This window comes from Mytilus trossulus, chromosome 3 (genome assembly GCF_036588685.1).
Source record: "Mytilus trossulus isolate FHL-02 chromosome 3, PNRI_Mtr1.1.1.hap1, whole genome shotgun sequence".
Taxonomy (NCBI): Eukaryota; Metazoa; Mollusca; class Bivalvia; order Mytilida; family Mytilidae; genus Mytilus; species Mytilus trossulus.
Window position 1 is genome coordinate 79,262,908 of NC_086375.1, and position 139,929 is coordinate 79,402,836.

General features: G+C 30.5%; 6 protein-coding genes across 34 annotated transcripts; 1 reads left to right on the plus strand and 5 right to left on the minus strand.

Moving 5' to 3' along the window:
* Positions 1-1,559: 1,559 nt before the first annotated feature.
* On the minus strand, positions 1,560-12,152 carry LOC134712549 (COMM domain-containing protein 2-like). Its single transcript, XM_063574221.1, has 5 exons — positions 11,985-12,152; positions 8,985-9,062; positions 7,945-8,027; positions 5,948-6,121; positions 1,560-1,976 (listed from the first exon to the last, which is right to left on the minus strand). Exons 1-5 carry the CDS (start codon positions 12,049-12,051, stop codon positions 1,779-1,781), a joined length of 600 nt encoding a protein of 199 aa, XP_063430291.1. The 5' UTR covers positions 12,052-12,152; the 3' UTR covers positions 1,560-1,778.
* Positions 12,153-12,319: 167 nt separating this feature from the next.
* LOC134712546 (centrosomal protein of 63 kDa-like) lies at positions 12,320-43,233 on the plus strand. Of its 18 annotated transcripts, none has more exons than XM_063574213.1 (21): positions 12,320-12,546; positions 14,908-15,013; positions 16,745-16,777; positions 20,117-20,306; positions 23,555-23,650; positions 24,096-24,239; positions 25,568-25,681; positions 26,480-26,506; positions 27,970-28,104; positions 28,903-29,022; positions 29,525-29,670; positions 29,885-29,971; positions 30,280-30,391; positions 32,996-33,256; positions 35,304-35,459; positions 36,933-37,075; positions 37,475-37,498; positions 37,894-37,920; positions 40,583-40,746; positions 40,938-41,272; positions 41,702-43,233. In XM_063574213.1, the coding sequence occupies exons 4-21, from the start codon at positions 20,169-20,171 to the stop codon at positions 41,843-41,845; spliced, it is 2,373 nt and encodes a 790-aa protein (XP_063430283.1). In that variant the 5' UTR covers positions 12,320-12,546; positions 14,908-15,013; positions 16,745-16,777; positions 20,117-20,168; the 3' UTR covers positions 41,846-43,233. The 18 variants fall into 18 exon arrangements, with proteins under 18 accessions (XP_063430283.1, XP_063430278.1, XP_063430272.1 ...); XM_063574214.1 differs by lacking the exon at positions 12,320-12,546 and adding an exon at positions 12,618-12,672; XM_063574208.1 differs by lacking the exon at positions 16,745-16,777.
* A 5,512-nt stretch (positions 43,234-48,745) lies between these two features.
* Positions 48,746-73,076, minus strand: LOC134712550 (glutamate-rich protein 6-like). 10 transcript variants are annotated; one of them, XM_063574222.1, is made up of 18 exons: positions 72,995-73,076; positions 71,899-72,191; positions 70,665-70,803; positions 69,917-70,059; positions 69,434-69,478; positions 67,066-67,116; positions 64,842-64,939; positions 64,045-64,131; positions 59,996-60,363; positions 58,793-58,816; positions 58,046-58,119; positions 55,806-55,865; positions 53,118-53,275; positions 52,436-52,521; positions 51,425-51,577; positions 50,528-50,756; positions 49,795-49,874; positions 48,746-49,443 (listed from the first exon to the last, which is right to left on the minus strand). In XM_063574222.1, exons 2-18 carry the CDS (start codon positions 72,140-72,142, stop codon positions 49,257-49,259), a joined length of 2,226 nt encoding a protein of 741 aa, XP_063430292.1. In that variant the 5' UTR covers positions 72,143-72,191; positions 72,995-73,076; the 3' UTR covers positions 48,746-49,256. The 10 variants fall into 10 exon arrangements, with proteins under 10 accessions (XP_063430292.1, XP_063430293.1, XP_063430296.1 ...); XM_063574223.1 differs by having other exon boundaries at positions 72,940-73,031; XM_063574226.1 differs by lacking the exon at positions 69,434-69,478.
* A 6,475-nt stretch (positions 73,077-79,551) lies between these two features.
* On the minus strand, positions 79,552-102,217 carry LOC134712551 (prelamin-A/C-like). 3 transcript variants are annotated; one of them, XM_063574235.1, is made up of 8 exons: positions 102,092-102,217; positions 85,194-85,631; positions 84,659-84,748; positions 83,796-83,981; positions 82,810-83,089; positions 82,192-82,317; positions 81,554-81,774; positions 79,552-80,116 (listed from the first exon to the last, which is right to left on the minus strand). In XM_063574235.1, the coding sequence occupies exons 1-8, from the start codon at positions 102,118-102,120 to the stop codon at positions 79,942-79,944; spliced, it is 1,545 nt and encodes a 514-aa protein (XP_063430305.1). In that variant the 5' UTR covers positions 102,121-102,217; the 3' UTR covers positions 79,552-79,941. The 3 variants fall into 3 exon arrangements, with proteins under 3 accessions (XP_063430305.1, XP_063430304.1, XP_063430303.1); XM_063574234.1 differs by lacking the exon at positions 102,092-102,217 and adding an exon at positions 91,110-91,232 and having other exon boundaries at positions 79,553-80,116; XM_063574233.1 differs by lacking the exon at positions 102,092-102,217 and adding an exon at positions 92,257-92,391 and having other exon boundaries at positions 79,554-80,116.
* Positions 102,218-103,713: 1,496 nt separating this feature from the next.
* Positions 103,714-115,632, minus strand: LOC134709754 (thialysine N-epsilon-acetyltransferase-like). Its single transcript, XM_063569903.1, has 5 exons — positions 115,365-115,632; positions 112,179-112,230; positions 109,829-109,894; positions 105,152-105,288; positions 103,714-103,970 (listed from the first exon to the last, which is right to left on the minus strand). The coding sequence occupies exons 1-5, from the start codon at positions 115,428-115,430 to the stop codon at positions 103,770-103,772; spliced, it is 522 nt and encodes a 173-aa protein (XP_063425973.1). The 5' UTR covers positions 115,431-115,632; the 3' UTR covers positions 103,714-103,769.
* Positions 115,633-129,607: 13,975 nt separating this feature from the next.
* On the minus strand, positions 129,608-138,263 carry LOC134712553 (prelamin-A/C-like). The gene is made up of 9 exons (XM_063574236.1): positions 138,148-138,263; positions 135,144-135,602; positions 134,487-134,576; positions 133,876-134,061; positions 133,206-133,485; positions 132,862-132,987; positions 132,083-132,303; positions 130,918-130,966; positions 129,608-130,298 (listed from the first exon to the last, which is right to left on the minus strand). Exons 1-9 carry the CDS (start codon positions 138,171-138,173, stop codon positions 130,287-130,289), a joined length of 1,449 nt encoding a protein of 482 aa, XP_063430306.1. The 5' UTR covers positions 138,174-138,263; the 3' UTR covers positions 129,608-130,286.
* Between the last annotated feature and the right edge of the window lie 1,666 nt (positions 138,264-139,929).

Consider the following 139,929-nt stretch of genomic DNA (forward strand, 5'->3'; position numbering starts at 1 on the left):
AAACCATGCTAGGAAGAAAAACAGACCAAACACATAAACTTAACACTGGGCAATGAACTGTGAAAATAAGGTCAAGGTCAAATAAAGCCTGTGCTACTGACCTAGAGGTGATAAAATATTTCCATACACCAAATATAGTAGACCTATTGCATACAGTATTAGAAAAAAAGACCAAAACTCAAAAACAAACTATTTTACATTGTTTTATCGGGGCCTTTTATAGCTGACTATATGCGGTATGGGCTTTGCTCTTGTTGAAGGCCATATGATGACCTATAATTGTTAATGTTTGTCTTTTGGTCTTTTGTGGATAGTTGTCTCATTGGCAATTATACCACATCTTCTTTTTTATATAATCACTGAACCATGAAAATGAGGTCAAGGTCAGATGACACCTGCTACCTGGACATGTACACCTTACAATCATTCCATACACCAAATATAGAAGACCTATTGCATACAGTGTAAGAAAAAAAAGACCAAAACTTAAAAACTTAACTATAACCACTGAACCATGAAAATGAGGTCAAGGTCAGATGACACCTGCCAGTTGGACATGTACACCTTACAGTCCTTCCATACACCGAATATACTGGACCTTTTGCTTATAGTATCTGAGATATGGATTTGACCACCAAAACTAAACCTTGTTCACTGATCCATGAAATGAGTTCGAGGTCAAGTGAAAACTGTCTGACAGGCATGAGGACCTTGCAAGGTACTCGCATACCAAATATAGTTATCCTATTACTTATAATAAGGAAAAATTTAACATTACAAAAATTCATAACTTTTTTTTCAAGTAGTCACTGAACCAGGAAAATGAGGTCAAGGACATTGGACATGTGACTAGCTGAAACTTCATCACATGAGGCATCCATATACAAAGTATGAAGCATCCAGGTCTTCCACCATCTAAAATATTTATATTTATATATATAAAGCTTTTAAGAAGTAAGCTAATGCCGCTGCTGTAACCAGATCACTATCCCTATGACTAGCTTTCTGCGACAAAAGTCGCAGGCTCGTCAATAACTAAATGAATAAAACATATTCAACTACTGTAAAAGTACTTTTATTCGTGGGGTACCAATTTTCCTGGTTTTTGTGGATGACTTTACCCAGGAATTTAAGTGTCCAAGGAAATAAAACAACCATTGTCCAAATAAAGACGGAAAGATCCCCATTGGTAAGTTTGACAGCTGATATGATTTTAAAAATATATTGAATAATGCCAAATCTGAAAATACTTTAATAGCAGTCACAGAACTACAACAGCATGCAGGCTTATACCCATTTCACCTTTAATAACCAAAACTGTACAACTTTTGATCCTTCAATTATCATTACAAAAAAAAAATTGACTGATAAAAGTTTGATATGCTTGTTTCTAAAGGCTTAAATTTTTCATTTTTTTTTTTTTTAAATCAATGAATTTAAAAACCCACGAACAAGTAAACATTGCTCCATCACGAAAATTTATACCCACAAATTAAAGTACTTTCACAGTAGTTCATGTCTCAGGTACTGTCTACATCAAATAAAATAACAACATAAAGTTTCATGAAATGTCTTTTTAATAGAAAAAATGAAAATAAATAACAATTTTAATTTTGTTTCAGAATATCAAATTCAAAAGAAAATTCCTTTTTTGTTATGAAATTGAAAATTACTCTGAAAAAAAAGTGCATGCTAACTGAATCCATATATTGCACATTCTGTTTGTGGCTCATGTTTTTTTATACTTCGGAAAAGTAATTTTTGCCTTAAGTAATCCATCATTTTATGTTTCTAAGAATTCTTCGGCAGTAAGATGATTTAATTTCCTGTAAAGCTTCATCTAAAACTTTTGTCATATGCACTAAATTTACAGGATCTGTTTGTAAAACAGTTGTTTCTCTCAGTCCTGATTCTTCTGTGTGAAGTTTAAATAATACTGTTGGTGTAGTCTGTCTTCTCAAAGATCTACTACCGAGCTGAAATGAAAAGATCTAAAAATAACATTTGGGCTCACATAGTGGGTAGTAAAGTCCAAGCATGAAAACAAATATTGGAAAGTGGTATCGTACAATTCAGATGGGGATCCAGGTTTTAATAAAGGGGAGGCCCACGGGCCCCTAAACTAGACAAAGTTTGAAGTGGAACTGGTAAAAAGTCTGGATTAACCATAAATGTTGCTTCATGGCAGATTGAGACATACTTCTTCTATACCCCTACATGAATCTGTCTGTTTATCCATCAATTCCTAGGTCTTAATTTTGTCCCATATTTCTAAACATATGTTTTAAGGAATGATTTTATTTTGGTATGGAACTTCATAAAGGTGAATCTTACCCAGTATACTTAATTCAGGACAACATTTTGTTACAAGACTGTGATACAATTGTGATCTACACAGTGGAAATATCTTAACAGATAATATTCTAGTCTGCACAAGATCAGAGTTGATATGTTTGTAATTGTAATGGTAAATTGAATGAACCAAAGCTCACTACAGCTAAATAAAATGTGTGAAGGGTGTACCTGCAATTGTTGCTTTCATAGTAGAAATGTAATGTTGCAGGTTTGACTCAATGTAACCCTCACTTGTAAGTAAAGTGTTTATGAGAACTGAAGAGTAAAGATTGCATGAATTTTCCAGTGGGAAGTAAAAACTATATTAAAAGCACTGGAAGGTTCAACTTTAACTGTCAAAGAAAGATAACTCCAATTTTGTGTATTTTTTTTGACAAATATTGTTATACACATACACATAATATTAGAACTTTAGGATAGGATATGTAGAATGTGGTGCTCAAAAGTAGTGATAAAGGGTGGACCTGATCAATGTGGTTGTAGTTTTGTATATAAAATCTTTATAAACCAAGATTCATGATTCTGCATTTCAAATGTCTAAATAACATTTTTAAGCAATTGAGATTCTGAACAAAAGACACAAACTCAAAGTAAATCATTGAACCATAAAAATATGTAGAGTGGGGTGCTCATTTTCGCCACATCTTTTCATGTTTTCTACAGTTTATGTTCAGGTCATTATCTTTTTGGAGTATACTGATATTTCAATATGAAGATAACTTCAAATGCAAAATATTCTTAAGCTTGAAAACGTGTTTGGTTTGAATATAATCATCTGAAAAGTTTGATTAAAGGGTGTTTGAAATTTCCTGATTTTTTGTCAATGGGGGACACATATTCATCGTTTTTACACATCTATTTTAAACCAAATAACCGCAGCTTTAAACAACATTGATCAAATCAATTTTATTATAGATGAATAGCCGACATTTCAAAGGTGTTACGAACTGAAATTTAGGGCATTCAGTAAAAGTATTGCTTAGAAATACTTCTTTAGATTCGTTTTTTTTCTTCAGGAAATTGGCCGAAAATTGTTGTCCGTTTGTCGGTCCTTTTCAGTAGGTGCCGCATTTTTGTCTCAGTTTTAAACCAGATGCTCCGCAGGGCGTAGCTTTATACGACCGCAGAGGTTGAACCCTGAACAGTTGGGGCAAGTATGGACACAACATTCAAGCTGGATTCCGCTCTAAATTTGGATTGTGATTAAATAGTTGACACAGCATAGGTTTCTGACACAGAATGAATGTATTCAAATGAATTTAAAATTTTTGTTTTCTCTTAGAGCAATTCACTATGCTGTTGAATATTAATCCTCTCAAAAAAATGTTTGAAGAAATTTTCTTTTCATTTATGAAATTTCAAATGAGAAAAATTGAACCCAATTTTTTAATCACATCCCCCTTTCCCTTATTCCAAAACTAATTTCAATTAAAATATTCTAATGGAGTTTGCAACAATTACTACTCATTTAAATACATCATAAAATATTAAGATGTAAAAAAAACTGCTTGTTATCACTGAATGGTAAAGATTATTTAAATTTATCAGTTGGTAGTAAAAAGTGAATATACATTGTATATTGTATATAACAAAGATTTAAGTTGATTCTGGACAAAGAAAGATAACTCCAATTAAAAAAAATTCTTGCAGATATTTCTTGCTTACTTTACTGGACAAAGAAAGATAACTCTTTATTAAAAAAAAATTTGCTATTTCACAATATTGTGAAATTAGATATTTCTTGCCATTGCACAATACTGTGTAATTGAAAAGACTTGCTATTGCACAATACTTAATATAATAATTTTAGATCCTGATTTGGACCAACTTGAAAACTGGGCCCATAATCAAAAATCTAAGTGCATGTTTAGATTCAGCATATCAAAGAGGCCCAAGAATTTGATTTTTGTTAAAATCAAACTGAATTTAATTTTGGACCCTTTGCACTTTAATTTAGACCAATTTTAAAACTGGACCAAAAATTAAGAATCTACATACACAGTTAAATTTGGCATATCAAAGAACCCCAATTATTCAATTTTTGATGAAATCAAACAATGTTTAATTTTGGACCTCGATTTGGGCCAACTTGAAAACTGGGCCAATAATCAAAAATCTAAGTACATTTTTAGATTCAGCATATCAAAGAACCCCAAGGTTTCAATTTTTGTTAAAATCAAACTAAGTTTAATTTTGGACCCTTTGGACCTTAATGTAGACCAATTTGAAAACGGGACCAAAAATTAAGAATCTACATACACAGTTAGATTCGGCATATTAAAGAACCCCAATTATTCAATTTTGATGAAATCAAACAAAGTTTAATTTTGGACCCTTTGGGCCCCTTTTTCCTTAACTGTTGGGACCAAAACTCCCAAAATCAATACAAACCTTCCTTTTATAGTCATAAACCTTGTGTTTAAATTTCATAGATTTCTATTTACTTATACTAACGCTATGGTGCGAAAACCAAGAAAAATGCTTATTTGGGTCCCTTTTTGGCCCCTAATTCCTAAACTGTTGGGACCAAACTCCCAAAATCAATACCAACCTTCCTTTTGTGGTCATAAACATTGTGTTCAAATTTCATTGATTTCTATTTACTTTAACTAAAGTTATTGTGCGAAAACCAAGAATAATGCTTATTTGGGCCCTTTTTTGGCCCCTAATTCCTAAACTGTTGAAACCAAAACTCCCAAAATCAATCCCAACCTTTCTTTTGTGGTCATAAACCTTGTGTCAAAATTTCATAGATTTCTATTAACTTAAACTAAAATTATAGTGCGAAAACCAAGAAAATGCTTATTTGGGCCCTTTTTGGCCCCTAATTCCTAAAATATTGGGACCAAAACTCCCAAAATCAATACCAGCCTTCCTTTTATGGTCATAAACCTTGTGTTAAAATTTCATAGATTTCTATTCACTTTTACTAAAGTTAGAGTGCGAAAACTAAAAGTATTCGGACGACGACGACGACGACGACGACGACGCCAACGTGATAGCAATATACGACGAAATTTTTTTCAAAATTTGCGGTCGTATAAAAATAATCAAATTTGTTATATAATATCATTTACCGGTATATGTCTTCCATTTCAGCCATCCTTTGAAGCTTTTACACCTCAAAATCATAAAACGGCGAAATTGTGTCCCTGGCGAATATGAGCACCCCACTCTACACACTGAACAAATTCAAAGAACAAATTAAAATAACTGAGAAACTGCATAGAAAACTGAATGTTGATTATTTGACATTGATGTAAAAATTAGGATCTCCAGTCTGTCAACTCTATTATACATGGAACAAAGTTGACATTTTACTAAAAGCAATGTAGAAACTGACCTTAAGTCTGAAAACTAAATCTTAAACATTGAGTATTGGAAGTAAAAAGTTAAAAAAAACCCCAGAAAAATAGGTATAAATAAATCTTTATATTGGAGGCATGTGTATGTGATTTTGGTCACTACAAATTCTCTAATTTAAAACATTGTCAGGGTGGTATTGTGTGCAAACAGCATTTTTGAGCTTGTCAGGCAAACTTGTTTGTATTTTAGATTGTTTAAAGGCTACAATGAATATCTATATACTGACCTGAACATCAAACCTCCATTCTAAGTTATGATAATGTGGTAGGTCCATAGACATCTCTGATAATATTGTCCTGATTTCTTTTCTATTCTGTAGATATAATTGTAACAATGTCTGTCTCATCTCTTCTGAAAATCCTAATGTCAAGATGGAATCCTGGAAATCTATCTCATTCAACTGAAATTAACAAAAAAATCATTGAAAATTTTGAAACAATAAAATTGTGCATATACTGGTAATTGATTTATAGATTCTTTATTTAAATAGAATTCCAGAAAATAAATTGTATATATTGGCAAACTATAAATTTGAGTTGCAGTTATCTGCCTTTGTTCAACAAAAGTTTTATAATTCAAATCTTAACATAAACAAGAATGTGTCCATAGTACATGGATGACCCACTCACACTATCATTTCTATGTTCAGTGGACTATGAAATTGGTATCAAAAATCTAATTTGGCATTTAATTAAAAGATCATATCACAGGGAACTTGTGTACTGAGTTTCAAGTTGATTGGAATTAAACTTCATAAAAAAATACCTTGATCAAAAACTTTAATCTCAAGCAGAATAGACAGATGGGTGAACAAATGAACAAATAAACAGACAGACAAATGGACACATAGACCAGAAAACATAATGCCCCTCTACTATATCGTAGGTGGGGCATAAAAAAGAGTTGAATTAATTTCTTAAATTACATTTACAAATTTCTGTTAAATTATATTTAAAAAACAAGAAATGTTTTGCCTGCTTTACTTACATTGGTTTAATGGTGAAAATCTTGAACATATTAAGGATTTTACTCATAGCATAACATTAACTGAACAATTTCAAATAAAGGTGGCAATGAGGTCAAGGTTGTCAGACAGACATGTAGTATGTACACCTCACAAGTATTCAATTTACCAAATACAGTTCACTTATTTCTTATTAAGACAAGTGAAAAAAACAGACCAAAATACAAAAACTTAATATTGACCAATTAACCATGAAATTGAGGTCAATGTCTAATTATACCTGCCAGACACACATGTACACCTAACAATTATTCAATTTACTGATACAAGCATAAACAAACAGTAGGTATAAACATATCCCAAGTTTTTGTATGTCAAGGGTTGCAACACTCACTTCTACAACTTTTATTTTATTCAGCCACAAGCAGATTTTATCACTTAATTTGTTTCTGTTGCATCATACACAAGGTTATTGGTAGATCTTACTCAGGTGAATGAGCCCTTAAGGAGGCCGAGGGTATAAAAAATTAAACATTTGTTTTTCATTACAAATTTGATTTATTACCTTTTATAGTTGTTACTTTATCATATGGTACAAAAACATTCAAAACAATTAATTCGTGTTGGCCCCAGATGACTTTTAAAATGTAAACATCAAAAAGTTCCAAATTATCTCCCTTTACTGGAAAAATGCCATTTTCTGGCTTTCAAATTGAAATATATCTTTTAACTCATCGGTGACCTATATTTTTTAATATAATTTCGATATATGCTGTACTTAAACTAAATTATTGTAAAATTTGAGCGATTTCTGTAATAAATTTCTTTTTTTATTTCGATATTACCTTTATTTCTCCTATTAGTTCAACAGAAGACAACCACTTTTATGCTTCTTTCGAAGGCAGATTGTGAGCGCAAATGAACGGTAACCCCATTTTTTAATTTTATTTTTCTATTAACTATAAGATAAAGTTTATACATAGAAAAATATAGAGAAATCCTATATAAATGATTTAGACCCGCGAACCCCCTTAACTACTGTCAATCACTTAAATTATTGCAAGTCATCTGATATGATTTCAAAAACATTCTTGAGCTGCAATGCTTATTAAGCAAAAGTTCAACAGTACTGTAATCAGATATTAATTTGTTTCACATGACAATTTGACATATTTCTGAGGTATCATTCAAACAATGGAAAGCTGGACGTTTAATAAATGAATTACTCTGAAAAAAGTTGCATTTATATTCATACTTGCCATTAATTTAGAACTCTCTGTTAACAAATACATCAAACCTTCAACCCCATGCTGTACAGTTTCTGGTTCAACTTTTAATTTTTCTGAAAAGTACCAAATAAATATGGTTACTAAAGGGGAAAAAGTTACAGAGTGAATGTTTGTGGGACATCAAATTCTCAATAGCTCAGGATTTTATATAATGAATTTCTCAACAACATATATACAACATATCAATATACAAACATTCAATTTATTTCAAACAAATAATTAGAAATCCAAAATTGTTTATGTTTAAAATAATGTTTATTGCTTAGTTCACACGTAATTCGAATTCGATTCGCATTAACTAATTGGAATTAGTTTAATTCGCATTCGTAATGTTTAATGTCCTTACGTCAATTCTAATTCGAATTACATTGCGCGTCAAATTCGCTTTACTGTCCAAACGATGTTAACTTTTAATTCTTATTCACAAAAGCGTATTTCTAATGCGAATTAGTGTGTGAATGCCATTAGTGAATTTGAATTGAATTCAATTCAAATTAAATGTCCGTGTGAACGAGGCATCAGTGTGACAACTTACAGACAATCTGGATTATCTCCCCTCATCTCAACGAGAATCTAAAGAGGAATTGAAGTCAGGTGCATAAAATAATATATGTTTCTTACAAAGATTTAAAATCATGACTTAGAAATAACCCTTGAAAATTTCATTTAAGACTTTTAAATCTTTCAAGCATTTGTTAACATTAAGAAAATACATATTATAAGGAGAATTAATAAAGACTCTACTTGTAGTTCAAATAATTATGACGCCTTGGAAGGCTATTTTTAATTTTTGCTTTGACGGAAGAAAAAAATATAATAGCCTTTCAAGACGTCATAATTATTTGGACTATGGTCTACTTGCAGTAAAAAATTTGGAATGTTAACTTCACCACTAACTTTATATTCAATATCATAGTAATATTCATCAATATGATTATGTCATTTAATGAAGACTGACTCAATTTTTTGTTGAAGAAAGTTGCAGTTCAGACTTTTTACAAAATACTTACGAGCAGCTCCTATATAAACCTTTGGGTTTGCTCCTTTCCTGATGAAATCCATACTAATTCTACAAAATTCTTTTACCACTATTAAAAGAAGAAAAGAGTAAGTTAAGAATAATGTACAATGCCTGTTGAAATTGTTTAAAAACAGATTGCAGATACATATCATAGCTTATAACATACTACAGATTCATTTATTTTCGAGGGTACCAATTTTCCTGGTTTTAGAAAAACTTGTATATTCATGGTTAATTAATTTTGTAGTTTCAGCAAAGTCAGCATACATTTCTTTAGAAAATTCGCAATTCTTGGTTCCCTTGTATCCATTAAATCCATGAAAATTGGCATCTAACGTATATTAATGAATCCACATTATAATTGTATGAGTGGTAAAGAATTTTTGTTATAATTTTTCAGATGTCATGAGGGCAAATTTTGTTAGTTATCTACTAATGAAATTTTGTCTGTCCCAAAGTATATAGGGAATTACATGATTAAATGTCTAGATGTTAGACAAAATGTACATTCATTTTCTTAATAAAGATGATTGTTGCTACAATTTTATGGTTCTGATCATGTCTGAAATTAATTGTAAATGATATATATAAGAACTACTATATGAAAATTTAATATTTCATTTCAATGTTAATTGAAAAAAATTACAAAATCAAGTATTGTATTGTGGTTATAGGTGTCATGCTACACATCAAGGGCCTTAATTGGAACAATAAATATTCTTTACAGTATTGATTTTACCAATGGACGTCTGCTTTCAATAGATTATGAAAATTATAATTGCTGCCACAAACATTGGACAATAAATGCTGATGTCATATTTTTTGCATGTCGAAGATAAAAAAGACTTAAATTCAAGTGAAACTTCAATTCCATAAAATGTCAGCAATGCATGGCTGATATATGTATAGTGAACCTAATATCTATCATCTTGGCTAGCTTAAAGGGTTACGATCCACTCCCTTTCTCTTGAGAACAGGAGTGGATTGTAACTCTTGGCTAGCGAAGATGAATATCTATAAATGTTCATTCTATGGTCACACAATATCTTCAGAACACAAAGCAAGAAATAATACTGAAGATTTCCAGCAATCCTGTGGTCTACAGACATCTCATATTTGATATTTGGTTAGTCCTATATGATGAGTGTGTTTTGCTCTCAGAATAACCATGAATCTATTTCCAAATTCAAATGGACATTATTATTGGCAATCATACCACATCTTCTTTTTTATATATTATTTAACAAATTACATGACATAAAATTCTTATGGAAACATTTCCTTGAAATTTGAAGGCTTTTGAAAGCAGATAGCAAAACAACTTGTCAAATATGACACATTTGATTCAACTCCCCTATAAAAAATGACAATTTTTATTTCCACTAACTGTGTACCCCACCTATCCTACATCTCTGTTGTTAGAAAATAGACAATAGAGGTATGTGAATATTTTTAAGGGCTATAAATCCTGAAGACTAGTCCCTGGTCTCCATGAAGCTTTTAACATGTAATCTATATGCTAATAAATGTTCTTTTTTCTTATACTTGTATTCTCTTTATGCTCCTTAATTGGAAATAAAATATATCTTATCTTATCTTAACTGTTCAAAGGGCTATATATTATGAAGACAAGTCCCTTTGACCATATTTAGAAATAAAAGTAGTCCAAATAATTATGACTTCTTGAAAGGCTATTTTATTAATTAACCAGAATAGAAACCAAAGCATTAAACCCCTTTTTAAACATGTACCACTTTAAGTAGACAATATACAAGATATATTGAATCCTCTTTCAATGTGTAAAATTTAAAAAATAATTGTATTGCATGGGGGTACTAAAGGCTATTTTATTAATTAACCAGAATAGAAACCAAAGCATTAAACCCCTTTTTAAACATGTACCACTTTAAGTAGACAATATACAAGATATATTGAATCCTCTTTCAATGTGTAAAATTTAAAAAAAAAAATTGTATTGCATGGGGGTACTTTCATTCAAATATAAAAATTCTTGCTAAATTATGTTACCTGTAATTTTTTGTGTATGACAAACAAATGCACACTTTATTTTAGATTGTAAAAGTATCAATAAAAAAATAATCGAGAAAATTTCATTAAATTTTTCATTGTAGAGGGGGGATAGGACCTTTATCGGGACTCCGGGATCGGGTGTTTTAAAGCTCGGGATTTCGGGATTGACCCTTTCGGGATCCGGGAATTCTTTATTCGAATTTCGGGACCTCTGGATTTCGTGTTTTTAAGCCCGGGATTTCGGGATTTAGTGTTTTTAAGCTCAGGATTTCGGGATCAGGACCCCTCCTACCCTCCCTCATTGTACTGATGAACTCAAAATTTTTCAAACTTTTTTTTTGTCGTTTTTTTTATTCCCACATTTGCGCAGAATGCAGAAGTCTACTTCCTTCTTCCAGCCTTGTTGTCGTGAGACTTTCAGCAGTCTAATTAAATATAGGAACTCAAGGAACACAATACCAATATTTAATTTTTAATAATACTTTGTCTTTGATATGAATTGAAGTTACCTGATGAATTACGTTTTTTTGTTTACATCGAACATGACATCATACTGTGGATTCATTTATTTTCGTGGATATCAATTTTCGTGGATTGCCGAAAACTTGCATATTCGTTGATATTTGATTTCATGGTTTTGTCAATCACTGTGTACAAAGCCTATTCAAATATGCTATTCGTTGTACATTTGAATTCGTGGTTCACCATGCAGTACCCACGAATTCCACGAAAATTGGTATCCAACGAATATTGATAAATCCACAGTAACTTATATAACGTCACAAGTAAAATCCCTAACAACAGAACCAAAATCTGAAACGTTACGGTATTTCAGTTTCTTTTTTGTAACAAATATTTAAGTTACAAAAAATAATTCATACAGGTTTTGTCCCCATTCACAGGTAATGCCTTTTTTTTAATTTAAAACCGATAACAATTATTTATATTTGTCGGTTACCATCAATTTCAGTATCTGTTAGAAAGGATAGGTGCTCCTTGTGGTGATCCTCAAACATTAACAACATGGTTAACAGTTTAAAAGTTGTTTTCTCTCTTCTTTTCTGTTTATGGACACGCCCACCTTTTACCTCAGTAGTGTGGTGATTTTTGTTTTAAACACATACTTGTTTAAATTGGTCTATCACCCCATACTGGATTTATTTATATAAATATAAAACTTTTAAACCAAAATTTGTTTTAAATTTGATTATTAATGCAATTATCACACTGCTGTCATTTTATATTTCTTTAGGTGGAATGCTGTTAAATCAACACTTTACAATACAAAGCGGAAGTAGACCCATTTACGATACCAACCGGGTTGTTTACATTCGAGAGGGAAAAGTTGACTTTTAAAATTATGCAAATAATTTTCTAGGACCTAAAAGATCATAAACAGTTTATTTGTAGCATATAAAAATTGTGCATATAACAAAAAAAAAACAGATTAAATTCATGAAAATCATTCATCTATATCGGAAAGTTCAGGCAAAAGCATGTCATCAAAATATTTGAAACAGGTAATGACTTGTTTCAAAATACACTAATAAAACTTACTTTCCCGTAATAAAACTGTCTGATAAGTTTAAATTGTTTATGATATGTTCTTTCGTGTATTTTGAGGAAAATGACACATTATAATAAAGGTTTGTGAATACTAAAATATTTTTATTTGACTCTGTCTTCAATAGTCAATGCATCTTTTAATATCAGCTTGCACTAAAAAAAATAGTAATATCATTATTTTAGGTAGTAATCCGTATTAAATATGAAAAAAAATGAATGAATAGTTGGCTCTTTTCATATAACTTTCTTTAAAATAAAACAGGTTGTACATGTACATGTTATTCTAATGTTAGACAAATATTTATATTCAATTCTACTTCACAGTTGTGAATACAAATGCATATTATATATGTAATTATTAAATTAAGTTAGATTCTAAGTGATGAGCTCATGTTACCATGTATGTTATTTTGTTACACTTCAGCTGCTCACCTCAAGCTTATTCCAATATTTATTACCTACAAATTATTTTGATATATACATGTAAATATATAGTTACAAAATGTATGTGACATAATATGTGTGTGCTTTTTAAGAACAGTTCATATATTTGCAAAGAATTGATTATAATATATATATTTTTATTGCATATCCAATACATGCATTTCAGCACCCTTTGGTTTTGGGACTTATAAGTTTTTCTTATTTACTACTGATGTTAATTAATCAGTGGATTCATGCAATTTCTTCTTGTGATATTACTTATCAGACATTCATAATAAATTCTAGTGCGAGTTACTTTGTATAAATCTGATCAGTTATAGTGTCATTCTTGAATTGGTTCCTAAACAGCTAATAAAGATTTCTTTTATCTGTTTTGTCATGCAAAACCAACTTTGAACTGGACAGATATTGATTTTTGTTGACAAGGTAGAAGTAAATGTTCATGCAAATGTCATCCAGTAATTGAACTAGAATAAATAGTAATAAAAAGACATGTGGAGTATACATTTATACATTGTACATCAAAAATGACAAAATAACAAAATTAAACAGGAAAAGTCATTTGGAGATCATCCATCCGAATTCATCAATATACCACATATTTTGCCATATGTCCATGCCATTTTATGTAAAGCTGTTTTTCCTCCCATCCAGATTTAGCAATGCCATGTATGACTTTAACATGGATTATCCGATATCTACATGTACATGTACCATTAAAATCCAAATAACACAAGGTAAAGATTTAAATTAAGACAACAACTAACAATGTGCTTGATTGATGGTACCTGTAGGTACATTTTGTACATGAACATTATTATGTAGAGACTAGAGAGATTCATATATTCATGTAAACAATAGATAACCATTGATGGAGCTCTTGATTTTGAAGATTACATTTATGTTATACATTTGTACAATATAAAGTTAAGATAACCTCATCAATAATACATGTATGACAAAAAAAAGTAATATAATCTAAAATAATTCTAAGCTATTATGGTTAGTGTAAGCAAGCTTAACATACTTGACAAATTAGATGATGAAAAAAATATGCTCATATACACTATTATAGTACATGTTTGTTGTTTGTAGTTAGTCAAAATAACATTTAGATAAAGTATCTAGGAGTAAATTATTTTGTATGTGAAGTTTTTTTTTAATTTCAAGACATATTAATCATGTTAATTAGAACACATTTGTTGCTTGTTTGTTGTAATTGATAATAATACACTTTTAAGTTGTTGGAATTTCGTGTATATTTAACTTTGAAGGTATTTAAACTCTCAATATACTATTAAGTAAATATCATATTTTTTATCCGATTCAAGTTAAGTTTGTATAGACAAATTGAAATGGGCTTCATTCTTATCCTTAAGTATGCAGTCTTTGTACTTGATTGACTCTCCTTTTATAGGTTTTTATTTGTTTTTGACAGTTTCTACATTATAAATCTTTTGATGAAATTTATGATTATAATCATCAAGCTTGATATTTTCCCCTGTTCTTTTCTTGGTACATACATAATTACACATTTAAAAAAAAAAGACTTTTCAAGCTATAGTGCTGGAACCAAAATGTTCATGCATTATAAGATAATAAGATATTAGTAGTAAATGTCTAAGATTAAACCCACAGATGCAAACATATTAGATATATACATTTGTATCAAAATTGATTTAATGATGTGCAAGAATAGAGGAAAAGGTTTACCGGTACTAAGATATGAAAAAAAATCTCTATAGCCTTGTTCTAAGTATTTGAACAAAAGAAAATGTAATCATTGATGATCAGACACTTTTATAAAGTAGAATTAGTAGTGCACAATGTACTAACATTTCTATTATTGTAATTATTCTTTTTTTTACCAGGTTTTCGTGACTTTATAAAAGCCCAGTTGACTGATGATTCCATATTTGAATTAAGTATTATGGAGAAAATCACAGACTTATGGCAACAACTACAAAAAGATAATAGGTAAACTAAGTTAAAAGATTAGTATGCATCTTCCTTTGTACCTTTAAACTAAAAGATTCTGAAAAAGAAAGATCTTTGCTTCCAGTATACCTGTAAATGTAGGTACTATTTTTTCTTTAACCATGTGTAGAGTTTTGACTTGTGTTTCTCTCCTTACCATGCTTACTGACCCAGTGCATTAGAATAAAACAGCAAGTTGTTCAGATCAGAATGTTTAAGAATAATGATGATACTGGATGAATAAAATGGGCATGTTTCAATGAGACGTGTAGATGTAGCCTAGATCTTATTTCCTTAAAAACTATGAGACTTTCTTAGTCAATATTCAAGGACCCAAGATTATAGGATTTGTTATAAGATGTATTTAACTTTATGTTCCATTTGTTTGTTGTTAGTTGTTACATTTAAAAATATGTAGGTATACTCCACATCTCCTTAATTCATAATTTAAGGTGAAGTGCCGTTCAGAATATAATTAAAAAGTTGGATTCGTTGAGTGACACTAGCAACAAAGGATGACCAATACTACAGATTTTAAACATCCTCTGATATACATATATTCATATTATTTTTACATAGATATTGGACTAGAAAATATGATCACATTCAAGTATATCTTCTTAGGTATGAAATCTTCTCTTGAAATATTTTGTTGTTTCTTTAATGAGTTTGATCTTTGATTGCAAAATTAGCCCTTTTGGTCAATTTGCTGGGCTACCACAAAAGGCTGGGAAGTGCTTATGTTACTTTCAGGCTGCAACATTTATGTTCAGCTTGTGTTTAAAGTTTTGGTTAGATATGAATAATTTTCTCAAACCTTCCAAAAAATATATGAAACTTGAACATTACTATTTGTGAATTAGTTTAGATCTTATGCAAAATTGGCAAACTAAGTTATTTTTGTTTTTCCTGTATTTTACTGAAGGATGGACATATTTTTTTTTTCATTTACAATAACCTACAGTTTATTCTTTTCAGACATCAATAACTTTGTTCTCTCTACATTAAATTTATGAAACTTTGACGAAAAATTATTGATGATCAGAAAATAAAATCTGAAGAGAAAATTATTTTTTTGTTCATATTTTTACTGATCTTTGGACTTAGTATTGTAAGTCAATATTTCAGTGAACTAGTATATATTTGTTTAGGGGCCAGCTGAAGGACGCCTCCTGGTGCGGGAATTTCTCGTTACATTGAAGACCTGTTCGTGACCTTCTGCTGTTGTTTTTTCTATGGTCGTGTTGTTGTCTCTTTGACACATTCCCCATCTCATTCTATATTCTATTTCCTTTCTCAATTTTATTTATGTTTCTCTTGATGAAATTATCCTTTCTGATAAATAGCAAACCAAGAGATGCAAGAAAAATCTCTTCAGAATCATTTACATTCCTTTATCAGACATTTCAAATGATGTATGAAATTCTAAACAATCACCAGTTGTTACATCAATGATGGTTTGTTACATCGTTCTTCAGTACAGTAAACATGCTAAAGACTTTGAGTAAGAATAATTGATCTTTGTCCGCATTCAAAATACATTTAACTTTTATGCACTGTAACAAATACTCTTTGTTCAGCCTTGTTCTTTGTACTTTAATATAATGTTTTGTTGCTTGAAGAAAACTCTATGTGCTTTATCAATAGATTCCTTTCTATCATTTATAATAACTTAGAAACTTCTATAAAGAAAAATTAATATGTTACACTTAATGAAATATTGCATTTCAGTGTTGTTGAGTAAAGCAGACTTAATATATAAAGGTAATTTGTGTGCTGTAATCCCCACCCAGAAGTATGGTGTGAACACATAACATAATAGTGAGAGATTTGACAATTTTGTAATTATATAACAGTATTAATGGCTAAAACTCTATTTCAAATTTAGTTTTCAAAGATAGTATAATTTTATAACTCCAGTATTAAAAAAGAATAAAACTAACAAAAATGTCATCTTCTATACATTATTTTTGTTTTGTTTAGAAAATTAACGGTTGGTTCAGCTTAAGATATGTAACTAAAATCAATGAAAACATTTCAAGTTTGACTTTAGTAATAAATTGATAATGTTACATAATTGCAAATCTCTTTCCTGATAGACACTTTAGTTCTCACTTTACATTATTTTCTGATAGCTTTTTGTACAAACATGTATTTAAAGTTTTTAGTTTTATATATTTTTAACTTTTAGGGTTGATTTAAAAATAGCATTTTTTAAATTGTTCATATAGACCATGATAAACACTTCTGATGAGATGAAACTGTTCCTTTCCTCATGTCCATTGTTGTAAAAGTTGTCTTCTGTATCAATATCTCTTTTTATACACTTAATGTTGCAGAAAGTAAGACAAAGATTTGGCAAATCAGTTAAGAAATTCACCACGTCCAGTTCCCCTTTTACACTTTTTTATAAGTTTCTTATAAGTCCTGTGTTCTGTCCCTTTAGTTGTGACATTGAAGGGACACTTAATAAGCAAAATAATGCTCCAAGACATACCTTGAGTTTATTGTCACTGTAGAATAGCAGTTTCTATTTCAATGTACATAATAAAAACTCTAAAATCTTCAGATCACAGATATACTATAGATTATAGTGATTATGGCTGATGAACTGAGGGAAAAGTAAGTATCATGTGACAGTCACATGGTCTGGTTTCACTTATTTGGCTAGGTAGTACATTAGCTTGGCTGATTTATGCAAACAATATTCATTTATTCCAATTTCAAACTTTTAAAACAAAATTTGGAAAATTAGAAAAATCGTGATTGATTGTAAGGTTTCATCTAGTCTGACAAGATTTTTCAAATATCCCAATGAAATTAAGATGCACTGTGGACATTGGTAGTTTAGGAGCTACATGTGTATATAAACATTTTTTATTTGCATTTAAGTCTAATAAATATGAAAGAGGAATTGCTATATATAGGAATTGAATCTTTTGACAGCTGAGCATTGGGATAAAGCTATGAAATCTTTATATGGTTGATTTCAAAAATTTGCGATTAATGTTAAATAAAAAATCATTATCTGTTGGTAGGTTCACTACATTTAAGATATAATGATATAAGTTTCTGTATTAGAGTAACAATTTGTAATCTTTGTCAATATTTGAAAACTAAAACTAAGTAATGTAAATAAATGAAGTTTGTAATAAAAACAAAATATTAATGTCTCTTAAAGTTTGTTATAGTACATTAAAATCAGTAAGTCTGTTTATTTTATGGATATAGCTGTTTGAATGATCCCCTTATACAGACGACAAAGGCTTGTAAAAACAAGTATATAGTATTTAGAAAAGTATGGTTTTATATACATTGTAGTTACATTTGCACATAGAATCAGTAATGCTGCTGGTAGTATGATTTTAATTTAGTATAACCTTTGTGGAGTGAATTTTTGTGTTCCTAAGTTTGAAGAATACTTAACATGGAATTATCACTTGGATGGAAGGTTTTATTATAAAACGATATTTAAACAAGAATTATTTGAATCTGGATTGATTTTGAATTTTAGAAAATTGATAAGAAAGGTACGATGAAAACTAACCAAATTTAGGATGGTTAGTTAGTTAATGGATACTAAATTTCAGTTAAAGTAACCCTCTTTAGCATGGTAGTAATGTTTGTTCTGATCATTCAGTTCTTATCAATTTGCCAGATTTCAAAATTATTTCAGCTTCAAATAAAAGCTTGTTTTTGTGACATTTCATGTTAATTGTGGTATTTAGATATTTTCTCTTCAGAACATTTAAATGCAATTAGATTGAATTTCAGTTTGACATTGAAATTAAGACACCGCCTAAGGTCAAACTACTTTTTGCATGTCATATCATGACTGCTGGATTAGATATATAAAATAAACTTTGTAATTATAAGAAGCATGTATTAGATGTTAGTATTTTTAAATTACAATTGTAGTGGATTAGCAAAGAAAAGAATCAAATCTCAGTTACATTTTACAAAATAAACTGTTTAACACATTAAGGTATTATAGTCATTGAGTTATAAAGCTGGTGTATTATAGAAGATTACATTTTAATAATGAATATATTGCTGACTGTTATTTAAAAGAAACCAAGAAAGGTAGGAATTTTGTTTATGAATGTAGTGTCATTATATTTTAATGATAGAAAATTGTATGGTTGTTTTGAGCTGTCTTCTTTTAAGCGTCCTTAATTATTGTAATCCCTATTGCAATGCTATAGATTTTTACGAACAAATCCCAATAACCAATCCAAAGGGAGGTCAATAATATGGGTTTACCAATGTTGGCTAATCTGGAAGTCAGTTTGGTGGCTAATCTTGGGTGGAAGTCAGTTTAGTCTAGTTATCTTACCTTATTTTTTTTCATAAAGATATTATGCTTTATTTTTGGTATTAAACCCTCTAAGAGTTATTGCCCTTGAACTTGAAAAATTGCATAAAAATTATGATTTTAGTGAATAATTTTCACACAGAATTGTTTAAAGAATTGTCTGACTTTTGTAAGCTAAGCCTTGAATGGCAAAGTATTCACACATATTCTGGACAAAATATTCATTTTGTGGTTTGGCATTAAAATACATTTTATGTTTTTGGTGCAATTTATTTTGTGCTCTCCAGTTTTTGGCCTCAGTTGAATATATAAATAATGCATAAAGAACATACCTCCTTAGGACAAATGTTGGATGAAAGTTAAATGTTACTATAAGATGAGAAATGAATTAAACCTAGAAAAATCCAACCAATGACATGCAGGGATACACATTTGTAAAACAAATTCTTTTATAATTCTGAATAAAATACTTTATCCAAATCCAATTGATTACTTCCAGTGCTACATAATATTACAGATAAACTCCTAATTTCTAACTTTATAAACTAATGTAGACATTGGTCAAATGAGGTGTGACAAAAAAATAATTTTGCTATTTATTGGTTCTTACAGATATCATATGCTTAAGGAATAAAAACACTTTTCTGCCCCAAGATTCAAATAGGAACAATATATGTGTATTTTTTAATTTTTGCATATAAGCAACAAAGACCTGATACTTGAAATGTGTTTACAAAATGTTATTTGTTCAACAAAATCATAAAAAAAAAAAATGCTTCTCCTTACAGATTACCAAAAGGTGTATTGACCTCTAGCTGTGAATCTGAGCTTCAGGAATTGATGCACCATATTGATGATATGATGTCAGGTAAAAAGAGGGACTGGGAACATCAGATTCAAAGTCTACAGGACAGGATGGACATCAAGGACAAAGAAACCATGTTACATAGGGCCACTATAGACCAGAAACATAAAGAGGTAAGATAATAGCATATATGAGGATGAGTTTACTTTTGAAATTCAAATAGGGACACAATGTGTATGCTAGCTCCCAAAAGGTGAACCTGCTTGTTGAATTTAGATAATCTATGTGAAACTTATAACCACAGCCACCAACTTTTGCTACAAAAATACAAATAGGTTACATTTCTAGTAAGACATGTATATGCTGTTGTCTGCTCTATGGTTGGATTGTTGTCGATTTGACACATTTCCCATTTCCTTTCTCAATTTTGTTTGTCATTGTATTTTTGATTGAAATTTGATTAAATTGTGTTCTAGTTTGCAAATCATTGAATGTTAACTATTTACTGAAAAAAGCATACTTTTTACTATTTTCATGTAATCATTTTCATGAATTTTAGTACATGGTGATTATTTTTCTGAAATGAAAAAATCCATGTCTAAACAAGTCTTAAACCACATCAGTGTTTTTAATCAACAAACCTTTTTTTAATTTGTGAGTTTTCACGGAATGGAGATTTTTCATATTTTCTTATGAACGAAGAGTATTAATTTCTGTAATAAAAATAAAAAAACATAAGAAATTCTAGGTGTTTATACTAATCAATTAGTTTCAATCTAAGCTAAAAAGAAAAAAAATGAACTCTTAGCAAATATATATTTAGCTAAAAGGAAATGTGAGCTTTTCTCATCACTTGGCGTCTGTCGTTGTTAACAATTTTTCAAACATCTTCTCCTCTGAAACTACTGAATGGATTTGGATGAAACTTAGCACGATTGTTCCTTAGATTATCCTGCACAAAGTTTGTGCTTCGATTTTTGATCCGTCAAAAAACATGGCCACCGTTACTTAAAATAGAACATAGGGGTCAAAAGTAGTTTTTGGCTTATATCTCAAAAACCAAAGCATTTAGAGCAAATCTGACATGGCGTTAAAATGTTCATTAGGTCAAGATCTATCAGCCCTAAAATTTTCACATGAATCAAACAACCCATTGTTGGGTTGCTGCCACTTAATTGGTAATTTTAAGGAAATTTTGCAATTTTTGGTCATTATCTTGAATATTATTATAGATAAAGATAAACTGTTTACAGCAAAAATGATCAGCAAAGTAAGATCTACAAATAAGTTAACATGACCAAAATTGTCAATTGACCCCTTAAGGGGTTATTGTACGTCCTTTAATGACAATTTTTCACAATTTGTTCATCATATTTGCTAACTTTAAAAAATCTTCTCCTCTAAAACTACTCAACCAAATTCAACCAAACTTCAACTGAATGATCAGTAGGGTGTATAAAATAAAGTTTGTGTTTTATTTTCTATTTCGTCAAAAAACATGGCCGTCCTGGCTAAAAATAGAAGACAGGGTAAAATGCAGTTTTTGGCTTATATCTCAAAAACTCCAGCATTTAGACCAATTAAGACAAGAAGTTAAAGTATTTTTTAGGTCAAGGTCTACCTGTCCTGAAATTTTCAGCCGAATTGGTTAACTGTTTTTTCAGGGAAAATGCCCCTGAATTGATGATTTTAAAGAAATTTAGCAGTTTTTGGTTATTATCTTGAATATTATTATAGGTACAGATAAACTGCTTATAGCAAAAATGTTAAGCAAAGTAAGATCTACAAATAAGTCAATTTGACCAAAATTGTCAATTTACCCCTTAAGGAGTTATTGCCCTTTAAAGACTTTTTTCACAATTTGTTCATCATGTTGACTTACTTTAAAAAATCTTCTCCTTTGAAACTGCTGTATCAATTTCAGCCAAACTTAGGCTAAATGTGTTTCAGAGTATCTAGTATAAATTTTATTTTTTATTTCCTTGTATGTCAAGAAACATAGCTCCTATGGCTAAAATAGAACATAGGAGAAAATGATTATTTTTTTTTGCTTTTGAAGAAAATAGGACAATTCAAAGCACATTTCAATAAATTGAAAAACCAAAATAATCATTGATGAGAGATTTAACCAAAAAAATTAAGGTGAGCGATTCAGGCTCATGAGAGCCTCTTGTTTTGGTTTTACAAACCATTTACCAAATGCTTTAGGTTAACAGAAATGTAAAAGGGGTTTTCATTTTACTTCATATTGATAACTATTTGAGGTATGAAATATAGATTTGAGGTATGAAACATAATTGCTTATTTGATAGTGCTTCCTCCAATACAAATCAAGAAATCAATAAATTAATTCTTATCCAGTTTATTCCTTTATATTTTTCATAATTCAGAGTAAAATTCCTAGGTCTGTCTTAAAGGTAACAATTATATATTTGGAAATTTTGTATTAGTTTGACTTGGGTAGAAAGTTTTTAAAGTAGTTTTAATGATATTGGTCAAGGATAGTAGAATATTTATAGTAGACATGTAGAACTCTACTTTCTAAAAGGGACAATAAACGATGTGCAAAGAACTGTTCTTTAACATTCTGTGTAGCGCTAGAACTTAAATGAAATACCAATAAATTTGACTTGTTTTATACTACATGTATTTCTGATGATTCAGATTTAAAATTCCACTTTTTATGGAAAACTCTTGTTAATATCTTAATATCTATAAGTAAGAATAGGCAATAACATTGTCGTGTTGGTCAGAATATTTTTACATTAAAGTCCTTTAGTACAAAATAATATTAATGGCCTTTCTCCTCAACTGACCTCTTGTATCATCTGTATTCAAGTATTGTATAAATGTATTGTTTTTCATCAATACTTTGCAGAATTACCTACATTTCAAATTTGGTTTAGTTTAGTGGTAAAGGCAATTATTAGATTTACAGAAAATTATAGTCACTATCTTTGATAATTAATTGACAAACTTCTCTTTTGCATTCATATTGTACATTTTATATTAGACTAAGTTAAGTTTCTGATATACACAGTTGTCAATTGCACCACAATAAAACTCTTATGTACATAGTTCAGTATAGTATGATGCACCATAATCTATTTTATTCTCTGGAGCAATTTCTCTGTTGTTTTGGACTCAGGACTGTTTTCAAGAAACTTCGTGATTAGTTCTATATATAATTATATTTAGTTACCCTGAAACTGTTTTTGCATATTTTCATACATTATTAGGCATACATGTCTTATAGACAATATTAAGTTCAATCAAAGTTTTTTTTAATGATAGGGAAACAAAAACAATGAAGTTAGGCAATAGTTGTTGTCAATTAAAGTATATAGAATCAAAAAGACTTATATTTTTAGTTGTAATAAATCAGAGAGAAAAAAATTGAATTGAAAAATGTGTATTGTAGATTGGACATTTAAGACAGCAGTTAGAAACCATGGAAAAATCACACAGGGAGTTAGTTAGCTGTTATGAAGCTCAGTTGTCAACTCTCAAATCTGAGGTAGGTTTTAAAAAAAGAAAATCTCAGTAATTATTTCTTTCACAAGTTCAAATTTCGTAAGATGATGCAAACTAGTTGATTTTTTTTAGATCTATCAAAAAGGCATAATGTTGTCAGAAAATAAAAAAATATTATGTGTATATAAAGATTTTACACTGTGAATTTAAATAAAAGTTTATGGACTTCGTGAAATTAAACTGGCGTAAAAGTTCAGGTTAAACTTGTCTTCCCTTTTTGATTTTACAATTTTTTTATTATACATTGTAATGAAAATTTAGTTTGAAAAATACACTTAGCTTTTGATAAAATGAATGCTTATCGATAACATTTCTATAATTTATTGTTCTGAATGGCATTTCCTCCAAGGTTAAATTTTGATCCTTAGGGATGCATAGTGTGCTTTTTAAATCATTTAATTTATCTAATCAAATTTTAATTTTAACAGCTGCAAAAACTGAAAAGAGACTACGATCGTCAGAATAAGAAATATTCGAAACAGTCCAAAGAATCAGAACGAGACAAAGATCGTTCCAATACAGAATTACAGGACAGTATGTCACAGGTCAACAGGCTATCATCAAAACTAGAGGTAAGGAGTGCTATAAATAGATATAAATTAGGGTTAGGGGTTTGTGATTATGTTTTATATTATGGTGACAAAAAGATGTGTTGTGGTGAGTTTTTGCATCATTGGTTATAGCACTGCAAGTATACAAGGCATTGGTAGCTTTATAAAATTCATAGCTAGGTTGGATTTTTTTTTTACATTACTTGTACTAGTATATATATGCATATGTAATTCATAGATATAGTTCACCAAATCTTTGACAAACAAAAAGAAGATATTTGATTTACTTTCAATTAAGTTCTTCAAACAGTTAACATTAGTTTTGTTTCAATTTACACAGCTTTCTACAGAGAATTATGGTGCTGCAATTTTCAAGGAAATTTGTTCCCCTCAAGGATTCTATATTCCTTTGGTATTGTTTGATGGTGTTATTTAACATCACAACCAACTCACCAACAATATAATGTTAAAAAGCCTATCTTATAAGTCTAAACAAGTCATCATATGCTTCTAAGATATGTTTTGCTATCCAATACCAGTAATTTATCAATAGTTTTTTTTCCCCATTTTATTACTGGACTTCTCTTAATAAATATATTTCCTTGATAAAACTGCTTTTTTAAAGACTCTGTTATCAAACATACAGAAACAGAAGTGTAACCAAATTCAATCCATAGAGTATCAAATGAATTCCATATTCTAAGCAATAAGAGTTGACACTACTTTTTTTTTTTTAAAGCATATTTTGCATTGAAAATTTATTTTAGGATTTCCATAAACAAACAATGTTAACTTTTAAAAATGTTTTGGAATAGTAGATATTTTTCTCATTGGTTCATTTTACTAAATATTGGTCTGTATTACTTTTCTTTTGAACCAAACATTACATTTAAGTTCACATATCATTTTGTTGTCTGCCAAAAAGATTTGACTAAAAAATCCTTGACCCAACAACAGATCTTAATCCAATGTTAAATTAAATAATAGTCTTGAAGTTATAAAGTTATGAAAATGTAATCTCATTATAATAAAGTAATACTTTAAACCCATTTCACTAACTTGCATAAAAGATCGCTTTTCTGAAGCCAGATGTCATATTTATATATTGAGAAGCAGTCTATTTGGAGACTGACTAGAACAAAGGCTCTGTGTCATTCACTGTTGAAAGTATTTTATCAAAATTAACATCGACAAAGTCTTTAATTATTTGTATATTGTTTTAAAAATATTTGTCAAGTATTAATAAAGACAAAGAGCCTTTTAGTTTTGAATTTCTTTTTTTATAATGCAGTTGGGATCAGATTATTTTTTGTGAGTAGTGAATATTTTTCAAATTTTTCTGGCATTAGGAATATAAACAGAGGTCAAAGGATTGGGAATTACAGAAAAGAACTCTAGGGAAACAGCTTGAAACTTTAGAAGCTCAGAGAAAAGCTATGACAGAAAAGTGTGAATTTATTCAGGTTTGTGTGTACACAAGTGTGTAATATTAAGTGTGACGTCACTTGTGTTTTAATGGTTTGTAACAAACACCACATGCATCACATTTTAACTTCTTCCTCATGAAACTATGCTTCATACTACTTGATGATTGACCTGAAACATTCCTTCTACAAATCATTATCAGAAGAGTGTCTGTTGTTCTATAATATGGTGCAAAGCTGACTGGCTGGCTTCCATTAGCATGCTGCAGACTTCATGTCGGCCATTTTAATTATCATATAAAATAATCATGTTTATCTCTATAAAATGTCAGAGAGTCAGACATATGAAGCCATTAACCTGACAATAAATAAAGAATTCCTAATAAATTAAAAAAGTTGGAAAATACAAATATCTGTTCTCTTTTTTTGAGAATATAGAGTTGTTTAATTTTTCTTCCACATGATATAAGACTAAACATGCTAAAAGTCAGCAACAACCAGTAATTATTCCTTTTAAGATTTTAACCATCGATATTATAAGTTATATGGTTAGCTACTGACCCCCTTTAGGATCCATATAGGGTTAGTAAAATTCATTGGGGGTGAGGCAGGAAGCCGAGTTCCCTATGGATTTTATTCATAACTAATATGAGAATTACTTTCTTGATGGTTTTTTTTGTGTCCTGATATATTTTCATCTCAACCTTGGAGCTAAATTTTACTTCTTTTACAATTTTAATGTGTTGTCTAGTTTATAAAATGAGTTCGGTAAATGAAAATTGATATTGAATAAGTTGGTTGCTGCTGAATATAAGAACATAATTTCCTGTATTACAGAAAATGTACTTGAGTCTCATGTCTAAGGTAGTATAGTACATGTATATATATATTGTACCTACAACTAAATTCTGTACATTTTACTTATTCTTAATATGATGTAATCTATTATATACAAATAGGGTAAAAGTTACATAGTTACACAAATTATTTTATTTATAGGATTTTTTTCTTAGAGGTGGAAATAATGAATTAAACTTTCTGTTAATACTGTAAAATGATAATACTTTTCCACTTGTAGATCATTAATAAAGCTTACTGGTGAACAATTTTAATGTTTGTATGTCATAAATACACAATGAAATGAAAACAACTATTATAAACAATCATAGCAAGCATATTTCATTACGTGAAAACAAGTATAAAAAAGAGTCAGATTTCATTATAAAAGATGAATTTTCAGTTTAGATGTAAAAAATGTGATTTTACTATCTACATGTAAATTCTGATTACACATTTTAAAGGTTTCATATTTCTTTGCATGGAACTGAAATAGAAAGTGCTAGATATTGTCTCATTGGTGTGTGAAAAGAATTACTGTGGATTCATTTATTTTCGTGGGTATCAATTTTCGTGGATTGCTGAAAACTTGAATATTCATGGACATTTGATTTCGTGGTTTTGTCAATTTCAGTATGCAAAGCCTATTGAAAATATGTTATTCGTTGAACATTTAAATTCGTGGTTCACCGTTACCCACGAAATCCACGAAAATTGGTATCCAACGAATTATAGTGAATCCACAGTATGTTGTTTTATGGTTTGTTAAATTGGTCTGTGTAGTTCAAAGTCTTTCAATCAGAATATACATTAAAAATAGTATATTCTACTGGAGAACATAGTTGTGCATAGCTGGTACTCAGGTTTAGTAAGAAGCCTTGAGTTATCTTTTTATAAATTTATGAAACAAAAAGTCATTTTATAATTTTATATCAATTTTCAAAAGCAATAGGCACCATGATTTATAATCCTCATCCATCAACCATATGATAGGCATGTAAATGTATATTCCAAATGATACTGGTTATTACATATTAGCCTTTTATCACCTACTAATAGAATGCCCTTATTTATCTTTGTATTGACTTCCTATATATGAAAGTCCCCTCTCATAGGGTAATCCCTCCAGACCTTGGGAAAACCCCACTGTTATATGGTTATATATACTGAATGTATTAGAACAGTTTTCTATCATATGAGGGCCTTATTAGAGGTGGACTAGCTGAACTCCTCATATATACACCAGGCCTTCTTGTATTACATGACTGAAAGAAGCATGATAAATTGTTTCAAGATATAAAAATTCTCTATACAAAATTTTTATATCTGGAACACATTATTTACATAAATTTGTAAGAGAGAAATCATTTGCATTAAATGAAAGAGCAAATGATACTTGACCATACTTCATGCTGATTTAGTTTACTAATAATCTGTGAATATCACACTGTATGAAATTTTTCACGTTTGTAACTAACCCATCATTTCAGAGTCAGTCTCAAACATACCAGTCACAACTGAACAGACGTAAACAAATACTCGATAACACAGAATCTAGTCTCAAGTCACAAATAGCTCAACTAGAAGGACAGCTACAGAGAGCTAATGAATCACATTTGTCACAGGTAACATGATCACAACATAAAGAATTCCATGTGGAATGAGGAAAGGTTGGAAAGTTACATGAAAAGAAACTACATTTATGAATATTTTGATATTCACAACTTATTTACCACAATAATGCACAAAAAACTTCATTACTTAAAGCCACAAAAAGGTTTCAGATTTTAAAGATAGAAATTATTTATTTGGACAGGGACTTCACAAGTTGACAGTGTTTTGAATTCTTGCCTTTAGATTCACAGATTTTTTAATATGCATTTGTCTGCAATATAATTGACCTTGCTGACAAATATTTTACATAACTATTTCCATTGTATTTAAATTAACAAAAAATTGCTAGTTGCTTCAAAATCATAAAATTTAATATAATTTTATATGTTAGATTTCTATCTTGTATGTTGAATTCCAGAACAAAGTTTCTTGAAATTATACATATTTTATATGTCATACTTTATATTGCTGTTAGTTCAAATGCAGTTTCATTAGAATTTCCATGTCAACTCCATGTTCCTTAAAATAAAAATGGAGTAAGATGCAAAACCACCTCAGCAATTAAAGCATTATTTATTGTGACTACAATTAATTAAAACTTTTGATTGTCATAAGTATTGTGTGCTTGTATTGACCTAAATTCCTTAACTATTATGAAAAAATGCTGTTCTGTTTTCAACATCTCCACAGTTTGTGAAGTTATTCAAATTATTATTTCTTTAGTTAGATCAAATAGGAAATTAGACTTATTATCCTTTTATATCTTTGATGAAGAACTTTTTGTCATTTCACACATATTTCTTTTATAGGAAACAAAGGTGGAAAAGTTGAAATCATCTCTGGATGATGCAATCAATAATCACAAAAAAGCTATGGATGAAAACGAGAGATTGTTAGTAGACCTGAGAAAAGCTAATATTCATTCAAGAGTATGTATAAATAGTTATATTCTTGCTCCAGTGACTTTGGATTAATAAGCAATTTTCAATGTAAAGTTTTCTGGTTTAGTCAGTTTGATAGAAAGTACTTGTTATATATCAATATTATTTTCTAAAAAGTTGCCTTATTATCAGTACATCTCAGTTTGGTGACCATTTTGAGGCCCTGAACACTAGTTGATGGTCCAGCAACTTTCAATTAATTAGCTGTGCTGTCGTCCATCAGAGTGTCTTTTTCTGAATTTAACGTTGACAGGCAAGACATATCTCTGTGTCAACCTTTTTATCAATAAGAATATTTTAGAATATGTTGTGTGAACATTTTATTAGAAATAATAATTTAGATTATGGGTTTTACCCTCAAAATTGGCACCCAATACTTTCAAACATATCCTACACAAACTAGATGTTGGTATCATTTAAGACATGGTATTTTATAAGAAAAAAGTTTTAAAAAACCCATGAATATGAATATCTATTCCTTCCTTTGCAGAAGATAGATGAAGAAAAACTTCAGTATGAGGCTGATCTGAAAACCAAAGAAGATTTGTTAAGAGCAATAGAGCAGGATGGTGAAGCTCAGGCTGAGGAAATGGGAAGAATGGAACAAGCCCTTTCAGAAAAAGACAGAATTATTCAGTATGTTTTTTTAAATAAATGTAGATATAGTGTTCAGCAAATATATTTAAAGTGGTTTTTTTTGTGTTTTACTTATAATTGTTCAACTTTTTTGTTTCATTTCTTAACATGAGATATTATAGCTTACTCAACATGTTAGAAACTGTTATTATATCATTAAATCAGAATTAATCCAAGCAAATTTATTATTTTTTAATTTGTAAATTTATTTTAGTTCACTAGGAAATATAAAGAATAAGGAAGAGAGTGAACAGATCAAACTTCTGAGACAGTCATTACAGGAAGCCAGAGAAGACACAAGGTAAATGTATTAGTGTTTTGTACTTCCTAAATTTGTCTTTAAAACGATTGTTTTTTTGACAGACAACACCATATTTTGAGAAAACATCAAAATTTTCGGAAACTGTTATCAATCCATGTCTTGTACATTTTTGCTCATGCTCAGCCGACGTACTGCCTACAAAAACATTAAAACTCTTTGTAACAACACTTGCCCAATCCCTGAATGATCTTGTAAAACATAAATTTATGAGAATGATTGGCATTTTCAAATGAAAATTCTGTGTACCTTATTGATTCTGTATGTGTTTTCATATTTTCTTTATTTAGGAACTGCAAAAAGAATGAAAAGAAATTAAGGGAAGAGGTCTCTAAACTTCAGAATCATTTGAGACAGGCAGTGGAGGATTGTGAAAGAACTACAGATCAGCTAGAAAAGAAGGTACAAAATCATGAAATGACCTTTAGAGATGGAGTGTAACATAAGAGTTTTCACATTTTAATAAGTTTTAATTAATATATGTACTATCATTAAAAAAAATTATGATATCCATAGAGTGATCTCCTATGGCTCTGTAAAAGTCTGTTTGCCTTTAAATGTTACAAATCTTTATTTATCATACTAAGATATTCACATTTCATTGAACAAAACAACAGTTGTTTTTACACCTAATTTAAATTTTCAGGACATTGAGATGGTATGTGTATTTTAGTTGTTTATATCTCACAGGGCTAGAGTTTAATTGTTTATGGTATCCCAGTTATAACACATTTAGGCTTTATATAAAATGTTATCACAAAATGGTTGATGATCATCTGGCTAACCTTATAGCATTTTGTTCTTTAAAACTCTGGTTTATACTGTGGATTTATTACCAATTAATGTAATTTTGGAGCATCATTTTCTTTAATGTGCACTTCTCAATTGAATTATTCTACATCTAACAGTACACATGTGTATGATGTGGAGGTATAATTTTTTTAGCTTTGCAGTATCTCTTGTTGCTTAAAATATCTGACAAATCTGCCATAGTAAATCTTAGTCAACTTATGTCATCAAATCAACACCATTTAGAACTTTTTCTAAAAGCCTTTATCCAGGAGTTAATGAAAATGTATTATGCAATTATGTTATGTGGCAAATTTGCTTAGGCCAACCAATCCTTAATTTTATTTGTAGTTTGTTATTGTACTCAAAATCCTAAACTATCTCTCAAAATTATTCCAGGATTAAGAATACGTCCACAGTATAAAAGCCTTGTGGGAGCTAGAATAATACATTGTGTTCAAATTATCAGTGCTATTTAAGTTTAGCCAAATGATGTTCCTTAAACACTGTTAGTTAGTTAATTGTATGGCATGTGGTTGTTTTGGGATTGTTATTTTATAGGTGACTTGACAACCTATATTCAGTGTGTTTAATTTTAAAAAGTTTTGTTTTTAGATAAAAGCAAGAAGATGTGGTGTGATTGCTAATGAGACAACTCTCCACAAGAGACCATATGACACATAAATTAACAACTACAGGCCACTATACTACCTTACCACAAAGTCAAAACAAATGTAAAACAATTCAATCAATAAAAAGTAACAGCCTGATTTATGTTCATTGTGCAATTCATTTTTGTCGAGCCTGCAACTTTTGTTGCAGAAAGCTCGACATAGGGATAGTGATCCAGCGGCTACGGCTACGGCGGCGGCGGCGTTAGCTTACTTCATAAAAGCTTTATATTTTAGAAGGTAGAAGACCTGGATGCTTCATACTTTGTATATAGATGCCTCATGTTACGAACTTTCCGTCAGTCACATGTCCAATGTCCTTGACCTCATTTTCATGGTTCAGTGACTACTTGAAAAAAAGTTCAGATTTTTTGTAATGTTAAATTTTCTCTTATAATAAGTAGTTGGATAACTATATTTGGTATGTGCGTACCTTGCAAAGTCCTCATGCCCGTCAGACAGTTTTCACTTGACCTCGACCTCATTTCATGGATCAATGAACAAGGTTAAGTTTTGGTGGTCAAGTCCATATCTCAGATACTATAAGCAATAGGTCTAGTATATTCCGTGTATGGAAGGACTGTAAGGTGTACATCTCCAACTGACAGGTGTCATCTGACCTTGACCTCATTTTCATGGTTCAGTGGTTATAGTTAAGTTTTTATGTTTTGGTCTGTTTTTCTTATACTATATGCAATAGGTCTACTATATTTGGTGTATGTAATGATTGTAAGGTGTACATGTCTAGCTGACAGGTGTCATCTGACCTTGACCTCATTTTCATGGTTCAGTGGTCAAAGTTAAGTTTTTGAGTTTTGGTCTATTTTTCTAATACTTTATGCATTAGGTCAACTATATTTGGTGTATGGAAATATCTTATGATCAATATGTCTATTACGCAGGTTTTATTTGACCTTGACCTTGATATCTTCACAGTCCATTGCTAAGTGTTAAGTGTTTGTGTTTGTCTTTTGTCTGTTTTTCTTAAATTATAAGCAAGCAATATAAATACTATATTTGTTGTATTGAAGAATTGTTAGCTGTACATGTCTGCCTGGCATGGTTCATCTGACCTTGACCTCATTTTCATGGTTCATTGATCAATGTTTTGTTTTCTTGGTTAATGTTGAGTTTATTTGACAGTTGTATTAAAGCTTTATATTTAGGTCTATCAACATAATATCAATGATTAGTAAAGAAGGCGAGACATTTCAACGTGTGCACTCTTGTTTTTAATCTTATAGACTTTGTTATATGGAAGCATGACATTTCTATTCAGAAGTCAGTAATTTATGATTCACAAGGAATAATTGAGAAAATAAGCATTTTAGAAATATCCTAAAATAAATCTTAAATTTGCAGAAGGATTGGCACAACAAAATCTTTAATTTGCATTAGGATTGGCACAACAAGAATTTTTACTCTGAAAGTGCCCTAGTTTTGCTTTTTAAAAAAAAAACCTTTAAAGAATAATTTTGTTAGTGTATAGATACTGCTTTATGTTAAAAATGTCAATGCAAAGTGGACAATGTTGTCTAATTTACAGAAAACAGAACTGCAGAGAATTGAATCTGGAGAAGTGAAGAGATTAAAACAAGAGGCGAATCGTTTAAAAGAAAGTATTTCTACAAAGCAACAGTCACATGAAGCTGAACTTGAGGGCATGAGAACAGAGGTCAGCAAACTAACCTCTGAACTACATGAGAGAAGTGTTACTTTCTCAACACTGTCAGACAAGTCAGCCAATGTAGAGAGACAGCTGAGAAATGAGAATGAAATATTAGAGAAAAAATCAGCAGAACTACAGGTTAGAATTTTAGTCAGGAAATATTATAGATACTCAATATCACATTCAATAAAGTTTTATTATATTTTGGATTAGATCTTACTAGAGATAGAAATTTAAACATAGATGTAGAATCACTATTTAAGCCTCTAAGGGATGACATCAAAAGTTCAATGTAGGATAAAAAACTTAATTCACATAGTTTTTTCACTGACCCCCATCCTCTCTTAACTTAATTAGGGAAAAATTGATTTACCAATAGGGATATATGTAAAAATTGATTTTAGATATACAAAACTTGCAGAATTTTGACCCCCCCCCCCCCCCCCCCACCCCCAAACTATTTGATTTAAGTTTTTTATCCTACATCGATCTTTTGATGTCGTCCCTAACTTAGTACAACATATCAACTTACTTGAACAATAGACACTTATTGTGAATCTCTTATTGATCTTATCGATATCATTGATCATTTGGAAGTTCTATCCTTTAACGTTCTTAACTGGAACATTTTTTCTTTTTCATGTGTTATTTTTTTGTTCATTAAGAGATTGAAAAAGAAAGACTTGTCCAGTAAAACGTGAAATTATTTTGTAATAAGGCAATGCTTTTTATGTATTTATAATTTGAAATGTTTTATGTTAATGTGTATATATTATATTACATTACCTCATGTTTAATTTGTTCATTAATATATTAACAACAAATTCATTTTCAAGTCAAAGGTCAAATGTCATGAGGATAAATTATTTGCTGAAGACGTTTAACCTTTGACTCACTATATAAGCATTGTTCATCACATTGTTCATCACGTTGTTTCATTACACATTTGTATCATTTCTACACATTGCATATTCAGCTCACCTGGTTAAAAGCCAAACAAGTTTTTTGTCATCACATCCATTCTATTATCCTTTTATCCATTGTCTGTCCATCTGTCCATCCATCAGCAAATGTTTCAAACAGTCTGAATTGTCCTCATGGGTCTATTAAAACTTGCAACTTACTTCCCAACTGAGCTCCTTTTTTAGTCACATAACTTGTATGGATGTATTCAATAAAATTCTGCCAAAAATAGTCATTATGGCATACATTTTAGTCCTCATTGATTCATAATCAGTTTTCATACACTTCATGTACTTAAAGATTACACTTTGATCCATTCTTACTGAATTGAAATTTTCTTTTTTTATTATTCATTAAGTCAATTTTGGGATGAGTTAAACGTTGCAATTGTAGATTACTTATATTTTATTTAACAATAGTGTTTGACCTGTATACTTATCTCTGCCATTTAAGCTAAAATAATTGCCCTGTTTGGTAACCTGGGGGGGATCTAGGCCCTACAATTCACATCACAGTTTGGAAGGCAACAATTGCTCAGTTTTATATCACATTTTACTTTTAAGTTAATTTTAGATGTCATATGTCACTATATTAGAAATAGGTTCATTATAAAAAAAATAATATAGAAATTTTAATTTTGTGCTCAAAATAATCTTTTGTTTTTACTTTGAGTGAACAAAAAAAAAATCTAATGATAGTAACAGACTCATTATTTGTGAATCAACATAAAGTTGTAAAATGTGATATAAAAACTTAGCAAAAAGCATGGACTTTGGAATCAATGAAACTCCTGTTGGTATATCAGTCTCATAATTAATTATTTGATTCAGAAATAAAATAAAAAATTTACACAGTGGATACATTTATGTTCATTATTCTACAATCTTTAAATACTTATAAATGTATCTGCTTTTTCATTTTCATTAAATTTTCAAAAATCATTTCTAAAAACTCTCATCATCATAAATCAGCCATCTTTAAAGTTTCATGCATATATCAACATTTCATTTTCATTTCATGCATTTGTTCAGCTACTGTTAATTTGTTGTTAATTTTTTGGTCAGGATTTAAGACAATTAGAACGATAAGACAAAACAATCTTTTTAGAATTGGTTGATAAAAAAATCTACCTTAGAAAAATAACCAAATTGACAGTAGCACTCATCCTGTTGTTATGGTAACAGTAGCTAACCTTTGTTTTGTAATACCTCCCTGTTGTTAGGTTGCAAATGCACAGATTGAAGCACTTAGGCTAGAAAACAGGCACTTACGACAGACCATTCTACAGCAGGCTCATTCAAATGCAGACAAGGGTCATACTCAGGAACATCTACGGGTACTGAAAAGCTCCTATGAAACAACGATTAAAAAACTAGAGGTAGAAATATATCATCACATTTATTCATTTTAGGAAGCAGTCAAAAGTTGAAGAATGTAGCATTGCTCAATGCTGACACAAGTAAAAGTTCCATGAGAATATATATAAACGAGTTTATTTAATATCTGACATCAGACTTTTGATAGGTTAATGAACTTTTTTGTTAAAAGGGACTTATTTAAAATTCATAATTAAGTAGAGATATCCATGTGACATTTTCTTTTAAAAATCTTCATGTTTTTATCGAACTATAGGAGAAGCCATATATAATAATCAGGTTATACTATTCATGTTTGTTCATTTGCAATGTTGCAGTTTTATAGGCTGACTTACTCCTTTTATAAGCATTGCAGTTTATATACATATATTTAGCTTGATTTGAAGTGAAAAAATATTTATAGTGTCATGTCCATGTTTTGTTATCCCTTGTTCCTAAATGTGCAGCTACGTTATTGTATGATGTATTTTAGTCTTTAAAAGTCTCCAACAAATTATTTTTTTTTCCTTTGAGATCTGTGTTGGGAAACTTACTGAAAAGCTAAAAATAAGTACGTTACAATGTTGTTCCTTGTTTCTCTTTATATGTTTTGGTTTCCTTCAAGTTGTCAGCTTTTCAATAAAATTTGTCAAAACAAAGAAGAATGAAAGTACTTGTTGATACAATGAAGAAAAATTAATTTACTGTGACTTTTTATCCCCCACCTACAAAAGCAAGGGCATTATTTTAATCGGTCTGCATCCATCCTTTCATCCGTCCATCTGTTCATTTGTCCATCTGTCCCTCTTTTGGTTTAAGTTTTTGGTCAAGGTTTTGATAAATTTTAATTACAATCAACTTGAAATTTAGTACACATGATATATATGATCTTACTAATTTTAATGCCAAATTAGAGTTTTCACCCCTATATCCTGGTCTATGTGAACATATAAAATGATGTGCAAGCGGGGCATCTTTGTACTATGGACACATTCTTGTTAAAAGTTAAGATATCAAGCTTGATTGAGCTACTGATAAGAAGTCTGGCATATTTGAGGGACTGTGCAGGGCTGGAAACAAAGGTTTTTGTAGATGATTGGTTTATGTACACATTACAAAGCTATCACTAATGGTTGGTTGGTCACACTGAGAATTTTATATGTAATGATTTGCTCTTTGTTGAGGGTTTTTGCAGTCTCCATGGCTTTGTATGAATATTCTGATGTCATTCAATAATAAAACTGGTAATAATGTGACAATATTTTCAGGTCAAGTTTTGTCATGAAAACAATAACGAAAATGTCGCTTCTTTAATTCAATTTTTAATATGGTTCAGACAATATCACTGTACAATTAATGTTTGTTATTTCAGTTCAAGTTACTTGTCAGATTTTGTTATATTTGTGCTCTGTAAACAAAGTTAGATCTTCTCTTTTTTAATAGCAATAAAGAATTATGAATTAATTTGTTGATTTGAGATAATTGGCTAATTTTAGCAAGAGAACCGTCAGTTGAAAGATGATGTAACTTCTATGAGAGAGGAAATGACTGAAATGGAGGATAAGTTTGAGGAACAGTTGAGACAAGCTTTAAAAGAGTCTGAGGCTTCAGCACAAGAAATGAGAGATATTGAAGATAGGTACGTGTTCATTCTGTACAATTCTTAGTATCATTATTAGGATTTGTTTTTTGTAGGTATTTTGTTTTCAGAAGTTTGATTACATAGTTTATAGAAAGCGATGCAAAAGGTACTGTTGCTTTTTCTTGCTATTTATGTTTGTTATAACTTCAATATTTCAGTCTCATAATATTTTTCAAACCAATTTGTTAAATTTTAAGTTAATAAAATATCAGGAAAACAATGACATGGTAGATAGTTCTGCAGTAGCCTGTGACTGTCAACATTTAAGTGCTTTATTGTTGTTTTACCATGATAAAACCTTTTGTGGCCAATATTTTGAAAGTTATGCTATTATTTTTAAAGCAAAATTCTAATCTATAATTGATTAATTATGCCATTAAATCTATGATCATTCAGTGCCATTCATAGTGATTATGATGGGTAAGGTGTTTTATTATTAGTTAATAATAACATCACAATGACCCACTTCTTCATTTCCAGCACAATAAGCTGTCTTCTTTAGTTCTTAATCTAATACAAGTGTCTGTAAGAATGACCAATATTATATTTTTTATTAGACAATTACTGTAAATTCAGAAATATTTGTGATGTTTTTATTATGATAAATTGCTGTGGGTTTTGCAAAATTAAAATCTTGCATTTCAAATTTTGATAACATAAATGTTTGCAATATTTCCAAATCTGATAATTAATATGGCATTAGTTTCAATTTTTCAACAATAGCAATGATAAAGGCATCCTAAACATTTTGTGAATTTAACAGTATTACAGTGAGTGATATAAGTTGCTATTGAAATTGTATGTATATTTTATAGCTTGGATTCTATCTCGAAAATAAAAAGGTGATACCATGACACATGTGTGTTTCCATGTTCTGTGTGAATTTAACTATGAACTGTGTGACTTTCTCAAACTATACAACAACTCTTCTTCAAACAAATAGACCAAAGCAAATAGCTAAATGCATGCAGCATGCCAAACCCTTTCTCCTATCTAATAGTAACATAAGTATAATTGTGACAAATCCTTCAGAAATAGTTCAAATTTATATGATTTTTGTTTCTCTTCTTTCAAACAACATGTTAGGCTTTCATATTTTATGTACCATACATGTTGATAAACATCAAATTCCTAGAAATTCTCCGAGCATATAAAAATATCAAGTTTTAAAATATTTTGCCGTTTGCTTAATACTCAGGACTGCTTCAATTTATATCATTCTGTTCACCATTTATCTACCACTTCCCACAAATATAACAGTAACATGTAATTTAATTCATATCTGATGGAGCAGATTTAATATTTTTCTAATATGAATATGATTTTATGGCCACATGTTGACCTATAGTTGTTAACATCCATGTCTTTCAGTCAATTGTGGATATTTGTCTGGCATTTCTACAACATCTCCTTAGTTATATATTTTATAGGCAAATCAAAGTTTATTTAGAGTAGAATGTGATATGATTGATTGATGGTTGCTAATTACCAACAGAAAATTTGTCCTGTTTATACTGTATGAGAACAAATCAAATAAGTTCATATGATTTGGAATGAGGCTGAACAATGAAGAGTTCAAGAGTGTCTGACAATAATGGAAAACATGGGTATTTTTGGTGGGATCAGAATTTATATTACTGTCTATTACAGGTTAGCTACAAATCCACCTGAATAGTTGGGGTTGGTTTTTATGGTTTTTATACACCCGTCAAAATTTTGACGGGACGTATTATGGTATACAAATGTCCGGTGTCCGTCTGTTCGACGTAAACATGTCGCACTGTAACTTGAGAACGACTCATCTAAATTTCATGAAACTTAATATAGTTTTTTTTTTTATGATGGTCAAATGATCTGTATACTTTTTGGTGAAAATAAGATTTAAACTTTTTGAGTTACGGCACTTTGTAACTAAAACAGGGATGTGTTTTTTTTTTCACATGTCGCACCATATCTCAAAAACGATTCTTGATTATTGCTTAAAACTTTACACACTTCTTAGTTATATTAATCTTAATATCTGTATACTTTTTGGTGATGATTCAAAATTTCATTTTTAAGTTATTGAGAATTTTGTAAAAAAAAGGGGTAGTTTTTTTTTACATGTCCCGCCATGTCTCAAAAACAATAAATGGTTATTGCTTAAAACTTTATCAGAAACTATTTATGATTATTACATAAAACTTCCAGACAAGACGTCGGGCCTATCATGCGCTCATGGCGCAGCTGTTTATTTATGTTATTTAAGATTTTCATTCAGCAATCACCTGCCTTGAAGATAAGGTCACTTAACAGTCTAGAAAGGAAATAAAGTTAAAGAAAACACATTTAATATATACCCTTTGCAGTGCCTTCAAAATAACAAAAAATAAATGATCTGTATACTTTTTGGTGAAAATAAGATTTAAACTTTTTGAGTTACGGCACTTTGTAACTAAAACAGGGGGGTGTTTTTTTTCACATGTCGCACCATATCTCAAAAACGATTCTTGATTATTGTTTAAAACTTTACACACTTCTTAGTTATATTAATCTTAATATCTGTATACTTTTTGGTGATGATTCAAAATTTCATTTTTAAGTTATTGAGTATTTTGTAAAAAAAAGGGGTAGTTTTTTTTTACATGTCCCGCCATGTCTCAAAAACAATAAATGGTTATTGCTTAAAACTTTATCAGAAACTATTTATGATTATTACATAAAACTTCCAGACAAGACGTCGGGCGTATCATGAGCTCATGGCGCAGCTGTTTATTTATGTTATTTAAGATTTTTCATTCAGCAATCACCTGCCTTGAAGATAAGGTCACTTAACAGTCTAGAAAGGAAAATAAAGTTAAAGAAAACACATTTTATATATACCCTTTGCAGTGCCTTCAAAATAACAAAAAATAAATATGTTGTTGGCCTGTACAAATAATATGTAGCATAGTGGTGTATGTGGAAAATAACATGTTGTAAACAAATGTATTTATTTTTCATGAATACATAAACATTGTTTAAAAATTGCCAAATAAATATTAAACTATTTCAACATAATCATTCTGAAATGATAAGAAAAGCATTGATTATTCTTTACACTTTGTTGCAATAATTACAAACCAACAGCAAAAAAACAAACAAACAAGTTTTATTTTCAAAACAGCATTTTTTTTTAGATGAAATTTGTGAAATGTTAATCTTTGAAAATTGTACATGATATTTGAAAATGTGTCAGCTAAAATTACAGCTCATTCTAGTATGACATATGTCACAGATTTATGTATAATGTAAAATAATGTAATTAATTAATTACATTTTGTTTTCTATTTATTATTTAAAATCAATCTACTACAAATAACACAATCTGTATTACCTGTTGATTAATATTTCACAGTTTTATTTTTTTGTCATCATTACTCCATATTATATATATATAGTTCTGTTATTCATATATTGCCACAAATTATTTTACATCATGAAAGACTGTCTCACAATTGAAGATTTCTGCAATGATTTTTGTAGGCGTATGTTAAGTATAGAGGATTCAGCTCAAAGGAGAATTAAAGCTATGGAACTTCAAATGAATTCTACTGTTCAGCGATATGAACAAGAAACCAAACTTCTACGCATGCAGAAATCTCGGCTTGAAGATCAGTTAGACATGGACAGAAATGAAAGTAATTTTAGTAAGTACAAACTTTTGAAATCGTTATCAATGCAGACAACAACAACAAAAAAAGGAATCAGAATTTTTTTTTAAAAAGAAAGAAAATAAAAGGAAATTAAGGATTTAACCAAACATTTCTAGAGAAGCAAAATAAATGGAGCCAACATTATATCTTAAAATTGCATTGCTAAGTTATATCAAATTTTACAGGACAGGACGATCATGAAATAGATCTACATTCACTAGTTTCGGAAGAAGACTATCATGATTTGAGACCTAATGGACACTATGCAAATGAAAATGGACATTTCACAAGAGAAAATAGACTATATACAAGTGACAGTGGACATTTCACCAGTGAAAATGAGCCTTACATCAGGGAACATGAGGATTATATCCATCAGAATGAACATGAACCACTCCATTTAATGAATGGCGACAATCAAAATGGTGATGATCACCATGACAATAGTTATTCTACAATATTAAGTAGCCGTGCTATGTCAATATCTGAAAGTGTACAGGAACCTTTGGATCATGAAGAGGTAAAAATTGCATGAGTCACAATTTGATTATACCGTGCACTGCACTGGTATATTTCCTTATTTTTAGACTGTGAAAGGTTTTTGAAAATGTACATAACTTGATTTCATGTTTTGAAACATTTGGTTATAATTTAGTAATATTTGTTTGAACTAAAACATAAAAATTAAGATACTAGTCATTTTGGGGCCCTTTATAGCTTGCTGTTTGATGTGAGCCAAGGCTCTGTGTTGAAGACTGTACTTTGGCTTTTCTTTTACAAATTGTGACTTGGATGGAGAGTTGTCGAATACCATGTCTTCTTCTAACTATATATATAAAGAATAATTTCATAATTTTTAATTTAAAAATGCAAAGGCCTAGAATTCATAAGAAACATTTTACATATTCATTCCCTGTAATTCATAAATGATTTTTTCATTTCATTTCAGTTAAGTCCTAGAGATGCAGTAGCACAGAAATTTTTAGCAGCAGAAAACCAAAGGGCCAGAGAACTCGAACTACTCATAGACTCACACATAGAAACATTAAAGAAAGGAACAGATGCTACCATCAAAAGGCATTCTAAAAGATAGTACTGAAATGTTCCACGATTTATTGTAGTTCATTCCTCAGGGGATAATATTCTTGAGTTGTAATGCATTAAATGTGCTACCATAGTTTAACTAGTACTAAAACAATGTAAATCATGAGAAAACTGGATTGCGTGATTGTGAATGTTATGAAAAGTATATTGTATAACTGGTTTATGTTTAAATGTGGTTAACGATGTAAAGTAAGAATGTTGTACAGTTAATATGAATAGCATTCCACAGTTGTAGCAGAATATTATGATATTTTTGTTTCTCAGGTGCTGAATTTTGAGTGTGCTTATGTCTTGTTCATGTGTCGACTGCTGATTGTATGATATTGTTACTTTTTAACAATGCACCAGGAAAAAGACCTAAACAGCGTTGTTTTTGTGTTTAAATGTTGAATATTTTGTATACATGAAGGGTATTCAAATCTAATGTTTTTTTATTTATGTGCAATTGTCTATTCCGTCCAATATTATATTATTGTACTTAAAATGAAAGATATGAATGATTAGAGTTTTTTTTGTTGAAATGTATTTTGATTGTGGAGAGTAAGAGAGAATTTGCATCATTCTTGAAATATTTATTTTGTTTTGTATGCATTTTTCAGAACCTTTTATTGAGTTATGCTTGAATACTTTTAAAGAAAATGGGGGAAAATCCATCTTGCAAGTAAAAAAGCCAACTCTTAAAGAAATATTTTCGTTAATTGTGGAAACCGTCCACCTGCTTTTGAATTTTGCAGTGATCCAAGAAATAAATGACCCTTTGGAATAATAAGTTAGAATTGTATAGCATCTTTTTATAAAAACGATTTCTTCTTTTTCTGAATGAAAAATTCCAATATTTTTTGTTTGCTGGTTAAAATGTGTTTTGTGCAATTGTTTGTGGTAGAATAGAATCAAAAGTCATCAAAGAAACCTGTGATAAGGAGGACTTTATCGTCTCTAGTAGATTGTGTGTTAGTGTGTGTTGTGAGTGTGTGTGTCTGTGTTGTCTGTGTAAGGGTAGTTCTCAGTAGAAGTATGATGTTCTAGCATTAATTAATGGTGGTAGATGATTTGATGAGATGCTGATTTATAGTAGTAGAAGTTTGACTTAAAGTGATAGTTGCACTAACAAAATAAAACTAAACTAATAGTAACATAAATTACAGAAAAACAAAAGTTTATAATACCCAACTGATACTATATACTCAGTGTCAGAAAGATATCGTAAATCTCTGGATAATACAAACCATCTTAATATTTTTTTATTTGTATTCAAAAAGTGTTGTCAGTGCAGCTATAAATTATACATTATTTTCTGTACAAAGTCACATTAATTTATTAGAAATATGCATATACTGACAAATTTAATATATTTTGAGTAAATACTCTGAAAGAAAATTGTGTTTGTTATTATTACTTCATGAGCCATTGTGAGCCTGGTTTTCCCCCTCAGTATTGTCAGGTTTGATGATGTCTTATTTCTCCTAACACAATTACAAACTAAGGCAGTAAAGCTATCATGAAAAAAAAAAAGATATGAGGAAGATAAAAATAGGAAATACTATTAAATAACAAACATGCACAGTTGTAATTGAGTTCCAATCATTCATATTGCATTGATGTTCTGGTCTGCTGCCTTCTTGTCACACTCCACTAAATTGAAACTCCATATCACCTACTATGTAATTTTGTTCTGCATATTTGTTTGTTATTTCCAATATCAAAGCTTGGACTGTCATTTCTGTTTATTTGTTTGTGTATATGCAACTCCTTAATAACAGCTTGACAAAAATTCAACTTAATTAACAGAATTTACTATAGGACATATTGTCAGGCTTCTGAAAAACAAATATAACATACATCAACAAATGAAAACCACTTACTTACAGGTTCCTGTTTGCTGGCACTAGACCCTAGTCCTAACCTAGGACAGCAGTGTAACAACTACCTTAGAACAAACTTGAAAATCGTTCGAAAAGAGCTAAATCATATCTATATATAGCACAAAAAAAACTTAAAAAAAAAAAAAAAAGAAACATAGTACAAATCTGAGAGAACTCACAATTACCAACGCTAGTTCAAAACCAAAAGCGAGTAGTAAAAGAATCTTGTATCTAAGAATAAAATTTCAACATCCAATGTATTTAGTGACAAACCTTTATTAATAGTTAAAATTCAAAGTTGGCAGAAAGAATGTTCCTATTAAGGTTTTAAACAAGAATAGCAGTAGTTAACGATTGCATTTCTGTAAATATTGACTGCATTTTCCCATAGGAACTCCCTTTACTACTAAAACTGTACATCTTTTACTATGAAGTTTTGAAAAATCATATCCTAGAATGGAAAGTTCGTATGCACTTCTATTTTTTTCAAAGGCCAAAATATAGGGCTATACAGCATATTTTCAACATTTATATGCCCAGAGCCTTCAAGCCTCCCCTAACTGGACTGAAGGGTTACCATAGATTTCAATATAAATAATATACACATGTATATTTACTAGTAAGTTTCCCAAGTGATGTCTCTATGAGATGCAACATAGTGATCATAACTGGGAACCAGTATGTGAACAATAATTATCTATGAATATTCTATATCTCCCCAAAAGAGGCATGGTTTGAGAAACAGCAGTATTTACAAAGTGCAACCTACAATTTCGCCAATTTGCTATCTATGATACATCTTAGACAAGGTTAACAAAATTGAGTCATATATTTGGGATTCAGTCAACTATTAATTTGGAACCTAGGTCTAAGTGCATATTTCACTCCACTTCATGATATAAAACTTTGTTTTTGTCATAGGTCGCTGAAAGCTCTACATAAGGATAACGATCCAGGGGCAGTGGAAGCGTTAACAAACTTCTTAAAAGTTTTTATATTTTAGAAGGTGGCAGTCACCTGGATGCTTCATACTTTGTATATAGATGCCTTATGTTATGAAGTTTCTAGTCAAATGTCCATTGTCCTTGACCTCATTTTCATGGTTCAGTGACTGCTTAAAAAAAGTTCACATTTTTTGTTATGTAAATTTCTTTCATAGTTTGAGTAATACGATGAATATATTTAGTATGTGTGTATCCTGCAAGATCCTCATGCCTGTCAGACAGTTTTCATTTGACCTTGACTTTAGTAAACAAGGTCAAGTCCATATATCAGATGATACTATACATAAGCAATAGGTCTACTATATTTGGTGTATGGAATGATTGTTAGGTGTATATGTCCAACTGGCAGGTGTCATCTGACCTTCATCCCATTTTCATAGTAAAAGTTACAGTTTATGTTTTGGTCTTTTTTTTCTAATACTAAATGCAATAGGTCAAGGAGGTGTATGGAAATATTTTATGATGTACATGTCAGTCTCACATGTTTTGTTTGATCTTGACCTCATTTTAACCGTTCATTGCTCAGTGTTAAGATTTTGTGTTTTGGCCTGTTTTTCATAAACTATAAGCAAGGTCAACTATATTTGTTATATGGAAACATTGTAAGTTGGTTCATTGGTCAAAGTTGAGTTTCAAGGTTAAATGTGTTTTTCAGATATTATAAGCAATAGATCAACTATATTTACTGGGGCTAGTTCACTTGGTAACAATTGCAGAAAGACACATCTGTCAGACTGAAATGAAGTCATCTCCTACTCCAAAATACCACATGATTTGTAGATGTCTTCAGAATACTAACCTTACTTAAGGTAGTACCTAACACTACAGAAAGAATATTAAGCTTCTCAATGATCAAAATTACTGTCAGTCAACTGCTATGTAACCAGTGTAATTTTTCTGATAAAATGGTTGGTTCAAATTTTTTGAAATTTTTATATTTTTGTCAAAGGGTCAAAGTAAATACTTTATAAAGATTTTATGAAAATTAAAGGAGCCAAATTAATTTTAGTGAAGGTGTTGGGTACCACCTTAAATTTGTTACACAAAAGACAGATATTAACCCTTTCCTCTATAATGATGCCTTTTGACGCCACCCCTTTTACTCCATAATGTTGTCTTTTGACGCCTGTGTAGTAAAATATATATATATATAGCAGATATTAAATGTCAGGGAGTTAAGATCATTGTGATCAAGCAAACTTTTTTTTTAACTACCGGTATTTGCCCAGTTCAATCAGATGCTCTTCTGACAAAAGACACTTAAGTTGAGATAAAACAACAACACAATGTAACTTGTATAAATGCAGGTTTTACTAGATCAGAAACTGTCGCATTTTGCTGTATAATCGTACAATTATAACAAGTGATCTGATAAATATTGTGCACAAACTATATGATGTTGGTTTTGAAATACACAGGTGCAAAAAGAACATTTCAAATGAAATATACCGTAGCTCATGAAAAATAAGGTCATTCAATGTAGTTATCTTAAGATATTATAATATGATAATTGCATTGCCTCTCTAAGCAATCAAAGGTTACAATAATTAAATAGATACAATGGGATGTCAAAAACAAATTTAGGATAAAAGATGAAATTTAAAAGTATTTTCAACTCTTTTGACTTCTAAAATTTGAGATGTTTCACCTCCTTTTCTGTTAATACATATAAACCATATTTATTTCCCAGAATCTGACTGATAAAACAATATTTTGATGAGATTACTGACATGTCATCAGAGGTCCAGTGGAAATGGGGTTTATCTTTGAATATGTTATCATTTACTTGTCAAACCATACTCAAATTATCATAGGATATATAGACAGATGTGGACATTTCATATTTCATTTATCAATCTTTGGTTGAAGTAAATCTTTTAGAAATATATGCAAACCAAATCCAAAATTGTCATTCATATTTCAAAATTATTAAATTTTATATATTTTATATATATAAGTCCAGAAAAAAACGGGGGAACAACAATGATGGCTGTTTGGATACAATGAATTTTAGAAAGCAGCCTCAGAAATTGGCAATGCCCCTATAAAGATGCGTAAATATAATTACTACTGATAATATTGAAATGAATAATTCTCAGTCAAAATAAGGCAAAACGTATTTCTGTTTCTGATCATAATCTAAAATGCCCTAGCAGTGTGTTTAAAAAAAGAATCTTATGTAAAAGCTCTTAGATCAAACAAAAGAAAAGTTTTCATTCAATAATCAATACAAATATGAGCATATCTAGTAAAACTGGTAATGTTATAACATTAAATAAGATATTCAACAACAAGCAAAAAAAATGGTAAAACAAAGCATGAATGGCTTCTTTGGATGATGACTGGTGAGTATAAAATAAAACTGGCAGTTTACGAACAGATTAAAAATATATTCTTTACATAAAAACCTAAGCCTTTAAAAAAATGTTTTAAGATAAAATATGGTTACCAGTAGTTGTCCATGCAGTGAAATGTTTAAATGTATAAGTTAACAAAAATCCACATATAAATTGTTTATAAGAATGATAAAAACTTCAACAATTTACCCAATCATACATGCATTAAAAAGAGGTTGAGGCCATATAATGATAATTGGCTGACAAGGTCTCATTGTAAGCCATATTTCCATATACATTTTGATCAAACAAGATGAGAGAAATGGGAGACAAGGAAATATAAAAAGGTTTTTGTAACAGTTGATGTCCCGACATAACTTTACTTATGGTGGGCACATATCACATTTGAAATAAAAAAAACATCACATGCAACATGATATTGCTAAAATTAGCATATTTGACATAGAAACATACAAACCACAAATATAATTAATATAAGAATTAAAATTAGCAGCAAGTTCATGAGTGCTTGTAACTTGACTTCTTACAATAGCGAGTACTGTGCATTATATAAACAGCTTCTAGATTTCAATATCACAGTTATCTTTATAATATAAAATATTATTTTATCAACATAAATACATCTTAATAACAGAACATAAATATCAGCAGTTTATTTTCTTCTTAATATAGTAAAGCTCTGTTAATGTAACACTTGTAAAATTTCAGCAGTAATAACTGTCTAATCTGATCACTGTAGGACTTTTTTTGAAAAACAAAGAAAAATGATTTTTTTATTTAATGACTTGAGAAAATGTTAAGGACTTTATGAAGAACAAGAAGCTCAGAAGACCAAATCGAATTTTCAATTTAAATAACTTTTCTTTTACTGACAAAATCTGTGAGAAAACAAAATATATGGCGGCTGTAACTCTTATAATACTTTTTTCAAAGTTCAATTAGACAGATTAAAGTATATTTTACTCTATACAGTTGCAGTATGTGTTCTTTATCAGCAGTTTATCACTTTCTATTAGTTATTTTACAAGATATGTAAAAGCTTATCACAGATACAACATGTCATTTGACACAAAAAGCACAAACATATATGCAAAAAGCATACAATATAATACATTAGAATATCAGTCTTAAATTTAAGACCATTAGCTCATGAAACATAATAAATAACAGGGCAGTGGGGTTGTTTTGATTGTAAATCAGTATTGGTTTTCTCTTATCTAGTTTCTATTTGTATTGGCGCCAAATTCACAAATTTGTGTGAAATTTATCCAAAAATTATTTTGAAAAAAATAATTGAAAACCATGTCAATAAATTAAAATATTGGCAAATTAATTTTTATTCACTATGTTTTATATGCATATCTTTATAATTTGACATTAATATAATTTTTGTAAGATTTCAATACAGTTTTCAACAAAAATTGTGTTTTCAATGTTTTCTATGCAAAGATCATGTTTGACCAATGATGGTCCATTGTGGTATTCTGATGATACGAACTTTCTTCAAGTATTAATCACGATATTAAACTTAAAAAAATAGAATTATTATAAAATTCACCCCAAACTGGCATTCTAAAATTGCTGCACCATGAACAGTGTGTGCATTGTTGAGTGGCAAAGCAATTAAATAAAATCATGTTTAAAGTAAAAATATTTTGAACTAGCATTTATTGCACACTGTTTTGAATATATAAATATCTCTATACATATACAGTATGTTGCTCTAAGTATGTACAAGTATATTACACAGTTTTCTAAGTATGTACAATAAATAACAATTTGTTTCTCTATGTATATACAAGTATATTACACAATGTAGACTATGTAAGGTTAAAACAACCTTATAGAAACAATATTTTTCAACTTTAATTCTGTAAAATATTATATACTTTAGTTGTTTTATGATAGTCATCTCGTATTGTGCTTTGTCCAAAATGTCCATGTTGCTAATTGACATATCAATAAATGAACAAACCATCTTATTTTTATAAGGGTGTGCAAGAGGACTGAAGTAACCAGCAGATTTACACATGAACGATTTTGATCACTCTTTAAACTTTTTTGTTATGCAGACAGTTCCACCTTTCCACTTTCAGTTACAATTTTTTGAAAAGTCCTGAACAAATCATTTAAATTTAATTAAATAAAAAATCTACCATTATTTAATATCTAACACATCAACTAACAACAAGTATAGGTTTTCCTGGTTTTTTGTTCTGTTGTGCAGTGATTTGGTCTGCTCTTTCTTTCTTCATTCTTTCTGTCTTCAGACTTTTTGATGTCAAATGTAACGGAGGCAAGATTTTATCTATTTTAGGAGAATTTGGGAATTTCAATAGTGTTGCTACTTTATCTAATAAAGTCCTGCAAGGAAAAAAACAAGAAATGATTACACTTTTATAGCATTAACAATGCAATAGATTTATTATTACTAATGACAATATAATAAGTTTTTCAACATTTTCAAGCTGCAGATCAAATATAAATTATTCTCTTTCACAGAAGCAGGTAGAATTTTGACACAAATTTACCATATACAATGAGTGTTGTTTATTTCAAACTATTTGGAAAACAGAAAGTGGCTACACAGCAGATGTAAAAATTGCCATCATCATAATAAAAAGAAGCAATCTAATTTTAAGCAATCATGCAATTTTAAGAATTCAATTAATAACTTATATAACAGTAGTCTTTAGTACTTGTAATAACACTTACTCTACTCTGAGTTTCTTCTCACTCAGGAATATTGCATTATCATCTATTTCTTTTGGAGGTATATTTTCTGGTGCCACCAACTGAAAAAAAATAAAACCGTCATTTAATAGATTTATAAACCTACTCCATATGTTGTTAAATTAATATCACTATCTCTTGAGTACTATTTGTAACACGGGTAGAAATGACAAAGTGGCATCAGCATGTAAATGGTATGTACACAAAATGTTCAAAAGAAGATTCTAAATGTCCACTACGGTTGATTCAAATTATCTTCAGTAAGCTAAATTTTCATTCTATTATCTACCAGTGTGTAACTCGTAAAAAATATTTTGTATAATATAACAACTTATATCAGTTTATCTTGCAATAAAAGTAGGTGTGGAGAAAACCCTCATCTTATCATACTTTTTGATTTTCGAATTCATGGGGCCAAAAAATGCTTAATCAGCAAGACATTCAAATATAGATTTTACATGTTTCCTTATATTTTACACATACTGTCTTATTGACAAACAGTGCTACAATGCAATACCTTATCAGTATCTAAATTTCCTTCTTTTATTGTAAATGGTTAATTGTAATCATCTAACTGCAAAACCCAACTATGTTTCAGTGGTAGTGTATGGTTTTCCTTCTGTATAAATCAACTGTTTTGCCAGCCATAGCTTATTACTGTGTTACTCATTTTCACTGAATACATCATCAGAAATGAACATAGTTTACATCTTACCTTAAGTTTGGTTCCCACATTAAATCTACAACTTCTCTGTTTGGCACTAAATGTAACAGCTATGTTCTCCTGTCCCATTACTCGCACAGCCATGTTTTTATTGAGAGCAAAACAGATAGGTTGGAATGGTGGGGCATGCACATGAGTTTCTTGGTCTTTCCAGGACCATTTCTTTTTCTTGGCACCTGTATCATCCAACTCTACACCTCCCATCTGGTCCAAGTATAATCTAATAATCAATGATTAAAAAGATGAACACCCCCTTCATTACACATACTTTTTATTTACATTTTCATCTTATTAAGTCAATGATCCAAGAAAGTCACATGTTCATGAAAATATCAAAATATAGTTTTAACAACTAAAGCAACGAAGAATAATCCAATGTTTTGTTTTTTTAATATTAAATAAATGATCTACATTGAAAGTTTCAGGAAGACATTTTCATCTATGCCATCATTACTTAGTCAAACCCATAAATTTACAAAGTTACATCAGAGTAATAAAGCATAGCACAATACATTTTAGCACACAAGTCATAACAAACAGAGTAAATTAAATTCAGGACAAATGCTTATGAGTGATGTGAATGTTGTTTTTCTTTGCCAGCTTGTTAACATAGCATACATTTTTCATGCAAAAAGACTTATTTCATAATCGGAACAACTTATTTGGTATACACTTTCATTGTAGAGTCATGACAGTGTAGATTGACTTTTACAAGTGGAAGGTTTAGTGTTGAAAACACAGTATAACTCCATACCAAGATTTATGAAAATGCCTGTTCAAAGACAGTAATATAACAGCCATTTTATTTTGTTCCGTATGATAATAACAATCTTCTGCATTTGTTCACCAGTGTTGCAAGTGAATTTCACTTTTGTCCCCAATACTCACCTTACTGTTCCATTTGTATGGTAACAACTGCCATATCCTGCAGGGTCAAAGGTCGATATTGTTTTAGGCATTGGCTGGTCATCATGTAAAACATAATGATACTGCCCTAATTTAACTGATGACACCAGAATAGCTAAATTCCCACTAGGATAACTAGTCAGTTGTTAAGGTTCAATATTTCACACAGTCTGTATACTGTGGATTCATTTATTTTCGTGGGCATCAATTTTCGTGGATTGCTGAAAACGTTCATATTCTTGGATATTTCATTTCGTGGTTTTGCCAATCTATGTATACAAAGCCTATTGAAAATATGTTATTCGTTGAACATTTGAATTCGTGGTTCACCTATATCCACGAAACCCACGAAAATTGGTATCCAACCAATAATAATGAATCCACAGTATATTATATTCATATTCATGTTATTTCAATGTTGAAACCCATCAATATTTCAGCATCATTCTAATAGATAGACTGTATAATGACTGATATGTGTATCATGTACTTATAATGTGTTTAATATCAAGTTAAATATCAAGTGTCTAAGACTCAAATGGCTGAACTTGAAAATATTAGAAGTATGACTAAGTTCCCAAATTTGGTCAAATGAATAAATTCCTAAATTAAACAATTTCATAGTTGAGCAGATGCAAAATTTCAACATATATGCAACCCTCCTGTGAAGTTTTGGGGATCTTAGTTGAAAACCACCCATTTGCTCATCCGTCCATCTGCATTCCCACCCACCTGACATCACCATACTATAAGCTGGGCCACGTTCAATATCGTAGCTGCTACGTAGTGCTAAGTAAATTTTGACTATTGAACGTGTAGCTAGACTAGCTGCTACATAGATATTGATACTCCACCCTGGTCTTACTTTGTCCCACCTGGCCGATGAATTTTTAAATACAGTCTCCTCAAACGAGACTGAACAGCACCAATTATTAATTAGCTGAAGCATTTTCTTGAAATATATATAATTATCTGTAGAGATTTAAAGGATACAAAACATTTCCTGTACCATCTGGAAACAACGTAACAAATTTCTGTTCATCTTCGTAAAACTTTTCTATCATTGGTCTTTCTCTCCACTAAAATATTAGCAAAAATAAGTTCATTTTGAATAACATTTCATTTATGGTATGATATTGATATGTCATTTTCATTACAATAGGATCCCTTACAAATATATGATATATACTGATGGCCACAACTATCTTGTCCTTTCAACTTAGTAGGTTATGATAAAGTTTTTTATATGGTAGTATAAATATATCTCTAAGCTTTATGTTGACAGTCAACAGGTAATGTTAAATTTGCAATTTTAAAGGAAAGGGATGATGCAAAAATAAATAAGTGTTTTAATATATATATAAGAAGATGTGGTATGCTTGCCTCTGAGACAACTCTCTACTAAAGACTAAATGACATAGAATCCATCAATTAGCTTCCTTCTAGTGAACACAAAAGGAATAACAGTTTGTCATATATTAGTTTTTCAGTTTTTGATAATTCCGTTTTTCAAGATACTCTTTTTTCAGCAGTCAACTTTATTGAATAATTGAAAAACAATGGAAAATATCCATTTTTGAGAACTTGGTATTAATAATATAAAGAAATGAGCAGTGGTTCTTCTAAATTATTTCACTATCAGATGTTATATACTACATAGTGAAAGTATGCTGACCTTTCCATCAGCAATCATGGCAGGATCTAATGGTTCTGGTGTGAACACATCATTGTCATCATCTGGCAGAACAGGACTTGGAGGTCTAATTGTCCATCCTTCATTTAAACACATCTGTGATGACAGTTGGTATTTTATAGTCTTGACTTGACGAGCGACTGCAAATATAATCAACAAAACATTATAACATTGATACTGTAATCAGGAGTTCTACCAATTTAAAGCATACTTTCAATTTTTCAATAGTTTGGCAACAAATTTTCTGAAGGTAAGCTAACTGAACAGACATATTTCAAAATTTTTCATTTTCCAAATTACCAAAAAGTCATTTAAAAACTCATTTGCAGGTGTCTCTGCTGATTCTTCTTATTCAATGTAATAAAATGGAAAGTATGCTATCACTCATTAACAAATAATGCAATCCTACAGTGTTAATATGTATAAACCATAACCAAATTGAACTAAATAAATATTTCCATTGATGGTATATTGAATGTTAACTGATAGTTCATGCAAAGATATACAATTTATTAATTTCAATTAACAGAAATAATTAACTTACTTATCATTAACAGAATCAAATTCTATTATATGAAAATTGTAGTGCTTAGTTATGTAAAAAAAATAATATAAAAAAATTGCTCTAATAAAGGAAGGGGAGGGAATCCACTATGTGTTAATGTTATCTACAAGGGAAGTTACTCACAAACAGCATGCAGGTTGGGTTTTAGCTCAAGGCAATGAATGGATTTTAACTACATCAATTTTCGTAAATTTGAACTATACACTTAAAATTTTAAAAACCAATTTTATTTTAGTAGTGGTGAATTAATAAACTGTGATCAAACATATGAGAGTGACATTATAAGATGTGTAATTAATTTGTCTAAATAAAGTATTTAAATGTGCACATTTGATCTTGAGACATGACATTTAAAATCCTATTCCAGATTAATTTGTATAATTCCTTTAATTATAATGTAACTTAGTATAAATCACATAATTTGCTGATTAAAGGTCAAGTTACTGGAAAAAATTCTATGATACCTTCCTTTCACCATATCTGAGTTGTACAGAGACCAACAATAGCTATATAAAACCATCTTATATCAATAAACAACTTTTATTCGACAAAAATACCCTAAGAAAATGATATAACAAGACATTTACCTTCATAATGGTCAGGTATGTCCACATCAGACAGTTGAGCTACTATATTGCTAACTGACCTAGACAAATTACTCTTTTCTCGAGAAGAAGTGTTACGACTTTCTAAAATGTTAACAAAGTGTCTCCAAACATACTTATATCTTATATCAAAATTTCCACAAAAAATAACAATGAACTGGATTTTGACTGATCTATCTTTAATGTATAACCATTTTAATGTAATCCTTAATTTTTATCTCATATTTCCAAATTTGTAATTAACTTAACTGAAATGTAAAAGGTTCCAAAACTAGAATTAAACTTGAATTATCTGACATCATAAAATCAGTCTATGAATTGATCCCATCACCATATACTCCTTTCAGATAAATGCAGATTTTACATCACATCACATGATATAGGAAATAAAGCAATAAGCTCTGGAAGTTATTTCTGGGGTATAACCCATATCCTTTTGCAAAATACATTGGTTCAAATATTACACCATTATCATCATTATGAAGCATTTCTGTTAAAGCAATATAGTTCTTTTGCTCATCTCTTTTCAGAGTTTGCTATACATACCACTTCTTAGGTCCATTTCAGACTAATGACTTGTAAGAATAGAAACTATGATACACCTTTTTTTTACAAAAAATGCGCAAATATTCTCAAAAAACGTGGACAGAAAAGAAAATAACTTTTAGCAGCAACAGTATAATTGATACTGCAATATCTAAAGGAACCTTTGAACATTGTGCCTCAAAAGTCTTCGATGTACTTTGACAGTTAATTGTTATTTATCATGTTTTTTAGGAGAGATTAATTACTAATAAATGAAATTAATGGGGAATTTATTAAACTTTACTGACTTGAGACAATGGTTTAATTAATATTAGAATTTAATTCATTTTTAACTTAACAGTTTAAAAGTTGTAACACTAATAGGACAGCTGTATAATTGTCGGTTTATTGATGTGAATGTTCTCCTCTAGGTGAATCAATAAAAAAATAATTTTAAAATCTTTAAAAAAATGTTTTCTATTGCTTGCATTAATGCATGAATTATCAAAAAAATGTATATAATATTGGTCGGCAGTATAGTAAGAAAAGGAATTGAAAAGATAAAATAAGAAAACAAATATGTGATACAGACAAGCATCTGTTAGATACATGAAAGCAAGATATTGGAGAAATCAGACATGAAATATGTATGGTCAATTTAAAGTTTATCTACAGTTAGTCAATGTATGAATTTTACTAACAAAAAAATATGCTATGTTGATAGAACACCAAAAAATTTCATCAATTTCAAATCAAAAATATTTTCCTGGATTTTTTTTTAAAGCACGTAGAAAAATATGCTAAATGCATCCGAACAGTGACCATAAAATTCAAAAACATATTCCATATCTAATATTATCTAATTTTAATCTATCCCATATACTAAAGCATAAGCTAACTAAGTTATAATATCTTATTTAAGGAACACTGAAGGTGTCGCTGGTAATCATGCAGTTTTCCCATGATTCCACCTACCAATCGGCTGTGGAGGAGCTACTCCTGGTCTACCTCGGGCAACAGATGCTGCTGCCCCCGCTAAAACAATGTACAGCATATATGTAAATTCAATCTCAGAAAAGCTTGAAAAGATAGAATGATTAGAAAGAAGAAAAAGACATGAAATGAGGGATAGAATGAGAAATCTGTGTGAGAAGTATGTCAGAGTTACAATTAGAAGTGGATCTTAAATTAGAAGTGGATCTTAAATTAGAAGTGGATCTTGTGATCAAAGATTCAATGTGAGATCTAATAGTTCTTTGTTTGGATAGATTAACAAACTTGTACATTCCTTTATAAGTCTTTAATACACTGTTTGAAAGTCAGTTTCAAAAGTTAACAAAGGCACTTAATAACATTAAAATGGGCAGATTTCCTGTGTCTAATTCAGAAGCTTATTTAAAGACTTTTTCTCCACAAATTTCTCAAAGAAGTAGTTATATGTAATGTAGTTATAGATGATCTATCATGAAGAAGTATGCATCATGAAGAAGTATGTATCATGTAGAAGAATGTATCATGTATCAGTCAGAAATCACGACTGGAAGGGTCTTCACCCTTACATTTTCAGCAGTCTGACAGCCTTATTTTTCTTCACTTCAACCCTTAATTTTCTTAGTTCTCATCTCCCAGTTTTACCTTACAATCCTGATGAAGTTAAGTTGAAAGTTCCTTACAGTTTGTTGTTACTATACATTAAAGAGGATTTGACTGGATGAACTTTTTTTTAAATTATTCATTCATAAGCATATTCTATTTTCAAGTGAGTATTCTTGCAGTTCACTTCAAATTTCCCAGTGGTGATTCTTATACTGATATGTGATGTACTATATGAAAATATTAACCAATTTCTTCAGTGTATTATAAATCTATAAATAATCAGTGGCAGAGAGACTGCATCATCCAATAAATTGTATGATGTTTACTGAATAATGGTTTAATGTCAGTATTATTATCTGATGAATGATGTTGAACAGAAATTAAAGTATAAAGCCATTTCATATTTCTAACATGCTAAAATATGAAAGAATTAATTAATATGCATCCCTAAATGACTATGAACCCAACACCTTTGCAAGAAACAGAAATTATAATAAATGCCAACAAACACACAACACATCATATTCAGGGTCCCCATATATCCTTGTTTGCATAAATACAAAAAAATCTTTAAAGGCATTCTTTGGACATTTGGCTACACACTAATTGAACAGTATGGGTTCAGACAAACCTTTTCATTCCGAAAAACTGTGAAAGTCTCATAGTCTTTAAAAGATTGATCAAAGTGCAATGACAACTTGTTGTCACTTTGAATTTTTATAAGCAAATGGAAAAACATATGTAGGTGTTGTGTTTCTATTGGCAGTCAGTTTATTTATAATTTATTATATTATCATTAGCTGCATCAGCATGCAATTGCACTATCTAACATTCTCATTTCACTCAAAAGGCAGTGTTGATATTTAAACAATAATCAAGGATTAACTATATTGAATTGAAATAGTTGCCACAATCCATTTTGACAGTGGCAAAAGAAATTTTACTGCCAACAAGCAGCAAATAACACCTCATGTACAGAAGAACAGTTCTTGATCTTAAAATTAATCAAAATATGAAAATAAGGTCAAGGCCATATATCATGTAGCATATTTCAGTCAGATATACTTTTCACAATTAAAAACATCCAATTGATGCAATGCCCTGATCACTGGAGTGTGATAAAGAGGTCAAGGTCATAAGACATCAAGAACCAATTCATTTAACAAAAGTTTTTTTTTTATAAACAAGTATAGCTATACTTATGAAGAGAAGTAATACAGAGACTTATCCTGACCACTGAATTGTAGAAATGAGGTCACGGCTGTATGATAGTTTGTCATACAAACATACACTCCTAGACAACAACTTAGCTCAAAGGCAAATAAAGGTCCATAAAATACATCATGAAAATGGAAGAATAAAAGACAGTGCATCATGATTATCTGTCACTAAACAAAATTTCTGTTACTTTTTACAGTCATTCTATTATCAACAAAATCTCTTTTCAATACTTAACTTCTTCAATGAGTGCAATAATTATATTCTAATTTATCTTATTACATATTTATTTATCCATTATATTTGTGCTAAATAAAAAAAAAAGTGTTATCAACACACAAACAAACACTTTTCAATGTGTAGCCTTTCCACACCTAGACTAACAGATTGATTAGACTCACAATTCATAAAGTTAGACTGTGTTGACATTCCAGATACTTCTTGTTGTCTACGGGCCATTTCTCTATCTTTCATCCTGAAAATCAATTGAATATTCAGTAACACAGTTATATCTTATCAAAAATCAAGATAACAAAATGAATTAATCATGAAAACTTTAAATTCAGATGTCAAAAAAGTATTTTAGGGGTTGGGTGGAATGAGGTTAATTTTCATTGTCTTGATCAATCTGCTCATCTATTCAAGCTTGCTGGTATATAACTATTCATTATTCAGTTTAAGAATTCAATTGGGTCTTTTTTGTTGAATTATTGCATATATAATATAAACATAACATGAAGACAGAGAACCATAAAATAATGGTTATAATAGGAGGTAATGCAGACCATGTAATGAATATGAATTTGGATGCTAAGATGTGTAGATAAATTGACATAGAAGACATCAACACTAACAAATGAGCACACTGAAGACAATTCAATAGTACTCATTAAAGAAGAAGATATTGTTAAATAGGAAAATGATGGGATAAATAATAATGAAAATAAAAAAGAAATACAATACATAAAATTAAACAAACAAATGTGATTCAGAAAAGAAATAGCATAAAAGACACAATTTCAAACTTGCACAGAAGATCAGCTTAACTGAATTTAACATTTAAGAACAAAGTTACAAGAAACAAATTTAAAAGCTTATCTTATGTGATGAGCACTGAAGATGATAATTATGAATAATTTCCTGTTTACCATGGCTGACCGTAGGCTCTTCCTCTGGAGGATGAAATAGAATAAAGCACATCATAGATCAAAACAAGCTTAAAGAAACAGAAAGTAGATAAAGAGAATAAAGAGATTAAAGATCAAGTTTTCAATAGATAGATTGTATAAGTATGATGCATCATAGAATATAAGATTGAATCTCAATAGAAACCTATATTTGGTCACTCTCACATCTATGAAAAAATATTAGAAAGAGCATCATTCTGTGGTAGTGTTGATATGTAAAACTCACTTTAGAATGCAGAATGATTTGAGAAGAAAAACATACCTGCCAACTGTTACTATTTGAGGGGAATCTCCCCCATGCTTCCTGCTTTTGAAGCTCTCAAAAAGAAATTTTGAAAGAGCATTTTTGTCAACAATTTCAAACAAAACAATAGTTTTGCAATAGTTATGGCTATTGGCTTTTTAAAGTATGAAAAAGCCAAAAAAACAACATTAAAATACATTTGAAGGTTCTTGAGGGTTTTATAGGACTACAAGAGCCCTCTTGCAAGAAAACCCCCATGGGCATTTTGAAAAGTTGGCAGGTATGGTTCAAAATAGTGAAGTAATACTTTAAAGACCATCTGTATACAGATTTAAGAAAGATGTACCAGCTTATGAAGTAAGAGGCTGATAGGAGACTGTATTACTAATATATAATCTATGCATTATTATGAAAATGGTGGGATTGAGTGCAGCAATGTATTATTAACTGACTGTGCAGCCAATTATAAACCTCTCCATCTTAGTCTAATCAGACTGAAAAAACAAGATACAAGTTTTTATGTGAGTTTTAAGACATATGGTCAAGATAAAGGAAGATATTTATGCATATGTAAACACACATCATTTTGTGACCAGAAAGAGTACCTACACCTTGTAAAGAGCAGTTAAGATTACAATAGGTATAAGACAAGTTCAAAGTTCAAAACAAAAAAATTAATGACAAGGAAAAGAGTAGATACAACATGTAAAGAGCAGTAAAGATTACTAGGAGATATTAGGCAAGGTTAACTTCTGTACTCATTTAGGCTGTTTAACAGAAAAGCTATATGGACTGGTGTATTCTCAGGACTCCTTACATGAAAATGTATATACATGCAGTACCATTTTTGTAACAAGTTTTTAAAAGAAGAAAATAGATAATCTATATATATATGATTATAAATTATCTCCTTTGCATACCTTTTCTCTGCTCGTTCTTGGGCTGCTTTTTTTGCTTTCTTGTCAGAAAATGGACCATGTGATTTGATATTGATCATCTTTGATTTCTTCTTCTGTTCTTCTGCCATTGAAAATGCAGTTGTTGTTGCAAAATCAAAGAATTCCCTATACCGGTCACAACAGAAAAGTTGATCCGGTGGGAAATTTAACTGCTGTTCTAAGGTTGGGAAAGGTTGTATATCATGTCCACAAAATTCACATATACCACCAAATATTCCATATTGTAATCCACGGTCATCTTTAGGGAAATCGTCATCAACCTCATCCTCAATCAAACGAGCATCTGGATCTTCCACATCAAATTCTTTCTTTTCTGATTCTCTATTATACTAAAGTGTAAAATAAACATAAATGAGAATTAAGAAAATGATATTTCTTGTTACATAGCAAACTAGTTAAATGTTTCTAATAGATCTTCTTAATTGATATCTTCAAAAAAATATACATATCTAAATAGAATCTTTTAAGAACTTTAAAATCTTCTTTAAGAAAGAAATTTCTCTGGATAAACAACTACATTTTTAAGTAATACTTTAAGGCAATACAGACATTAAAAGTTAATTGAAGGTTTATATATTAATTTTCATGACCTGCATACTATTGTATTCATTACATTGGTTGCAATGAAAACAGCGTTTTCTCAAAATAAAATAAAAAGAGCTGATAATTACACATGAGAAACTAATCTCATCATTTCACCCCACCCCCCCCCCCCCCCCCCTCTGACCCCATAAAATAAATGGGTGTTGCCAAGCCATAATTAATGAATTTCCATAAGAACAAATTGAGAATACAAAGAACAAAACAAATAGAGAATGATAAGAAAAAGATAAAGCTCCTTGTATATTCTCCCTTACACCAAATATACATAATAAACAAGAATGTGTCCAAAGTACATGGATGCCCCACTTGCACTATCATTTTCCATGTTCAATGGACCGTTAAAATGGGTAAAATATATAATTAGGCATTAAAATTAGAAAGATCATATCATTTGGAACATGTGTACTAAGTTTCAAGTTGATTGGACTTCAATTTCATCAAAAACTACCTTGACCAAAAATTTTAACCTGAAACTCGCTCTTTCATTTTCTATGTTCAGTGGACCATGAAAATAGTGTCAAAAGTTTAATTTGGCTTAAAAATTAGAAAGATCATATCATAAGGAACATGTGTACTAAGTTTCAAATTGATTGGACTTCAGCTTCATCAAAAACTACCCTGACCAAAAACTTTAACATGAAGCGGGACAGATGGACGGACGAACACAGACCAGAAGACATAATGCCCCTCTACTATCGTAGTTGGGGCATAAAAATAGTTTTTATAAGGGGTAAGTCAACCCTTGAAATAAGGTCAAGGACAAGGGCACACATGTTAAATGAAAATGTCAGAATTTATGTATATGGCATCTGTACACAAGATATGGGTTATCCAGCTCTTCTACCTTCTGAAATATCGACCTGTATACAAAAAAGCTGCCTGATAAGCATCCATATAGCTTGTATTCTGTAACATGCTTTTCAATGTGAAATAAAAGGTTTCAATGCAATGTTAATAATAGCTATCACAACATTCAATAAAACTAAATCTCTAACAATGGTTAAAGTAACTTTGAAATCTTCATTGCAAACCTTAAATAAGGAAAGTTTTACCTATATTTAGCATGCTTGTCCTATTAAAAAGCATTTAGTTTACATGTGATGTTTCATTTGTGATGAATTAATTTCACAGGAAAACAATGTATTTCAATTACAATGATTTGTTTTTTGGACTGAATCAAAATTTTAATTCCAAAGCTTTATGGTCGTGACAACCAAATATTCAACTTATTAAAAATCTAAGTATTTCACTCTGGAACAAATAATACACCTTTTTTTTCACTTAAAGCTTAAATTAGCAACAAAATATCTCAAGAAATTAAGGGAATTTCCTTTTAAAATTTACATATATAAATATATATGTGTATGTGCTGTCAAAAAAAAAATCATATTAGTATATATTAATGTGACAATTATATAACTTTGTATGCTGCAAGTGAATTTAATATGTTAACTTTCTTGCAAAACAGATTAAGCATAAATCAAAATGAGCTGTTCCAAGGGAAAAGGAACAAAATACAAATTAACATTTTTCACTTTTATCAATGTAAGATGTCATTAGCTATTCATATAAAATTGAGAATGGAAATGGGGAATGTGTCAGAGACAACAACCCGACCAAATAAAAAAACAACAGCAGAAGGTTACCAACAGGTCTTCAATGTAGCAATAAATTCCCGCACCAGGAGGCGTCCTTCAGCTGGCCCCTAAACAAATATATACTAGTTCAGTGATAATGAACGCCATTCTAATTTCCAAATTGTACACAAGAAACTAAAATTAAAATAATACAAGACTAACAAAGGCCAGAGGCTCCTGACTTGGGACAGGCGCAAAAATGTGGCGGGGTTAAACATGTTTGTGAGATCTCAACCCTCCCCCTATACCTCTAACCAATGTAGAAAGTAAACGCATAACAATACGCACATAAAAATTCAGTTCAAGAGAAGTCCGAGTCTGATGTCAGAAGATGTAACCAAAGAAAATAAACAAAATGACAATAATATATAAATAACAACTAGCAGTTAACTGACATGCCAGCTCCAGACTTCAATTAAACTGACTAAAAGATTATGATTTCATTATATGAACATCAGACACAATCCTTCCCGTTAGGGGTTTAGTATCATACCATCATAACATATATGAGAAGAACATAACCGGTGTCATGCCAACAACTGTTTTTAGAATAAATGTGTTTAGTTCCGACGCAAAGACCTTATCAGTGACTCAATATTAACGCCAAAATATGCAATCTTTAATGATTTGACAACAGTATTGTTATTATATCCCTTCTTAATAAGTCTATTCAAAGGTTTTGTAAATTTCTGAGGTGAATACTGACACCTTTGTGCTTCATAAAGAATATTTCCATAAACAATTGGATGTGAAATACCTGAACGTATAAGAAGTCTGCATGTAAGTATATTGATATGTATATATCAATATACTTTTTGTGTAATCTCCCTGGTAAAATTTACAAATCGCAGCAGAAAAAAATGGACATTATCAATTAATAAATTTCCTGCTTTCATTGTTCACATTGTTAGCCTGGAGGGGGTCTAATTTTGTGATATTTTTTTCAGGATTTTTTCCGCTTATCACTGTAAAAAATGTTTCTTAATACTTTTTTTTTTTTTAAATATTCTATGAAACCAAAACAAGGATGGGAGAAACCAATATTTTCAATGGTTCAATTACCATCTAGGTGTCATTGGACCTTACATCAACTCAAAACTTACAAATAACTTTCTTCCTATTGTGACAGAACATTTTCAAATATAAAGTATCTAATGAAATGGAAAATGGCTTCTCTGGAAAAATATTATTTGCTGAAAAGCTTTGATGAACTTTCATTATTGGCCTCAAAAAGTTATATTATTTACAGTACCTTTCCACATGGGACAGCTCGTATGTACATATAACTCAATCTAACAATCAATAAAAAAACAATGTTTAACCATTCAAACAAAATATTCTGATTAAAATGCCTCTATCAAGATCTCTCAAAATTCTTACTTTTAGAATATTGTACATTTAGTTTTTTTCCCACTTTGTACTGTACATCTAAAATAAGCAAATTAAGTATAAAAAAAACATGTTATTGATCAATTCATTGAAATATAAGAAACTTTGTAATTTTCAAAAATGTTCATTCTAACTGTTTGATATTTATAAAGACATGGACATCTACATGTCATACTATTTTTTTATTTTGCTAACCAAATCAAGAAATTTCCTATTATCTTTAGTTAATGTCTTTGCACCATGATTAAAAAACAGAAGATTCGTTTTGAATGGTATAAAATGTAAAGAGAAATATGACAATTTAGCACACACATTAGCTTCTACCACCACAAATTAGTAAGCAAAACTAACACTAGATCTGCCTTCACCAATGTATACTACCTGTAAGATATTAGGAGGCCCAATACTTGGCATATAATTATAATCCTCCTCCTCGTGATGCCTCCTATAGCTGTCCTCATCAGAACTCTTTAGAAAAAGTCACATGACAATAACTAGATATTCATACTTTTGACATTTAAAATTAAAATATGATGCCCTACCATCATGTATCATGTATACATATAGCAAATATGTGTTTCAGCTGCTTGAATTTGATAGTTTTGGAATTCAAGGTTTAATATTTAATGAATATATCAACTTAAATGCTGTAAATTCAGAAATAATTGTGTATACATAATGATGATATTATTGTAAATTTGTTCAGCAAAGTACAAACATGTGAGAATTATAAATGTAATTTAAGTTTGTATATAAATAAATTATATATAAACTTTTTAAGCCAGCCTAGGTGAACCAATTGGCTAATAATAAAAAAATTACTATTTTAATTCATTTTTCTTTTTTACCATTTCTCTGAGAAAGATGTGTGTCGTAACAAAATTATCATTTCAGTACTGTACTATTTAAAATTTACTTTTTAGTAATGAATTTCCTGCTGTTCAATATTACCAGAACTAATATGGTCACAATAAATGCACAGATATATCAACATTTAAAAACTTAATCAAATATGTACTGTACAATCATGTGACATCTTTTAAAACTTACAGAGTCTACAATCATGTGACATCTTTTAAAACTTACAGAGTCTACAATCATGTGACATCTTAACTTACAGTCTACAATCATGTGACATCTTGACTTACAGTCTACAATCATGTGACATGTTAACTTACAGAGTCTGAATCACTATCACTAAGGTCTAACTGTGGTATCCCATACTCCTCAGGGGTAGGAGGACTTGGTTTTATCACATCCTCTTCTTCTGGTTTACCTACAGTTCAAATTAAAAAAAGAAAACCCTTATAAAAACAAAACTTGTATTTAATAAATTGAATCAAAGTGCTTGAAGGCACAAAAGGGTAAAGATTGCTTCATTTATTTGTGGGAAGTAATATAGGGTTATTGCATGGATATTGGGGAATATTGTCCTAAGTAGAATTTTATATTGGACGAGCTTGCGAGTGCAATATATGTTCTGCGAGGGACAATATTCCCCAATATTCATGCAATAACCCTTTTATTGTATAGCAATATAATATTTAAAAGAAAAAAATGGTTTAAACTAAGATTTTGTTGTTGATGACGTCATTAATCTACAGCATTTAGAAATAGGCCCCTCCCCCCCCTTAACCCTTAAACTGACAGTATAATGTGTTGGAATCTAGACCGGATTCAGAACAGATGCAGAATAGCATCTGACCTACTCTGCTCGGAATGCAGTCTAGAAACCAGTGAATCCAGTTGGGTACTAGTAAAACAAACACATGTTTGGGAAAAGAACAACAGTTTAATGCTTAGTTTTTCATATTAATAAAACCACAAACAACAGTACAGTTTTCAAACAATACACAAATTAATTAATGAACAATCTGTGGTATTCCATATAAAAGCTAACATATTATATAAAACTGTGTGTTCTTGTAAGTCAAACTACTCTAAACATATTTATATACACAAAATAAATTGACAAAATAATAATAAACCAATATTATGCCTTTTAAAGGGTGGGTGAGGATGGGATTTAAAAATTTCTAACTGCAAAATTGTATGCTTCTGCTTCATGCAACTGAATTAGCTTGAATGCCTATAAAGACGCGCAATTGTTAGAACAAAGACCCAACATTAATTAATGAACTATCTGATTGGACATTTTTGAAATGAGCGCTCTATTTTGATTGGTTCTCTAACTAAACAATTAGGGAACCAGATTTCAACCGCAGCAACTAAGAAACCCCATCTTCTCATTGGTCTAAAAGTTTGCATTAACATACAAAGCTAGGGGTACACTCATTTCCATAAATGACCGTATCCTGATATAAAGTAACTTAATATGTTGTAGATAAACGGCAATGCAATCTCAAGGATGAATTACATTTCACTATACTGTGTATTAATACTCAATTTTTATTTAACAAAAATACCACATGAATTTTGAAGATTTATTGCACTAGTGCAATATACTAGTGCAATATTATAATTTATTGCACGCTAACTTTTGGTTACCTTCTGTGGGAAATATTATATTGCTATACAATACAATTATTGCATTGTTAATGAAGCATTGACAATTCTGGACAATGGGAGATATCTCCAATTTTATAAAGATGACTTTAACAATGACATCATTTATATACCTTGCAAAAGTTATGCAATTTTCCTCACATGTGTAGCATTGTTTTGTGACTTGAGTATCTGAGCATATATATATATTACATTGATAAATTTCTGGAAATGTCATGGATAAGATATATAGAATGTTATGATCAATGCACTATATTTTGTGTATCAAAAAGGTAGTGATAAGCCTTAGAAGATGTAGATATGAAGTCAATAACATAGGGTTATGATTGCATTTCATGCAATCTTTACCCCAAAAAGCACCAATTTAAGTCTATGTCATGAAATTTTCATAATTTATCAAATTTCTTTAAGATATTCCAAAACATTTTTTAATAATCTTTTAAGTGGTTGCCTTTTCACATTTAAATGTGGTTTTTTTTCATCTTGGGATAAAAGGTTGAAGCCATACAGTAACTGAAGATAGTTGATAACTAATATGCTATTTAGTTGCCTCATTGGAAATATAACAAATCTTTTTATTTTCATTAATTCAACTTTATATAATTTGAATTTTTTAGCGATCATAAAAAAAGATAAGAAAAGAACATATGCTGAAATGTCTTGCTTTCTTGCTTGTCATGATTGAATTTTATGTTAAAAATCATTGTGAGTTTCTTGCAGCTATGTATACAACATAAACTTAACAAAATCAAGGATCCATAAGAAGTAGGTTAATTTCAGATGAACCCTGACAGAAGGACAGATTATATAACCTTATAATCATTCCAAATGAATTCTTTCTTTTCAAAACTATTAACTGTAACAGTGCAACATTACCTGTTGGAGACCAAGGACTATCCCGACCATCCTCATGCTGTGACTGTGTACCTGAAACCAGAAGTGCAACCATCTACCATCCATCTAAATGTGATCAAACAAGTTTACCCTTTATCTCATAAGTTAGTCTTGGACCCTGATACCATAACCTGCCCTTAGAGCCAGATGGTAATCAAAGTCAAGTCTTATTGGCTATTGTAGTGCTGGTCAGATCAAAATACAGATCCAGTACTCACAAGGATCTGACAACACTCTTCTACTTTCTATTTTGCTACATGTATATCAGCCAATGAAATCTTTGCCTCCAAATTTCTGAAGATGTTAATTATAATGACAAAACCAGAGGATTCTGAAAGGTCTTTAAAACAGAAAGTAGAAGGAGCATTGTCAGATCCTTGTCACTAAAATCCGGACACAGGAACTTTATTTCGATCAGATTATGGCTGATAAGGTCTGAATTCACATATAAAGATTATTTTTGGGATATGCATTCAAGCTTCATCAGGGATAAAATAAAAGTAAAACACCTGAAAAGCCTTCATTTTTTATCTTCTCATTTATAGCAACAGCTTTCCATCATATTCCTTTTGCCAAAAAAATGTTTTTTGCAAAGATAGTGTCTTAATTGGAATACTTTTTGGGTAAGGATGTCAGCAAAAACAGTCAGTAAACGTCAATTTTTTATTCTTGTTTTCAAAATTCCAATAGGGAACATACTTTATATAATTGTTTAAATAAACCAATTTTTCAAGACGTTTCGGCCAATGGCCTTCTAAATTTTTGAGTCATTCAAAGTATATATTTGTTCAATATTAAATATAACACCTGAAGAGTAACAGAAGAATATAATGGTGATCAAATTTACATGTAGGTGGGAAAAAAACATTTTACATGGACATTCTTTATGCATAAAGTAAACAAGTGAAGATATTATTCCAGCTTCAAAACTAACACTGATCTGTTGATTATGACACATATGAAGAGTATATATTTTTCTCTAATTCTTCGTCGTCAATTTATCCTTTAATGTGTGGTTCTCAGTTCTTCAATGGTTAAAATTTGATTATGATGTAGAATTTTCTTGTTTTCTTATGAATTTCCTATTGTGATGGCAAAAAAAAAGTGAACATGCCTGATGATGTCGCATATAGAAAGAACACATCTTTTTGCAGATCAGTTGCAAAGAAGGAATAAGCTTGCCTGCGTATTGTTTGAAAATCATTAGAGAAACAGATTCCACCACCAAATCTCATGTGATACGATATTTATCCACTCTCGACTGTTAATTTTTAAATATTTAAAATTTAACTGTCTCAAGGGGATACATGTATCACACTCCATGTAGTGGTAGAATCTCTATTTCTCCAAAGAGAGCAACTGTTTTATACATATGACAGATGAAAAGTTGTATAATTTTTATTTTACCATTTGCTAAAAATTTTGTTAAAAAAAATTAAGCTTTAATTATTTTTTTAAATTAAATAATTAATGTATAAATATAAATCATGCAGTTAGGCACTCAAAAAACTCATGCATTTAAATAAACAAATTATAAATTTTGTACAAATGTTATTTCATATGAATATTTTATATTCAGAACAAAAAAAAAACTTGTTTCAAGAAACTTAAGAAAAGGAACAGGCTTTGAATTTTGAACATTTTGATCCTTGTTTTTCTTTCTTTTTTCAAAATTGATACCCTATTTTTATCACACAAACAACATAAATACACTTTCTGTGATGTCTGCATGGTCTTTTTTGTTATATTGTATTGTTTTGTTATATTTCAACAAAAATGAAAAACAAATTTTATGGACAGTTGTTTTTTCTCAATTTTTAGAGATCCTTTAAAACAGACCTCGCCAAAAATTGTTTTATCAAAAAAAAAAGTCTGCCAAAAATTTTATTTAAAAAAGAATGATGTTCTTACTTATTTAACTGTGATATAAATTAATACCAAATTGAATAATTATTTTCATATTAGTGTAATATATATCTTGTTTCTTAGATGGAAACATTTAAAATGTTTTCATGCTGGTCTCTTACCCAGGGAGGACATGAATGTCTATAAAAATCAAAAAGTTCTTGAAATATGATACAAACACAGATTTTTTGTTTTTGATCAAATTATGAAATTTAACTTTTTGTTAAAAGAGCAATCAAATGCATACACTTTTTCTACTTAATATAACATAATGAAGTTTTAGTTTTCAGAAATTAAAAATGTAAAAGTAAAAATGTTATCAAACAAACGTTTACTTAAAAGTGCAAACAAGTAAATCAACATTTTTTAATAAAACACACAAAATAACTAGTTTTAAAGTTATTTTTAAAAAACAAAATTTTGGCACATTAAATTCTGATGAAACCTTTAGAGCCTCGACTAGATATTGAAGATCTCAAGGAGAATTTTTCTGTAATGTAAAAAAGTTATTACTGTAAAAAAGGATAATAATCTTGTCAATTGATGCAAGCAAGGAATTTTTAATATCAATAAAAAGTAAACACCAACAAGATGAGGAATTCTTTTTAAAATCTTTTATTTTTTCTTAATTGAGCTCTGACTGTTGTAATCTTGCGTACACAAATCTACTGGTACTTTTAACTTTTACATGAAATATACAAATTTTCTCAACATAATTCCTAATAAAAAAAGAATAATTTTGTTGCAGAATCCAAGTTGTTTACTATAGCAGTCATTTTATATTGTGTTAAGAATATTTCAAAAACCATTGCCCATTTTCATAATACATGTATCATTAAATCTTAATAGTTTGCATTGACTTTTGTTCCCACTACACACAATTATCTCCCATTACCACATTGACATCATTTGGCTTAAAGTCACTTACTTGATCTGCCTGTTAAAATTTTAGCTTCTTCTCCATGATCTTGATACCAATCCCAGTCAGTTTGAGTATTCAGAGTAATAAAGGTGATTTTTCTTCCATCATATGTAACTTTTTCCATTGTCTCTTTACTTGCCATAGATTTGCTATAAAGAGGTCAATGCCTTCATCACCATTTGCAACAAATATCTACTTATCTGATATGAATTACAAATTTATTGTATTTTGTTAATTTTCCCTTGATCTTACCGACTGATAAAGTCCTTACACAGCACAGTAGTGATAAGAAAAATAATCACAAGAAACTAAGTGGGCATGTGCTGTTTTCAATTAAATTAAAAATGTTGTCATAGGTAAATTAGTGATAAGCAGGTAGTCATTGGTCATCTCAACTCAATTGATTTTATCACTTTCGCCATACTGGCTCTAGCAAAAAATAAATCTTTTTGAGATGACCAATAATAATCTATAAATATCATACTTTTGTTTATTTAAAAAGAAACTTGTATCTAACTGTTCATGTCAAGATCAATACCAAATTAAGGAAATCTAAATCTAGTGCAACTAAAGTTTTTTTCCATATTGAAACATTTAGTTGAATAAATTAACAATTAAGATATATAGCAATGGTATTTTTCGTAAAAAAACCTCATTTGAAACTTGTACAATACAAAAAGAACATTACAAATAGTACATTACAAATAGTACATTACAAGTAGTACATTACAAATGTACTATTTGATATACTTACTCTCCTGAGAATGTTACAGATCTTCTCGAGGAACGTTCATCATCAGAATCTCTATCAACTGATATCTCACGTTTAAAACCTCGAACTATGGATGGTCTAGCACTTCCTGTCCCTGGTTTGTCTAAAGATGCTGATGATACTAAAGAAAAAAAGAAAATTTATCAAAAAATGTTTTTACCAAGATGGTTTCTAAATCAGCAATTCTCAATCATGTCAAAACTTCTCTTGTGATTTATGTTTATATGAACAATACGAATGCTTATAAACAAATAATTGTTTTATTTTATTCTGGGCCTTTTTTTATCAAATATTTACTTACATAACCATATAGATAAGATACAACTGCTTCTAAAGTGGTTGAATTGTATTAAAAAGTGTCTTTTGAATTAATATGACAATCAGATTCCTTTTTTTTTTTAAAACTCATCATCTCTTCTAAAATAAAATAAATCTGACAGAATGTGTTTAGCTTCAAGCTAGAATTCCTTCTTAATTCATAAAGGAATGAGTATATATACATGTAATTGTGGGCTCTTAGTAGAATACCTTATTGTTTCAAATATAAGAACTGATGGGCAAAAAAACATGTTTAAAGCCTAAACTTTAAAGTACATTGTAAACTATTTGAGACATTTTACATTTAATCCAAATAACACTTAATTTCATTTACATTACAGTATTTAATTCATACTCCATGTCTTATACATACAGTACATGTATCTATTGAACAGAAAAATTGCTATATCAAAAACGACACATTTAAGAAATTAAAACTTGTATCAACTTTATCAACATTGTTCATTTAAAAAAAGGTAATTTTGTAAATATATGTACCTTAAAATCTTAACATATTCATATTCTATATTTGGAAAAAAATCACAAATTATTTTCTTGCACATATGTACTTACAAAGGTAAACATATGGAGGATGTTGAATGCCTATAGTTCTGTCTTTCAAAACCATTGCAAACCTTTCCTAATCCATGTCTTCTCTTCAATGAATTTTATTTCACATGTTGTCAAGTTAATATTGACTAGTCATAATGTTCATTGTTTTTCATTGGCAGTCAGAACAATTGCCACAATCTGATTGGTTGATTCGCTGATTGTACTCTGCAACTGTATTTTTCATTGAAGAAATAAAGGAATGAATCTGATTGGTTGAAATAACAATTACTTTGTTCTGATTGGTCAAATATGTTTATAGTAGTTATGGTCAGTTATACTATCTTACCTCTTGAAATATTTGATTTTGTTGATCTTGTGTCATCATCTCCCTTTCCTATGTCATCATCACTAAGGATTGAATCAGTCTCTGAATCAGATTCTTCTTTGGGTTGATGGTCACCTTTTGCACCAATTGGTGGCAACGGATTAGATGTTGGAAACTTGACAGAGTTCCTGGAGCCAGCCCTTGAACTGTTTGGTCGAGAATTTGGTGCATTTCCTGTCACTACAGGTTCTGCTGGTGGATCCATTTTGCCACCTATTTATTTGCCAATTTCTGTCAATTATTTCAGTCAAATTCTATAAGAAAATATGTAAGTAATTAAAGAGACATAAATTGGTTGTATAATAATATAACTATAAGGATTGATAAATTATGTCCCTTGAAATGTTTTAAACATCTGCTAACTTAAATCATCCCTATGTCTATGATGTCAAAATGTCAAGTTTTATGATAGTTTTAATTATTTCATGATGTAAACTTTTTTTTCCAACGATACAAAATATGGGGAGACAAGGAAAACCTTAGTGAACTATTCCAAAACAATTAGCTTCAATCTTGTAAGTGTTAAGCACTTCAATATTGTAAGTGTTATGCGGTTTCACATGGTACTGTACATATTAAATGGTCGACAGGTAAACTTTTGGTACATGTACTATATGCCACATAACACCTTGATTAATATATATAGTGTCATTAAAACTTTGTTCTATTTTAGGGATTTTTTGTAAATTGAGACCGAGTAAACAAAAAAGATATTACCTATTTCTAAAAAAATACTTGCTGATTGATAGCAATTAAAACTTGTAATATAGACTTGTCAACATCCAACAACATCCCTGAGCTCACTTGCATGAATGTTATTGACGTAATATATGGTTGTCTGTATTGTAATTTAAACGTGAACGTGTACCTGTATCATTCTACAATATTTTAGATTTATATTGCATGCCAACGGTAGGATATGTTATTTTTAAAATAAATATGTTGTGTAATCTAATCTATATGCATAGATACCATACATTAAAATTGTTAATTATTATTTACAGCTGTTACATTGTCATTTTAATAGAAATCATTTTGGTAGATTTTTTTTGCATACCCTCCATTATAGTTTACATCGATGGTTATAGCGACGGTCATGTGATCAAACAATAGTTTTGATTGGTGAATTGTTGTCGTAAAATATAAATAGAAACATCTTTTTCATATATATTACGTAATTTTAAAAGATAAATATTCTTCACTCTAGTTTTACACTTATTATTTATTTTAAAATACACAATTTTCACGAAATCAAATAGATTACGACATTGTAAAGGTTTGACTCACTTACACTATTCCGGAGTACTCCTGATCCGCTCTATTAGGGTCCGAACCATTCAGATAACATCGAAGATCATCGAATGGGACAAGCTGTTTGCATGTGTGGAAAATAAGATTTTCAGAACATTTTCAGTGTAATAAAGTTTATCAAAGATTGTAAATTCTTTAGTCCGTTAACTTTATAAAAATGACCTTCAATTGTTCACGGGGGGAGATAAACATTTATGGGTTAACATTGTAAAAGACTGGTTAAAAAATTAGTTTAAAATATCACATAAATACTATCCAACAAAGATTCTTTGACCAGGCTTATTAAATTATGAATTGTTCTATCAATAAATATGAAAAATTAAAATTTCTTTTGTTATACTAAAAGAATTAGAAAAAGACCCCCATATATTGAAATATGTAAACTCAAAAGTTTTCAGTAAATTTAAACTAAGTTCCCATTCCCTAGCAATTGAAAGAGAGCGTTATACCAACATTGAAAGAAGTAAACGCATTTGCTTATAAATCCTGTAACAGACACGACATTGAGGATGAATACCATTTCTTCTCAATCTATCCATGCTATACATCTTTGAATAAAAATCTTAATTTCAATTTTATTAAATTGCAGTCCGCTATAACACCTAAGCATTTGACTGCACTTTTAAATAGAAGTCTACCAGTCATTATAATAATCACAATAAAGTATATTAATGATTGTTTTATTGAGAACATCTGTATAACTTGTATTTCTTTTAATATGCAACCTAATTTTTGTTTGTGTTCTTTTTAATTGTTCATGAACATTAAGAATGTGTTAACTGTTGATATTTATAGTCTTTTTGTTTTCTTCTCTGCGAATACCACTGTCACTATAATATAATTGTAACTCAATTTAACTATTGTCAGTTTATTGTCTTATTTTCGAATGCCATAACCATTTAATGCAAATGTGTTTGTGCTACTAGATATTGTCTATTGTCTATTTCTGAGTAAGACTTGCAAAAGAGGGACGAAAGATACCAAAGTCAAACTCATAAATCTGAAACAAACTGACAATGCCATAGCTAAAAATGAAAAAGACAAACAGACAAATAATAGTACACATGACACAACATAGAAAACTAAAGAATAAACAACACGAACCCCACCAAAAACTAGGGGTGATCTCAGGTGCTCCGGAAGGGTAAGCAGATCCTGCTCCACATGTGGCACCTGTCGTGTTGCTTATGTGATAACAAATCAGGTAAATAGTCTAATTCGGTAGGTCACATTCATGAAAGGGAAGGGGATTGTAGTTACAAAGTAAGGAACATATCCGATATCATTTGTGAAACAGTTATTCCATAACGGTCAACCAACTCGTGATGGCGTCCGTAAAATTTACCAAGGGATGATTTTAACTTCACCATTTGGAACTCTCGGTTTAATAGCTTCCTTGTGAGTAGCAACCCTCTATCAAGAAAATCATGGTAGGAAATGCAAGCACGGGAATATCGTTTCAATTGGGAAATATATACCTCGTATGCAGGTGCTGCTGGAATGTTGCTACTTAAAAATGGAAAGTTCACAATTGGAAAGCTGAAATCATCTCTTTTGTCGTAAAGTTTTGATTTCAACCGACCCTCATTGTCAATTTCTAGATGTAAGTCAAGATATGAAGCCGACTTAACTGTATCTGTAGTATCCTTTATATCTAGTTCGATGGGATAGATGCTTTTCACATAGTCACCAAATATTGAATTATTTAGTGAAAGAACATCATCTAAATAGCGGAAAGTAGAGTTCAAGGATATTGCTAATTTCTTATCTTTCTTCCTAAGAAGTTCCTGCATGAAGTCAGCCTCATAATAATTAAGAAACAAGTCGGCAAGTAGAGGAACACAGTTTGTTCCCATTGGAAATGCGACAGTCTGTTGAAAAACAAGTCCTCCGAACGTAACAAATATGTTGTCAATCAAGAATCAAGCATATTGATAATATCAGTTTCAGAGAATTTTTTGTTTGAATCAGAGTTATCCTCTACAAAGTAGGATTTATCCTAAGACAAGATACTTGTATCTACGTTGGCCATTCTTTTTTATGAAGCAAAGCAATACCAACTCATTCAATTTGTCTTTTAGTTTGGAATGTTTGCCAATTTGACATGGTCTTGGTGTCAAAAATATAATGCTTTACCGTTATAAATTGTTATTAGAATGCATTTTTTTGTACAAAAAATACTTTATTTTGTTATAAAAATTGTGGTTAATTAAAACATTGTTTTCAAACATTTTTTTATTCGTTTAAATGCCAATGTTATCAACCTTCTGCTGTTGTTTTTTTAGTTGGTCGAGTTGTTGTCTCTTTGACACATTCCCCATTTCCATTCTCAATTTTATCAATGTTATCAAAACCTATGTTTTAATATCATTATACAAATATTTAATCATATTCTATCGCCAAAAAGATGCTGCTTTTTAAGGTTTAAAAAATCTATGTGTTGCAATACTTTTTCCATGTGTACGTTGTTAATTTATTGCCATTCACTTTGTTTTTATCATTGTTTAAATCATGCAAAAATTGGTTTTGATCTAAATTAACCCACTTGTCGTTGATAATGCGTGTTGCTGCTTTCACATTTAAACCAAAGTTATTATCAGAAACGTCTAGTTCGTTTATACATTTGTTCACATGGGAATGCCAGCGTTTTCTACAATGCGATGCCGAATTTTCCACTTTCGAAATCAGCCTATCATTACATGCTGGGACTAATTTGCATTTTAATCGTATGCATGACCGTTTTTGCTTAGTACGACAAGACGTCACGCACAGACGCATAATAAGTTCTTTTTCTTACTGCAAGGAAATATTTGGCTGCTTTAGACTAAACATTGTTTATCACGTTGTAAGATTTTGTTCCCCGAGTTCCGCTGCCATAATATAGAATCGGGTTCACCATCGATGTGTATAATTTATGGTAAACTTAAGTTTATTTGTTTTACAGTTTGATTAAAAATGGATACACTGTACCGACTGAGTTAGATAATACAATTAACGATCTAATAACAGTTAAATATTTATACGCTTGTAATTGTTATAAAATATATCAAATAACACAATTAAACCTAATCTTGATCTTCATCATTTTTTTTTAAATAAAACTGTGACATTACTTTTGTGGCGTTGATACAGTTGTGTGACATGTATACAGTTTGTGGTTCTGTTGTGCAGTTTTTGTGTGCTGTCTTAGGTTGTTTTAAGTGTTCATTATTATTCTGTGATTAGCATGTCGAAATGTACTATTGTATTGTTTATTTGAGTATTTCTTTGTCCTGGATGTTCTTGTATTCATTTGTACTGCATTCCTGTCATTTAATGTTTTCATTTAAGTGGTATATTTGACATCGACATAAAAGCGCGAGGTTTGGTTAGCCACAATAACCAAATTAAACAGTTCGAACAGTTTCTTACAATTCTAGCCAATCATCCTTTGTAGATTCCCTTTTTTCTGCTGACAGATATGTTATCAATGATCTGAAAGCTTGACGAAGAATTGACCAAATTTAATCCACCATATTTTTTTAAATGTCCCGTGTCCTGTACTAAGTCAGGAAATTGCAGTTATTATCATATACTAGTAGTTCGTTTCTGTGTGTGTTGCATTGTTCAGTGTTTCATGTTGATTCGTTCACGGTTTTCCCTCCCATAGTTGATGACTTTCCCTCATTTTTCAAATTAGTTTGTATCCCGGATTTGTTTTCTATCAACCGATTTATGACTTTTGAACAGCGGTAAACTTAAGTTGCCTTTATTAGACAGTTGTGTAAAACTTAAAAGAAAAATGGCCAAAAGCAAGAATGATTGGTAGAGTTATGGAATTTCGTGAAATCTATTATTATTAATTGAAATTTACATGGAAATTTAGAATTCTGATGTAAAAGTATCTGCTGTACATAAAATCAGAAATATATTTCATGAAAATATAACTAAAGTGGGGCGTTACGTTTTTAAACACTGATGACCCGTCTGGTACAATCTTACTACTTTTATTATATTGTTAATCGTAGAATATTTCCTGTAATTAGACATGTTCACCATAAGCCGATATCGAAACCGAAACTTGTATCTTGGTTTCTTTCCTGTGTCTCTTATTACTTAATAAACTCATCACAGATACCATGACCAAATTTAACATATATACGCCAGACGCGCGTTTCGTATACGAAAAGACTCATCAGTGACGTTCGAATCCAAAAAAGTTAAAAAGGCCAAATAAAGTACGATGTTGAAGATCTGAAAGCTTGACGAAGAATTGACAAAATTTCAAGGATAGCTTATAATATAAAGTTTTTCTAACATCAAGAACAAATAGTTATAAGCCATTCTTTGAAAAAATATTAAAGGCTGCTGTAAATAGTATGTCCATCACAAATGTGTTAAAGTCAGTTTTTATTTTCTTGATAGTAATTTTAACAGTGAAATAGTTTGGTTAAAAAGCGAGGATGAATACTAGTATTGAAGAACCAAGCAAATCAAGTGGGGTAATCAAACGTGTTCCAGAAAAAGAAAACAAAAGCATTATTAACATTTACCATTTACCTTACTAATAGTTTTAGTTTCGGTATCGGTTTCGGTTTCGGTATCGGCTTATGGTAACATAATCTGATGTACAGTAGTTGTCGTTTGTTTATGTAATATATACGTGTTTCTCGTTTCTCGTTTTTTATATAGATTAGACCGTTGGTTTTCCCGTTTGAATGGTTTCACACTAGTAATTTTGGGGCCCTTTATAGCTTGTTGTTCGGTGTGAGCCAAGGCTCCGTGTTGAAGGCCGTACATTGACCTATAATGGTTTACTTTTTTTTTAAATTGTTATTTAGATGGAGAGTTGTCTCATTGGCACTCACACCACATCTTCCTATATCTATGTCTAATAGAACAGACAGTCTTTTCATATTTTTCTATTTTGCCTACAATTGTGTATTGAATAGTTTCCAGCAGTTCCCTTTCTACACAAACTGTAAGATTAAGATAAGTAGATGTTCTTATCATCCGACTGCTGGCTTTAACTGCAACCACTCATTTCAATAACACTTTCTCTGAAATATGTTGACCAAGGCTTGAGGCAAATCTAACTTAAAGATTTTTATATGGACAACAAAACGACAAAGCGGATATCATATGACTTGAATGTATATCCGACTTTAAGTATGAGTTTTTTCATTGTTGAAGGCCGTACGAGGTTGCCTATACTTGCTTACATCCATATTATTTGAACAAAATCTGTAATTGACTTTACTTTTTTCCAATGCAGATATATTGAATATTTAAATGCTTTAAGTTATATGAAACGAGTGAGTGGTGAAAACTAATGTTTATCCAATTCTTTAACCAATGCATGAATATATCATAAACTTAGTCCTTTGTGCATGATTTTATCATTATTGTCGCAAATATATCATATAATCGTCATTTTTTTCTCTCTGTTTGTTATGATTTAAAAAATATGGCTGCTCATTAAATGCCGTGTTTTGAAGCCGAGTTTTACCGATTGTCACCTTACAGTAAACAAATCACAAAAAGAATGGGTATTGAGCACGTGTTTAACATGTATAATCAGATAATTGTTTATTTCAATGACAGATCCATGCTTATTGCGACTAACGGATTTTTACGAGGAGGGTTACGCTAGGGTCACTATGCATATGGAAAATATGTCGGCGAATTGCTTTGGAAGCAAGCAATTAAAAATAAGTAAACTTCTTCTAAATGTGGACTAATTAAAGAATTTTCCTCAGAAAAAAGTATATGTTCATAAGTTGTTTAATGAAAACTATCCATTTAGTTATAAAAAACATATGCATATATTTTTTTTTGTTTTGAAGTTTCTTATGACTTTAAATGCCGGTATACTAGTATATTATAATATATCCAGTTGTGTTAGTTTTCGGAAATTTACTTATAATTCCTGCAAGTAGTTCGTGGGGTTCTCATATTTTGGTAATTGAAGGTTTTAATATAATATTTTAATTATCATTAAAATCTATGTATAGTTTGTTATACTAAGTACATTATAACGGCAGCACTTCATGAAGCGACGCAAAAATTATCACTGACAAGAAGAGAATATAACTGTTTATGCTGATGTTTCCTTGAATTTTTTATCAAATATTTCGCTTCTATGTATTTTGGCGTTTGTATTTGTTGCAGTTCAGTGTTCCTGTTGTTCCTTTGTTTTCCTCTTAGAGTTGATGAGTTGATGTGTTTCTGCCGTAACCCGGATTTGTTTTCTCTCAATCGATTTATGACTTTTGAAGACCGGTATACTACTTTTGCCTTTATTTTTTCAAACCATTGGCGTATATATATATATATATATATATAAACATAATCCATATGTTGGGTTTTTTATGCATCAATTTTTGCTGACTTGATTACAAAAAGACCTTTTGTGTCCTGCTATGATGGCGAAAGATGTCCATACTATCTTAAGACTACCTCCAGACACATTTTTAAATAATGGCAAACGGAAAGTAAATAAGTTTACATAAAAAAAATACAATGTAAGATTCTAAATGTTGAAATGAATAATTAAATTTTCGGTACAATTGTTCTACATAATAAACCACCGATAAACTTTCTACTGATGGTACAATGCAATTACTATAAAGCAATACAAGCTGAATAACGTTTGTATATATATCCTTCAAAGTCTATATGTAGTTAGCATTTTCTATTTTTAACCATTGCAGTTTATTTGGAGTAATAAGTGCGGCGAGTAGTTGTTGCCCCTGGCGCATAAACACTTCCTCTACTCTTTGTAGTCCATCCACCACCATTTTCACAGCAACTCTGATTTGTAAACGAAGAATCTGACTGATGGAAGGTTTGTTTGACCGTAGTTGTGTACTTTATTGGTGAGCTCAATCTACATAATACAAATATGAATTCATATTGATAGTCTTTATTTTAAAGACTCCATATTATGCATGATGACTTATATTAATTAAGGAGATCTGGCATGATTGCGAACGAGACAAGCATCACTTAGAGACCAAATGATTCATGTGTTACTTAGGAACTATATGTTCTATACATGTGAAAGGTTTATTACCGTTTCTGTGTTCAATTATTGGCCATATTTTAATATTTTCTTAGCTTATTTCTATTTGAGTTAAATATATATATATACAATTATTCGCATTACTTTCTATAAATAGATATACCCAATAAGTGTACATAACCTTTTCTCTTTCGCAGCACGCAATATTTTCATGACTGACGTTGGTTATCATCTTAATAACGTGTTATAGTATTATTTTATTAGTCTTTATTAATATTACTTGTACTGTTAAGTCAATTTTTGAGATATTCTTTTGAATTGACTCTGTGGTTATATAAAAACATCATTCTTTGAACGACAAAATTATTTCATTTACTTAAATTACTCTTACTTATGGATCTTGACATACTATGAATGACAAAATTATTTTATTCAATAATAATACTTTTTCTGTTAAGTCTGTTTTTTATGTTATACATTTGACGTGATACTGTACGTATGTATCCCGTCATACTTTGAACCACACATTATTTATTTATTATTATTACATTTACTGTTGAGTCTGTTGTTTGTTATATCAACTTTACATGACTATGCATGTATGTATGTCTTCATACTTTGAACGACAAAATTATTTTTATGTCTTCCTGTGCGAATTTCAAACGCGCAATTTTACACCAGCAATAACAACCTTCTATCCTTTACGGGTAGACTTTATATACATAAATTAAGTGGTACAAGAAAAGCAAAATGAGTATGTTAAATTTGATGTATGCCTTTTTGTGATTCTTCGTTACATTTGTTGTTTTATAGTGATATTAAGATGATAACACAATATTGACTGCTGTAAACCTATTTTTGACATTTTTACTCTTTGAGTATGTTTGTTTTGTTCATACATCGTTGACAATGTAATGGAATTTGATGCGACTGTCATACAAGTGAGAGGTTTAGCTAGCTATAAAACCAGGTTCAATCCACCATTTTCTACATTAGAAATGCCTGTACCAAGTCAGGAATATGAAAATTGTTATCCATTCGTTTGATGTGTTGGGACTTTTGATTTTGCCTTTTGCCTTTTGATTTTGGATTTTCCTTTTTGAATTTTCCTCGGAGTTCAATATTTTTGTGTTTTTATTTTTTTCTGCACTTAGCAGAATTTACGGTTCGATGCGTTACTTTCTATAGATAAATATTGGCTAATATATTTAATCATAATAAAACTTCTCTTCCTCAGCAAGATATTCATGCTTTCAGTTTCTGCTTTAAGTGATCTTAATTTACCTAATGTTTATAGATTACCTTTTCTCTTCCTCGGCAAGCAATATTTTCATGGCTTCAATCTCTGCTTTAAGTGGTATATAAGATTCCTTAGAAACATGCAACTCTTCTAACTTTACAAACAGAGCACTCTGCATTTCTTTGAATCTTCGTTCCATCTCACGAAGCTGTGCAGCAGCCATTGACCTTTCTTGCGCTATTAAAGCCTCTAATGATCGTTTTTCCTGGCCCATGGCGCCAATCTTAAATCACATATTTAGCATGGTTACAAAATTGTCATTACAATAATTATTTTTTTCATGTCAATAGTATTAACATTGGAATAGTTGAAATCAAATAGATTGATTTGTCTATGGTGCTATTTCGGGTGGTCAGTTTTTATTGGTGGAGGATGCTATATTGCTGGGAGAATAAAAACATGATTAAATGGATCTTATATGTCCAAATTTTCCCTATATATACATTATTATATCCCCTGACAAGACCTTTTCTAGTACACCATATATTTTGTACCTGAGGGGAAAAGTCATGTCCCGCATCATTATTGAATTTGTACAAAACAGTAATGAGAAGACAATCGAATAAAAGAAAATCAGTCATTGTGGCTTTGTCGCATAAGATATAAAAATAAATAATGTAGTTATCAATCGTTAACTCACTTGTGCCTCCAATGATGCGATTCTTGTTTTTAAATCGCCGAAACTGCCCATGATTTGTGTTTTCTCCTGTTCCAATTTTCCTATTACACCAGCATCGCCTTGTAATTGTGATTGCAATGCGGAAATCTAAAATAAAATGTGGTAATGAAGAACTTCGAATTGTACACAAAAAAGAATAGTTAAATCATGAAACAGAATCTATTAGAATTGGTTGTTTACTTCCAATATGTTCATCGGACTTCATCTTGTTTTAAAATTTTATTTTAAGATAACATTTACATGTATGAACATATTTAACTTAATTTATTTCTCCTTTAAATCATTCTCTAATTTAAGATATTTAAAGCTGTTCAATTCCTTGAACTCTTCTATTTAGCTATTTTTATCTTAGAATTTAGTTTAAAACATATAATGAAGGATTTCTGATACCCTTTAAAAACAACAAATAAGGTTGGTTCGACTGCCTCACACACTTTTATAATTAAACAATCCGCTGCTACTCGTTGCTGCATAATATTACACCAACTGAAGATATTTATGTGTGTAGCCCTTGTCAAATTCGTTATTTGTTTGCCTTATACATGTACAACATTTGTATAATATAATAGATATATTTACACTTTTGCTATATTTTAATTCAGCATCTGATTGGTATTTTCTAAGTTCCTCTTCTGCAGCTAAGCGCACTTGTCTTAGTAGATCCTTGATATTTGTTTCAGATTTGCCAGACTCTCTAATACGGGTCTCCATAGTCATTATAGTAGATTTGGTCGCCTCAAAACGTTGTGTCATGTCAGCAAGCTGCTGGTTTAATACATTCATGTCGAATTCTGCTTTCTTTTTATATGCACCAAATGCTTCTTCAATACCCTTTCTAAAGTGTACTTCTTTTTCCCATCTAAAATGGATAAGATATTTTAAACTTGCTCATTTGAAATATAGGCCCATGCTAAATATGTGTTTTATGAATAATTATCAAGTCAATAAAACAAAACAAAACATAAAAGTCTTTCTAAAAAGCGTCGTTTTTGGATGTAGCATGTAATTGTAAAGAGAAAAATGGTTTCATGACTTCCTCGCTTCTCTCTGATTATAAATATGTCAGTAGAAATGCTATGGCCACCGTGCTATTGATACTGTCGGAGACTATAAAGTCCATTAGTAGTGGCATTACCGTAGTGATAGTGATACATAATTAGTGCCGAATTTGTTTTAAAGCACCTTATGCTGATTGATATTGTTTCAAGAAAGTCGTAGACGACACATACCACCAAAAGGAATGACAAATAAATCCAGCATGTATATTATTTGTATTAGAAGAATAATTCAAAAATTTCATAACTTATACGCTTTTCGGTTGATTGAAAATTTCTCAAGTATTAATAATTTAATATGAAACAATTTCTACTTGGCAATTCGGGACTTAAATAGTGAATATATGTTGTCACCGAGATTAATTGTGTCATACAGTTATTATCTCGAGTAATTAGAATATATTCGTATGTGTTATGTCGCACAAATTAAAACAAAATCATTTTCTGAACGATTACCTTCAGCACAGTATTTGAATAATACCAAGACAATGATTTTTAAGGACTTATTACCTTCCCATGAAGTCTTCTCTTTCCCTAGAAAGATCCCCTACTTGCTTTCTTAGCATCGGACTTTCATCAACAGCTCTAGGTGCTGACTTCAACTTAGTTATTTCTTGTTTTAAGTAACTCATTTCCTGTTCATATCCATTGATCCTTTCAATTAGTCCTCGGTTTTTATCAGATTCCAACGATAAACTGTAAAAGCAGTTTAAGCATTGAAAACATCAAAGTAAAATTCATGAATCAATTTACAGCATCCATCTGAGCAGATAAATACATAGGAAACATGGTTAGAAAAGATGTGTGTTATGTCTCATGCCGAAAGTTAAGTTTTACTACATGTATTTGAATTCACTTGCAATAGTGTATGTACAATGAAAAGAGCAAATGCGATGAGTCATGTACATACCACTGCACTCAATAAATGTTTAAGCACTTACGACATAAACGGAAATCTTCTAATTTGACCATGACATACATTGACATATACTAGTTGCAACATATTGTAAGGCAACTTTATTATTGTATATTAATTTCTATGTGGTTTCATACAGTTACAGCCATCATAATATACCCATTTATTTCATAGTTTAAAACTTGCTATTTCTTTGGTTGATTTTTTTTACACTACATGCATATTGATTATGTTCCAGTCATGAAGGTATAATGCAATATATGAAGTTGAACAATTTCATATTAGTTTTTACTTTTGTTTTTGTTTTTATATAATAATATGCCTTATTTCTGTTATTGGAAATCATGATTCAAATTTCATCAAAATGGCTTTACTCGGTTAAAGATTCAATACAATATTGAATAGTTTGCACTTAACATGCAAAACAAAATGTAAGTGTTTCATTTAACAGACGAACCTCTTTTTCAGATCTTCAATGGTTTGCATGTAGATCCCACATTGTTGCTGGAAGTTGTTTTTATCACGTGCATTGTCTTGTAGTTGCTTTCTACACATGAAAATAAAATAAGTTATATTTTTCATTGTGGTTATCTATTAAACGTAGGAAGCTTCTATGAATACAGTTGCATATTTTACTTTTTATGGTTGAAAAGTTGGCTTACAATTACATGACTGGTTTTTTTTGTAAGCGACCAATATCTATTTTTGAGTGATAGGTATTTTCTAGACTTTTTACTTCTTGACAAAAAGGCTGTTTACATGTATACCTTTAACCAAACTTATTGATCGTCAACAAACTATAAAAAAGAAAATTTATATTTAAAATCATTTTTCAAATAAAGATAAAATATATCTATATCTTTAATATATGACAAAGTTCTAACCGAAACTGTAGTTTCTAGGTATTACCGAAATTGTAGTTTCTATGTGACTAACACATAATGTTGTAACTTATTTTTTGGTGTCGATGGGACAAAAACATAACGTTGTACCTTATTTTTTCAAGTTCGTGTTCATATAATCCTTTTAGCTTTATCACCTCTTCTTCTAGGATTTTTGTTGACTTAATGAAAGCGACTGAGTCAATTTGTCCTCGTTGTTCCCAAAGCTGTCTTACTTTAATTATATATTGTGACAATCTGTCATTTAACCTCTGTAGTTCCTCTTTATCCTCTAAACGAACTGTAGATGTAAAACTGCTCTGGTTATACGTATTTCCGGTGTTGTTACCAGTGTAAGCGTAACTGCTACTTGAAGTAATTCCTCCACCATTTTGCCATGCTTTTGGTTCTGCTGACGATGATCTCGAAAACGACTGAAAAGCGACAGTTTTGGGGTTTGAAAAGGCATTGATATTTCCTTTAGTTTCACTGGAGTTGAACATATAGCTGCCTCGGCTGTGTGGTTTATTTCCATAACTGCTGTTACCACTGAAAGAAAACAATACTGTTTCTTATTCTTATAAAGGTGAGTGTTTCGTTAATAATAATTAGTAAGGGTTACTAGTATCAAAATAATCTTAAATACATCCTAATTTAATTTGGATCTGAATCTGAATTGAATCAAAAATTTTGTATTTGATTTTAAACCTGTATATTTAAAGAAAAGGAAGGTTACCTTTGTTTTATTGGCGACGCAAATAGAAAATTTGGATATAGTGAATGATTTCAAACTTATAACCCGAACAAGTTTATATTCTAGTTAAATGTTGAAATATCGTTTTTAACATTTTAAATGAAACTATGAATTATTTTTTTGTGTGTGCATGTATTCGAATGTTTTGACGAGAAAACAATACTCTGTAAACGTATTAGACCAATTGAGCAATTTTAAGCTTGATACCGTGTATGATCCAATTTCATTATATACGGAACATGTATTGCCTGGCATGGTTTCCTTTGGTGGCGAGTATATGTACCAAAGGAAACATAGTTCCCCAACAAATAAATAAATTAATAATAGTTATAAAAGGTACCAGGATTATAATTTAGTACGCCAGACGTGCGTTCCGTCTGCATAAAACTCATCAGTGACGCTCAGATCAAAATAGTGAAAAAAGCCAAGCAAGTACAAAGTTGAAGAGCATTGAGACCCAAAATTCCCAAAAGTTGTGCCAAGTACGGCGAAGGTAATCTATTCCTGGGATAAAACGTTCAACAAAATTCGCACATTTCACTCCGTTGTTGAAAACCTGATGTAACTATATTTCTAACCTAAGTCAATCCTTGCTGTTTACTAGTGTGTGAAAAGTTCATTGCAAGTAGACCTATATGCCAAAGTGAATAAGTCTTACTATTGAATGGAAGCGGGTCAAACTGCTGTTTTATCTGAAATTTGTGGTGACTAAACATTCTAAGGTCAGATTTACAAATTTCAACCTGATTTTAATGTTTCTGTCCTTTTCATAACCTCCGCCCCCAATAAAGTGGAAACTAAATTCAATAAAAAAAAATAAAAAAGAGGCAAATTCTAAATAACTAGCATAATTATTTCATTGCTATGTCGTTTATGTGAAATTTTATTAGGTTGAACTTTCATGCAACATTAGTAAAAAGGTAACTTAAATGAAAAATAAGTGTAATAGACCGAAGTCTATCAAACTAGGAAATACACAGGAACTCAAAATTTCGTACCAATTTGTTCGTCTTTTGTGGAAGGAGGTATGGAATAATTTCTTTTAAATAAAATGTTTGATTCTTTGTTATCGAAAATAATCCTCATTTTTGAATTCAGAAGAGAAGTGGGAAAATATTTTTTTCCATTGAAACATAGGAAAGGAAAGAGATGAATTCGTCAGTGAGCTGTTTGAAAAAATAACATTTTCCTGTTTGTTTCTTTTATCAAAATAGAAAAAAAATGTTACGCCCTCACTCACCCTTTTCTTGTCCCAACAGAGAGATATAATACACTTGAATTATAGCTGTATGTATGTCTGCCCATAACAAAAGATGAATGAACAGTGCCTTGACAAGGTAAATCGACAAGGTAAGTATTCATCATCTGTCACACGATTCTTCAAACAAAACAACCACCAACACCAAAACATTATTCTTGGAATACTTAAATACGTTTATGGTACAGGAGATCTTTGTAAAATGTAACTTTTAAAAAAAACCTTCTAGAATTAGAAAAGATTAAGATAAAATAAGAATTTGAACTTTCCATTTTTTTTTTATGTTACAATGAATATACGGTATCCACCGTCAAGTAACTAGTGGATTTGTGGGCTTTATCTAATATTCTAATCATTTTTAAATTTGCAAAAATGGCATTATAATTCTTTGTAATGACTGACATATTTTCTATATAATCAAGTAACCGAAAATAATAAATTCGAAAGAGAGCCAGAATACACGAAGGGGATAAAAACTTGAAGACAAACTAATAACGTTTTTGGAAATAAAACACGAAAGCAACAAAAAGACGAACAGCAGTTTACAAAACATAACATAGAAAAACTAAAGGATTGAGCAAAACGAAACCCATTCAAATCCAGGCTGATCTTAGATGCTAGGGCAGTGTTCCTGCTTAACATATTGCACCCGTCTTGATGCTACGGAGTTACAAATTCGATAATAAGTCTCATTCCGTATTTTTAGTTTCATTCGAGGAAAAGATAACGGAATTGTGTCTACGACAATTAGAACATATTCGTCGTCTTTTGCGAAACAGATATCCAATAAGGATCAATTCGACAGCCGTCTACACCATTTTTCAAGGCTGACTTCGAATTTACAATTTGGGTCCCAAAAGCTTCTGTGTAAGCATAAATCCTCTATCAAAGAAATAATGATAGAAAAACACAGGATTTGGAATATCGTTTAACTGGAAGAGAATCTCTCAAGTGCTGCTATGATGTTGCAACATAAAAATGGAAAGTTCACAATTAAGAAGCTGAAATTATCCCTTTTTGTTTTCTACCAACTCTCGATACCAATTTCTAGTGAAGATATGAAGCAGACATAACTGTAGCTGTTTTGAATTATATAGATAGAGGACATCATCAGTATAGAGGAACGTAAAAATAACAGATACTGCAAGCTTTTTTATCTTTTATAAGAAGGTCATTTAAAGTCGACAAAATGAGGAGCAAAGTTGTTTCCTAAAGGAATGCCGATTGTTTGTTTAATTAAAATCCTCCAAAATTAACAAAGATGTAAACATCATGAAATCAAGCAAAGAAAAGATTTTGATAGAATCAGAATTGAAATTTTCAAAGTATAATGTATCACTCCTTAAACAATATTTTGTATCTTCGTTGGCCGTTAATTTTTATTAAACAAAATTTGGACGGTTTATGCTAATCAGTCGTTAAGTGTTGAACGGGGAATACTTGTTTAATGCAAAGAAAAGTCGAATCGTCTTATTATATTGGAAAATAAAAGGGTCTGCTTCTGTGTGTGTTGCGTTTCGGTGATGTGTCGTTGTTCTCCTCTTATATTTAATGCGTTTCGCTCGGTTTTGGTTTGTTACCCCGATTTTGTTTTTTGTCCATGGATTTATGAGTTTTGAACAGCGGTATACTACTGTTGCCTTTATTTAGAGTGTATGCATATCTTGGGATTTTGTTTAGATATCCACATCTAATTCACACTTCGCGGAGATTAAGTAGTTTCACAATAATACTGAAGCCAGGCTTTGATTGCTGATAGAAATGGATGTTTATAGTTTGAAAAGAATTCGGTAAACCCGTGGCAGACCCAGCAATATACCACAAGGCCACTTATATAACTATGGTTTCTTTTACAGTTCTGCACATATTGAAATTCCAAAGGAACATTTAACAGGAGTGTTCATAGGTCTATTTTTAGTTTTTAATTATAATGTGTATCAACGTACTGAAAGTCTAAACCCATTCGGATTGAGTATCAACTAATTATGTTCGCGTTCAGCCCATTGCCCGGCATAATCCTCCATAGAATTTTTATTTCCTTTCAAACTGATTATTATTGTGTCTAATTATTAATATAGATAAACTCGCCATTGATACTAGGATTAAATATTGTATTTACGCCAGACGCGCGTTTCGCCTACAAAAGACACATCAGTGACGCTCGAATACATAATACGAAGTTAAATAGGCCAAATTAAGTATGAAGTTGAGGGGCATTGAGGACCTAAATTCCTAAAAGTTTTGCCAAATACAGATTGCAATATTGTCATTTGGTGTCAATTTGGAATATTAGAAATAATGGGAAATATTTGAGAGACAAATCAATTTGAATCAGTTCAAGTATAACTTTAGACAGATAAAGAGAAAAAGAAAAGAACAGTTTATTTGTTTTATAATAATCTACAGAATACTTTACCCTTGATGCATTTACAGTTGGTGACTAACTAAACTAAGAGAATTATGTCTCAATCATAAAAGACTTGTACAGAAAAAGTAGCAAAAAGGTATGTCTTTTTCCTTGTCGTTGGGTCAGTAAGATTTGTCATTGAACAAATAGTTACAAAATGTCCACATTTAAACGTTATATAAGTTAAATTTTGTTTTTATTCTTTTCTGTCTCTTTCTCTTTTTTTGACAGATTGCTTTTAAATAAGAGTAGACATGATAATCATTATATGTGTTCTATTATTTGTATAATTAGATCTCTTGAACTTTGAAGATTAGACTATGTGATGGTGTCTTATTTGATTATCTTTCAGCAAACAAATTATGTTTAAACTAAACCATGTTCTGCATATTTTAAGCTAAAGAAGGAGTTGTGGGTTTTTTAAATTCTGCAGATTTTTTAGTAAGGTAAAACTTGTGTAAAGTTATCTCAGGGAATATGTTTTTGTAGTTTAATAGAAAGTACATGAAATTAACTGTGTGCAAACATAAGGTTCATTTACCTTTAATTTAAACGATTCAATTGATCTCGTTATGCTGATGACTTCATTTAAAAAAAATCAAATAATACTTTTTGATGTTATTTGATAATTGGAAGTTTACGACCAATAACAGACGAAAACGAATTTTGATGGATCTTCTCCCTTTAACTAAGATTTTGAATACCATGTACACTTCATTTGACAGCTGTGGAGCAGGATTTCTGCATGCAGGTATTTCATATCTGATATCATTGTACAGTTTTGAACATGAGAACAAAGAACGTCATAACTACTGTTAAAGAACCCAATCAACAGCTGATTGGTGGACCCATAGATGGAACAGCAAGGCAAATGTATCCTTTCTAAAATGTGTCATATTCCCCCGTTCGTCTCTGTCAAATCATTTCCAGTTTTTAGAAACTACTAAATGGATCTATAAATCTATAATTGGTGGGGGGGCGGGGGTCATAATGAACATTGAGGTTATATTATGTTTTAAGCAAGTCCTGTTTTGTTACCTGTGGAATTGCAGAATATGTCTCTGCAATCAAGATAATTTTTTCCTATAGTTTATTTCAGAAAGTCCTCAATGACTAATGAATACTAGATTAATTCAAATTTTGGAGCTCCTCAAATGTAACAATTTTGGCTTAATCTGCGCCTCATACAAGTTATCTAACAAACGTCTTGATGGTTTGGTTGCTAAAACAAAATGTGTAATGTTAATTTGGTTTTCTATTTCACGGGAACTTGGTAAATGAAATGGAGGGGAACACATACAATTTTCTTCAGTATTTACATTCCCATTGGTTTTCTTTTTCACTTGACCCATTTGAATCTTAATGTTTCACATGACACAATAACTGCTATCTTTTGTGAACTTTAAAACTTCATCACTGATGCTATAACAAACTATCATATGTATGTATGTGTTATGGAGGGTATGCATTCTTATCATTCAAATACACATGTCAGGAGTATCATTTCTTTATCGTTAACAAAAGTACATCAATGCATGATTGGGAAAAAAACCCGTTAGGATTTCAAGTCGTTTTAAGAATTCTTTAGTATAAGACTTTTATTCCTACCTGTTATATCTGACACCTGACATCCGCGGAAACATGTTGAAAGTAGATAAGATCTTCTTTAATTCAATGATTAAATGTCAGTTTAAACATAAGTGAAAAGTAAACTTGGTTTCTATGTATACTTACTAGGCGGTGCTGATGTATCTAAGGGCTAATATTGTGTTCTCACTTTTTAAAATCTTTGTTTTATTAAAAGTCTAATACGGAAAGATTTATAAACAGTAACAAAGATTCCGTTGTTTTATCTCACACTTCATCTGACGTGTTATTAAAGGAGTAAAAAGAGAGATTGTTTAAAGCGCATATTTTGGTGATTATTTTAATTATATAATAAGTAAACCTTTGTTCTACCCAAGTTGTTAGCAACAACTTTTCATAGATACAGGTGAATTCACGCTGTAAAAAAATATCGAAAAATAATTTTCTTTCTTACAAGACAAATTTAGCACTTTTTATCCAAATTAAGTGTCAAATGATTAAAATAAGTATCATAACTATATAATGTCAAAATATAAGGTCAAGTCAACCGAATCATGACTCATTATTTTAATAACTTGTATGCTTAACAAAATGTGCTAACCTTAATTTCTGTATTGTTTTAATATATAGTGTCATACAATTTAGTATCATTTTATAAATAAGAGCTGATATGTAGCAGTTGACAAAACTGTACTCCTAGTATAAAAAAAAGAAATTTAATTTTGACAATACTTCTCCTTTTTTTCACTTTTTAAATAAAGACAACAATATTAAACCGGTGTTCAAAAGTCACAAATCGATTACGAGACATCAAATCCGGGTTACCAACTAAAACGAGGGAAGCAAGCTTTTTATTAACTCCGGAATGACCATAAAAGTTCTCCAAAATGATAAGAAAGAATAAGCTATCATTTGCTTAATTTTGAAGACCTTGATACATCTTTGTATATTGCTTATACTGGTTAACACTGGTCTTTTGCTAAAAAAAATAAAGTCTCTTATCTTTGATTATGTTGTGTTTCTGTTTTGGCTTGTTTCTAAAATTTATTCTAATTCCACCCGTCTCCCCATATAAAGAATGAGAAATGAAAAGATAATAATGAGTACAATTTCAAAGAAAGAAAAATAGTCCCATAAACTGAACTATTTTAAATACATTTATGCTTACCTTCTACACCGGTTTTCACAATATGATGAATTCCACCGAAACATTGTACTTGCTCTCTAGTTAATTTAAATTTAAAAAGTGAAAATACCTATTGATGCATTTTTATTTATATTTTGTTACTTGTATACGCAACGGATCATGTTTCTTTGTTTATATAACAACGTGGTGAATTGTTTCCAAGGAGTCTGATTGTAACTGTTTTAATACTGACTCTGTTGTAATTATTCAGGTAAATCACATTACATTGTATAAAAAAATCATAATATTTTGAATGTTTATAGGAGATATAGTAATTGCATGGATTTAACTGACCTGACCGTGAATTAATTTTTTAAGAGGAGGAATTTGTCAACTTGAGCACTAGAAGGATTCTGTAGAATTTAAATAATCATGGATAATCATGAGCGTACTTAAAACTTTATAAAAATCGAAATATTAGTTCCATTTGTTGCTGCACATGCACTAGAATCAACGTTTCTAAAGAAAATGACAAAGCAGTGAGTGCATTTCTTTTTAACCAAAATTTTGTAAACGTTGTTTGGCGTTTGATATCGTTTTCTAACGCTACAAAAGTAGAAACAAATACATCATTAAGTCAGTGATTACTGACCCTATTTGAACTTTCAATAATGTTAATTATAATTAAATGCGGTTCATTTTTACCATTGAACATACGTAATAATCTGCAAGACTTTACAGCGTATTATTTTTTACTTCATATGTATGAAAGTGTGTTGCCTATAATTAAGGTAATTACTAACAGTGGTTCGGGATTTTGTGCTTAAACTGTTAAAGCATGAGTCACTTTTCAAAAGTCTTCCAACTAAAGCCTATTTACCAAGGAATTATTTTATATTTTTGTTACGTTTATACGCTATGATGAGCACTTGGGTGAAGATTTTACTGCATTGTTTGTCTTTTTGCAGATTGTTCCGATGTTTTCTTATAATTCAACTGTGTTTTTTCACCATTGAATTCAATTTAGTAATCATAGTTGGTGGGCATTCCTTATATTTAACTAGAAGTAAGAAACAATGCAACGTTTGAACTTACAAACAATGAAAGACAAACTGTAGACGCATTTCTAGTGAGAGCATAGTTTGTCAACGTATATGTGAACTTTGCAAACGTATGTTAGAAACAAATGATCAAACATGTGCGCGCTTTGCCGTTCGCATCGTTTGTTTTAGAAAGTAATGCACTCAGTATATCTTACTAGATCGTTCTTATTTTGCCATTCTTTAAAGGAATTTCGTGTTGATGGACGATATTGATATGCTTATCACTTCTATTGTTGCTAACTTTGGGTCGATGTTGTGCTGTACATTCTAGATTATTGTGATGTCCATTTTTGCTAAACTAGTACACATTGCTGTTATTGGGCCAGCTGCTGCTTTTTTCGCTGTGCTGAAGACCCGTTTGGTGGCATCGGGCTGGTTTTTGCCCTAGGGTCATGTTATTGTCTCTTTGACACATTCCCCCCTTCCATTCGCATTTTATATTGTCAATGACCGCATTTTGGTGTTTTTGCAATTACTATCAATTTGACGTGTACACAAAATCTACTTAAATTCAATCGAATTGAAATGGTTATTTTTAGATTGCGGTCTAGTATAGCCCCCCCCCCCCCCCCCCCCCCCCCCAAAAAAAAAAGCAGCATAATAAGCCATTACTTAACCTCCGAAAATTCATCGCCATCGTTAACAAAATGTCTTCGTTCAAATATGTAAGTATTTGCATCTGTGAAGGTTCCCAGTCAGCCTCTCTATACGTTTGTTATGTCATTGTTTCTTTTTACAAATGTATAGATATAGTTCAAGATATTTGAAGTACTCTGTCAAGGTCTAAAAGATTAGTGACGTAAATTAGATCTCAGAATATTTATTTTGTGATAAAAAAACTTTTTTTAAATGAAATTTAGTTTTTTAATGAAATGCCTAAACATATTTACATTCATTTATGTGGATTTAAAATAATCTCAAGATTTAAGTGCATCATTGCATTTTTTATTCGGTGGCTAAATTAAATGATCAAACTATGTGTGTCAATTACAAATAAAATCAAAATTGAATGAAAACAGTTGATGCAAGTAACTTAAGATAAAAAAAATGTATAAAATTTGTGTGAAATTCAAAATAGGTTTAAAATGAGAAGAGTACAATAAAAGATTTTTTTCCGTGCTCGCTTCAGTAATTTGTTTAACACTTAATGGACATTTCATTTCAAAATTTAATTGTGTAGCGTTTCATAAATATGAATTACTTAATAATAATGATATAATTGGAAAAAAACATCTTAGTGCTATCAATGTAACCATGTAAAACAATTTAATATTATCACAACTATTATGGGCATGTTTCTATTCAAACGTAGTACCAATACACTGGCCTATCATTATAAAATTTTCACATGAACTATTGCCTCGACATCTGAACAATATTTAAATTACACATTTAATTCAATAACTGACATTGTTTAAGAAGAAAAGAAGACGTGGAGTATACGTCAACGAGTTAGCAACCCCAAATACAAACAAACCAAAAAGACAACAGTCGGTCTTCGACAGATGTCTATACATGTTTATATGTCAAACTCTAATTCACGTATTCAATGCGTGAAAACGATTTTATGATTCGTTATGAAGGTTGTAACAATACGTAATATCGAATTCAAAGTATATTTTTAAAGGCCTAAATTGACTTCTGTACAAAACCAATGAAATGCGAGTTTTGCAATTTTGGAAATCGTCTGGGGAAAATCCCACCTCCTTTGGTTTTCATATTAGTTCATGTAGAGTTGCAGACGTGTTTCTAAGCATCAGTTAAGCCGAGTATAACATTTCCTAAGATGTTCCCTGACAAGAAAACTTACATGTTGCGATGTTTATCGAACCAATGAGATTATTTTCTGTGTTCCACTTGTGGTACAAAAATGAATCTAAATCATATTGTCTTCAAGCTTTTGGTTTACATTTCCATTTTCTATACATTTCAGTTTGAATTCATTGTGTAAACATCATTTCTTAGTTACTGTATACGTGAAAATATGTTCACAGTTAGAACGAACCAACAGACCAATGCCAACACGAAGTAGTCAATTTGTAATTGGACAGGAAAATGTATCCAGGAGTTATGAACAGAGATTTTATCTCCTACAAAGTAAACCTTGGATTAATTTTGCTATTTGGTTTATGTCTCTTTAGATCACAAAGCTATTTATTGTGTTTCAGCGTATTTGCACTACATATGGATTGCATATGTTATGGGTTAAGCGGTCCTAAAGTATGAAAATCAAGAAATGGGCGATTGATTAGACGGAATGGACATATATCTGAATACCGATCTACATATATTTCCTTTTTATTCAATCGGAACAATATACATACTATCCTGTGTACACACTTGCTAGATTTAAATCGGCGATGTTTATCTGAATATTATTTAGTGTATCGAAATTAAACCCCATTTGCCTTCACACATGGTTCTGTATGTGTAATTGTTAGTCTAGATTAAATTCTGCGTACTAAAAACATGCGAAATATATTGGTCCACGCAATTTTTTGGCATAAAACATTGCTTTTTGATACATTATTGATAGGAATTTGCGTTTGCCATTACACGTATTATTATATATCATATACTCAAATCCAATGTTGAAATCTGGTATCAAACTAGTTTGACTAGATTCACAACTTGTATTTGCAGTTCACGTCTGAAAAATCTCAACAAAATGGCAAAACGGGAAAAAGATTTACAGGCACTTCCTGTTGAGTTTTTCTGGTACAAAATATCAAAAAGTAAATTTATTAAGTCCTGGTATTACCAATGTTATTTAAACTGATCGGGCGGAGCTTAAGTTTTAATTTGCATAAGGACAGTCTATTTGAAGATGTGTGTAGCAAGGATGATTACCGTTATAATCATTACTGATTTCTAATCACCTATCAGTGTTATCAAAGTAATTTACAAATGAATAACTGGACACTTCATTAATGAGTTTATCCTAAAACACCTATTCATAGATGGACTGGTTTGTTATGAGCGAACTGGTGAAACTCCGCCCAGTCAAGTGAAATAAATCGAGTAATATCTATGATGATTTTATTAAGGTCGACGTTTTATCAATTTATTTTCAATCTGTAAATATTTTGTTAACGAAATGCCATAGATAGCAGAATAAGAGCTTGGCTCATTGGTGTCTTCCCGATTGTCCCACTTTTTGAAATTATAGGTAAACACTTATTGAATTTTGTTGGACAGTCGGAAATATGTTTGTGAAACAATTGGGAAGTTTAAATAGGGGACAATTTGGAAGTTTAAATGTGGGGCAGTTGGAAACTGTTTTAAGTAGTGATTAATTTGTTTTTATACTGCAGTTAATTACAAGTTACAAATCAATGTACCTTATAAGATTTGAAGAAAAAAACATGAACAAATAATGATATCTACATATTTTATTTTGCACATAGTAGATACAATTGAATCAAACATGGTATTTAATATGAAGTCATAAAATTTATTTTAGTCTTAGATTCAAATTGATTTTTAATTATTCTTATTGCCTTTAAACTAGCTGTCATTTACTGCGAGTACTCTCAGATATGTACTTAGTGTCTTTGCTGTGGTGATGTATAAGTAGCCGTCGACGTCCTTATACATCACCACAGCAAATACACTTTGTTTGACTAGATTCACAACTTGTATTTGCAGTTCACGTCTGAAAAATCTCAACAAAATGGTAAAACGGGAAAAAGGTTTACAGGCACTTCCTGTTGAGTTTTTCTGGTACAAAATATCAAAAAGTAAATTTATTAAGTCCTGGTATCTATGATGATTTTATTTAGGTCGACGTTTTATCAATTTATTTTCAATCTGTAAATATTTTGTTGACGAGATGCCATAGATAGCAGAATAAGAACTTGGCTCATGTTTTGACAAGTTTGTGATATCGAAAACCCTGGTGTAATAATTTTTCAGTAATACATAAATTTCTCTAGCTAAAATCTAATACGTTGCTACATACACGAGCGAATCGTACAAGTTGAGATACATAAACACCATAAGATGGTGACAAGGGAACGTCACCTTCTAAAAATTGATAATAAACAATAGGAAATGAAAAATAATCTCTTTTATCATAAATTTTTGTATTAATCTTCCCGTTCATGATATAGATATAGATTGCATGCATTATTTCTATATTAATTTAAATATTACGGTATTGACATTTCTTATATATGAATAACGGAACGTTGTAGATATATTTCATAAATATTATATTTTTTTATTCAAAAGTGTCTTAATCTAATGAAAAACATTTTTTTTTTTTATACTTTTATCAAATTAATATTAAATGTGCAATAATTAATTCTCTAGCAACACAAACAACAGTTACCTTGTATATCTAAGAACATCTTACTTTATAAAATCATGTGGGACAATAAGTACTCTAAAATGTTTTTAAAAAAGTGGGATAATCGTGAATAAACCGTCTCGTTCATTACTCGGACCAATAACACTTGACTCCCGCAGATAAGTGCGGCTAGCTCGGTTAGTTTTTGACTAGTTGTCAATGAGTTCATCAATACGTAAGGTCATCATCAGTATATAAGTGTTCTTATAATATTCTTTTTCTGGCACTATAAACGTTAATTGACAGTTCTGTTCTTCTCTTTTTTTACCAATTCAATTTTGATTAACAAAATATGTTCTAAAGTATATCAGGTTGAGATCGGTTGTTATATTCTGTAACAAAGTTGAGAATTTATGTCAAATTAAACAAGAAGCTAGATGTCAGTCATCCTTCAAAATTCATGAACCTTCTGTATAGGATTTATCATTATAGCTTCTTTTTGTTTTGAATGATTGAGTCCTGTTAATACAGATACTAGATAGTAGTTGTGTTTAAAGCCTTTTGAAATTTACATACCAAAAATACCGAATTCCGAGGAAATTTTTAACAGAAAGTCCCTAATCAAATGGCAAAATTTTGCGCTCAAACACATCATACCAATGGATAACAACTGTCATGTTTCTAACTCGGTTCAGTAATTTCCTTATGTTGAAAATGATTGATTAAAATTGGGTTTAAAGCCAGCAAAATCTTTCACTTGTATATGTTTTGCCGAATGTGAACTTGTATTGCCATACGACGTGTCTCGGTATTTATACATTCATCAACATTCGTGTATTCAAATATATTGTTTTTTTTTATGTCGGATCTGTTGGAAATTGTGTCTTATCGTTTGTAATTTGAAATCTGTATTATCAGAACATTTTACATATGTAATATTTATCCCGTATAGTTGAGTTAATTTCCATTTTCCATGGATAAAGTATTGTGTTAATCCAAATAATTATGACGTCGTCACAGCATTTATTTGAAATAGCCATACAAGAGCATTATAATAATAATTTTTTGGACTAGTATAGTGAAAAAAAATATGTATTTATGGATCTTGTTCCATATAATTGTACGAATCTCAAGATAATATATACATCACAAAATGACGTCACTGTTTGTAGAATCATGTGATTTCGTTAAAGAAAGATGTCAGATTTTTTTCTGTCGTTGTTATGTACTGTTATATAATTTTTATTTGACATCTAGACATCTAAATAAAAGTTTAGTATTGTACAAATTCACCCGAGCCGAATTGCAAAACCAAAATCCTAACTGTGTATTGCTACCTAATACATACAGCGCTCAATGTCATATGTACAGCGCTATACCTTACAACTTGAACGCTAGATTTTACTCCTCGAGCACTTACTTAACATATGCAGCTCTACAGCTCTATACTTTATATTTCCTTTTCGGAATTTGAATCTGTGTTGTCTGTTTGTTTTGTTTATATATACATCGTTATCAATAAAATATAATTTTGTATGCGAGTGTCATACAAGTGTGAGATTTGCTGGTTTTTAATACCATGTTAAATTCACCATTTCCTACATATGAAAATATCTGTTTTGAATCAGAAATATTACAGTCATTATTGTGTTTAATTTGACAGAAAACCATTGTTCCAAATTATTGCAACCGTACTAGAAAATCTCAATCTGACATACTTTATAACATATTTAGCTTAATACCATTTTATTCGTAAAGAAAAAGAAAAAAAATTGTTATTATACGTTTATAGTAACGAAGAAAAATATTTATATATACTGATGTTAACGTTACGTACTGATGAACTCATTGTAATTTTGACAAAATAAACCTCACCGAAAGACATTTTATATCACATATGTCCGAGTAATGAACGAGTCAAGGACTCATTTAGTTATCTATGGCCTTACAGCCTTTATTTAACAAAAATATTTACAGATTGACAATAAATGGATGAAACGCCTACCTACCCTAACTATATTTTTGATATTTTGTTCCAGAAAAGCTCAACAAGAAGTATCAGTAAAATTGTTCTCGCGAAACCATATTCATTTGGTTTAGATTTGAAGCGTAATCTAATCGATCATATATTTCAACCTTAACCGATGCTGTTATAAAAAAAAAAACGGATTTCGAATTTAGTCGTCTGTTTCGACATTGTCTCATTTAATTATGGCCGTGATCTCATGGCGTTTTGTTTAAAGTACACTTACGATTGTCAACTTACACTGTTATAAATGGAAATATACATTCACTGTTAGCATTAAAAAGAAATTTCTTCAGAATTCAGAATAATTTTGAAAATAGAATAGTGCGTGTTCAATCGATTTCTTTGGTAAAACATTTAACCAACTACTTAAAGTGAACAATTTGGGAGCTGCAATACTGTGATTATTTTATCATTTCAGTAGTTACTAGAAATGCAGGGAACTTGTAAATATTTTAAAAGTATAGAACGATACGATTACCTCTCGATCCCAATAACTCATGCCCAAGATTCAGTTTTACTTTTTGTTTACACAAAGGAATTGAATCATAAACTCTTCATTTTATAAATTGGTATCCAATAATTATGTCTTTCCTTCTCCTATTGACTCAGATGTTTTGTTAAAATACAGCAGTTTCATACCTGTAAATCGCTGCTCTCTATCGTGAAACAAAACGAACGGGAGAGGGATGATATGTGAAAAGACGTAAATGAGAGGCAACCAAACGCCATGTAAAAGCAAATGTGTCAAGAGGTCAACAGGTGGTCATGACAAAAACTGTTATAGTGCAGAAATCTCGTATTATAGTACAATGGGAAGATAAACCTTTTACTTGGATCTAAGATATACAGCTGTAAATAAGAAGATGTGGTATGAGTGCCAATGAGACAACTCTCCAAGTCACAAATATAAATCTATATAAAAAACACAAAAATGAATCCCAGCAACAAGCACTGAACAACAGGCTCGCGACTATCTCTATTTTTAAGAATCAAACGACGATATGTAATTATTTCACAAAATAATGTATGTACTGCTCTTTTTCGTTTGTCTACAAACTATCATTCCAAAGGGTCTTGAATTTGATTTTAACATTCTAGGTTTTATCGATGTTGTAATTTATTCCATATTTTTTCAGCCCTATCAAATTTTGTACATTCACAGACGATATGATATTTATTTTTGAACTGCTTTGTTAAAATAAAGATCTTACTGCGATTTAAATGTCCTTCAATTACACTGCTCGGTTCGAGTATACATGTACCTGAAATTCACATGTATTTTATTTTGCAATTAGTTAATTATATCATTGACTGTTTGTGATGTAGATATAAATTTTTACTTTGATGTACACGAAACACGAAAGTAGGACTGGTTAACATCTATTTGGATTGCTATTATTCAATTAATTCAATTCAAATAGCCAAATGTTGTGACATGCATTCATAAAGTTTATTTTTAATAAAAATGTTTCCATTTGATAATAAGCAAAATATTATACCATGTAAAGTCCATGGACCATGCCAACGAATGTACAATAAACTGTATATTTATGACATTGAATGCAATTAAAATCCATGATTTTCGATGTAAAAAAACAAAAATTCTGATATTTCACATTTGAAGATAATGTCATATTCCAACAGGGGCGAATGGTAGCCACTATAAGAATGTGGGGAAAAGAAGATAAAAACAAAAATATTTCGTGGTATTTTATTTTTTCTAAACTGATGGTAATGAGTGTCATTTGTTTTCAAAATAGTTCACATGTAATTTTGATGAAATGTTGATTAAAAAAACAAATATTCTGATAAATTATTATAACAGGAGAAATAAATACCTCTGACGCACCACTGAGTCCGAAAAAGCCACACAAGCATTATAATTTAGGATAAATGATATATGAACTCGAAATTAACAATAAATATCTTAAGAACGGCATATAGATGTCATATGATGCTGTTGAATCCACGCAAAAGAAATATACGAAAACATATTGCAAAATAGAGAATGATTTTGAAATGTTAGTGTTTTAACAAAGAGGGACGAAAGATACCAGAGGGACAGTCAAACTCATCAATCGAAAACAAACTGATTCCTATTTTTTATTCTGTTCCTTCAACCTTGAATATGCAGTCAACCATATTAGAAAGTCCTTCAACCAATTGTTTTATAGTTTTAGAATACGTTGATTATAAGAAATCGTGTGCGTTTGGAATGAAAACAAACCACCCGTTATCCGAACTTTTTGTTTGGCACTGTTGATTAGCATAAGCAGTTAAAATGTTCTTTCTTTACTTTAGCTGGGCGACCTTTTCGAAAACGAATGATATCTGGTTATAGGAGTTTGTTGCTATATATGTTTTATGTATCAACAGTTCAATTCTACTATCTAATTTGTTTACCAACCTGACAAAAGAAAATACGAGTTTTATTTTAACTACAATTATACTTACTTTCGATATCGGACATTCCACGAGTACATTTTGCTTTTTCTTTTTGTTCTATTTTAGTGTTCCAAATATATATAAAAAAAAGTATATATCAACTGCCTCAATGAGTGGAGCCTATTTCAACTTTTCTCCCAGTACATAACAACCGAATGAACTGTTTCCTAGGTCTTTATTTTTGTTTGTTATAATTCATTAAAATTATCATTCAATGTTGTAATTACTTACATAATCTACTAAAAGTTAAAATTCGAAAATCAATTATACCATTCACTGACAAAATCTGTCAAAAAGTTCATTCAAAAAAGATATCAATCGTGAAAAATTGTTTAAAAATTGCATATAACAATGTTAATTATATCTATCTGGGTATACATCCTTTGTTTTCGGTATGGGTGCGAAAGTGTATGGCTTTCATGGTTTATTTTGCATGAATTTAAAATATAACGTATCCATTTGTGTTACACAGGGAATTGGTATCGTTTTTCTTATAGATATGTGCGTCTTCTGAGATACTAATATTTGAGAGGCTAAGCAGCTAGCTTCAAAAATATGTTTTATCAACAACTTTTTTCATAATAAAATACCAAGTCAGAAATATTACAGTTGTTTTCCATTCGTTTGATGTGTCTGAAGATCGGATTATGCAATTTGAATTTTAAATTCATGTTGGAGTTCGGAAAATTATTCTTCATACAAAAATATCACGTGAATGTAATTTTGATATTATAACGTTTTTATTTGTATTAATTGTATTCAAATTCAATCTGCTATATTCTATACTCTGTTCTGCACTGAAGGGTAATCTATTTCTGAAAATTAGACTTCGTGTTGCTAAATGTAACTACAACAATATTATTAAAATGTTTATTCGTAAATTATCATATTTATTAATAAAGCACTTTTTTTCAAATTAGGTTAATGATTTATGTTAAATTATCCATAAACGGTAAAGATATGTCGAAATATGATTTGATGGAGATCGGGTATGACAACTGAGACAAACAAACAAAAATAAAGTATGTCGTACGGGCCTCGAGTAAATAATTAATGGCATTGATGACTTTAGCGGCTACATTTAAAAAAAACTAGGTGTTCTAGGGATAAGGGTAATTTAAACAATAGAAACCAAATCTTTGATAAACAAAAGATACAGTTCAAATACCGCTCGGAAAAGTATTACTTTTTGGTGTAAAAATACTGTAAATATATATTTCAGCTCAATCACTCCTGATTAACCAAAATATCAACCAGAAGGTTAAGCGAGAATTTATTGGAATTCTTGTTCAACTTTTCTGGTATAAAATATATTAAAAAAAATAAAAATAGACTAGTTCGTCTTTTCATTAATTTATTGTCAATCTGTGATTTTGTTTGTTAAAAAGGAGACTACCCTGACATGATAACTAAATGATAGTTTTGTTTATTATTCGAACCAATGTAGTTTAAAATGACATCAGAGTGAATTTTCTCCAGCAAACCTGTGATGATTCAGAATTTTTCACACTGATCAAAACCGGTGTAAAGCACAGATATATAGAACATACAGATTATACCACTATAATGATCGAATTAAACACATTTGTAAAATAAAATAATACAAAAAATACATGAGTAAATGTGTTTTTTTCTTCTTCTCCTGTTTAACAATGAATACAATTGTCTACGTTGAGTGTACATGAGTTCATCTTTCACCATCTGAATCTCCCATTTGTTCTCCAGAATTGACAAACTTATGCATATTTTCATATGATAGTCTGTAGGTATGAAACTGTTCAATGTCAGTAATGTTTATAGCACCTTTTCGTTTGTAAAACTCAATTGCGGCTGTATTCCAGCTACACGCTCCCCATTCCATTTGATTACAACCGTCTTTTAGAGCTTCCTAAAACAAAACATACATAGTAGATATATATTGTTTATCATGGTTGTGAAATGATGATATTGAATTAAAAAAAAATCTAAATAATTTTCCATGACCAGACATCAAGACGGTATATTTATAATTAGATGATTTATAAAAAGTCCATTATACAAAATGAAAACTATATTTCGTTTTTCGAAAGTGTATTCCAGGAAATCAGAGACATATAACAAAAATATGTACCGTCAATTTCTGTGTGTACAGTAGCGTTAATTTCAGACGATTCGATACCTCTTTTAGCTGGTTAATTGTTTTTATCTGTAATCACTTTCAGTGGTTTTGTCAATTGGTACCAACATTGTGTATTGTGTCATACTACATCAAACGTCATTTTCAAAGATGGAGCGCCCGACTCGCTTTTCTGTATTAACCTTGTATCGTCACAGAACACTATAATTCAAACATTAGATAACCGAGGATGTTCACATTATCTTAAACTGTCAACCTCTTGATGTTTTCTGTGGGATATGTGAGTCAACATTTGATCACCGATATTCCCATCTTATCAATACATTCATAAGATACAAATCCAGATCAAAAACAGAAAAGGATGGAAACTGACACGAGTCCCAAAAGCATCGATATCAGATAACCGTCTTCTGTTTGTCACCCATCCTCCGTAATGTGAATCCAAACTCCATATATACATATGTGTGTTTGTGAAAATCTACTTCAAAACTAAATTAGGTCAATAAAAAAGAAATAAACGACCCGGTAATTTGATATAAAACGACTTCAAACAAAAAAACAAAGAAAACAAAAGATTTCCAAAGACCTGACATGTAAACAGGTAATGGCATCGGGGAACAACAGTCACCCAGACATTGTTTACATATACTAGAGTTATTGACAAAGAGGTTTTTTGACTTTTTGAACTATTATGTCAGTTTGGTTTATTCAGACTATCCTTTGAATATAATGATATTTAATGCGACTGTCATACAAGTGAGAGGTTAAGCTAGCTACAAAGAAAAATTTAAGCCACCATTTTATACATCAAAATATTTCTGTACCAAGTAAAGAATGTGACAGATATTTTTTTTAATTTTCCACCTTTGTTTATAAATTTTTAGTTATTTTTTTCAGACTATCATAATAAGTATCAGCTTTTAGTATTAGCTTTTAATAATTTAAGTCTATACCTTCACTGCTGTTCTCCACAGTCTGGTACCAACCCCATGTCGCTGGTGTTCAGGTTTCACATATAAGTCTTCCATGAATGCCTTTTTTCCTACCCACGATGAATATATGGTAAAGTACATTACATAACCAACTATGGCTGAAATAGTTAAAGAATATTTGCTACAAATGTAAGAAACATTTTACTGTAACAAATGAGAAAGTTTTGATGTTTAAAAATAAGTATCCGAGATAAGTTAAAAAAATTTAGATTAGGAGAATTGTACAAATATCTAACTCTGAAGTTATTGAATTATATAAAAAAAAAAAATCTGTAAGACTCATTATGCTAGATATACAAATTATTTTATGCTATCAAAGTAAGTCTTTGTATAATGGTATTACAATAAGTTATTACATCCCTGTTTGTAGACTTGTTTGTGAACTCGTTATTTGCGGAATCCAAACAGAGAGCTTCCTCAAAGAAAAGAAAAAGAAAACAAAGGATCTTATAATGTTTCACTGTCAGGTATATTGATAATGTCTTGTTGCTCAATATCAATTTTTCTATGAGTGCTTGCAACTCATACATCCTGGTGAACCTAAAGTACCACCGATACTATAAGTAGATATTAGAAGATGTGGTGTGATGGTCAATGATAAAACTCTCCATCAAATTCACTCGTTAAAACAAATAATCCATTAATGGTCAAAGTACAACCTTCAACATGGAATCTTGGCTTTCACAGAACAACAAGATATTAAGGGCATAAACAATACTAGTGTAAAACAGGAAAACCGACGTTTTAATCTATTTAAAAATCAAACAAAACATTCGAAAACGAAAAACACTTATAAACCACTACTTAAGAACCACATAAACAATCGACAACCACTGAACAACAGGTTTCTGATTTAGGACAGGATCAAGCATCACCCTTACCTGAAATTATCACAACATAGAAAGACACACTATTAACTATCATTTGAAATGGTTTAACTCAATCATAATTACTTACAAAAAAGCAAACAAACACTAAACGCATCCATTTAATTTATGACACTAATTTATAAGGTCTTCATATAACTTGATTTTTTGGACTTCCAAATTTTGCCATTTAAAAATGGACTTCCCCTTTTTTTTTGTTCTGCCACTTTTTCTCGATATTGATACAGATTCAGAAATCAAACTAGAATATATGACAAAGAGGATAATTTCGAAAAACTAAGGATTTTCTTATTCCAGGCATTGATTTCCTTAGCCGTATTTGGCACATCTTTTTGAAATTTGGAATCCTCAATGCTCTTCAACTTTGTAATTTTCTAACTTAATAATTATTTTGATATGAGCGTCACTGATGAGTCTTGTGTAGACGAAACGCGCGTCTGATGTACTAAATTATAATCCTGGTACCTTTGATAACTATCAACTTTTAAATTGTCAATATCCCGTTTCCAAGCAGTAACAGTCCCTATCCCATAACGTCTCATACTATGTATTGAACATCCGTCATGTCAATCAATGTTCAATTATAACGTAACGCCCGTCTATGTTTACCTTATACGTACTTCATTAACGGTTATGTGCTTCTGACATGAGAACTGTTCCTATAGAGTTGAAAGGAAATCCACTGAAATCGATCTTACAAAAGTCACCAACATATACGACGGTTCTTTGTCGCTACTAATTAGCACCATATTTTCGTCGTCTCAAAATTAAGATATCAGAATAATCATCTGATCATCTATTACAGATTGTGACATTTCCACTGACTGCGGATTTGAATTGCAGAAGATGCATGCATAGCAGGTAACAATTACCTGTCAACGCACCCGGTCTCACTTTCGGAATTATTGCGTTACCTAAGTTTTTGTTTATTACTTTGAACAACTAAGGATTTTCTTATCGAGGCATAGATTACCAGAGCCGTACAGTATTTAGCAAAACTTTTGGAATTTTGGGTCCTCAATGCTCTTCAATTTTGTACTTGTTTGGCCTTAGAACTATTTTGATTTGAGCATGACTGATGAGTCTTATGTAGACGGAACGCGCGTCTGGTGTATTTAATCATAATCCTGTTACTTTTTATAACTATTGATTGATAAGTCTTCAATGTCGATTGATGTCATTGTGATTTGAACCCTTCTGTTGCTTTTATTTACGAAGTTGCAGAATGAATTAATTATAAGAAAAGAATTTGATTGATCAAATGAAATGTAGATATTATGACGCAAGTGCAGTTTTATTCATATTAAAACTACAATACAATTCTATGATTTACGCCGTTATTGCAAAAGCTATGGAAAAATTGCTTACTGCTAGTTTTAAGGTAGATCACAAGTATATATTTTTTGAGACAGAATTTTTTTATAATTTGCCAAAATGAAGATTTTACTATGTTATTTTCAAAAATTTAATAAAAAGTATGGGTCACCGTGCTATTTTTCAAGCAATGAGTCGTTTAAAAATTGCTCAAATTTGGTTAGTTTGTTCATGAAAAAACACATTGGTGTGCATAAAAAATATTCTATGAGATAGAATTTTGAAATAAATTGTGAAAAGAAAGGTTTCATAATATGTTTTAAGAAAATAAAAAGAAAACATGGTGTCACAGGACTTGTTTTCTTGCTTCAAGTGAAAATAAAAAATTTCCCTATTAGTCCAGTATAAATTTTGTACTAAAAGAATTATCTCACCTTAAATGGCGCATTTGAAAAAAAAAATGATTTTAAAACCAAAAAAAATGATATTTGTTAAAATATTTTGTATAATACAATTAATTAACAGGTTTTCTTCAAATAGAAAAAAAACAGTCTAACTATTGAATTGAAATCTGTCTCTAAATTTGCAGATTTAGGCAAATAACTAGACCGATTTTGTACTGTGATTGTACAATCCAAGATGGCGGTATACCATCAATCTACCTTAAGGAACAGGTTTGTTTCTTCTCAACTTTTGCTCCGTGTGGTTTAAAACTGTTATACATAAAACAACATTGTTTGCACTATTATATACACTATAAAGGAACATTATAGAAACATACTTAGGAAACAATTGCATTGTACCAAGCTTATATCAGAGTTTTTTGTTATATACAAATTATATCACGTCTTTTTAATATTTTTTCTTCTTCAAAATGTTGCCTCATCTAAGACATGCATTTGTTGTGGTCTTTTCAGGTCACTTAATAATAGTAACTATATCACAGAGGCATAGTTATTAACAAATAACCTACAAAATATCATAATGATGGAAATTGATAGATTAAATCTTACTTTTAAAAACTAACGTTCCTGGAAAAGGGTGCTATATTATAAGAGTTTGTATTAATTTTACTTCTACTGATTCATGCTAACAACCTTTCACTTAACCCCGGAACGAAAATGCTTTATTTGAAGATAATTGTGTTATAGTGAAATCCAAAAGCAATTTGGTGAATCATATTAATTATTTTGTTTTTGAAAGGAGAAAGCTTTTTTTCAAATAGGGATTAAGTTTGATTCAATCCATGTAATATTGTTGATCCTTCAAATCAGCTTATTCTAAAATATAACCAATTTATGTTACAAATCTTACAAGTGTTGTTTTTATTTTTGTTTTACAGTACCAAGCCAATACAGCTGCTGATGGAGTATAAGTCCCAAAGGGTATCTCAGCTCTGTTGTCAGTACCTCGGTATTGACATGGTAAATAAAAAAAAAATCGTTTTATAAATCTATAGAATAAGAGATCAACTGCCTCATTCAATGTTCGTTCTTCAAACATTCGGTTTTGAACATTCTGAATAAATGAAAATCCAGAAAACGTTCGGACGCACAGCATTTAAAAAGTCTCATTTTTCTCTCAGTGAGAAATACATGATAACATTAAGCACTGGTCACCAAGTTCATTTAAAAAAAAGAACTGTAATGATCATTGAGTCACGAACCTCTAAAAATTTTAATTTATCAATTGACATCTTGGCACAAGTTAATGTAATGGTGAATATAATACTATTTGACGCAATCATGAACTTAACGAGGTTTTGTCTGGGTCATTTAGGCTGTTTTGTCATCGATCTATAAGCAACATTTTCATTTGCTTATCACAATCACCTACGAACAAAAACAAACTGATTGTTGTTTTGGATGCCGGATTAAACTTCATTAGAAACGCTTGGCATGATAATGATAGAAATCTTGTTGTACATATTTTGACATGACACCCATGAAAACAAACTTACATCTGTGCCATAAAACAAACAACAGTTTTCTGTTTTATCATTGAATATATTTTAAAAAGATATTTTTTTCTCTTTCGATATAGAACTAAACTATTATAGCACTGGTTTGACGTTGGAGCATTGTTATCATATACTTGAATGTTAAGACGCCTATTACATCAACCAGCAATTGTAAAAAAACAAAACTTGCTTTCGTTTTGAGCAAACGTTAATATTAAAAATAATTGGTTAATGGCACAGTTTATAATGTCTTGGTTTAAATGTCAGCATATAGAAATGAATCAAAACAAAGCGATTGCGAACTATGAAATAAATAAATGCTAAATAGCTTGTCTAAAACAATAACATACATTTCCAAAAAATTGAAAAGTATTTATTTCGCTTCCGGAAGCAAAAAAGTTCGGCAATACTAGCTTTTATTCTCATTGTACAAACACATTTCAAATCCATCCAAGACTGTCTGTATATTATATTTACCATTATCAAATTCTGCAACAAAGCAATCAAAAAGACGTTTCTCTCCAAATCCGTCCCTAAGAAGAACTGAAAGAAATAAATGCCTGAATTTCATATATTCTTGTATGTTCTGATTTAGACGTCATTTTATGATTTTTTGCGTTGAGGCCTGGACTGAGTCGGGTGTGTCTATTCTGTGTTGGTCTTAGCATTATGTATTCGGGTTTAGTTTTCTGTAATTAGTTAATACTTCAGTTTCATTATGCATATCTCTTTAATATTCATTTGATAAAATTTACTCTTTGCAAAAGCATTAATTGTTCTAAATAATAAGGATTTGTTTATCACAAGCATAAACACATAGCCGTATTTGACACAACCTTTTTCAACTTTTGATCTTCAGTGCTGTACAACTTTGTACTTTTTTTTACTTTCGATCTTTTATATCTGGCCGTAACTGGTGAGTCTTGTGTGGAAAAGGCGTGTTTTTGGCGTATTGAATTTCAAACCTGATGCTTTTTGTTTCTATTAATCATGTGTTTCTTTGTCTAATATGTTCTCCTATTTATTTGTATTGTAGTCCTGTAATATTATGTTGTCATTTCAATGTTATATTTAACATTGCCATTAAAGTGCGAGGTTTGACATGCCACAAAACAAGGTTTAACCAATCATTTGTTTCCCTTAAAAATGTCCTGTACCAAGTCAGGAAGATGGCCATTGTTATATTATTGTTCGTTCTGTGTGTGTTACATTTGAACGTTGCGTTGTTTGTTTTCTCTTATTTTTTTAGTGTAAAATCACATTGCAATAAGACGTGTTACGGTACTTGTCTTTCCCAAATTCATGTATTTGGTTTTGATGTTATATTTGTTATTCTCGTGGGATATTGTCTGATGCTTGGTCCGTTTCTGTGTGTGTTACATTTCAGTGTTGTGTCGTTTTTCTCCTCTTATATTTATTGCGTTTCCCTCGGCTTAAGTTTGTTACCCCGATTTTGTTTTTTGTCCATTGATTTATGAGTTTGGAACAGCGTTATACTACTGTTGCCTTTATTTAGAACTTTTAACATATCGCATTCGGAATGTCTGAAAATTAACAGATATAATTTTAATGATTATATATTTGATCAACTTTTAGATATTTATATATTTGTTAATTTAAATCCAGTTTGCAACTCCATCATACATCAACTTACAGGATTTGACTCATTTTTATGGAATACGTTTTGTTTTGATGCATTGTCATACTCATTTAATGTATATACACTCATCAAAGATTCCAAGATTGAATTTTTCTACGCCAATATATTTCCATAACTTTTGGTAACGATCGAATTTGATGAAGGATATTGGGTGTTTACGTGAAGTTGGTATTTCTCAATAGTTGGTTTTGCATGAAATGTATACTGCAAACAATTGCAAACCTATATTTGTTGTTGTTTTTTTTATCTTTTTTGCATTTTTTTTTGGTTTGTCTATTGTTGATGACGTAAGATGACTGACAGTTGATTACATCCACATCATTTGTACTCACCAATCTACATAGGTTCTGGGGGTAAATCCTTATTTTTAAACATTGCTAACATAGCCTAGAGCTGAAAAAATCATTTACTTAAAAGGCAAAAAAGAGAAAAAAAATCACATAAAAAAGATGTAAATTTTTTTAATGCAGGGAGACACTTTTCCTTTTGGTTATAGATCTTCAATATAAAATGTAATATTCATCTAAACTGGGGAAATAATCCTGAAAATTGTGTACGAGCGAATGATGCCAAAATGATTAGACAAACTAATAAGTTGGAAACAAAATGACAATGCCATGGCAAAAAAAAAAGAGAAAAAAAAAAGTTTACAAAACACAACTTTGACAACTAAGAATAAGCGACAAAAAATATTTAAGGCTAAACAAAATACATTGAATGTATTATAAAAAGAAGGTTTATGTAATTGAAGTACTAACGGCATTATTGTGTTTTATAACAAATTGATATTTGTGAGTTTAATAGATCACCTGAATAAGCATATTGTCGTATTTTATTTCACAAATTAATATTTTTAATTTACTTGACTACGTTAGGTTAAGAAAGAGTAACGAACGGACAGATGATTCACAGACAGACAAACGAAGACTATATTACCGCGGAGTAAATTAGAGGTCGTCCTTTTCGATCGAAACCTACTTGAAATATGGATATGTTTTGTTGTGTTGAAAAGACTGTAGTCGTTTAATGGTTTGTTTGGGATTTTTTTTTTGTTGTGTTTTTTTTGGGGGGGAGGGGGGGTTGTTGTTATAGCGTTCATATCATTTTGCCTTCGATTTATTAGTTAGAACAATCAATTTGCTCTCTTTTAATTAAATAATTACTTACTTTCTTCACTGATCATAACTTGATCTTCAGCTTTTAGAGCTTTAGCTAATTCCTGTAAAAACACAATCGAAATTAAAATCTATATCATACTAAGAGATTAGAGTAAGGGGAAGAATGTTATCTTCTCTTCTATAAAAAACAAAATTCGAAATAGTCTAGCAGCGAAGTACAATTTAAAGCGCGTTATTAATCAATTTATTCATTAAAAGACTTGAGATTTCATATTGTAAGGTATGCATTGTTTTTAAACATAACAATTTAAAATGTCCGCCAAATTAAAAATGGCCGATATAAGGTACATGTTCAACACCATACACTTCATGATGGTTTTCGGTATACAACAACACAGTTCGTTTTTAGATAGAACACGAAAATATAATTATTGTTATTATATTTTATTATTGTCAGATTTTAGGGTTGATCACCATTTGTCTCACAATTATTGAAATGTATACTAATCAATGAAAAACGCCTAAAATGCTACAAGAAACGTGTATTGGTTGTTCCTATCTATATACATAAAATATAAAAATATTAGAATATTCGATATAATCTTATAATTATTGTTTAACTTTGCATATTTTGCTGCATTTGACCTGTTTGAAGCAACTTTATAGTCAAAATGTAAGGCAGATTGCAATTTTTTAAATTCTTTACCTTTTTGTACTTTTTTGTACCCAAATATGTACTTACAGTAATTCTAAATTTAACCATCAACCTAAATACATTCACTTATATGATAAGATTCTTTATTCGTAATAAAATGCTCATATTTCATTATTCATTTTATTTGTTGCCATTCTCTGCAGATGATTCAAACTGTTTGAAAATGTAAAACACATATTCAAAGGCAATAGAAGTATACCGCTGTTCAATAGTCACAAATATGTAATTAATCACTGATGCTTTCATATTTGTATAAGTAAATTCTACAAAAGGTGAAAACAGCACGTTTTAATTTTATGCGACAGAAGCGCTTTTCTAGATGTACCTTCATCAGGAATGCTCTAATTTGAATAATTCAAAGCCAAAAATGTACAAAAACCGTACAAGCTGTATTGCTTTTGAATATAATTGTATTGCATATTGTATACGCTTTCTAATGAACACCAGAACTGATAATTGTCATCAAGGTAAAACCTAACATTTTTGAAAACATTAATATAACATATCTCAACTTAAAACTATCAATTTTAAATACTAAACACTTTAAAAATTCGACTTATTCTGATATTGTTTCTTTTGATTTTGTAACTTTTTCACATGCTATAAATATCAAGTGAATTGACAAAAAATATTTGAATTTGATTGAATTATATAAAAAAAAAAAAAATGTTTCTACATTGGATAGAGGTATAGGGGAGGATTGAGATCCCACAAAATATGTTTAACCCCGCCGCATTTTGCGCTTGTCTCACGTCAGGAGCTTTTGGCCTCTATACGCCTTGTATGATTTTTAAATTTAGTTCATTTATATATTTCAGACATCCATAATCACTGAATAAGTACACATTTTTGTTTAGGGGTCAACAAAAGTACACCTCCGCGGGTGCGCTGTGTTGACGACCTATTTGTAGACTTCGTATGTTTTCTGCTCATTGGGCGGGTTGTTGTCTCTTTTACCCTTTCCCCATTTCTATTCTCAATTTTATAATATAAAATAGAAGAAATAACAAACAACTGATGCATATTCGCCTGTCTAGCTCGCCCACTGTCATACATGTAGCCTCAACCTTGACAATTTAAGATTAACATATTTTCCAGACCTTCTCAAGTTTAGGTTTTTGATATTTGTTACTAAAAACGCTTTGGTTACACTTTTCAAATAAATGCATTTTGATTCAAAGAGAATGGCTTTCTTGCATGCACCAATTTACTTAGCATCTTATAAACCTTAAGAGATCTTTCTTGAAAAAAATATATGGGCGAAAATATTACACCTAACCCTGACCAAAATACCATTGCAAATTAAAAAAATATCGTATAGCTGATCTTAATCTTGTCCTTAAAATACTGCGGATAAAATTGTTTTGGAAATAAAAACAAAATGTTCCATTTGACGATTTAACATGACAACAAACCATGACAAAATATGGAAAATGTCTTGATTTTCCTAGTTTAACGTTAGTTGTTTTGATTAAATAATTATTAGGATTCCAAAAGTACTTGGAGCCTCAAGAAAAAACATTACATAGAGGATGAAATTGTGTAAATAGAACAAATAAATATTTCTTCAATTCATTTTTTGTGTGTGTTTGTAATTCATTACTTTTTTCTTAATATTATGCATTTTCTAACATTATGCGCAAATTTTACTTTATTTTCCTGTGCATAAAACGGACTGAAGACACGCACACGCACAGAACTACACACGGTTTCGGTTCAAATTACTTGCATACATATCAAACAACTAAATTATTTTTACTCTAAATGATTCAAAGTTGGGTTTTTTAAAAGCCAGACAATTTCAGATTTTCAGATTTTGTTTTTATTTTTAGTTCTTTGCACTTTCTCCCTTCTTTAATCAAAATGTTTACGTAAACGTCAAAACTATTGACATTAAGATTAACCACCGGGAAACCAATAGTTCAGAATATACCATACGTATTCTAAAATTTAAATTCAGAAATTTTAAAAAAAGTTTGAAATTCTACCTTTTTCCAAAACTGGAATACACAAAAAAAACATTGTTATGGCGAAAAACGAACAAAACGACCAAACTGCAAGTCTCTTAAACAGTGTATAGAAACTTAAGACCGATAAAAATTTTCGATCATGGTACACAAATTCATAAACCAACCAATCAGCATAATAGATTTGGTGTTTCGAAGTTTTTTTCTATGAGTACTGAGTGATGTTTTATGACCAAGCGCCCTGGTGTTACAAGTGACAACCGTATTGTAAGTAGGTTGATACGTTATAATAAGTGATTAGGCATCACAAATATTGTATGGAATAATTCTACTAAAGATCAGCTATTCACGTCATTAAGACATTGCCGTCACTTCTTGTTTCAAACATTTAATGGCACAAATAATTAACTGTAAAGGAGAACCCTGATTTCTCCTTATTTCAAAACTTACTGTCTACAAATTCAACTTGAAGTTCCGATGTCTCTCTTCTAAAAAACATTTAATCGATAATCTATGGGTAGTGAACAGACATGTGTATATGGTAATTACATACCTTTATTGCTGAAAGAATATCTTCACAGTCCCCTGGTAACATTCGACGAATTGTATACTTTTCCATTTTTTTGTATTTTCATACAATGTTAAATTAGAATTATATATTATCAAAATCAAAAAGTATAAATTATAACGATGTCTATTGTTACGTATAAATTTTCGACAATATGCACAGATATGGAGATGTGGTATGGTTGCCAATAAGACACCTATCAACCATAGTTGCAAACAACGATTGGTCACCATAAGGCCTTCAAACAGTAAAACAAATCCATACGGCAAGCTATAAACTTTAGACAATATACATATCATCTCATTAATTATGTTCCAACTATAAATTAATGACATAAAAATGGAACATCATACTTAACATCTGTACAAATTCTTTAGTTAAAATGTTAAAAGTGATATAAACACATATTTAAGTAATATTGTTAATTCAGATGTAATCTGCAAAGTCTTATGAACCGCGTTGTCTATACTTTTTTTTGTATTTTCAATATAGTGATAGTGATGGAAAATGGAGTTTCGGTTCGATATATATGATTTTCTCTTTCGCCGTTAATGGGTTATGATTATTGATAAGTTGTGAACTGGCATTTTATATTGTTTCACATGATCTACACTGGTAACCAGAAGTTAGATTGATCGGCAAAAAAGGTATTAACCTTATTTAAAAAAGAAAACTGAATATCTAAATAAGATTGTCAGACAAAAATCTAAACTATGTTTTCAATTTATTTTAAATCATTTCTAATCATTCTAATACTCTCTTATTTTTGAGATATTAAGATAAGACGTGGCACGGTACTTGTTTATCCCAAATTCATGTATTTGGTTTAGATGTTATATGTGTTATTCGCGTGGGATTTTGTCTGATGCTTGGTCCGTTTCTGTGTGTGCTGCGTTTCGGTGTTGTGTCATTGTTCTCCTCTTATATTTAATGCGTTTCCCTCGGTTTTAGTTTGTTACCCCGATTTTGTTTTTTGTCCATGGATTTATGAGTTTTGCACAGCGGTATACTACTGTTGCCGTTATTATTCAACAAATATATCAAAATTAGTTATTTACTATATGGTTAAGCTATCTATTTATTAACGTCCAATTAAACGAATTCAAGCTATAAAGTTGATTTAAGCAGTTGTGTTATTAATGCATTAAAAAAAACTCATAGATAAGAGACCTTCTTCGATTTTGAATTGAAAGTACATAAATTCTCCACAAGTAGATAGCGAAGCGGTTTCACCCGTGATCAATATAAACTACTCGGAGTTTAGTATAACGTTCATTATCACTAACTTGTATACATATTTGTTTAGGGGTCAGTTGAAGGACTCCTCTGGTTGCGGGAGTTTCTCGTTGCATTGAAGACCCATTGGTGGCCTTCCACTCTTGTTTACTCTATGGTCGGGTTATTGTCTCTTTGCGACACTACCAATTTCCTTTTCCTATTTTACAAAGTACAAAGACAAACAGTGATTAACACAGGAGTAATTCAGAAATCACTTGCCAAGCGTCCGGTTGTTTTTTTAGAAAAAATCATGATAAAATCCTGAACTCTAGGAAAAAGAATTATATCAAACATAGCTGTTGGTACCTATCGGTAAACGTTTAAAGTAAACTTGATAAGGGACAAAAGTAGAAGTCGTCCGACTTTTAAAAGATTTATTTTATATATACTCTCCCATTTGTAAACTATTTTTTCCCGCTTAATTTATTTACACCACTGGGTCGATGCCACTGCTGGTGGACGTTTCGTCCCTGAGGGTATCACCAGCCCAGTTGTCAGCACTGCGGTGTCGACATGAATATCAATTATGTCGTCATTTTTATAAATTTCCTGTTTACAAAACTTTGAATTTATCGAAAAACTATCCCAGGAATAGATTACCTAAGCCGTATTTGGCCCAACTTTTTTGGAATTTTGGACCCTCAATGCTCTTCAACTTCGTACTTGTTTGGCTTTTTTTTTTAATTTAGATATGAGCGTCACTGAAGATTCTTATGAAGACGAAACGCGCGTCTGGCGTACTAAATTAAAATCCTGGCACCTTTGATAACTATGAAACAAGAAATTAAAATGGAGGATGAGTACTCTTTTGTGTAATATTTGACTCAATTTTTTGGAACTTTCGGTCATGAATTTGCTCTTCAACTTTGTACCTGTTTGGCTTTCTAACTATGTTGATCTGATCGTAACTTTGATAACTAATTATGTAATAAAAGTGCATTTGTTCGGTCTTTTCCAAGTTTAATCATCAACATGGCTAAATAAATTATTGCTTAAGGTAATGTGAGATGACACGTCCAGGTAATCAAGCGACTGCTCACAATTATATAATTCAGGTCCACGCATCTCCTTACTGTTGAGCGTAGCAGTGTACACGGCGGTTACTTAGAACTTGAAAAAATAACCACTTAGAACTTCTAAATTCCATTTACTTTTAAGATGGTAATATGTGAATAAAAAGTTTAAATAATCATTTTCATAACAGTGTGGACAACCGCAATACTCATGTTCGTAATGGTACTGAATTATTCACCTTAAACTGGTTTGTCATCGGCTATCGATAACAGTGATGTTACGCTCACTCAGTCTGTCAGAGGCCTTCGGGACAAAATTCCATTTTGTCAATTTTGTCTCACAAAAGTCAATTTTGTCTCACAAAAGTCAATTTTGTCTCACAAAAGTCAATTTTGTCTCACAAAAGTAAATTTTGTCTCACAAAAGTCAATTTTGTCTCACAAAAGTCAATTTTGTCTCACAACAGTCTATTATGTCTCACAACAGTCTATTATGTCTCACAACAGTCAATTTTGTCTCACAAAAGTCTATTATGTCTCACAAAATTCTATTTTGTGACGACACAGTTCAATTTTGTGACGAAAAAAATCAATTTTATGACGCCAAAATTCAATTTTAAAACGACAAAATTCAATTTTGAGACAAAATTCAATTTTGAGACGACAAAATTGGTTTTTGTGAGACACAATTGACCTTTGTGAGACAAAATTCAATTTTGAAAAAATTCAATTTTGTCTCACAAAAGTCAATTTTGTGTAACAAAAGTCGATTTTGTATGCAAATTAGTTCGCAGAATCCAAACTAAACTAATTTTAAATTTGTACTATGCTACAAATTTTGTTAAACTGAACTCATTTTTGTTGAACAAAAGTCACTTTTGTCCGTACAAAATTGAATTTCGAGTACAAAACCACAAGAGTCCCATTTGGCGCCACGTATCTTGAGCTGGCTGACCGTTATGGAATATCTGTTACCACAATCCAGTCCTCTTTCATCGAATGAGGCATACCGTATAAGACATTTTACCGGGTTAGTATTTTCATGAGCAACACAAAATTTGCCACATTTAGTGCAGAATGAACAAGCCAACGGGGTTCCATGTGGAGCATTATTTACTTTTCCTTCAGGGGCACCTGAAATCACCCCGGTTTTTTGTTTGTTCTGCTCAGTGTTTAGTTTTGTGAACTGTTAGTTGTCTTTTCGTTGTTCACTGTTTTTACCATTGCATTATCAGGGTTTTTTTCAGAGTAATGAGATTAATTGTCCTTTCGGTTGTTTTTTTTTTTTTGCTTCTTTTTCATTCCATTATTTGAAACATAGAATTCAGAATACAGAAACGTCCTATAAAGAATAAGGAAACGTTCATACTGAACACAAATTGAGGTGACATTATGTAGGTTTAACACACTTCTATTTTACGAACTTTCTTTACATGACAGTGTTAAACACATAATTTGTCTTAGTTTTTGTACCTAATTTCATGTTTAACGCTGTTTGTTAAATATACATCATTTTAGCGTGTCAAAAACAAAGATGTAACAAAAAATCTCGTTGTGTAAGTATTATTTACGATAGAGCACTTAATGTATTTATGTTAATTGGAATAATAAACTACAAAGCACGAATTACCCACATACCACCTGAAAATTGAAACACTTAATAAGTCTAGTAGAAATTCTTAACAACCTAAGATTCGAACGGACTCGTTTTCGTATCAATCTTTTGACATTTCGAAATATTTTTTCCTCAAGGTTTCAAAAAGAAGGGAAAGAATTGACAATTGTCAAAATGAGAATCATGGATTCTGTCTGAGGGTCAAACATTTCAGAAATTAAACCGCCTCTGCCACAAACACTTAAAAATAATTTCGCTATACTAGTGGAGAAAAGCAAAAACAGTAATTTTCGTTTGCTGTTTATTAATGCTTATTTCATTTGAAGGACATCAGTACATCCACTCGTTAAAATCAAGATGACATAATTAACCAGTTTCTTCTATATCCACTTTCACCTAATATTTTAATTTTTATATTCTGTCTTCAAACGACATCATCGTGTTTGTTAATTTAATCTCAATTTCAAAGATTTTGAACGGTACTTTAAATGATTCAGATGCTATGTAGAGCTTAACATAATTTGAAATTTAATTTATAACGGGTTAATTTTTTTTCGTAAATAACTAGTCAATTGCATTGTGTTCTAATGACGAGTTTATTTACATCATTGTTCAAAAGAAGCCATTTTTAAGTTGTGTTCTCCAGCTAAACGGTTACATTGAGGCCGAATTATTCATTTGCAAGTTGATTACTCATCAGCCATTTTCTAAGCTTATTTTGAAAAAATAACTAACCACATTTATCTACAAAGCTGATTCATTTTTGCTTCATTATTGTGTTTTATAGGCAGGCATAGATTACCTCAGCCGTATTTGGCACAACTTTTTGGAATTTTGGATCCTCAATGCTCTTCAACTTTTTACATGTTTGGCTTTATAAATATTTTGTTATGAGCGTCACTGATGAGTCTTATGTAGACGAAACGCGCGTCTGGCGTACTAAATTATAATCCTGGTACCTTTGATAACTAATTATAGCCCCTTCAAGGGTACAAAAATTTCAGCAAAACTTTAAACATTTTTTTTTTCATTACAAATTGTATTTTTGTCTAGTTGTTACATTTTGATATAGTACACAAATAACCCTAGAAATTGATTCGTTTTTGTCCCTGATAACTATTTTTTTTTTATATCATTGAAAAGAATCCAAATTATCTCCCATTGGTTAAACAATGGCATCTTTTGGCATTAGAATTGAAATATCTTTGTTAGCTCATCGGTGACCTGTATCTTTTATTATGGTTGTCAAATAAGCTATACTGAAACTAAACAATTCTAAAAAAAAGATCGATATTACCTCTATTTCTCCTATTAGTTCAACAAATAAAAAGTACCAAAACAAAATTGCATGATTCTTACAAAGGCAGATTGTCAGCTGAAAAGAACGGTTACCCAATTTTTTTCATTTCATTATATGAGTAAGTGTACTAGGATAAAGTTCTTTTTTTTTTAAAACGAAATCTTTTATTAAAAAAAATATGGTTTTCTATCCACAAGCCCCCTTAAATCAAAAATGTATATTTAAGAATGATCACTTTTTGATAATATTCACTGATCTTCTAATCATATTTACACGAATTTTATTTCTGCTAACCATATTGTTTTAACAGATAGTAAATAGCTGTCAAAATTCATTTTAAAATGAGTAATTACTGGTTATAACTGGGCAGATTCAGTTATTACTTGTATTTACTAAGTGCATCGGGAATTACAAGTAATTCCTAAATTTTAGTAATTACATATAATTCCTTAATTCACCTATTTACTGTAACATATATATAGTATATATTAACAGACCACTTTCGAGTTCATTTGTCACCGGCAAAAACTTGTCAATTATGCGCGCCTTTATGATGTCATTTACCAGATAGAGGGGGTCGCCTGTATCCCTGCACTATTTACGTTCATCAAGCGTCTTAGTGATCGTCATTGTGCAGCATAAACTAGAAATAATGGTTGTTCTGTAAGTACTAAATGACAATTCCCTAATGACAGCAGTGTTGATTGTCAATTTTAATAATTCAATTTGCCGAATTATTCCTACAATATAGAATAATAGTTTTCTAACCACTCGTTCAACTTTGGAATGGAAGTGACGACGCCCCTCAACGCACAAATGACGTTCACTAAATCCAGAGTTTTTGACGGAAATGCATCGAACTCGAAAGTTGTCTATTGTATTTACACAATCGAACGTTGGAATTATTGCCTAGATGAGAAGCAGTTATTTCATATATTTTGTTAACACAATCTATAGAAAATAATTCATTTGAACACATCAACTATGCATTGATTTCAGGTATGGACTTGAACAAGACGGTCCCGTTGCATCCTTACTTAGTGCAAAAAAAGTAACTATATTTAATCACAAACAACCTAAAAAAAACAAGTAGTAATTTATCTTTTTAATGATGGTATTTATCATTCTTAATGTAATGTTATTATCAAATGTATGCCATTCTAACGTTCCGAGTGCACCTTTCAATTCAACAGTCTAGTTAATAATAATACGGTTATGGTAATGTAATAGTACATTTTCATATTAACGACTTTTGACTCCGGAATAAATATTATTCAACAGGTTACGTTACACCACTGGGTCCATGCCAATGCTGGTGGACGTTTCGTCCCCTGAAGTATCACCAGCCCAGTCGTCAGCACTTCGGTGTTGACATGAATATCAATTATATGGTCATTTTTTAAAATTCCCTGTTACAAAACTTTGAATTTTTCGAAAAACTAAAGATTTTCTTATCCCAGGAATAGATTACCTTAGCCGTATTTGGCACAACTTTTTGGAATTTTGGGTCCTCAATGCTCTTCAACTTTGTACTTGTTTGCCTTTACAACTATTTTAATCTGAGCGTCAATGATGATGCTTATGTAGACGAAACGCGCGTCTGGCGTATTAAATTGTTATCCTGGTACCTTTGATAACTGGTTATATGTGGTAGAACATCCTGTTACCTCGGTCCAGCAAGAGCAAGAGCAACGTAAATTCAAAATCTTAAATGATACAATTTGGAGAGAAGATTAAATATTTAAATGATTTTTTTTTTATTTCTGACTTATTTCTAGTAAAATAGGAAATCCCCTCTTAATTGCACCGATCATATATTTGATTTTATCTTTTTTGGTTGTTGGAAATTGACCGAACACCAGGATGACCTACCACAGTATATGTAACCTGTCGAAAAATTGTAGAACCCGAAGTCAAAAATTGGTATTATGAAAATGGTCTATTGTATGTCAAGAAAAGAAGACTTTTCAACAAGTTTGATTAACCCATGTAGTATTAAATAGTTATCAAAGGTTCCAGGCTTTTAATTTAATACCCGTTTCGTCTTCATAAGACTCATCAGTGACGTTCAGCTCAAAACAGTCATACAGCCAAATAAGTACAAAGTTGATGAGCTTTGAGGATCCAAAATTCCAAAATGTTGTGCCAAATACGGCTAAGGTAATATATGCCTGCTATAAGACAATCCTTAGTATTTCGAAAAATTCATACTTTTGTAAACAGGAAATTCATAAAAGTGACCAAATAATTGATATTCATGTCAACACCGAAGTGCTAACTGCTTGGCTGGTGATACCCTCAGGAACGAAACGTCAACAAGCAGCTCCATCTCTAATAATTTCTCATGAAATTTTCCCCAATTTTTATCTATATGGTCACCTTGGTTTAATAGCACTTCACAATTTGTCTTCAACATTTCTGTGTTAAAATCTGCATAGTTACCTCTATCGTAGCATATTTTGTTCTATTGTCAATTTTTTATTTTGTGAAAATAGATTATTAGATATCTGATATAGTTTATAAGATATCGCATATAATTTATAAGAGATCTCATATTAATTTCCTTTATAAAATATCTTATACTAATATAAGTATTTTGTTTTCTATTATGTTTTGAGTTTACTGTTGTTTGTGATTTGATATTATTTTTTTTCCTGCCATGGCACTGTTAATTTATTTTCGTCTTAATAGTCGGAATGTCCTTTCTCTCTTTTATCTGATATCAATGCACCGTTTCTAAGTCTATTATAGATGATTGTGTGTAGCAATGTCTTTGTAATAAATCGGTATTGCTCTGTCGGTATTGACCTGTTCAAAGGAGTATGTTCGGGAAGGGCCGATTTTGGCCTCAAATTTCAGGTTCATCTAACAAAAGTTTTGGACCCTTTTTTAACACTTAAGTGTCCATTTCAGTTGATTCGATTAGTTTTTGTGAAAGATTTTAACTGATTTTTTCATTAAAAACGGGCTTCAATATGAAAAATCTATCAATATGTCAAAAAAACGTCACTTTTCAGATAGTATTGATACGTTATTCACGTGCTTGTTCACACTATACGGACTTCATATACAGGAGTGTGCTCCTTACGCAGAAACTGCTCCAACAAAGTTATGAGGAGGACAGATTAAAATTGACACTTCGTAAATTTTATGGACACCATCACGAATTGGTGGATCCATATGATGTCTCTTTAATCAAACTAGCTAAGGACATTTTTACCACATGGTAGATTGTGGTTTGTCATTATGTCGTCTTATCTTTTAATTACCAAACGTGACTTATTCCCGATTGTGACTGTTTTGCTGTAAGTGAATTCGTATTACTATAAGACGTGTTTCTGTACTTGTTTATCCCAAATTCATGTATTTAGTTTATATGTTTAATGTTATATTTGTAATTCTCATCTTCTCATTTTGTCAAATGTGTTGACGTCTTTTTATTATATTTAGGTGTTACGGATAGAAAAATTAATCACCGCCTTTATTAATTATATTTAATTTTGTACGATTAATTACGTTTGAAGTTGGATTCATAACAAACTGGACATATATATATTACAGACAGTTAATTGCTATTAATAAGTATTGCAATATGCATTTTGTTTTAATGAATTATCAGTATTTAGTTTTAATATAATCTTAAAGCAATCCTAATTCTAGCTCACTTTTAAATTATAGTTTTTCATAGTTATCAAAAGTACCAGGATTCATGTGTGACGTCATGCTGTCTCTAAATTTTATAAATTCAAATGTAGCATAACGTTTGCCTTTTCGCCATCGTATGTGACGTCATTTTTTTAATTGCGTTAACGCCTGGACTGATTCTGGTGTGTCTATGCTGTATTGAACTTGGCATCATGTATTCGGGTTTAGTTTTCTGTAATAAGTTAATACTTTAGTTTCATTATGAATATATCTTTCAAATTCATTTGTTAAAATTTACTGTTTGCAATAGCATGAATCGTTCTATATAATAGTGTTCTTATCCCGGGCATAATACAATGCCGTATTTAGCAAAACCTTTTCAACTTTTGATCTTCAGTGCTGTACAACTTTGTACTTTTTTCACTTTCGATCTTGTATATCTGGGCGTTATGTATTCGGGTTTAGTTTTCTGTAATTAGTTTTTACTTCAGTTTCATTATGTATATCTCTCTCATATTCATTTGTTAAAATTTACTGTTTGCAATAGTGTGAATTGTTTTATATAATATGAATGTTCTTATCCTGGGCATACAAACAATGCCGTATTTGGCAAAACCTTTTCAACTTTTGATCTTCAGTGCTGTACAATTTTGTATTTTTTTCGTCACTGGTGAGTCTCGTGTGGACTAGACGCGTTTTTGGCGTATTGAATTTTAAACCTGATGCTTTTTGGTATCTATTAATCATGCTTTTCTTTGTCTAATATGTTCTGTTTTTTATTTGTATTGTAGTCCTGTAATATTTTGTTTTCATTTCAATGTTATATTTAACTGTGCCATTAAAGTGCGAGGTTTGGACTGCCTTAAAACCAGGTTCAACCCACCACTTTTATTCCCCTTTAAAAGTGTCCTGTACCAAGTCAGGAAGATGGCCATTGTTATAATATTGTTCGTTTCTGTGTGTGTGTTGCATTTTAACGTTGAGTCGTTTCTGTTTTCTCTTATTTTTGAGATAAGACGTGGCACGGTACTTGTCTATCCCATATTCATGTATTTGGTTTTGATGTTATATTTGTTATTCTCGTGGTGTATTGTCTGTTGCTTGGTCCGTTTCTGTGTGCTGTTGCGTTTCGGTGTTGTGTCGTTGTTCTCCTCTTATATTTAATACGTTTCCCTCGGTTTTGGTTTGTTGCCCCGATTTTGTTTTTTGTCCATGGATTTATGAGTTTTGAACAGCGGTATACTACTGTTGCCTTTTTTTGTCAAAAATGAAAGTAGCCGCATTCGTGTTCATCCTCAACCTTTATATATGTTTTGTATTATCATCAAATACAACTAACCTTTCAATATTATGAATGAACACGAATGCGGCCACTTTCATTTTAGACGGAAACCGTCTAAAAAATACCCAAAATGCTAAAATTCTGAAGATTTCAGTTATTTAGCATGACTTGATGATGCTAGAACGCGGCACGTGTGCATTGTTATGTCAAAAACAGCTCATATCTATGTTACAGAAGAATTTTACTTTCCAAAATAGAGCTTTTCCTAAGTCAGGAATCTGATGTACAGTAGTTGTCGTTTGTTTATGTAATATATACGTGTTTCTCGTTTCTCGTTTTGTTTATATAGATTAGACCGTTGGTTTTCCCGTTTGAATGGTTTTACACTAGTAATTTTGGGGCCCTTTATAGCTTGTTGTTCGGTGTGAGCCAAGGCTCCGTGTTGAAGGCCGTACTTTAACCTATAATGGTTGACTTTTTAAATTGTTATTTGGATGGAGAGTTGTCTCATTGGCACTCACACCACATCTTCCTATATCTACTTAAAGATTACATTTTCACAATTTTCTAAAACTGCTATATTTTGGGGTCAAAAAAGGGTCTTAATGAACCTACTCCTTCCCTATATTTTGATTCAATCATCAATGAATACTCTACACCTTTTGTTTATTTGCCTTCTAAGCAGCGGTACTTTTATTTGCGGAAACTTAAAAAAAACCTTGCAAATTGTGCATTGTTTAAATAGTTGTTTTGTTTAGGTGGTACGGTAGTATGTCCTGGCCCATAAGGGATAAAGATAGTCTTTTTTCCCGTTTTAATGGTTTTACACTAGTAATTTTGGGGCCTTTACAGCTTGTTGCTCGGTGTGAGCCAAAGCTTCGTGTTGAAAGCCGTACATTGACCTATAATGGTTTACTTTTAAAAATTGTTATTTGAATGGAGAGTTGTCTCATTGGCACTCACACCACATCTTCTTATAACTATTTTTGGATTTTTCACCACTTTCTTAATCTGCCCAAAATTTGACTTACACAGTTATTTAAAACATTATATTATTCAGAAATGAATATGAATATATATCATGACTGTTTATTTTTTACTATCTTTAAAATCCTAAGGCCACTATTGATTTTGTGTCTTTTATCATGCTGTGAATACAAAATTTGAAGAAAAAAAATGTAAAATTATTTCATATTTATCTACACCTGATTCATCCATCAGTTTGGAAAAGTATGTCCAGTTGATACTGTATGTTTTGTTCAATCATACTGTTTAGATACAATAACTTCAGGTTGGGTACACAAAAGAGTAACCTTATTCCAGAACGCAAGTACCACCTTAAGAAAACTGATTTCTATGAACTCTGATGTTTTAGTTAGAAAACTTCCTAGATTTATGTGAAGATTGCACTCAGGGTTTTAAAACAAATACTCGACAAAGATACAAACTAAGGATTATGTAAGCCAGACGCACGTTTCGTCTACAGTAAACATATCAGTTATTAGAACGCTCGAATCAAAATGTTAAAAGGGACAAAATCTATACGAAATTGAAACCAAAGATGATTCAAAATTTCGAAATGTTTCGCCAAAATAGAGCTACTGTCATCTTTTCTTTGAGTAAAACATCCGTGGTGTTAACAGTCAGTGATGTGATTAAAAACGTATTATATTTTCATGTCTTTAATTAAAACAATTATGTAACTGACAAATAAACGATGCAATTGGTACAACGAAGATGCATAACAATTACAAAAAAAGTGTATTATGTAACGTTTATATGACAGTCTTTTTTTTCAAAGTCTTAAAGACAAGTTAAAAACAAGTCATTTATCTTCGAAATAGGCTATTTGCTAATTTTAACTGAATATATGCTAATTTTAAAATTATATATCATTTTAACACATCAAGTGCAAAGTCGGTACAACAATATCGTGGTCTCAGTGTTATTTATGACCATCTGAACTATGTTATCTAATTTGGGGTTCAAGGAGACAACGTGACACTCTTAAGTTTAAAGCATGAATTACTCTCCTGACAAAATCAAAAAGCATATAAATTCTGGCTAAATTAGTGTGCAAATGTCAGTAGTTAGCCCTTTTGTACTTTTGTGTTGACATGAATTATCATTGATAAGATAACTATAAATTAACTGTTAGCAAAATATTGAATTTTTAAAAACACTAAGGAAAGTCTACCAAGGAATATATTACTTAAGTTGTATTTGGCAAAACCTTTCGGAATTTGGGTCCTAATAGGAGCTCTTCATATTTCGTTATGTTAATGGCCTTGAAACTTTTTAATTGGAGAGATACTGATGAGTCGTTTGAAGACAAAAATTCGCATCTGACGTACAAAATTTTAATCCTGGCATCTATGATGAGTTTGTCCTGAAATTTCAAGACTTGGTCTTGAAGTTTCTAAAGCGTATTTGTGTTTAAACGAATAAAAAAATCCAGTGACAGTCCTGATTTTATCCGATCAAACTCAAATATGAGAAAAAAAAATTGTTAAACACTTCGATGAAAGATTTTTGAAAAGCTATTTTTTAATTCAACTAGAGGTTTCAGGGAAAATGGAAAATTTTACCCGAAATAAGATGACGCAGACAAGAATCAAAGACATGCGTGCACCTTGTCGTTGATATATTCTGATTTTTTTTTAGTGTTCTTACAACTTAACAAAATATTGTTTATTCATCGTACGTGCTAATCGAAGGGAAAAGAAGTTTCGTAGTTTTAAACTGTTGTTTAATCCACCACTTTCTACATTTGAAAATGCCTGCACCAAGTCAGGAATATGACAGTTGTTGTCCATTCGTTTTTTATGTGTTTTGCCATTTGATGTTGCCTTGATTATGGACTTTCCGATTTGATTTTCCCCTGAGTTCAGTATTTTTGTGATTTTACATTTTGTTTGATTCCATGTGCGTCTTGCTGAACATGTGCATTGCTTGTGCAGTGTTTCGATAGTCCCTTTGGTTCTACCCCAGCTTTTACACTTCCCTGTCCAAACTCTTTTTGATGGATGTATATGTTTGAAAATGCTTTTGCAAGTTGACTCGTATTCCTGGAAGCAATCAAGTGTTTTGGTACTGACCTGAATTTGATTGCATACATATGATTAAAAGTCTTGCTTTTTTCAATCTGTTTTTTTTCCTTCTACACGACTATCACAAGGAAAGTTAAATGGTTTTTTTTTATCGATTAACAAAAGACCGTTTGATTTAATAGCCCAGTATGTATTTATAAGTTATCACAGTTTTGTGCTAATGTAGGATTATGATATTAGCGTATGTGGAAGTTTCTTTCTTTATACGTCTTTAATTTTTGATTGAACCATTCTTATAAATGTAAATGATCTTTATCAGGTTTACTAAAATAAAATGATATAAATGGATTGTTAATCTCATAATAGTTCGTGGTCAATTTTGTAATTTATGCAAAGTTCCTAATGTATGCTTGGCTTTTCTATTAATATATCTAACGGTGAATTTTGGGATACATGACCTTTTACAATTTTTGCCTTAAAACATTTGATAAAAATGTTTGTTATTCTTATAGAGATGACTGCACTTTTTATTGCTATGTTAGGAATATGGATTAGTCCCCTTTGAACTTTTCGATGTTTATATTTGAATATGAAACTGTTTTTGGAGTTTGCTCTCAGCGTTCAGATAATCCAAATCGGAAAATAATATATATATAATTCCGTATGTTCAACTATGATGCCTCATCTTCTATGCAATACCATGAATTTCTGCACTGGACACGATTTATTCAAGCAATTATAGTCAATTGTCTCATTTAAGGTTTGAACTCTTACAAAACATAAAAAAGAGAAATAAAAACTAATGCATCTTCGATTCTCTTTGTCAAATAATTTAGAAAAAAAGTATTGTTTCAAATAATATTCATGCCATAGAACATTTTCATGATATCAAACTCAAGACACTTGTATAGTTTTTAAGGCCATGATATTATTTTTTTATTGTTCTTCTTTAAACTGTTAACATATTTTATTTTTCTTTCTTTTGTGAATATATTTTTACTCAATATTCATTTTTGATAAAAAAAAAAAAAAACAATAAGCGTGATGTTATAAATAATATGGTTAATTAACCAACTGTAAGTTGAAATGTACGAAACTGAAAATAGTTTAACAATTGTACACGCAAATTTATTTTTGAAACTTGGGTCTCTTATGTCGTTTTTTTAGCTGTATTTGTTAATATTTTTGTTCGATAAATTCGAACTTTATTAGGCCATTTAAACTTTCTTGATTCCAGCGTTACTTATCCTGCTGATCGTGAGTCATTTGTATCGAAACACGTCTGCCTTTCACAATTTGAAGCCTGATATCTATGATGTGTGTCTCTTTGGTAAATATGCTACCACCCTCTTTTTTTTATACAAAGGCCAATATTTTTCAACATTTAACAGTTGCTTCGAAAATAAAATTTATTATGTAAATAGTTCAAAATAAATAGACATTTAACTAATCAGTAAAATAAAAAGATATAAAAAATATAGAATGAAAAGAAATAATGAAAAATCATAGCACCTTACAGTGCACGTCAATATGTTATACGTCATGGTAAGTGGTGTTAACGTACATTCATCAACAATGTCTTATAATATCCGTTTCCCAATAACTCCATTGTTTTACATAAAAAGAAGCACATACAGTATTCTATTTAAAACAACAGACTATTCTAATCATTGTTCAAAGCCGTCATTACACAATCGAGCATGACAGTTCCATTTTCTTTTCTTTCAATATTTTCTCTACAAAATGAAGAAATATATAGTTATACATGTCAAATTATTCATTACTGAGGGTTTTTTTTAAATACTTTCATTGTATGCTCCAGGTTGAAATTTCTACATAAAAGTTTATGACATCTATGACACTTATAGTTTTCCATCAAACTTATAAAAAACTGTAGTTTCGACGCTAATATAATCACGGTATCTACTAGTGAAAATACTTAGTTTGTTTCTTGACTTCATTTATTAGAAAAGGCCGTCTAAGTCTGTATTTACTTCATAATCTGGGTCAGTTGAAAAGGTTTGATTAACTTTTGACACTGAATGTATTTTTTGCTATTGTGATTACCTTATCTTTTTTAAAACACATATCTTCCCTGTGTTGACCTATAGATGGATTTAAGGGATGTAGTAAAAAAAATAAAAATTGGAATTATGTCATGAAACTCCTTTTCGAGATATTTGGTTATAAACCATGGCTGCAAAAGAAAGACACTGACTTTTATTATCCTATTGCCACATAAACAGAAGATTTGGCTAGTCATAAAACCAGGTTTAACCCACCATATTTTCTTAAATTGTCATGTACGAAGTAAGCATGTGGTATTTCACAATATTTAGGCTTTACTGTACTTACCTTTCCATATGGTGTTGATACTTGGTTTCGGTTTACAGGTGTTCTCAATCTAAAGATAATATCATAAAAAGTTTAACATTTTTTGTTTGCAAATTAACCATGCTAGTAGAAGCAGCTGTTTTTCGTCCTTTTTGGACGTGTTTTGAATTTCACCATTATAAGCAGAGCCGATCAGAATAAATGATGAGTGCATTTTGCATACGTTGGTCCCATACCGATTTCATTACATGTAGTTTAAGTTATCACAAGCCTAGTAGTCAGCACTTTTCGTGCTGACATGAATTGTCATTGATATGGTTATATTTATAAATTTACTGTTTAAATTTTTTGAATTTTTTGAAGTACTTAGGCTTTTCTACCTCAGGCATAGATTACTTTAGCTGTATTGTGCAACTTTTTTTAGGAATTTTGGTTCTCAATGCTCTTCAACTTCGTACTTTATTTGGATTCGAGCGTCACTGATGAGTCTTTTGTAGACGAAATGCGCGTCTGGCGTATATACTAAATTTAGTCCTGGTGTCTTTAATTAATACATTTTGAAAATCAGAATCTACGATGGTTAAGATGATACCTGGCATTAAGATAGCAATAAATGAAACCAAAAAGGTATGAAATAAGTCTTTGATGTTTAAAAAGACCCTTACGTCCTTTATCAAGTAGTTAATCATCCCAATTATTCATAAGCATCGTAGGAAATTTTGAAAATAAACATGACATTCCGAAAAACAGACATTTGAAACCCTACATCTCAATGTTACATACTACTGTATGCAATCGTGTGACCCACATTTCGTAGCTCGTATTCCTATTTTGCTGCTTTTATGTACTGTAGTAATTCAATTTTAGGTGTTCGTTGTTATTGTTGTTAACATGTCGAAACGAACTATTATATTATGTATTTATGTATTTCTCTGTCCTGAGTTTTGTACTGTATTCCTGTCATTTAATATTGACATTTACCGGTACTTTTTACATTGAAATCAAGCGAGAGGTTGGGCTAGCCGTGAAACCAGATTTGATTCAGCATTTTTTTCTCTTAAAAAGTCCTGTACCAAGTCGGGGAGTTGACAGTTGTTATCGTTCATTTGTTCGATTAATAACTTTTGAACTGGGTATACTACTGTTGTCTTTAATTTACATTCACTAAGTATGTGTTTATACATACCTCTTTTCCTCCTCTGATAGTAGTATCTTCATGGCTTCGATTTCTGCTTTAAGTGGAATGTATGATTCCTTGGATACATTCAATTCTTGCAGTTTTGCAAACACAGCATTTTGCATGTCTTGCAATCTTTTCTCCATTTCACGAAGCTGGGCAGCTGCCATCAACCTTTCTTGTGCAATAAGATCTCCCAACGATTGTTTTTCTTGTGATAAAGAGCTTACCTACAATAATTCATGTAATGGAGTAGATAATCTTCACGGAATTTTCTTTTCTTAATGGTAAAATGATCATATATTTTTGTTTTCCTTTATAAAGAAATAATCTTAAGTAAACAGTGAAAAAAAACTTTACATTGGACAACCCGAATGTTTTTTGTATGGTTGTTTAAATCTTGAATCCTAAAATGTTTGTAAAAAATTTAACGGAATAGTGCGGTTTAATTGCATTATAAGAACAGAAGTATTACTAACGGCAAACTTGAGTTACTGGAGGCAATATGGTGACCTATAATTCATCTTCGTCATGAACTCTAGTTGAGAGTTGTCTCATTGATCACTCCAGTTTAATTTCACAATTTCTAAAATTGTTCAAGTGTCTAATGGGATACCAGCAAGATTGGTTGAAAATTGAAGCGTGCAAATCAGAACTTTTCCCGCATAACTGATAGTCATATCAAATATGCAACTAAATCTTAATATTGCAAGATAGAAATTTTCATTAACCGTTTAAAGGAATTACATTCACAATGATTTCAACATCATATATAAGAAAATATTTACTTGTGCTTCAAGATTGGCAATTTTGGCTTTTAAGTCACCGAAACTTCCGAAAATTCCAGCCTTTTCTTTTTCTAGTCTTGCTAAAGCAGCGGAATCACTCTCCATTTTTACTCTCAAAGTAGAGATCTGTAAAGATAAAATGATAATATATGAAATCAATTTAAACATTTGGATAAGCGTTGGTAAAAAAGAACCAGTATCGGATATAATGAAAAATTATATCGAAATGCACTTTGAATAAAGAACTATCCAATTTATAAATTTTAAATAAACATTTGTAAATACTATTTAATGGCAATTTCTTTAATGTGTTACATTGAAAAGTCTTATAATATGTATATTACGCTGTCATTATGTTTCCTCTCAGTCTCAGCCTGGTGCTTCCTCATATCTTCCTCTGCTGCTAGTCTAACTTGTCTCAGTAACTGTGGTATATCTGTGTCAGATTTGTTCTGCTCTCGGATTTTAGACTCAAGACTCACTATAGTAGTGGTTGATGTGTCTAAGCGTTGTTTTAGATCACTCAACTGCTGTCTTAGAATGTTGTTGTCAAATTCGGCTTTCTTGGCATAGGCAGCAAATTTTTCCTCCACATCTTTTCTAATTTGCTGCTCTTTTTCCCATCTTTAACGTTTAAATAAGATAGAAAAAAATTTAATGTGATCGTAAGAAAATAGAGCTATTGATTTCAATTTCATAGGACACAACTGAACAGACTGTCTAATGTTGTTTAATTTAAGTTCTTGTTTGCAATATTCTTTTTATGTTCTGATTTTATTTCAAACAAATATGAGATGTCTTCTTAATCAAAGACTTAACATTCTTTCATTTTTTTCTCAACTCTATTTTTTTTAACCTATCTTACACAAAAAGACAAGTGTTATTTTGTTAAAGTTTAATCTGTAAACTAATGAATCCAGTAAAACCCATGAAACATGGCGTATTTTTTTAGTTTAGCTATTTCAGTGCACGCATATGTACCCGGCACTCAAATAGAATGGAGTAATTGTTTACCTTCCTTTGAAGTCTTCTCTTTCTCTGGAGAAATCTGCTACTTGTTTTCTTAGCGATGGACTCTCGTCGACAGGTTTAGGTGCTGACTTTATTTTCGTTAGTTCTTGCTCAAGACAACTTATCTTCACCTGATAATTGTTGATGTTATTGACTAGTTCATTGTTCTTGCTTATTTCTTGTGTCAGCCTATATATGGAAAACATATAATAAATTACATTAAGTGTAACACAAAGTACACCGGATATGAATAGATGTCTGTCAAAACATTTCTTAAATTGATTTAACTGTGACATCTTTTACTTGTATAACTGAATCTTACAGTATCATGTCGCAGCTTGAATTTCAAAGCAATCTCAAATTTGATTTTCTTAGGAGGTAGGTGATTAATGGTTTAAGTTCAATGAAGATTTGATAAATGTTTTACTCTATTCATCCCATACGGTAACTGACAATTTTATTTTATTGTTCCTTAGATTCGAACAAAAGTGAAACGAGGATGTTCTATTTCTGAGAACTTTCCAACTCTTCTGACTATCAAAAAATCAAAACCTTTCCTATATTATAGCAAGATCAAAGTTCTGTTGTTACTATTTCGTATTATAAAACATTACCTGTTTTCTAAATCTTTTATAGCTTGTAAATAGCTTCCATTTTGTTGTTGATATTTGTTCTTTTCAGAAACAGTGTCTTGAAGCTGTCGTCTACAAAAAAAATCAAAACTGATAAGTTGTTGTTATAATTCAACTATACTAACTGAATTATTCTAATTTTAAAAACAAATAAGGTATTAACATGAAATTCCGATTGTATAGGTATGTGTCAATAATGTATTATTATGTATGAGTGCCAATGAGACAACTTTACTTCAAGAAAGAGAATACCGGACTAACCAGCGTCAAATTTTAAGCAGGTTATAGAACATAATATGTGTAATATTATTTTGTAAATTAGACAGGAGTAACCTGCGGAGATAAACCTTTTTTGTGTGTATGCGTGAAACTTTATGTACGTCTAATTCGTAATCTTGTACTTTCTATTTGAATATAAATTTTGTTTCGTAATTTGTAAAAGAATATGTAAAATACTTTCAATATAAAAAAGAAGATGTGGTATGATTGCCAATGAGACAACTATCCACAAAAGACCAAAATGACACAGACATTAACAACTATAGGTCACCGTACGGTCTTCAACAATGAGCAAAGACCATACCGCATAGTCAGCTATAAAAGGCCCCGAAAAGACAATGTAAAACAAGTATATTTTACCGTATATTGTTGAGCTCAGATTCATACATTGCTTTCAGTTTTCCCAATTCATCTTCCAGTATTTTAATAGACTGGACGAAAGCAGCAGAATCTGTTTGTCCATTTTTTTCTCCAAGCTGTCTTACTCTAGTGATATATTCAGATAATCTATTATTCAGTCTCAGTAATTCATCCTTATCTGACAATCGACCGAATGAAGATAGTGGTCTGTAGTTGGTTGTTGGTGTTCCTGGACTGTACTGTAAACCTTGTAGTCCCTGAGTTGCTGACCGTTCGAATCCATGAGATGCTGGCCTTTCCAGTCCAAGCGTTGCTGACCGTTCCAATGATTTCGATATGTCACTGACGCTTATTTTGCTCTGCTTATGACCTGGGTTTAAGCTTTTTGACATAGAATTGCTTTTGCCCAAAGATTTTCCTGGGTAGCCATAGTAGGTTCTGTATGTCGTGTTGAAAGAACTTAGAAAAGATAAAGTAGAATTACAACAGCCGAATACACAATACTTCTATCACAAATAATTTTCTTTTACTTGGTAAATGGAAATTTCAAAATAAAAAAATCTATTTTACTCATTATACAACAACCTACTTGTCTTCAGTGTTGTAGAACTAATCGATGTTGAAAAAAACCCTGGCCATAAAAAAAATCAAATGAATGAATTTAGAAACAATAACTATATCGAACTATATTGAAAAACAATTTTCTCTTTCAACGCATAGAAAAATTCATTTAATTTATTTTGTGAAATTGGTGATAGGTTTGCGAGTCATATATTGATAGGATTTCTATGGTTGCACTTTTTATCATGAATGTTTTAACTATCATATGTACTTAAACTTGACAGATTTTTTTATTATAAAAGGTTGAGTTTACCATGAGCTCATTTCGAAGAAGAAATCAGACACTCTAAGGACTCCGGGTATAATTAACAACTTCGAATTGAGTTGTGGTATAAGACCAATAGTGTTGTAGTCTCGCGGATTGTACTTGGTCACTCATATATTGTTTAAAAGGTTAAATTAAATATTTGCTGAGAAAAAAATACAATTATTTTAGATTAAGAAACAAATATCCCTAATACAAATATCTAATTCCTTGTTCTGATTTGGCTATCATTGGTGTCCTTTTTCTTTTGGTCAGCTTTTACCACTTTTTTAAAAGGTATAAAACTGTCAAATATTTCAGCTTCGAGAGGTAAAAAATGTCGAAATGCATTACTAATGGAATCCTAAATGGTTTAACGGTTCTGAGAAATCTGAATACAATTTCCTTTGAATTTGTCGGTTTATTGTTGCGTGGTTAAATTTTTTATTTTACAATGAAAAGTAGTTCCTATTTCAACAGGTTGGTACTTTGAGCTTATTTTCAGTACCTATGGTAATTCTTTGTTGCGGTTTAATAATTCAGTACTGTTTTAATTGTAAGTCTTTAGTGTCTGTGGTACCGTATAGTGTGTTTCATTGTATATTTGCCTGTTCCAAGTCAGGGTCAACGTCTGTAGAGGGTTCATTCCCTTTTCACGTACGTTGGGAATCAAGTGGTATAGATTCCAAATTATCTCTGTGTACTGTTAGGTAAGTTATTTCTTTCACGAATTTTAATTCTTATTTTCTTATTGTAGGTTTGTGATTTTAGTAATTGGCGATCGTTCACATACCAGTATCTGGCATATTGATAGAAATACGATTTTAATATTTTATAATGAAGGATATTAAAAAATATATAAGTAAGGACGGAAATTGGTATTATATCTTGATAAATTCTAACTTTTTTGTACATTAATATGTTACAGGTATAGGATATAAGATTTGATATTAAAATCGAATGTATTTTTTTTAATTCATAAATAAGGCCGGATGTTGATCTTTATTTGCTTTTAAAATCTTCATCTTTTGAACCCTGTTGAATAGTTGTTTCAATGACATTCACACAACGCTCCATTATTTGTATACTTTTATACACTACTAGAGTAGAATCAAAATCACACAAATGCGAAAGAAATGAGTATGGGATGGATGAATGTAGGGATAGAACTCTATAAAATCCTATATGACTATATAATATTGATTTTACTGCTGGTTTTGATAGTTCAAAGAATGTTCCGGTTCTTTTTCTTTTCGATTTTGAATTAATTCTGAACGTAACATATTTAATTTTGTAATAAATTATGGTTATAAACTGGTTATTATTAACAGATATCTTCAAACTTGCTCACCAAAAACAGAACAGTTACTCGTTTAACTAAAAACCCTAGGTACTAGAAATATATTCGTATTTTTCATGAACATTTCATTCTTACTTCCGATCGAGTTTTGACGACCACTTTTATGTGAAAAGAGCCCCATGTCACCTCAAACGCAATAAAAAAACGCAATCAATACGTTTTCATGATAAAAAGTAAAATTACAAAAGTAATGAACTCCGAGGAAAATTCAAAACGGAAGGTCAACAGGCAAAATCAAAAGCTCAAACACATCAAACGAATGTCATTTTCCTGACTTGGTACATGCATGTTCTAAAGTAGAAAATTGTGGAGTAAACCTTGTTTTATAGATAGCTAAAACTCTCACTTGTATGACACTCGCATTAATTTCCAATAAATTTACATTCAATTGGTAAGTACAGGATTGTTGCTAGACCTTCCTAAGTGCTATGTTAAACGATTTCCTCGTTTACTTTAGGACTCTGTATGTAATGGTTTTATTTGTCAGTCAAATGTATGAAATGTGTTTTTTTAGATGTCAAATCCGAATTTTTAACATATAGTATTTTATGTTCAATATATTAACAATGCCTGTACATTTGTGCCAACATCTGTTTCCGTTAAAAATCACGGAAAAAAACATTATAATTTTTCATACATTATGTTACTGAAGAAACGTAAACGGCAAAACATTATTGGCATATATATCTATATAGTTAAAAAATGCATCAAAAACATTTTTAAAAAATTCCCCCCTGTGGTCGGGTAGATTTCGTTGCCCCGGTGTATAAAAATCTTACCTCGGTTGGTACATGCCGTAATTCATTTTTCCTGAGAAATGGATGTCAGTTTACACTAGCAACATCCGTGTATTGATGATATTAAAATGTTTGTGCATGGATAGTTTGTATCTATGGTTTCCATTCGTAAATAAAAACAAAATTGAAATTTGCATATTTATTTGATTTTTCTATTTATGGTTTCTGATATAAATATGATGCACAACTAGTCAGTTGTTACGAACGCATCGGTTTGTTTGTTGATAGGCGTTTCTGTGTACTTTAGATTTATCTTATAAACATACTCTTCCGTTAATGGTTAAGTTTAAATTCTACTAATGCCCAAGTATAAAAAGCAATTTATTTTGAAAAAATAATATCGATGAATTCCTGAGGCATAAAATAAGCTCAGTTTGATCTGATGTTTTCTACCATGGCAGAATAATGTGATAATAAAACTGAAAATCGATTTCTTCGACATTATTCTTAAGTGACATTTACATACTGCCGTCAATTGTTCTAACCATGCGTCTTTTTTCTTGATCTGACATATTTTTGTTTAAGTTTTCAGCAATTCTAGTTTATAAATATCAGAAGATTGGTTGTTCCAGCATGTTATGTACGTCTTGCTTTAAAATTTGATTGGTTTCCACGCAGCTCAGAATACCACTGGTAAAAGTACAGGAAATCGGATATCAGGTTCTTCAAAATTTATGTAAAAAATATTTAAATTCAACACCTATAGTATTAAACATATATGATGTCAAAATCCATCGTATTAGAAAATATATATAATTAGAAGCAGTGGGTCGTATAGTTTTAATAGGTGTTTTTCTGTATGTATAAATCTTTCAGAAATGTTTATTTGGTAGATTGTTTATTAAAGGCGTTCAATATTCAAAACCTAATTGGGTAAGTCGATGTGAGGAGAAGAAAAGTTGAAGGTTTAAAATAAATTAAATTTTCAGGCATGCCTAGTATCAAAAGTAATGGTGTATATTCATAATATATATATATTTTTTTTATTTTTTTTTAGAATATTTTATTTACCAAATTAGGGCCCCAGGAGGGCATACGATAAAGATATTGATGAATTTATCCGAATGAAATAAACGCAGTATGAAAAAATACTATGTCGAATGCTATTGATGGATAGATATTATAAGATGTGGACAGTCCATCAATAACGGTCCAGGGGCGTAGACAGGGATGAAGAATGGTATCTTGTTATTTCTCAACACATTATATGTATATGTAATCATATAAGATGAATAAACAAAAATATTTCAAATTTTGTCATAATCTCATCTTGCTTTCAACTGTCATCTTATGTTTATGTTTCAAGTCAAGCCCTGAAAGAAGTATCGTTGAAAAAGTATAATAAAAAAGAATATCGAACTCAAAGACAAATAATAAAAGTACAAGAAAGTCCATAAAAACCGACGAAATCAAATGCTATAAAGTGAAAACAACTGCTATGGATATTCCATTTTCTTTGTTTTTTTATTATCATAATCCTGATTTGGTCCAGATATTTTCCGAAGAACATGGTGGTTTAACCTGGTTTTATATCTACAAATATAGTAGTAGTAGTAAGAAATGAAGACGAAATGTTCATTTTAAGCCAAATACGGCATTCAACTTCAGCGTTTTCATAAAATTAAAAAACGGCTATGACTTGAGTCTTTTAAAATGGATCTATTTCACACACCTGCCTTGTTTGTAAAAAAAATCTCTTCATAAGAGCACATTCTTGACTTCAAAATCAACACAATTTGGATATCTTGTCAACATACGATGATT

What these genes read in the sequence shown, in the direction of transcription:
- LOC134712549 (XM_063574221.1), bottom strand. Translation starts at nt 12,051, where the DNA reads ATGTTGTTAATGTTTGAGGATCACCACAAGGAGCACCTATCCTTTCTA. An exon ending in CAGAGAGTTCTAAATTAATG is followed by an intron (nt 6,122 to 7,944) that starts GCAAGTATGAAT and finishes TGTTAATTTCAG; the next exon opens with TTGAATGAGATAGATTTCCA. An exon ending in AATGGAGGTTTGATGTTCAG is followed by an intron (nt 1,977 to 5,947) that starts GTCAGTATATAG and finishes TTTTCATTTCAG; the next exon opens with CTCGGTAGTAGATCTTTGAG.
- LOC134709754 (XM_063569903.1), bottom strand. Translation starts at nt 115,430, where the DNA reads ATGGAAAAGTATACAATTCGTCGAATGTTACCAGGGGACTGTGAAGAT. An exon ending in AGTTATGATCAGTGAAGAAA is followed by an intron (nt 109,895 to 112,178) that starts GTAAGTAATTAT and finishes TATTTCTTTCAG; the next exon opens with TTCTTCTTAGGGACGGATTT. An exon ending in TGTTGCAGAATTTGATAATG is followed by an intron (nt 105,289 to 109,828) that starts GTAAATATAATA and finishes TAACTATTTCAG; the next exon opens with CCATAGTTGGTTATGTAATG.
- LOC134712551 (XM_063574233.1), bottom strand. Translation starts at nt 92,300, where the DNA reads ATGTTTCGGTGGAATTCATCATATTGTGAAAACCGGTGTAGAAG. An exon ending in TGTGAAAACCGGTGTAGAAG is followed by an intron (nt 85,632 to 92,256) that starts GTAAGCATAAAT and finishes GTTTTCTTTCAG; the next exon opens with TGGTAACAGCAGTTATGGAA. An exon ending in ATTGAAGATCTGAAAAAGAG is followed by an intron (nt 83,982 to 84,658) that starts GTTCGTCTGTTA and finishes CTGCTTTTACAG; the next exon opens with TTTATCGTTGGAATCTGATA.
- LOC134712546 (XM_063574202.1), top strand. An exon ending in AAAAGTGTGAATTTATTCAG is followed by an intron (nt 25,682 to 26,479) that starts GTTTGTGTGTAC and finishes CCTGTATTACAG; the next exon opens with AAAATGTACTTGAGTCTCAT. An exon ending in ATGAGAGATATTGAAGATAG is followed by an intron (nt 37,076 to 37,474) that starts GTACGTGTTCAT and finishes ATGATCATTCAG; the next exon opens with TGCCATTCATAGTGATTATG.
- LOC134712550 (XM_063574222.1), bottom strand. Translation starts at nt 72,142, where the DNA reads ATGGATCCACCAGCAGAACCTGTAGTGACAGGAAATGCACCAAATTCT. An exon ending in AAAATCAAATATTTCAAGAG is followed by an intron (nt 70,804 to 71,898) that starts GTAAGATAGTAT and finishes TTTTTTCTTTAG; the next exon opens with TATCATCAGCATCTTTAGAC. An exon ending in CATACAAATGGAACAGTAAG is followed by an intron (nt 50,757 to 51,424) that starts GTGAGTATTGGG and finishes ATTGATTATTAG; the next exon opens with ATTATACTTGGACCAGATGG.
- LOC134712553 (XM_063574236.1), bottom strand. Translation starts at nt 138,173, where the DNA reads ATGAATTACGGCATGTACCAACCGAG. An exon ending in TACGGCATGTACCAACCGAG is followed by an intron (nt 135,603 to 138,147) that starts GTAAGATTTTTA and finishes ATCTTTTCTAAG; the next exon opens with TTCTTTCAACACGACATACA. An exon ending in AGAGGAAACATAATGACAGC is followed by an intron (nt 132,988 to 133,205) that starts GTAATATACATA and finishes TTATCTTTACAG; the next exon opens with ATCTCTACTTTGAGAGTAAA.